General features: G+C 43.9%; 2 protein-coding genes across 2 annotated transcripts in view; both read right to left on the bottom strand.

The window, feature by feature from the left end:
- Window positions 1-37,544: 37,544 nt before the first annotated feature.
- ONECUT2 (one cut homeobox 2) lies at window positions 37,545-81,547 on the bottom strand. The gene is made up of 2 exons (XM_058277787.2): window positions 79,996-81,547; window positions 37,545-39,760 (listed from the first exon to the last, which is right to left on the bottom strand). Exons 1-2 carry the CDS (start codon window positions 81,221-81,223, stop codon window positions 39,474-39,476), a joined length of 1,515 nt encoding a protein of 504 aa, XP_058133770.1. The 5' UTR covers window positions 81,224-81,547; the 3' UTR covers window positions 37,545-39,473.
- Window positions 81,548-128,926: 47,379 nt separating this feature from the next.
- The window catches only part of ST8SIA3 (ST8 alpha-N-acetyl-neuraminide alpha-2,8-sialyltransferase 3), a 16,099-nt gene continuing 846 nt past the window's right edge, over window positions 128,927-144,179 (bottom strand). Inside the window, exons 2-4 of the mRNA XM_023587048.2 lie at window positions 142,776-142,898; window positions 139,577-140,134; window positions 128,927-138,106 (exon numbers count right to left, since the gene is read on the bottom strand). Coding sequence (XP_023442816.1) covers window positions 137,824-138,106; window positions 139,577-140,134; window positions 142,776-142,898 — 964 coding nt within the window. The 3' untranslated portion in view covers window positions 128,927-137,823. The remainder of the gene's footprint in view (window positions 138,107-139,576; window positions 140,135-142,775; window positions 142,899-144,179) is intronic.

Below are 144,179 nucleotides of genomic sequence, written 5' to 3'. Positions count from 1 at the left end.
AGAAGGGCAGAGGGCTAGAGCAGAGCGGCCCATCCTCAGCACCGCGGACATTTAAGGCTGGAGGATTTATGGGGGCGGGGTCCCTGTGCTCTGTAGGCATTCAGCAGCATCCCTGGCCTCCAGCCACTAGATGCCAGCAGCACCCCTTCAGTGGTGACAACCCAAAATGAGCAAAAGTGAAGACTCAAAGACGGCAACCTTGAACTCCGAAGAACGCATTGTGAATGGTGGGATTTTAGGTCCCAGAGCCAGATCAGTTAGCATTTTTTTCAGATCAGACCATAAAGGCCCTGTCTATTCTGGGTGTGCTTAAGGTCTTCCACCATACGTGCAGGAGGGACAAAGTTCTTTGTTTCTTCTCAAACTTGTGATGTCAGAAAGAAGCCATCCCAGAAAGAAAAGGCCGAGCGGGACTCAGGGCCGAGTGGCTGCGTGGCTGGACTTGGTCTAGAAGGAGCAGCTGCTTCTCCGAGAGGAGGCGTGTTGTGCGCCCACCCAGCAGAAGGGCCTGGGCCTCGGCTCCCAAGGTGCTGGCTGACCAGGAAGGGGCGTCTCCTGCCTTGCCGTGCCCAGGCCGGAACCCGCTCTGCTGCACCCGCGCCAGCGTGCTGAACAGCCTGAGGCTCAGCCGGGACGCGGGCGAGGGCCAGCTGGGGGCGGTGGCCAGCGAGGAGCGGCGGTGGGAAAGGAGGCTGGGTGGCAGGGCCACCCGTGGCCCCGAGTGGGTCCTTCCACAGCAGATCTTAGGGAAGGTTGATCTTTCACATGGGCAATCTCTCTTAGGAAAGAATGTCTCTGATTGTAAAATAGGCTAGTTTCTGAGAGAGGCCCCCTTAGATCTTGTGAAACTTACCTCTCACAAACATAATCTCATAAAATTTAAACTCTATGGGTAATCTTGGGTTTTGCCGTTGGAATAACGTGTAAGACAGATTTAAGGACACAGCTGCGCTTGGGATGGCTCTGGCAAAAGTGGCTGCAGAAAACACAAACTCTTATTTGCCAACTTTCAGCCCTACAATGGTAGAATAATTGAGATAATATTTTGATTCTTTAGTCTGCTCTTCTTTTTACCCTTACTCTTTCTTCTCCCCCGCCTTCTGCTTCCTCTCTTCTTTCTCTTTCTTTCCCTTCCACAAAACACTGAAAGCAAATGACATGAATATCTAAAATGGAGCAGGGAGTGTATAAATGACAAATTATTCACTGTAAAAACAAGAGGTCCTGGGCAAGGTTCAGACCTGGAACACTTTCTCACCCTGACCACTCCTTTTTTAGTTTTTTTGTTGTTGTTGTTGAAAGGATGGCATTAGAACCTGTTTTATGCCAGTAACCAAATTCTTGAATTGCTTGTTTATACGGCATAATTACGATTATAAAGAGTTCACTTTAAAAAACTTAACTATAGCCTTGGCCATGGGCTTTTTGGCCCTGGAGCTGTTCAAGCTCAATGGGCCCTGATTCCCAAGAGTCTTTACTTCCAAGGGAAGAGCCTCTGTACTGGTCAGACAAAAGGGCACTGATGCAAAGTACCAGAAATCTGTTGGCTTTCTTGAAGGGTATTTATTTGGGGTAGAAGCTTACGGTCACAAGGCCATAAAGCATAAGTTACTTCCCTCACCAAGGTCTGTTGTACGTGTTGGAGCAAGATGGCTGCTGGTCTCCGCCAGAGTTCAGCCTTCCTCTTTCTCATAAGGCTCCATGGTCCCAGCTTCTTCTGATCTCAGCTGTAGCCATAAGGCTCGCCTCTCTTCCCAGGGCTCCTCTCTTTCAGGGATCAGCTGCTCTGCTCTCGCCACAAGGCCAGCTGTAAATTATCAGGGGAACGGCTCAGCTCCTTCCCCTGGGCTCCAGCATCAAAAATTAAGCTGTGCCTTTGCTTTGTCATTTTCTGTGTGAGTGCCTACCAACCAAGGGGACGGGGGACTCAACTTTCTACTGATGTGGTCGAATCAAAGCCCTAATCTTAATTTATTCCAGTAAAAGCGAAACCTCTGGATTTAATACAATCAAAGGGTGCCGTGCCTAGAGGAATAAACCAGTTTATAAAAAATCAATATTTCTTTTTTGGATTTCATCAATACTATCAAACTGCCACAGCCTCTGTGGGAGACCTTAGGTGTAATTTATCCTGGCTGCACAAAGGGAGCTCCTCTGAGCTCCACCAAACTACCAATTTACCAGCTTGCTGGACATTCCATTAAAACTACAGGCTCATTTTCTGCTTAAGCTACACTCCTAGTTGTTCAGGCTAATATTTTATAAGAGGGATAGGAGGAGCCCAGGAAAAAGAGGAATAAGAGGAGCATGCAGAATAACATGTTTCCTCAACTTCCGTTCCACCCTCCCTCTAGTTGGAGAGGCTAGAGTGTTGAGAATTATATCCTCAGCCTTCCTTACAATCAGGGTTCTGAGTTTAAATCTGGTTCATCCAATTAGATATATCTGCATGAGATATATGAGCTAAAGGCCTTCTTATTAACCCCTCTTGGCTGTTTCTGCTATCAAAGCAAGGTCAAGGTGAATGTTTTCTGGATGTCAAGGTATACTCCTGGCAGCAGGGCCTCTTTTTCTTCCAGCCGTCTGACGCCTAGATCATGGCCTCAAGGGGGGCTGTGAAGACATGGGTTGGTTCCTTTTTTTTTTAAAGATTTATTTATTTATTTTTAAAAAGATTTATTTTTTAATTTATTTCTCTCCCCTCCCTGCCCTCTCCCAGTTGTCTGCTCTCTCTGTCCATTCGCTGTGTGTTCTTCTGTGACCGCTTCTATCCTTATTAGCAGTACCGGGAATCTGTGTTTCTTTTTGTTGTGTCATCTTGTTGTGTCAGCTCTCCGTGTGGGTGGCACCATTCCTGGGCAGGCTGCACTTTTTTTTGCGCTGGGTGGCTCTCCTTATGGGCGCGCTCCTTGCGTGTGGGGCTTCCCTACGTGGGGGACACACCTGCAGGGCACGGCACTCCTTGCGCGCATCAGCACTGCGCATGGGCCAGCTCCACACGGGTCAAGGAGGACAGGGATTTGAACCTTGGACCTCCCATGTGGTAGGCGGATGCCCTATCCATTGGGCCATGTCCGTTTCCCAGATTTATTTATTTTTAATTCTGCCCCCATCTGCTTCTCTATGTCCATTCACTGTGTGTGTTCTGTGTCCGCTTGGATTCTTGTCAGTGGGCACCAAGAATCTGTGTCTTTTTTTGTTGTGTCATCTTGCTGCACCAGCTCTCCATGTGTGCAGCACCACCCCTGTGCAGATTGCATTTTTTTTGTATGCAGGGCGATTCTCCTTATCGGCACACTCCTTGCGTGTGGGGCTCCCCTATGAGGGGGACACCCCTGCGTGGCAGGGCACTCCTTGCATGCATCAGCACTGCTCGTGGGCCAGCTCACTACACAGGTCAGGAGGCCCTGGGTTTGAACCCTGGACCTCCCATGTGGTAGGCAGACGCTCTATCAGTTGAGCCAAATCTGCTTCCCCTGGGTTGTTTCTTGAACTCAGTAGTTTTCATGGAAGCCTCTCAGGTACTCTATCACCTGGTGAATTTGCCCTGTGTTGTGCTATTCCTGGAAGCTCACCAACACTAGTTCCTCCAATGAGCAACCCTTCCAATGAGCTGGTAGGCACCAATCCCCTGTATTGAATCCCTTCCTGTTTAAATATCTCAAGTATGTTCTGTCTACTGCACTGAACTCTGTTAGATAAAATACACTGATTAATGATGCTGTGCACCTCTGTAGCACTTTATGGCTTGCTTGGTACTGATTATTATTTAATTCACATAGCAGCTCTATGAAATAGGTATTATTATATCCTGTTTATAAGTAAGGAATTAGTATGAGAAAGCTTTTGAAACTTGCTTGCCCAAACTCATACATATAATAAGTGGCAGACCTGGGAATGGAACTGAGATATTTTTGACTCCAAGTTCCTTTTTCCTATTTCCTTACCTGCTGCACCTGTGTGGAGATATGGCAAAGAGATCAAGTTCAAAGGTCCTTCTTAAACTCCTCTTTCATCTAAGTAATGGTGGTTCCCTCTTCATGCATTATGACTGCTGAGTACCTAAGAGAGAGGTCTAGGGTGGCTGAACGAAGATGACCCAGCAGATTTTATTCATTTCTATGTCTCAACTTGCGGGAGGCAGAATTCTCAGCTGACCCCACAGTGAATGAAGTCCTTATATAACCCTCTTTCCTCGAATGTGGGAAGAACTGACTTGCTTTTAGCCAATAGAATATGACAAAGGTGATGGGATCTCTCTCCTTTAATTAAGTTATATTACATGACAAAGGTGATGGGAAGTCATTCCTGTGATTGTTACATAAGACTCCATGTTATTACTGGAATGAGAGAGTTCCCTTCTGACCTTGAAGAAGTTGCTGCCATATTGTGAGATGGCCTGTGAAAGGAAGCTGGCAGTGGCCACTGGAGGTTCTGAGGGTAGAGAGAGGGAAAAACATGTTAAAATAGGGGCATTTTTCAGGACTTGGGAATCGTCCTGAATGACATTACAATGACAGATACAGGCCATTATATATCTTGCCATAACCAGCAGAACTGAGTGGGAGAGAGTGTAAACTACAATGTAAACTATAATCCAAGCTTAGTGGCAGTGCTTCAAAATGTGTTTATCAATTGCAATGAATGTACCACTCTAATAAAAGATGTTGCTGATGTGGGAAAATGTGGGAGATGTGGGGAGCCAGGTATCTGGGAATCCCCTATATATTCTCTGTAACATTTATGTAATCTAAGTATCTTTTAAAAAATAAAAAAATTAAAAGAAAAAAACAAAAACAACCAATCAACTGAGAAGCCTGCCATCAACAATGAGTGACATCTCATCCAATCAGTTGAAGAACTTAAGAAGGGAAGTGAGGAAGCAGATTTGGCTCAATGGAAAGAGCGTCTGCCTACCACATGAGAGGTCCAGGGTTCAAACCCAGAGCTTTCTAACCCGTGTAATGAGCTGGCCCACACGCAGTGCTGATGCACGCAAGGAGTGCCCTGCCACGCAGGGATGTCCCCTGCATAGGGGAGCCCCACATGCAAGGAGTGTGCTCCGTAAGGAGAGCCGCCCAGCACGAGAAAAGTGTCACCTGCCTAGGCGTGGCACTGCACACATGGAGAGCTGATGCAGCAAGATGACGCAACAAAAAGAGACACAGATTCCTGGTGCCCCCAACAAGAATATAAGCGGACACAGAAGAACACACACAGCGAATGGACACAGAGAGCAGGCAGGGGCAGGGGGAGGGCGGGGAAGGGGAGAGAAATAAATTAAAAAAATAAATCTTAAAAAAAAAAGGAAAGTGATTTCATCATTCAGAGAGAGAATCCCCATCTCTACTTCAGAGAGCCAGCATCTACTGGATAACTCATCAAGGACCTTCATTGGAGCCCCTGGTTTGCAGCCTGCCCTACGGAATTTGGACTTGTGTAAGGCAATTTTATAAAACCTCGTACTATTTACAGATCTCTCCTGTCAGTTCTGTTTCCTTAAAGAATCCTGACTAATACAGGTTGCCTGCACCATTGATAATTGGGAGAGTGAGTGTGTAAAAAAGGGGACACTCCCTTTGATGATCATGTTTGTTTTTCCACAGTTTTTTTCACACTGCTTCCTTTGATATCTATTCATTTTAGTCTTAACCATCACGTCAACATATGACTTTAAAAATTTGTTGGTCCATTTATCTATTTTTTCTTTTGTTGCTAATGCTTTGGGAAATCACTGCCAACACAAGGTCCTGAAGATGCTTGCATATGTTTCCCTCTAGGAGTCTGATAGTTCTGTCTCTTATAATTAGGTCTTTGATCCATTTTGAATTGAGGTAAGGATATAGTGGTACTCTTTTTTTTTTGCCAATGTAGATCCAGTTTTTCCAGCACCATTTTTTGAAGAGACTATTCTTTTCCAATTGAGTGGTCTTTCCCCCCTGTCAAAAATTGGTTGACCAGGAACAAAGACAGACATATAGACCAATGGAACCAAACTAAGTGTTCAGAAACAGACCCTCACAACTGTGGTCAAGTGATTTTTTACAAGATTGTCAGACCACCCAGTTGGTTGTACAGTCTATTCAACAAATGGTGCTAGAGACCTGGATATCCATATCCAAAAGAAAGAAAGAGAACCCCTATCTCATACCTTATACAAAAATTAACTCAAAATGAGTCAAAGACATAAATATAAAAACTAGAGCCATAAAGATCCTAGAAGAAAATGTAGAGAAACATGTTTGAGATCTGGTGGTAGGAGGGGATTTCTTAAACGTTCCACTCAAAGCACAAGCAACAAAGGAAAAAATGGATAAATGGGATCTCCTCAAAATTAAACACGTTTGCATGTCAAAGGACTTTGTCAAAAGGGTGAAAATGCAGTGGACTCAATAGGAGAAAATATTTGGAAATCACATATCTGATAAGGGTTTGATGTCTGTGTTATATAAAGAGATTGCTCAACTCAATGATAAAAAGTCAAGCAATCCAATTAAAAAATGTACAAAAGACTTAAATAGACATTTTTCCAAAGAGGAGAGACAAATGGCCAAAAATCACATGAAAAAATGCTCAGTATCACTAACTATTAGGGAAATGCAAACCGAAACGACAATGAGATACCATTTCACACTTTATAGAATGGCTGGCCATTATTAGAAAAACAGAAAACTGCAAGTATTGGAGAGGATGTGGAGAAATAGGGACACTCCTTCACTGTTGGTGGGAATGTAGAATGGTGCAGCCTCTGTGGAAGACAGTTTAGCAATTTCCCAGGAAGCTAGAACTTCCGTGATCTGGCAATCTCTCTACTAGGCATGGGACTGTACTATGTGGTGGATGATGGACTGTGGTTAACAGTACAAATACGTGTTCTCTCATGAACTATAACAAATGTGCAATACTAATATACGATGATAATAAAAGGGTGGTTTGTGGAAAAAATATACCAAATGTAAGATAAAGGCAATAGTTAGTAATAATATTTTGATAATGCTCTTTCATAGTTTGTAACAAATGTTCCACAACAATGCGAAGTGTTGATGGTGGCGTGATGTATGGGAATTCTGTACATTATGCATGATTGTTTTATAAGCTAATAAATAAATAAAACCAGTAGACAAAGGAGAAAAAAATTTAGTTGGCTGTGAATGTGAGGGTTAATTTCTGAGCTCTGAATTAAATTCCATGGTCTCTATGTCTCTTTGTGCCTGCATCATGCTGTTTTGAATACTGTTGCTTTCTAGTAATTTTTAAAAATTATCATTGGCTTTTAGTATAATCACAATGTTGTGCATTCATCACCACAAAAAATTTTAGAACAATTTCACTATTCCAAAAAGAAAAACTCTATACCCCTTAGCAGTCTTTCACCAGCCCTGTATAACCACTAATCTAACTTCTTTATTAATTGATTTATATTTGCATTTTATATAAATGGAATCATACAGTATGTAGGTAGTACTTTGTGTCTGGTTTCTTCCACCTAGCATAATGTGGTTTTTTTTGTTGTTGTTCTGAAATTAACATCTTGTAGTGCTAATGTACATTTGTTCAATTTCAAAGAAAAATAGTCTTACACATGCAATTTTATCCATATTCATATTTCACATGCAGTTTTATTATGCTATACAGTTCCATATTATATTTTTTAGCTTTTCTTTTAGTAATATACATGACCTTAGACTTTCTCTTTAAACCCCTTTCATACCCATATTATAGTATTGCTAGTTACAAACATTATGCTGAGCTTTCAACTTTTCTATTCATTTCCAAAGATTAACACACATCCTTTTTACTAATTCTGCATAAATTAACCCTCAGCTTTCCATTCTCTAATCTCATTCTATTTTCTGGTGATCTATACTCAAGTTACTAACTCCATGAGATTATACAATATATTTAGTTCATAATAGCACAATCTTACCATATTGGTCCTTTTGTGTCTGGCTTACTGTACTCAACATAATGTCCTCCAGGTTCATCCATGTTGTCACATGCTTAATATCTTAATTTCTTCTTATACCTGCATAATATTTCATCTCGTGTATGTACCGCAATTTGTTTATCCATTCATCAGCTGATGGACACCTGGTTTGTTTCCATGTTTTGGCAATCATGAATAACACTGCTATGAATATGGGAGTGTAGATGTCTGTTCATGTCACTGTTCTCATTTCTTCTGTGTTTATACCTAGTAGTGGTATTGCTGGGTCAAGTGGCAAATCTATATTCAACTTCTTTAGGGACTGCCAAACAGTCCTCCACAGTGGCTGCATCATTCTACATTCCCACCAATAATGAATAAGTGTTTCTATCGCTTCACATCCTCTCCAACACTTGTAGTTCTCTGTATTTTTAGTAGAGGCAATTCTAATAGGTGTGAAATGACATGTCATTTTAGCTTTGATTTGCATTTCACTAATTGCTAGTGATGTTGAAATTTTTTCACCATTTTCTTCTTGTAGTTTTATGGTCCTGTCTTTTATACCTAGGTCTTTGATCCATTTTGAGTTGATTCTGCATAGGGAGTGAGATAGGGGATCTCTTTCATTCTTTTTGTTATGGATATCTACTTCTCCCAGCACTATTGTTGAAGAGACTGCTATGTCCCATTAACATGGCTTTGGTAGGTTTGTTGAAAACCAGTTGGCCATAGAGGTAAGGGTTTATTTCTGGATTCTCAGTTCTAGTCCATTGATTAATGTGTCTGTATTTATGGAAGTACTGTTTTGACCATGGTAGCTTTGTAATATATTTCAAGTTCAGGAAGTGAAAGTCCTCCTACATCCTTCTTCTTTTTAAGAAAGCTTTTGGCTATTTGGGTGACTTTCCTTTCTAAATGATTTTGGTAATTACCTTTTCTATTTCTATACAGCAGGCTGTTGGAACTTTGATTGGTATGGCATTCAATCTATAAATCAGTTTGGGACCGACATCTTCACAGTATTTAGTCTTCCAATCCATGAAAATGGAATGTCCTTCTATTTGTTTAAGTCTTTGTTGATTTCTTTTAGCATTGTTTTGTAGTTTTCTCAGTATAGGTCCTGTACTTCTTTGGTTAAATTGATTTCTAGGTATTTGAGTTTTTTGTTGCAATTGTAAGTGGAATTTGCCCTCTGATTTCCTCCTCAGATTGTTCCATACTATTGTACAGAAACCTTACTAATTTTTTTTAACCCGCTTTGCAGCTTTTTTTTTTGCATGCCATCTGCTCTCTGTGTCCATTTGCTGTGCATTCTTCTGTGTCTGTATTTATTTTTAAATTTATTCCCCCCTCCCCTTGTGACTTGTTTGCTGTTTGCTCTCTGTGTCTGTTCACTCTGTACTCTTCTGCATTTTTTGCTTGTCTCCCTTTTTTGTTGCATCACCTTGCTGAGTCGGCTCTCCACGGCACTTGTGGGCTGGGCAGCACTCTGTGGCACTTGTGGGCTGGGCAGCATTCTGTGGTGCTTGCAGGCCGGCAGCTCTCCGTGGCATGTGGGTGGGCCTGCCTTCACAAGGAGGCCCCTGGACGCAAACCCAGAGCCTCCCATATGGTAGATGGGAGTCCAACTGATTGAGCCACAGCCACTTCCCAACATTACTGATTTTTGCATGTTGACCTTGTATCCTGCCACTTTGCTGAACTCATTTATTAGCTCAAGTAGATTTCTTGTAGACATTTGAGAATTTTCTAAATACAAGATTGTGTAATCTGCGAACAGTAGGACTTTTACTTCCTCTTTTCCTATTTGTATGCCTTTCATTTATTTTTTCTTGTCTAATTGCTCTAGCTTGAACTTCTAGCACAATATTGAATAACACCAGTGACAGTGAGCATCTGTGTCTTGTTCCTGATCTTTAGAGAGAAAGCGTTCAGTGTTTCCCCATTGAGTACAAGGTTGGCTGTGGATTTTTCATTTATGTCCTTTAACTTATTGAGGAATTTTTCTTCTATTTCTATCTTTCAGAGTGTTTGTATCAAGAAAGGAGGGGAGCAGATGGAGCTCAAGTGATTGAGCACCTGCTTCCCATGTAGGAGTTACTGAGTTTGATCCCTAGTACCTCCTAAAAACAAAACAAACAAACAAATGAAAAAACCAACTCTCATTGGGGAGTGGATGTAGCTCAGTCGTTGAGCACCTGCTTCCCATGTACTAGGTCCTGGTTTCAATCCTGGTACTTCCTTTAAAAAGGAAAAACAAAAACAAGAGATGCTAGCTTCTGTCAAATGCCTTTTCTACCTTGATCAAGATGATCATGTGTTTTTTTCCCTTCAATTTGTTAATGTTGTATATTACATTAATTGATTTTCTTACATTGAGCCACCCTTGCATACCAGGAATATGTCCCACTTGATTGTGGTATATAATTCTTTTGATATGCTGTTGGATTCTATTTACAAGTATTTTATTGAGAATTTTTATATTTGTGTTCATTAGAGAGGCTGGTCAATAATTTTCTTTTCTTGTAGTATTTTTATCTGTCTGGTATTAGGGTGATGTTGGCTTCATAAAATGTGTTGGATAATTTTCCCTCCCCTTCAGTTTTTTGGAAGAGTTTAAAAAACAGGATTGGTGCTAATTCTTCTCAAAATGCTTGGTGAATTCACCTGTGATGCCATCTGTTCCTGGGCTTTTCTTCATTGGGAGATTTTTAATGAGTGATGCAATCTCTCTAAATGTGATTTGTTTGTTAAGTTCTTGTATTTCGTATAGCATCAGTGTAGGTTGTTTGTGCATTTCTAGGAATTTGTCCATTTCATCTAGGTTGTCCAGTTTATTGGCATACAGTTTATCATAATATCTTCTTATGATCCTTTTTATTTTGGTGGGGGTCAGTCATAACTTCCCCCTTTTGATTCTGATTTTATTCATTTGAATCTTCCTTTTTCTTTGTTAGTCTAGTTAAGGGTTTACCAATTTTATTGATCTTCTCAATGAACCAGCTTTTGGTTTTGTTGATTTTCTCTTTGTGTTTTGTTGTTGTTGTTGTTCTCAACTACATTTATTTCTGCTTAATCTTTATTATTTCTTGCATTCTTCTTGCTCTGGGAATGGTTTCATGTTCTGTTTTTTACTTTCTCCAGTTGTTCAGTTAGATCTTTGATTTTAGCTCATTTTTAATATAGGCATTTAGGGCTACAAATTTCCCTCTTGGTATTGCCTTTGCTGTATCCCATAAATTTTGTTTTGTTTTGTTTTTAAAGATTTATTTTTTATTTATTTCCCTCCCCTTACCCTGGCCCGTCTGCTCTCTGTGTCCATTTGCTGTGTGTGTTCTTCTGTGTCCGCTTATATTCTTGTCAGCAGCATTGGGAATCTGTGTCTCTTTTTGTTGCATCATCTTGCTGTGTCAGCTCTCCATGTGTGTGGTGCCAATCCTGGGCAGTCTGTACTTTTTTTCATGTGCGGCTGTTCTCCATATGGGGCGCACTCCTTGCACATGGGGTTAGGGACACACCTGCATGGCATGGCACTCCTTGCGCACATCAGCACTGTGCATGGACCAGCTCACCACACAGGTCAGGAGACCCTGCATTTGAACCCTGGACCTCCCATATGGTAGTCAGATGCTCTATCAGTTGAGCCAAATCTGCTACCCCCCATAGATTTTGATAAGTTGTCTCCTTGTTTTCATTTGTCTCAATACATTTACTAATTTCAATTACAATTTCTTCTTTGACCCACTGATTGTTTGGGAGTATGTTGTTTTGCCTCCAGACACTTATGAATTTTCCCCTTTCCAGTCTATTATTGCTTTCCAGTTTCACGCCTTTATGATCTGAGAAGGTGCTTTGTATAATATCAATTGTTTTATATTTATTCAGACCTGCCTTGTGACCTAACATGTTGTCTTCCTGGAGAAAGAACCATATGCCTTGAGAAGAATATACAACCCCCTGATTTTGGGTACAACATTCTACATATGTCTTAGTTCTAGCTCATTTATCATATTGTTCAAGTTCTGTTTCCTTGTTGATCTTCTGCCTAGCTGTTCTAGCTAATGATGTAAGTGGTGTGTTGAAGTCTTCAACTATTTTTGTAGAGATATCTATTTCTCCCTTCAGTTTTGCCAGAGTTTGCCTCACATATTTTGGAGCACCCTGTTTATGTGCATAGATATTTATGACTGTTATTTCTTCCTGGTGGATTTTTCTTTTTATTAAGATATAATGGTCTCTGTATTTCTTACAAATTTTTGGCATTTAAAGTCTGTTTTGTCCGATATTAGTTTAGCTACCCCTGCTCTCTTTTTTTGGTTACTGTTTGCATGGATTATCTCTTTCCAACCTTTCACTTTCAGCTGGTTTGTATCTCTGGATTTAAGGTGAGTTTCTTGTAGGCAGCATAGGGATAGCTCATGTTTGTTTGTTTTTTTAATCCATTAAGTCAGCTATATCTATTGATTGGGGAGTTTAATACATTCTCATTCAATGAAATTATTGTAAATACATTATTTACTTCCGCCATTTTTTTTTTCATATATCATAACTTATTTTCATCTGTCTTTTTACTCTTTTGGTTATCTTTTATGCTATTCTTGGCCTCTACACTCTCCTGTCTTTTTCTTTCAGGGTATAAGACTTCCTGCAAAGGTGAATCCTTTTTAAGGAACTCTTTTATTTTCTATTTGTGAGTATTTTAAAGTAGCCTTCATATTTGAAGGACAGTTTTTCTGGATAAAGAATTCTCAGCTGACAATTCTTCCCTTTCAGTATCCTAATTGTATCATACAGCCGTGTTCTTGCCTCCATGGTTTCTGATGGGAAATCCACACTAAGTCTTACTGGGCATCCCTTGGATGTGATGGTTGCTTCTCCTTTGCTGCTTTCAGAATTTTCTCTTTAACTTTGACATTCTGAATTGTGTGTGTCTTTGAGTAAGTCTATTTGGATTTAATCTGATTGTGGTATACTGTGCTTCTTGGACATGTAAGTTCATTTCTTTCATGAAATGTGGGAAATTTTCAGCCATTTTTTTTCTCAAATACTCTTTCAGCCCCCTTTCCCTTCCCTTCTCCTGGAACTCCCATGACTGTATGTTGTTGCATTTTGTGTTCACTTTCAACTCCCTGAGCCCCTGCTCAATTTTTTCCATTGTTTTCACTCTCTTCAATTTCAACTGTTCAGTCTTCTGTATCTCTTATTTTTTCTTCTGTCATTTTGAGTCTGCTGTTGTAGGCCTCTAATGTGTTTATTTCGCCTATCATGTCTTTCATTCCCATGAGTTCTGTTATTTTTTTATCCAGGTTTTCACATTATTCTATGTGTGTGCTCAGTGTCTTTTTTTTTTTAAAGAAGGTATGGAGGCTTGAACCTGGGATGTTGTACATGAGAAGCAGTCACTTAACCACTGAGCCTCCAATTAATGTCTTCTTGATGTCCTTTACATCTTTAGCCCTATTGTCTTTCAACTCATTAATTTGATTTTGGAAATTTGTATGACTATCATGGATTCATTGTCTCAAATCCTGTGTCTCATCTGGGGCTTTGATATATTCCTTTGATTGGGCCATTTCTTTCATTTTCTTAGTATGACTTGTAATCTTTTGCTGATGTCTAGACATTTGATTATGATGGTGAGTTTACTCTGATGCTCAATTTCGTTTTCTTTCATAGGGATTTAGTAGTGGGAGGCTGTGAGTTCTTTGATTCTTGGTTCAACCTCTTCTGGATGTTTAGGATTGTCCCTGTAAATTGCTCACATCTGGGCCCTGGGCCCCATAATGGATTGAGGACACACTTCCAAGGGCCTTGGGAGGGAGGTTGTAAAGCCTAGAAAAAGCCTCACTTAGTTACTTTTCATTTCCTCATATGCACTTCCTTTGTTGACCAGCAGAGAGTGCTGTTTGGCAGCCTTCTCAGTTCAAAGCCTGATCTGAGTGTGTTGGCTGCAACACGTACTGAATCAATGTGTTAGAGTACCCTGCCTGGAATCTAAGAGCCTCCTAATTCAAACGTTCCCAGATGTTCTCCAGTCTTCACTGGCAACCTTCTCTCTTTTCTCAAGTACGAAATAATTCCCCTCTCCTCTGCATCCTCAACAATCAGTCCTGGTCAGTTGGTCAGTCAGGAGAGGGACTGAGAGGGTTGGATCTCTTTAGTCCTGTGCTGGCTCCCAGGACAAACAATGGCATGGCCCCACCCAGCCTGAAAGGGTTCTTGGGACACAGCAGACCAATTTGTGGGTCAAAAGCTGAGTTAGCCTTAGGCTGTGTCCCTCTCTCTCCTGTTTCCTAGGGAGGTGGATTCCTGCTGCCAGGGGCCAGAGGCCTGAGAATTCAAAATTGTCTATAGGGTAGTGGAGGGAGATTGCAGGTGCAGCTTTAACTCACATGTTTGCTGTCAAGATTCTTTTCTTTGCCTCTATCTCTTCTGGGAAATGTCCAGCCCTCCCCTGGTGTCTAAAACCCTAGAACATTTGTTTTCCAGGCCCTTTCTGCCTGTCCGTTAGCTATTTTTCTGGGAGAAGAGGGTCTTCTCTCCAAGAAGGACAAGTCTCCTTGTCTGCCATCTTCCCAGAAGTCCTCTGTAATAAGTTTTAAGATGGGGAAGTGTGAGTCCTCCAATTTCATTCTTCTTTTTCAAGATGGCTTTCGCTGTTTGAGGTTCCTTACCTTTCCATATAAATTTGATGATTGCCTTTTCCATTTCTGCAAAAAATGTTGTTGGAATTTTGATTGAGACTGTGTTGAATCTATTTGTGTAGGATTGACATCTTAGCAATATTTTCTTCTAAATCATGAACATGAATGTCTTTCTATTTAGTCATCTTTGTTTTCTTTTAGCAATAATGTATAGTTTTCTGTATACAAGTCTTTTATATCCTTGGTTAGATATATTCCTACATATTTGATTCTTTTTTTTTTTAAAGCTTAATTTTCCATTTTATTGGGGTTTTTTTTTCCCCCAGCAAGTAGTATTTCTTCCATCTTTAAGGACTCAGCTCCTTACGCAGGCTGTGGTGGAGGTCGTGGAGCAGCACCCGCAGGTCTAAATCGGGGTGGGGGTGTTCGGTCCTTCCGGGCTTCACGAGACTGGTTTCTGACCACCTTGCTGTGAATGGCACAACTCAGGCAGTAATGTAGTTTCACATACAGCTTAGGAAGCATGTACGCGTGTAAGACACTTGCTTCGGAAATGTCCCTGACGGCTGCGGCCTCTACTATATTTCGAATGACGAACTTCTTAATGGCCTTATCCTTGGGCACACAGCAGGCGCAGTTTGTGCAGTGAATAGGCTGCACTTGACCGCGGCCCTTTTTGGCATGACCGTTGTTCCTTCTTTTTTTTGTCATCTTGGAAGCGAACACGGAAAAGAGCCGTATTTGATTCTTGTAGTTGCTATTGTAAATGGAATTTTTTCTTTACTTCTTCTGATTGGCATTGCCTGCATATAGAAACATTACTGATTTTGGGGTGTTGATCTTGTACCCCACCACTTTGATGAATTCATTTATTAGCTCTAGGAGATTTGTTGTGGATTTTTCAAGATTTTCTGTATATTGGATCATGTCTTCTACAAATAGGGGAAGTTTTACTTCTTCCTTTTGCAAATCAAAACCACAATGAGGTAACATTTCACACACATTAGAATGACTGCTATTTATTTATTTATTTATTTTTAAAGATTTATTTTTTATTTTTCTCTCCCCATTTCTCCCCCCAAGTTGTCTGTTCTCTGTGTCTATTTGCTGCATGTTGTTCTTTGTCCGCTTCTGTGGTTGTCAGCAGCACAGGAATCTGTTTCTTTGTGTTGCGTCATCTTGTTGTGTCAGCTCTCCCTGTGTGCGGTGCTATTCCTGGGCAGGCTGCACTTTCTTTCACACTGGGCGGCTCTCCTTGCGGGTTGCACTTCTTGCGCGTGGGGCTCCCCTATGTGGGGACACCCCTGCGTGGCAGGGCACTCCTTGCGCGCACCAGCACTGCGCAAGGGCCAGCTCCACATGGGTCAAGGAGGCCCGGGGTTTGAACCGCGGACCTCCCATGTGGTAGATGGATGCCCTAACCACTGGGCCAAGTCTACTTCCCTGGCTGCTATTTGAAAAATGGAAAATTACAAGTGTTGGGGAGGATGCAGAGAAATAGGAACAATCATTCATTGTTGAGAGCAAGATAAAATGGTATAGTCACTATGGAAGACAGTTTGGCAGTTCCTCAGAAAGTTAAGCTTAGTATTACCATGTGACCCACCAATCCCAGTACTAGGTAGTGAAGGCAGGGACTCTAACAGATATTTGCACACCAAAATTCATAGCAACGTTATTCACAATTGCCAAAAGATGGATGCAATTGATGGATTCATCAACTGATGAATAAACAAAATAGATATTGTTTCTTTCAAAGATTTTTTTTAAAGATTTATTTATTTCTCTCCCTTCCTTCCTGCCCCTCCATTGTCTGCCCTCTGTGTCCATTCACTGTGTGTTCTTCTGTGTCTGCTTGCATCCTTGTCAGGCAGCACGAGGAATCTGTGTCTCTTTTTGTTGTGTCATCTTGCTGCGTCAGCTCTCTGTGTGTGCGGCGCCACTCCTGGATGGGCTGTGCTTTTCAAATGGGGTGTCTCTTCTTGTGGGGCGCACTCCCTACGCAGGGGGCACTCCTGTGTGGCACGGTACTCCTTGTGCGTGGCACGGTACTCCTTGTGCGTGGCAGCACTGCACGTGGACCTGCTCACAACACGGGCCAGGAAGCCCTGGGCATCGAACCCCAGACCCCTCTTATCAGTTGAGTCACATCCGCCTCCCTACAATGGCATATTATTCAGCCGTAAAAGGAATGAAGTCCTGATACATGAGACAGCGTAGATGAATCTTGAAGACATCATGTTGAGTGAAACGAGCCGGACACAAAAATTATTTCGTATCAATGGTATCATTGATATGAAATAATTACAGTTAAACTCATAGAGTCAGGATCTGAAATATAGGTTACCAGGGGACAGGGTGGGGATAGGGAATGGGAAGTTCAGGCTTTAAAATGTACAGGTTTCCTATTTGGAACAATGGAAATGTTTTGGTAATCTTTGGTGTTTTGGTAATATGTAATTAACAGCCCTGAAATACATATCTGAATGCAGTTAAAAGAGAGAAATGTTAGGTAGTGTATATAACAGAATAAAAATAATTTTTAAAAATTCATGGAACTACACTATACAAACAGTGAACACAGAGTCAAACCATCGACTATGGTTAATAGTACAATGATTAAAATGTGCTTTTTGGGAAGCGGGCTTGGTCCAATTGATAGGGCATCCACCTACCACATGGGAGGTCCACGGTTCAAACCCCAGGCCTCCTTGACCCGTGTGCAGCTGGCCCATGTGCAGTGCTGATGCGCGCAAGGAGTGCCCTGCCACGCAAGGGTGTCCCCCGTGTAGGGGAGCCCCATGCACAAGGAGTGTGCCCTGTAAGGAGAGCCGCCCAGCGTGAAAGAAAGTGCAGCCTGCCCAGGAATGGTGTCGCACACACGGAGAGCTGACACAACAAGATGACGCAACAAAAAGAAACACAGATTCCCGGTGCCGCTGATAAGGATAGAAGTGGACACAGAAGAACACACAGCGAATGGACACAGAGAGCAGACAACTGGGGCAGGGAGGGATAATAAATAAAAAATCTTTAAAAAGAAAGAAAATGTGCTTTTATCAATTGTAACAAATGTTCCACACCAATGCAAGGTGTTGATAGGGTGGTATCTGGGAATCCTGTATTTTATGCGTGATTGCTCTGAAAACCCACAGTATCTCTAATAAAGAAAAAAAATTTTGTTGGAAGAGTGCTCATTCCGGAAGCCATGCAGAAGAATAGCAACCATTGCCCAGTTTTCTCCCTACCCCTGCTCCAGCCTTTGCACCACGTTCACATGATGCTGCCATCCTCATTTCCCAGGCGAACACACAGGCTAAAGTGAGCCTGCTCCTCTCCTGGCGGGGTGGGGAGAGTTCAGCCCCAGCTCTCCCTTGCCCAGAGCCTTTAGGCTTCGCCTAAGTTTGACTCCCCCTCTTGTGCAGTTAGGTCACAACTGTCATGTAGTTTACATCTAAGATGTCTGGAGAGATTGCAGCTTCTTAATTTCCTCTTTCTGATCATCAAGTGCCCCTTCCTGCTCTGTTGGGGGACAGGAGAGCAAGAGCAATTGATCGTCACCATTTCTCTACTCAATCTCTCACTGCTCCAGCACTCTGTTTTGAAACTAGCTGAGTCTTTTTGGTCTCCTTTCTTTCCTTCTCCCCAAGTTAGTGTTTGCTTTATTTTCCCTTTGGCAGGAGCAGGGTGAGGTGAAGCATACAGGTTAACTTCTCTGGGAAACAGATTCTAAGAGTCCAAGGTTTACATGCAGGAGGTTTTTTTGGGAAGTGCTCTTGGAAACAACCCCTATGAGGGGTGAGGAAAGCATGACGGGGCAGAGGGAAAAGTTGGCCTGTAGTTTGGTGTTTTTTTTAGGGGGTGGGTAGTTCAGTTTAGAAGGGAGATATTAGGAAGCCTCCTTGGTCACATATCCAATCCATGTTCTCCAATTCAACTCTACGAATAAAACTGAATAATAAAAAAAAAAGGACCCCATTCATTTTTTGTGTCTGATTTCTCAATTAGTTCTGAACTGGGAGGAGAAGCCAGGCGTATTAGTTATCAGTCTCCTAAAAATCTACCACGAGTGGTGAAGGTGAAGATGATGACAGTAACAAGATAATGATCATGGTAAGGACCTTTTATTTTTTTATTATTATTATTTTTTAAAGATTTATTTATTTATTTAATTTCCCCCCCTCCCCTGGTTGTCTGTTCTTGGTGTCTATTTGTTGCGTCTTGTTTCTTTGTCTGCTTTTGTTTCTTTGTCCGCTTCTGTTGTCGTCAGCGGCACAGAAAGTGTGGGCGGCGCCATTCCTGGGCAGGCTGCTCTTTCTTTCACGCTGGGCGGCTCTCGGTAAGGACCTTTTAAAGCTTGAATAAAGTTACTCAAAAATGTCTGTTAGGAGACCTATTTGTAGCTACTGGTTCATGCCAATACCGGGCACTTGCTTTGTGGTTTCAATTTGGCTCTCTTAGTCTCCTTTAAAAATTCATTTTCTTGGGTATTTTGAGTACACAGTAAGACAACAGTAAAATCCTGTCTGAAGTTTCTGTGGGGCTCGGGAAGTCCCAAATCACTGGCGGTCAACTCCATGGAGTTCCATGACTGTGTCTTCGGTGGAGTTCCCCAAGAGTGGAGTGAAGATTTGCAAAGGTGTGCAAGTTCTGAGTGGCCAGGAGCCACGCCATCTCAGGGGGAACGCACCTAGGGGACGCGGCGGCAGGGCCGGCCCAGCTCAGCTGCTTCACAGTTAGGGCCTCCTGGACTGTGGTTCCAGGTGAAGAACGCAGGAGTAGGCATCCTGAGCTGTGAGGACTGCTCTTAACTCTGCCGTTAAGTGAAGGAAACGCTCCCTGAATGAGATCTTGGCCCTGGAGACAGCCTACTGAGGGCCCGACCCATAGCAAATTACTTTACCTCTCTGAACACAGTGCCATCATCTGAAAGGTGGGGTAATTATAATACGTGCCTCAGAAGGCAGTTGGAAGAACAAGGTAAGGTAAACCATTAAAGTGCTTAGCACAACATTGGCACATAGTGAATATCCACACACACAAGCTGTTATTAGACATGTACGCAGGAGGTGATCTAAACTCACAGCGCTCAATTTTTTTCATGCATTTGATGGGAATAATAATAATACCTGCACTATAGGTCACAGGGAAAATGAGATGAATGAATGAATATAGGAATATTTTAAAAAATATCACTACTTATATTAAAATGAACAGGGACGTGGATTTGGCTCAACTAATAGAGCTTCTGCCTACAATATGAGAGGCCCAGGGTTCAAACCCAGGGCCTCCTGACCTGTGTGGTGAGCTGGCCCACGTGCAGTGCTGATGCATGCAAGGAGTGCCGTGCCACGCAGGGGTGTCCCCTGCGTAGGGGAGCCCCATGTGCAAGGAGTACACCCCACAAGGAGAGCTGCCCTGTGCAAAAAAAGCACAGCCTGGTCAGGAGTGGTGCCACACACACAGAGAGCTGACGCAGCAAGATGACGCAACAAAAAGAGACACATATTCCCGGTGCCACTGACAAGAATGCACGCAGACACAGAAGAACACACAGCAAATGAACACAGAGAGCAGACAGTGGGGGGGGGTGGGGGTGGAGGGAGAGAAATAAATAAATAAATCTTTAAAAAAAAAGAACAGGGAGCAGATGTGACTCAAGCAGTTGAATGCCTGCCTCCCACATGGGAGGTCCAGGTTTAGTCCTAGTGTCTCCTAAAGAAGACAAGCCAAACAATGAGTAGGCATCAAGCAAAAACAACGAGCAAGACAACAAGCGAACAATGAGCAGACAAAGAGCAAAAAGGAATGAGCAGGGAATGGATGTGGCTTAAGCAGTTGAGTGCCCGCCTCTTCATGGAAGGTCCTGGGTTTGGTTCCTGGTGCCTCCTAAAGAAAAAAAAGAGACAATGAGCAAAAACAATGAGCAAACAGATGAGAGAGAGCCATCTGGGGCAGGGGGATAAAAATTTCTTTAAAGAAAATTAACACATGGTCTTTAATCTTTTCTAACCTAGACTATGGGAAAGCATGAACTTTTGTTGCAATGACTGTGACTTATCTGAACAGACTTTGGCTCAAATGGTCAGGTGTTACATGTTTGTCAGTTTTGTTCAAGCTTCAGTCTGGGGGCTGTAAGTTGTCCTGATCAAGGGGTCCGCGAGCATCGTGTCAAAAGGGTCTGACTCCAGGGCAGTTACTAGCAGGGCTTTTGCCATCCACATCTTCATCAACACCTGCCTCTGCTGATGAGCATCCTGAATGTCAGAAATGGTTTCTTAATGGGGAATAGAGTAGATTACTAATATGCATGGGAAATGTTAGAAATGGACTCTGGTCATGTGACTCTAGAGGTGTTTAGATACGTGGGTCGGAGGGACAGGTCCCTCCCCGCCCCCCCGCCTTTCCTGCATGCATAGGGCATAAGGATCCAAGGAAACCTGAAGCCTGCACCATTAGGCGGTACCTGGAGGTGTGAGCCCTACCTTGTCCTGTCCTTGTTCTCGGCTTGGGACATACCCTGCTGTCTGCTGCTGCCCGAGGGCTGACAAGAGCGAGCCTCGAGAATGTTGCTGGGGCTATGTCCAGTGTGGTTAGAGCTCCTCATAGGACAGAGGCCTCAGAATTCACTGGGCTTACTCAGCAGATGGTGTGCACGGTTTTGTGCCTGATTTGCTCAAGGAAATTTGTTAAATAAATATCCACGTGTGGCAGGCAATGTTTGGCCTCAGATTGACTTTCTTTAAAATCTGGCAGGGAGTTGTGGGGAGGTAGGTAGCCACTGTCCACCCCAACACCTTTGGGTGGCCACCATTATCTGCCAAAAAGAACCTAAGTGTGGTGCACAACCAAATTGGCTTAGTTCTTGACAATTTTTAAAAACAGTCATTTCAGAGCATAGCAAGCAAGTTCATTAGTTCTTCTACTAATTGCACTTCTATTGCCAAGGCTCGCTGCTAAGTGGGGGTTTTGATTTGGTACTCAGAGGCAGGCACCACTGCAAGTGCCGCGACACAGCTCTGGCCTGTCACTCGGGGGAGCCACGTCTAATAGATACGCTCATGTATTTCCAGGTAAGAAGAATTACTCAATGCTTTACAAAGAGCATGGGCTTTGAGGTTGTAAATCCTGGCTCACTGCTGTGTTACCTAGGGCCAATTACCTAATCTCCCTGAGCCTCCGATGTCTCTTTTATAAAATACTCACAGTCTGTATTAGCTCATATGAATATGTATCACTCTGCCTACTTCTCACAATACTTGGTGAGCTAAGCAGAGTAACAACACATTGCTAAGTTCTTATCCTCAATGTACGGATAGGGAAACTGAAATTCAAATAATATAAGATTCTTACCCAGAGCCACATATTAGTAAGAGGTGGACCTAGGGCATGGATGTAAATCTTCTTACTTAAAACCCTGGTTTCTCTCCAAAATTAGAGCTAGAAGTATAAATGGAAGCATTATTCAGACGTATATGAATTGTTCTTCTGCCCGCCTGAATATTAATAATCTGAAGAACACAGTGGACATTCAAGGTTAGCTACCTGGGGGAGGGACGTCAGTCTACAACCAGAAACCTAGACTACCTGGCCATGCATTGAGTTGTGCTCCATTGAGCTTATTAGCAAAACATACTCTTTGGAAATCTTAATGAAATGAGAGAAACCTTTCTGACCAGCTCAGTCTGGAGCGATCCCTGTTTCCTCTGAACTCTTGATATTTTTTGGTTGTTTGTGCCACTTATTTGGAACACAGCAGGAGTAAGTTTGTGGTCTGACCTGCAGCCATAAAACCAGAGGAACCAGGCTTTACTAATCTCTGGGCATCCGTGGTGCTAGCGTGGAGTGACCAGGAGCAAAGGGATCAACTCTGAAGTCTGGGACTGAATGTCAGTTCTACCACTTCGTCCTGTCACTGCCCTCAGTGTCCTTATTTGTGAGGAAGGCATAATACCCTGCCTAACTTACTGCATAGGGTCGTTGTGGGCATGATAGCATAGTGAGTACCTCAAATGGTGACTACCAAATTATTACTTCCAGAAATCATCATGCTCGGTGCGCATTTGTGGGCTGACCAATGTATCCTCATGCTTGATGGGTCTACAGAGAATTGTTCCTGCTTTTGATTTTCTTTCCACAGGTACTTCCTTCATTTCAAAATAGCCCCACTTATGGAGGAAAGAGTTCAGGGAAGAGAGGACAGTGAGAGAAGGGCTTTGCAAGGGTTGTGGCAAATAACTTCTGGTATTTTAACTAAAGGATCCTCCACCAGGTTCAAATGACTTTACATTAGTCTAGACAAATGACCTCATGTCAACAATCCCCCAAAGTGAGGAAGTATTTTCTTCCACTGAGTCTAATTTGTCATTCAAAGAGTCCACTTTGACTGTGAAATTTCCCATTTCTACTGTCTCAATAGGGGTAACTGAGACCAGAGATCTCTCAAACTTGGAAGTTGCCAGTTTTTGCCACTGTTTCACTTTCTGACTGACAGTGATGTAGCATTAAAGGCAGGGAATTTCAGAGGCTGAAGAAGTTTTGGTGTTCATCTAGTCTAATAAGGTGAGAAGGTATAGGCAGCCATTCTCTAAGATGCTTCTCTCTAGCCAGGGGCCTGCAAATAAATATGGGCATTCCATTTGGGCAAGAATGGTGGCAGCTATAAGTGAGAGGGATTTCATCTTACAGCCAAAGGCCGTGCGGCTTCGTATCCATGATGTCCATAACGGGATCTGAGGTAGAGGCAGTTCCAGTGCTCTTCTGGGCATGTTCTTGAGACAGCCCAGGGTTCCTCTAGAGTCTTCTAATAGGAAGAACTTCTTGTGTGGCTCCTGCCTTCTGGTTCTGCATAGGGAGTGTTTGGCAAGCTGGGGAGAAAGCAATTGTAGCCAACAACAGCTGGTGCTGGAAGTTCATCTGTCAACAAAACAAGTGTCTAAATCACCCTGATTATGGAAGATGTTTTCAACCGCACGAAGTCAGCCTATGGATGATACCTACTTTGCAAGTTTGAACTTATAAATTATTTTATCATAAAGTGAATCCAAGCTATAGAATGAAGATGTTTGAGGAAAAAGTTGGTACAGATAATGGTTGAGGTGGTGCTAAAAATTGGAGAAATAGCTCACTTTAGAGTAGTGTTTTGTAGACCTGGCTATATATTTTTAGACTCTCTGGGAGAACTTTAAAAACGTGAACTGTGGTGGATTGCAAAAGGCCACAATTCTTCACTCCCTTGGCAATGTGACTTTGCAGGAACCCCCTGAAGAGGTGGACTCTCTTTCCCTTCTTCTCCCCGTGAATCTGGGCTGGAATTATGATTTTCTTTTGTCAGTAGACTGCAGCAGAAATGACTATACCAATTCCTAGTCTTTAAGTTCTAGGTGTCAAAAGACCTTGAGTGCCTAATTTGATCTCTTGGAACCCTGCCAAGGCCAGCCTGATGGAGGATGGGAGACCACATGGAACAGAGGTGGGCTGTCCAACCTGAGGCCATCCTAGCTTGACCAGCGCCAGCTGACTGGTGAACCAACTGTAGCTGAGACTGAGTTCAGCCATGACCAGAAGAGCCACTCAGTTGAGATCAGCCCAAATTGCCAGCCAACAGAATTGTGAATTATAAACAAGGTTGCTCTTTTAAGCAACTATATTTTAGTGTGGTTTGTTATGCAGTGAATGCTAACAGATCCACCCCTGTTTGAGTCCCACTCTTGTCGAATCTGATTAATGGTCCTGAGTATCAATATATTTTAAAAGCTCCCTTAGTGATCCCAATATGCACCAAAAGTTGAAAACCACTAGGATAAATGTGCTAGGTTACAGGTGAGACTTTCACTGAGACCAAAGATTAGCTTAATAGGACTCCTTTGAAGTTTGGGCATATCTAAGTTTAAAATGAATAAAAGAATGCTTTAATGGATTAACTTATAGAAAATCAAAATCAAAATATGCTCTTATGAAAAATATAAATATTTTCAATTTTTTAAAATAAATTGCAAGATGGAAAGGACTTTAGAGATAGCCTGTTCTATTTTTAACTGTGTACATGTGGAGAAACTGAAGCCTAGAGAGTTTAAACGACTTGCTCAAAGCCACACAATTAATTTGTGGCAGAACCTAGATTCCACATGAGGTCTCCTTGCTTCAAATTTGTTTATGTTTTGACTCCGCTGTATGGTGAACAATAACGTGACCTTCCTTTTGACTCACCACAGATGACCTCATATGGAACATGTACACGGTTAAGATTAGGATATGGCTAATGTTTTAATGGGTTGAGTGTGATTAATAACATGGAAGATGGATCAGTTGATTACAAGACTTCCCTTGTATCCCTATCAGAGACAGAAGTTGTAGGAGTCTTACTAAGTAGAGCAGCTTTACTGTTCTCTATGAAACCACACTGAGATGTAGGAGGGGAAAGGGAGCTTAATCCTTTCCATGTAAAGAGAAAGAAAGTATCTGAACCATTATCAGTGAATTAAAGCAGTTTATTTGACATTAATCGCAGAATTTACAGCACTACCATTTAATGATAGGAATAAAAATAGAAAGAATCCAGTGTAAGCAATGTTGCAGACAAAACATCAGGAGAAGAAATGAGCAAATTGAAAAAGGCATCCCCTTGATAATGATGTGTGATTCTCATCCCCACCAGGATTTCAGGGCAGCCACTGAATATATACCCTGCTGACCATCCCTGGAAAATCTTTCAGCACAGTCTGATTTAACATACCTGAGATGGGGCAACATCTGGGTTATAATATGCATTGAAAATATAGTTCAGGGTAAAAAGAAAATAAGAATGTGGATTAATTAGTGCATGGGTTTTCTTTTTCAAAATTAGAAAGGAGTATAATTTTTAGGGGTATGTTTGCCTAATTCTAAACATGAGAGGTGATATCAAAGGGACTGATTTTAAAAAAGTTTTAAGTTTTCCCTATGATTTTCATGGCAATAATACCTGAAAAGCAAGGAAATAGAATAAAAAGTGTGCATGTGACTCTTTGATCTGTCATCTTGGAATCTGGAGAGAGAGCTATGAAAGGTAGTTGGATTCTACCAAAGGGCTGGGTTTTTTAAACAGCTGATCTAGAAGGTGTGTGGCAGGGCATGGTCTCCGATAGATTTAATGGGTCTCTTCTTTCCCATTTTAAAACTTTAAACAGAGCTGGGACAAATCTTTCCCTCCTCTTTTCTTCCCTTGTTATAATCATCTTTAAAGCTCCATAAGGCAATGAACAGATTAGGAGAAAGGATTCAAGCCATGCTGGCCAGCGTGTGAAATCATAAGGTATTTCTTTATACCCCAAAATAAACATACTTGAAGGTAGGGCCTAAGTGAGGAAAAAGCCAGGACTGTCTTAGATCGTGAGAACAAAACCCAGTGAAAGAAAAGATACTGCAACTTGTTCTCGCTTTGCAGGGAAGATAGCTTCTCCTGGTCAGTAAGAATTAACTGACCATGAAAGAATCTATAATACTTGTGCTAATAAGTATTAAATGGGTGAGGCAGGGTGGATCAGAACAGGAAAGAGGAAATAAGATGGGTCAGGCTCTTTTTCTGCAGGCTAGGAAAACATCTTTTTTGGGAAAAGCAAAGGAAAAAACCTTTTTCTTTATTTGAGAAAAGAAGGAAAGGAATTGAAATGTTGGTCAATCCCTAATGATTTTTGCCCATAAAGTTCTACACTTGACCTTAGCCAAAAGGCCTAGAAGCCACCCATGAAATTCTTTGGTAACCTTGACCTGAAGAGAAGAGACTGAATTGCTCTAGAATTGAGGAGGAAAAGATATTTGGTGATTGGAGATGTGAATTAGAAGAGAAACCCACACCAAGACTATGTCTGTATCATCTCTCCCTGCTATATCATCCTGTCAGGATGAAGCTTGTCTTCTTGTTCCAGGAATTTTTATATGCTAGGTACCTTACACTCATTTGTGGTAAGAAGTTTGCTGGCACTGTTCAGACTTGTATAACACAAAACAACATGGTAGAAAGGAAGTAACAGTTTAGCTTCAAGGAAGACTCCTTTAATACTATGACTACCTAACCAATAGCTAGAGAGTCTTTGAACCCAACCTTTCTTCCCTGGTAGTAGGTTTCCTGTCATAATCTGAAAAAACTTCCCTAGACTCTAAGCTGAAACTCTTAAGCTAAATGCCAAAAGGAGCTAAAGCAAGGGAGATGAGGAGGAAAGATCCCAAGTTCTAAAAATTTTGAGTAGGACTCCCAAGAAGAGATAAAGTGGGCATTGATGGGCCAAGTTCTTGGTTGGCTCGATAGCTGCGGTTCAGCCTGTTCCCTAAGGAACAGCACAGGCTGAGTGCATGGCCCCGACATGGGGGCAAGGCACAGAGGGGCAGTAGGCTCTTCTTTTCCCTCTTGTATTTTTCCAGATCAAAGAACTTGGAAAAGCTTTGGAGAAACAAAGCTACAGAACCCCATACCTTCTTTGCTTGCCAAAAGGTATAGAGTAACTAAACCAGGAAAAAGAGGAAGGGTGGGAAGGAAGTTCCTGATTTGGAAGAGCCTCACAGGACTTGGACTGTTTGCAGCAGTCAAGAAAAAGGAAGACGTCATCAATGACGGCTCAGGGAAAGCCAAGCAGATGAGCCAACCACAGCCATACTAGGGGAAAGGCGACTGACTGCCTGGCAGCCCCAGAAGACTCAGGGCTGCTATTTTCCCTTCCTTGCCTTACCTTTAAGAATTGGGCTCTGCCTTCCTATGGTTATGTGTTCAAGGCCAGGGGATCTCAGAAGTGTTGGGGCAAGAGAGAGTGAGGTTAGAGAGTTTTGGCCCAGCTCTTCTTTAAAGCTGTTCCACGTGGAGATCTCTTCCCAGCACCGAAACCTACCTTCTAGCCCATGACCTTTCATTTCCCAGGCCAGGACCATGTTCCTCTGTGAGGGCAGAAGAGAAATCCAGGCCAAGATGAGGTAATTCCACAGTTCTGTGTCTCCAAGGAAAAGGACATCCACTGGCACAAAGCACTGAATAAAAACCCTTTAATAACAAAATAACATTCACGATGTAGCTACTTCAGTTGTCTGGAAAACTCAGCTTACACTTGATTCAACATACCACTTTCCACAAAGTTTAAAGGAAAAAAAAAGGACATAAAATGGCATAACAAAATATACCTTGAATTTCATAAGACAAGTCTACTTGGCAAATCCTAGTGAGCCAGACACATGCTATTTCCAAAAGGGCTGGGCACACTCATGTCTCGGGCACCCCTCTGTTTTCTTCGGATGGAAAATGCATTTGAACTTTGTAGGTACTACAATATCTGCATCAGGGGGAACAGTTTGGGGGTTTGTGAGTGTGAGGAGAAATTTACTGAAACAAATATCAATTTGGTTTATTGCGGAAGAACATACAAAGCTTTCTGGAAGATTAAACAGTATTACAATCATTAACTGTCTTACAAAAGCTGATTTAAAATTCTTGTATCCATTCCCATCTTTGGCAGATAAATAATGGGGAAAATTAAGATTATATTACAAAGCTTTCATTATCACAATCTACCTCATAAGGCCAAATAAAAATGTCTTTGTATTATTAATGAAAGCACATTCCCGTATATTTTTATTGACAGATGATATGGATCCTCACTGTTGGTGTTTTCCTATATTTTGCATAGCAGACGCTGCTTTTACACCATTGTTTCCTAAGCGGCACCCTCCTATGCAAAACAAAGTTTGGCAGTTGATTTGGCTTTATGTCAAGCATATTGGTTTGGGAAAGAAATACGAAACTTGAGAATGGGTCTCAGAACCCAAGTACAAAGGAAGAACAAAGTTTATCAAATCCACTGCAAGTAAAAAATACTTTTTGAGCTACAGAGGCCTCCGGTAATTGAAGAGTCTAAATCAAGATGGTTTTCCTAAACTGGATTTCAGAACATCTTCTGCTCTCTTGTAGGGTGGATGTAACATTGTGGGGTAGGGAAGAGGAAGTGAGAGTCACCTCCGACTCTGGGCAGGAAAGACATGATATGGTTATACAGGAGACACTTCAAGAAGTGGACCTGTATTCTTGCCCCAATCAATGGAATCGTTGGTGGGGATGTCCAGGAGAACGGACAACAAGGCCAGAGTAGAGTTACTGATACTGATGCTTTTTAAGTTTCTATTAGGAATTGACCTCAATAAAATGCTAGAAGAAACCACACAAGGTCAAGATGGCCATTCCCAAGCAAAAATCCTGGAGGGACTAGAGCTAGATGGATGAACATCTCCAAATATGTGGCCAATCCATGAACACAAAGCCAAAGTGACTGCTTTTAGTGTAAATTTAAAATGCAGAGTTGAGTTTTCAAACCCCTCTTGGATACATTTAGGTTTTAAGAACCCCAACTAGTGGAATGCAAGTTGGCCAACTGAAACTTGGAATGAACTTTCTAATGATAAAATTTGAACCCAATTCAAACGGACTCATTTTGAAATCACAGCAGATGTAAAGATATTTTCAAGTGAGACATCTCCCAATAAAACCAATATTACCACTGTCTGAGGCTGAACTGTGTACATTTTCAGTTTAATGTATACACGACTGTTCCACAACTGCTAACAAACGATAGGTGCCCATGCATAAATAAAGTCCATTAAACCAAAGGGGAAGATCTAGTTCAAAATGAAAAATGTTGCTATTAAAGACCACAATGCATCACACTGCTAAATTTTTAGCCTCATGCATAAAATTATAGCACTGATTGGCAGTTGCTAATTATAATACTACACTGTTAACACAGAACAATTAATTGTTCAGACCAAGAAGCACAAATGTAGAAAATAATTATTTTTTTCAACAGAGCAAATGAACACAGATTGTTTCTTCAGCAAAATATGAAACTGTAAACTTTGGGCTCATTCTGCAACTTTCCCCAATCCAGAATAAATAAAATCCAAAGGGGAAAAAAAAGAACATACATTTTTTTTAAGCGCACCTTTTCGTCTATTACAAAAGCACAACCTAAAACATATAAAGCTTTTTTTTCTTTTTTCTTTTTTTAATCACAATTACCAAAAGAAACAGTGAATAATTTATTACATACGCTATAATAACATTACTCTAAACACTATTATCTATGAGGTATATCTGAGAAAATTCGGTAAGGAATTGCGCGGTCTGCATTGCCAACATGCCCAGGTTCATATTAAAGCTTTGGAACCGTGAAGAACTAGAAAAGGAGAACAGGGGAGGCAGAAGGAGGAGACATAGAGAAAGAACCTTTGGTATTAGTACAAATCTTGTTCTTTGCAGGGTTGCGTTGCAAAGCACCACAGTACAATGAGCCCACCAGTTACTGTATGGGGGCCCCGTTGAAGCTGAGGTATTCACAGGAAGGATTAAAAAAAGCACAGAGAGGTCCAGACTGGCTAAATCGTTGCTTTGGTTCAAGCAAGGCACTCGTCCCATGGTTATGTCACACTTTGCAAGTGAAGCATGAGGCTGAGGGGGTTGCTGAGGAGGGGTCTGCCAACTGGGGATGTTTTCTGTGTTCAGGCTGCCTGGCATTCTCTAGGTTCTCTCTTGCAGGGGGTTGGGGAAGTGGTGTTTGCTCCTAGAGGAGCACTCCATTGCTCAACGAACTAGGTCATCTTGTTTGTCTCCCAGGTATTCTGAGAATTCTATTTCCAATAGGAATTTAGGAAGAAAACCAAAGCAATGTGCTGTTTGGAAGGAAGGCCTTAAAGGTTTGGAGGGAGTTGGAGCTTTGAGCTTATTAGGACTGGGGTGAGCCTTCATGTATGTCAGGATGGTGTTCGGAAACTACAGAAAGGGGGTAATTAAGTATTTTCTGAAGTTCATCAATCTGTCTTCTAATGTCCTCTATAGGTCATGCTCTGCTGATGCATGGAACTGATGGGTTGATTGGTCTTTTTCCTTCTTGGCTTCTTTGTCTAAATGGTTTCTTAGGAAGCTCAAAGATAGCTGCATTAAGTGAACTTGCAGAATATTGTCACTCGTGAAGAGCCAACTGGACTAGAAGCAGATCTTTACATGCACCTAAAATCCATGTGGTCAAAAGCTGAGAATGTTCCCTGCTAACACACAAATCACTTAGACAGATGGATCTTAAAGAGTGATTTAATCGTTTTATGGGTAAGAAGGGCAGAGAGAAGCAACTTAAAGTAACAATTTCTTAAACTGGCATATTCATTCTTCTGTAATTTGGGGGGTCAGTTTTCATTTAGAATGTACGATTCTTTAGCATTAAATGATGTGAGACTTCACCTTCTCTCATGAATATAGAGTGGTCTAGAAATGAAATGTAAGTATCTGTAAGTGAAAAGGAACAAGAAAAAGCAAAATACCTTAGATATGTCATATGTAAATGGTAATCAAATTCCCTTTTTCATGGAGCCCGTGTAGCTCAGTGGTTGAACGTGTACAGGGTCCTGGGTTCAATGACCCTGGTACTTCCTTAAAAAAAAAAATTCCTTTCTTTCATAATACTGACCTAAAAATGTTCATAATAATTAAATTCAATAGGGCAAGAATTAACTTTCTCCTCCCACTGAATTAAAAGGTTATTTATACAACAACACTTTGAAATGTGGAGCTTCAAAATGATAATCACATTGTTTGGATCAATGCGTACTTCCCCAGGCCAAAACACACACACCACACACATACACACATAAAAACTACCCTCAGTGGGTCCTAATTTTTCAAGGCTGGTCACCTTTACTAAATAACTGATCAGATATGATTTTGTGTTGAGGTTCTAACTAGATAGTTACTGAAAATGCCCCTGACTATTGAGCAGAATGAAATGTTAAATGATAAAACCCAGTCCATGCTCGTTGCTATCTTCCTATCTGCCAACCTTCGATCTCAAACAGAGGTAGTTTGGTGGGATGGACACAGCCCTGGAACAGAAGCCAAGAGGCTTGTCTGGGCTTTGCCTCTATCTAGTTATTTCCCTTGAATAACTCTTCCATTCCTCCGGGCCTCGGCAGGGGTTGGACTAAATGATTTCTAAAGTCCCTTCCAGCTCTACTCTACAGGCATTAGAATTGCTACATTCCAGTCCTGGGAAACCTTGACTGTGGAAAGTCCAAAGCAGGGAGACAGGGGCTGTGGACTGAGGAACACTCCAGCCCATCTTCTTCCCCAATTTGGAATCTGAATTTAAGGAATTCAATGTCAGCAGCATCTGAACTTGCATCCTGAACATGGGGAGGGGACAGCAAACAAATGTGAGAAACACAGAAAATATCCCTTTCCAAATTAGCAGCCGCCATCGCATAGATCATTATTTCTTTGGGGTATCTGAGCTGTGGCTGTACATACCATATGTCAGAAAGAAGAGTTCAAATTATAAAAGAGCACAAGCAAAATGCAGACCGCACAGAGAAAGAAATCTTTGGTATCTTTGGTATCATCAACACGATTAAAATTACAAATGGAAAAAGTCAGTGAGGTAGCCTTCTTTGGTTCTCACTAGAAATAGAAAGTTTTTCCTTTTTTTTTCTTTTTTCTGCTTTTTTTTCTTTCCTTTTTTTTTTTTTTTTTGTTCTATTACACACACAGAGTTCATCTTGGAAGCAGCTAGTGTAAGGGTTCCTCTCTTTTTGCTTGTTATGATTTTTAAATTTATTTTTCCAGTTTCTGTATAGAAGCCCCGAAATCCAGGCTGGTGAAGCAGGGTCTCGGCTTATATTTTCTGAATGCACAGGTTCAAGTTGAATAGTCATTGCTTGTCCACAAAATTTGCTCTGTTGTTCTGACAGCAAACAAACTGTAGTTCTCTCTGTTGTTTTAAATAAAAAATATCAACTATACAGTGCACCTTTAGCAGGTGCTGAATAAGTTAAATAAATAAGTTACAATATGAAGGTTCCAAGGGCCCCAATAATTAAGAAGTGAAGTTCGCCTGGTACTAGGTGGGGCTGTGCATTTAAATTAAATAATTAAATAATTGATACTTAAACTATTTAAAAAGTTAATTAAAGAAGGAAAAATACCTCAAATTCTTTTTTTGTAACCTGTTTTTCTTCCCTGTCTGTAACAGAATTTGACTGCTTTATAAAGCAAACTAATTTTCAATAGTATTCTAAAAGGAATTTTGCATCTCTGATGCACCATTGATCTAGATTCTGATAAATAAGTACAAGGATCAAAATCAAACTAAGAATGATTAAATAATTATCAAAATCTTATACATTTATGTACTAGGAACTAATTTAAATAAATTAATTACAGTAATGCTACTTAAAAGACAAGAAAATTTAAAAAGAGAAAAGTAAGTCCTTTTAATGAGTTTTAGGATATCTTCATTGTTTGACTGACAAAATGTATAACCTTTTTCAATAGCCTAAATGAAAATAAAGTGGGAAATCATAAACTCTAAAGCTCTCTCATGTTCATAAAGACTATTTTGATGTGACAAGCATGAAAAAAAGATCACCACTCTTCCTTCTAGCTAGCGCAGTGGCCACATCACCCTCTAGAGATAAGAACTATGTTCTCCCCAGTGGTCTGCGCTTAACGTTGCTATTTTTTCTTTTTCTTTTTTTTTTCCCTTTCTTTTTTTCCTTTTTCAGGTCTTTGGATTTAGCTTTAGTTACAAGAGATCCAGCATAAAGCTATTCAACCAAAGTCATCTAGAATATGTGTCATTCTTTCACAGATGATTAAACAATATCCAAGATTTCCTGAAAGTTGAGTTTCTCTTGGATGTGCCCAAATGAAAGTAATTCCAAGTATAAACAGTGAAGACGCTAGGATAATTTTCCCTCTGCACTTTGGTTTTCAATGTTACACTAAATAATTAAAACAATATACATTGTAGAAATACCACATACATGTTAAATATCATTTAAGATTTATTTATCATAACCAATAACAGTGTGTATGTGTCAAGCATGTCTGTTCACACTTGTATGTACACAGTCTAGACACCTATAGGTAATGCGTGTTGCTGTAAGGACACCTATAAGAATACGTTTTGAAATACACTTCTAAATCTGTATACATCCAAGTTGACAGACTGTACAAGTTTTAGGTAAACTCTTCTGCGAAAGTTTATGTTACATGAAATGCCTGCTGCAAAAGGTGGAGCAGTGTGGAAGACTTTCAAGGAATGAACAAATCTGTAGCAATGTATTTTTTTCCTAAACATTTTCCACTAAAAAAGGTCTTAGTTGGTTAATTCCAATCAATCTAACTAAAAAATCTATAAGGAAAACTTGGGCTCTAGATTTAACGTGCCTCAGACTGTCACAAGTTGGGTATCAGAACAATGACCGTTTAAGGGCCCTGTGGGATTCACCGGATAAGCCATCAGTCTCATTTATGAGCTATGTGAGGTCCCATATCCTTTTAGTAATTATTTTGTATAAGCATCTTAAATGTCAAAACTCTGGGACTTTCTGAAGCAAATACATATAAAAAGCCCTCCCTTATGTCTAAAGCCAACATCATTAAGTTGGGAGATTTATAAATCACACTGGGGTGTCCCTTCTTTTCTTTAGTATGGACGTTGGTGGCCTTATTTTAAAATTAGAATTTCCTGTTGTCTCAGAGGTGACTGGGCTTAGCTAAAGGTACAAAATCATTAAGCTATCCAGTCTTGCAGATAAATATCAGAAAGGTACACCAGCTTTACACCTCCTTCCTAGACTGTTCCCCAGTGGCTCTTCCTGGTTTGGCCAACAAATCTCAGTCATGCAGCAGCAGCAACAACAACAAAAAGTCATCTCTGATCTGGTAAGAATCTTGAGAATTATCTTCAAAGTACTTGTGTCTAGGACTTGTATCATCTTTTCCTCTACTTTTAAAACTATGGTCCATCATTCTTCAAGAACTTTAGAATCCAGTCTACCCTTCCTATATTTTTTAATATTTCAACTATACAACCTTCTGAAAATCAGTTCACCACAAAGGTATGCTGTCATGACACTTTGGTAAAGGGAAATCACTCTTTCCAATATTTTCAAAAGTGGGGATGTTTCCCTCCTATATGTATGTGTTGGTGATTTTTTAAAAAAAATTCTGTTCAAATTTAATTTGTTGGCACTAATTGATGGGTATCCAACATAGATAAGATAAAATGGTTGATACTCTAAAAAGTTTCTATATTTGGCTTTGAAGTACATTGTTTGGCTTAGAAAAATGTGCATGTGTCTCAGACTTAGTTTTCTAATTTTGATTTTACTTTAGCTTAAAATGAATATTAGCTTGACTTCCCTAAACCCACAAGTGCCAAGTGCCTGAGGGACAGGAGGAACTGCAAGTAGCTTTCTGAACCTCTCCAGTGTAAGAGTCAGGCTGTGTCCCCTGTGGCTCAGTCTTGCCTGCACCTTTATGTGGTACAATCTAAACACTATTACATTTTGGAAAAGCATTTAAATAATGGTGTTGAGTTTTTATTGTTGTTGCTCTTTAACTTTTAAGAAAATATATTGCTTTTTTTTTTTTTTTTCAGTTTCTTGGCAAGAAAGTTACATCCCTCGTATCAAAATCACATTAAAAGCAAAAATAAAGCAAGCCTATTTACCTAAAGAAATAAAGAAAAATAATTTTCCATTCAGTAGCTGACAGCCTTTGGATTTCTAGTGCCTCAAGAATGTGAAATTCGGTTGAGAGTTGTCCCTTCACACTGTCCCGTTCTTTGCTGATGGCAGAGGCATGCCTGCAATTTTTCTTGGATTAAGGAATTGGGTCCTAAACTATAACCAAGCCCAAATGGTTATTTACTCAGAAATATTAACTTAAAATAAAATTTTAAAATATTTGAGAAAATTCAATGTGTCAAATTCCATTACCTTTCAATGCAGCAAATGTTTTCTTTTGGATTTTTAACAAACTGAAATTCTGCAGGGCTTAGCATTTTGATACATAGATATATAGATACACACATGTATTTATATATGGACGTAAATAAATTTTTTAAAAGCAAGCACATCTCTCTGGTACGACATTATCTGGTAGAAGACATTTATCAGAAAGTCCCTGCAGGGAAATATCAGAAAGTCCCTGCAGGGAAATTCTTGCCTTTTTCACCCTGGCATCTCCCTCTGACCACCAGGGACACTGAGCTGAGGGTGGCTGTGACTGCCTGGTTTGACTAATGTTGAAATATCCAGCCATGAAGGCAGCCTCTTTTGGTTTAGACATCTTTAGAGCATGCCAGAGACCAAAAAGCTGAGATTAGTTTGCCAAATAATCACTAAATAACCCAATCAGTCTTCGTTCCTTAAGCCAATCTCCACTGGCCACAAGTCACAAGGACCCATTCAGAAATGCCCAAGCTGAAACTCATTTTTATCAACCATATGTGCTCTTCTCTTGGTCTTCTGGCAAAGGATCCATCAATATGAGTATAAGCTAGGACACATGGAAAACCCAAGGAATGATTCCTCAGGCTGAATGAAATACAAAAGCCATGGAGAGCCGAATCCTCTTGCTGATGCCTCTTTCTACACAACTCCGAAGGGAGACCCACATGGTGGGAGCAAGTAGGTGGTACAGCAGCTAATGGGGCTCTTCCCACTGTCTGCCTTGTGTTTTCTTCTTGGGATTGAGATGGTATTTCCAACCTCCCCTCCACTCACCATCACGCCAATGCCAGGCGTGGTTGCCCACAGGCTTGTTCATACCAACCTGCGGAAACCTGTTCAATCCATTACAACAGGAGCTGGACTTCCCCTGCGAGAAGTCCATTCGGGGGATGTACTCACTGAGGGGATCTGGAATACCCTGATGGCGGAGGGCAGCTCCCGGAGAACAGATCTGTGGGCTGGCCTCATCCCCAGTAAGTGCTGCGGATGGACCACGGAGCCTTCCCAGCAGTTACGGAAGCTGAGTAGCTTGTCAGTGGTCCGGTTCTGGCCCGGGGCTGGTGGGTATACCTCACTCACCACCTTGATCATGGTTGAGGCATAGAATATAGATGACTCTAAATACAAATAAGACTCATTTACACTATGGACCTATTTATCAACAGGTTAAATGTTGAAATGCTTGAACTCAATTTTAAGCCTTTCCCAGGAATTTTCACAGAAATTGGAACACTCCAAATCAACCACAGTAGTGAATAACTTGGGAATGGCATGGAAAATGAGCAAAATTCTGGGCTGAACACGTAATAAATGAAGCACTTGACGTAGACAAGACATAAATTTGGACAGCAATCGTTTTGGGTTATCACCAATGTCAAGTTGAATCTATATATGTATTTGTATATTATATATCTCTTTCTCTAGAAATGCATCTTTACAGCTGATTTTTAAAAAGCTAATAGAAAAGTAGAAACTGGCAATTATTTTTACATGTTCACCCCCACCCCCAAATGAAGCCCTGTTAGGATAAAGCCATCATATGATGATGAGGCTGTAAATACCTCTACAAACTCTTTGGTTCTGTGGCTAGGGAGAGGATGAGACGCCAGAACCCCTACCCCTGACCCCCACTCCCTTCCCACCCCTGATGATAAGACTCTGAACACAGAAGGAATCAAGTCTAAAGGTTAAGCAAAGAACATTCAAGTGACAATATCATGCCCCACATTCTGCAGAGCAGGGAGAAGAGAATCATTCAGTATCCCAACATCTTATACTTGGAGTCCATGGAACCTTCTGAGAGATTCCAGGTTGGAGTAGAAAGCCATAAAACAAAATTAAAGGGAAACAATAAAATTAAATAAATGGCCCTTTCCTTTTGTTGCTCAGAGAAACAAAATTGATTACCTTTACACAGATCAATGGCGCTATTAGTATTTTAGCCAGGCAAGAGGAGATAATGAACTGAAACAAAAGGTGTGAGAAATCCTCATCTTTGGTATTGTAGCTGTTGAGGTTTCTGTTGCTCTGTTCCGTGTTCTTTTGAAAAACTGCATAGGCACAAATTAAAGACAATCTTCAACTTTAAGATTACCGCGTGAGTTGTCAAATGAAGCAGCAGCCATGGAGGCTTTTCCTTATTTCTATGCTTGTCTCAACCCTTTCTTTAAAAATCTGCTTCCAAAAATGTCCCAAAAGGTCTGCCTGAACACAGTGTGTCTTGCTTGTTTTTGATTTTTTTCTTTTTTCTGGCGTGCTTCCTTCTTGTTGGTGATGATTTTCATTGATTTTTTTTTAACGTATTCCTTTATTGATTCATTTTAATGGGACAGTTTTGTTTGTTGCAGAAGTAGGTGCAGAAAAAGTTTCTTTGGTTTCGATTAAGTAATTAATAAAAAAGTCAGTCTCAAGTGTCTGTAAAGAATCATTGCAGTGTTTGGCTTGCTTTGAACACCCCCCTGGTGCCCGCCTGGGGCCATTCACTGGTAAATATGCACATTGTGACCTTCGCAATCTCCCAGAGTTCTGTGGGTACTCTTCTGCTTGCTTGGGAAGGTACGAGCCAGGAACCAGAGCCGGTGGGGCAAAGCCACTCCCTGGTGGCTTGGCTAACGTCCTAGGCGCAGCAGGTCCGCTTGGCCCAGTGGCGAGCCAAATGCAAGAGCTGAATGCCACTCGGAGTTGCAGAGGTTTTCTGATTTCTAAAAGTAATCACAGTATTTTTAGGCTAGAAAATGGCAAGTTATAAATGTCTTTGGTATGCAGTATTCTGCTTCTTTGGTGTGCTGTTTCTCCAGATTTATTCGACTGTTTTTCAGGAAGGATTCAACAATGGAAGATTTGGGACTTGATGATAGTCATGAATAACATGTATGGTGGCTTGGGTTGTTGGTCTTTTCTTTTTGCTTGTTTCTTTTTTCTTGCTAGAAAACACTGAAAACATCCCTACCAATAGGACAGATGCGGGGACAACCCAAATTTGAAAGAATGGGGATGAATTATGTGGTGGTCATAATGTACAATGGAGGGATTATTATGAGTGAGAACCAAGAAGCATACATTAGTGATCTTAAAAAAAAAAAAGTAGATCTTTTTAAATGCTGCATTTGCTCCATGTACCGTAACAGTTAAATTGGCCTCCTGAGTGTGCCTCTGCATTATGTACAAACACAGAATTTGTAGCAAACTGCAAAATGTGCTTGAAGCCATGTTGCCAACGATTCCCTAATGACTTCACAATCGGCGTTTTGAAAATCCGGATGCGGTGACTCCAGAACCTTTTTCATTTTTCTGTTTATCTTTGTTGTGCTTGATACTTTGAGCGCAAGTGAACTGATTTGTTTTTTGATGGATCCAAGACTATATGAGATTTCTAGGAGGTAAGGAAAAGAAAATTGTAAACTGGATGGACCTAAAAGTTTTCTCAACCATTCAATGAAAAGATGCCTGATTTGGAAAAACAGGTCCTTGGATTTTTCTTTAACTTCCGTATTTAAAATTTGTGCTCAGTAATTATTATTTTGATTTTTTTTTTAACGTTATGGCTGTGAACTTGGTACTGTGGGATGATGAGGCTAAGCACTTGGAACGCAAACGAGGTCATTCCTGTTGCTAGATTCTTTTCTTATTGTAGCATCTGGGGAACCCAAACTCCGAGTCCTCACACTGGCCAAATTCCCACTGTCATTCATGGGAACATTGACTACAAGAGGTTGACAGGACTCGTAGTGGGACTGTAGACATTTTAAGCAATCCTGAGCTTGGCTAAACCATACTGAAATTGACTCACTGGCAGGAAGGCCCCATTTGGGTTTCTGGGATGCTTAGCAGGCTCAAAGGACAGTGTCTGGTTCAAAGAGAAATTTTCAGCTTGCACTTGGACTCCATAGCCATTAAAACCCAAAAAAGAACACCTGGTCTATGATTACAGCTAGAATAGAAGTTTTTCTGTTTGTTTGTTTTTTTGTTTCCAAGAGAATTGTGCTTTCATATCACCAGTGAAGGGCCCCAGCTAAGAATTCAGTGTCTTTTCCTTTGTGTTTTCTTTTGGTATCTTTTGTCCGCATTTGGAGGTGACTTGTGCCCAACTGAGAGTCTTTCCATTATGCTTTGGTACAAGTGCTGGAGCTGGACGAGGAGCCCCCTGTGTTCAGATCGTCTTGCCACTTCTCCAGGCTGCGGCGTCGGGCGTTCATGAAGAAGTTGCTGACAGTCGTGAGCTCCAGGCCCAGCTGCTGGGAAATGGTGATCTGCATCTCTTTGGACGGGCGTTTGTTCTCCTTGAAAATGGCAAAGAGTGTTCGGCGCTGGAGGTCGGTGAAAACCAGGCGGGATTTCTTCTGGGAATTGTTCCTGTCTTTGTTTGGTTCTTGCTCTTTGCGTTTGCATGCTTGAGGGAAAGAGAAGGACAAGAGTCAGTACAAACGTGAGAAGGTGATCCATTGTAAGCATTGACTAAGTCATACAAGGGGATGGGAACCGTTAAACTTTACTGTGCAAATTGCCCAGCTGTCGATAACCAGCCTTCCCAGTTCATTTCCTGGTGATGGAAGGCATCAGCTAGTGGGGGGAGGGAGAAGAAAGGAAGCAGCGAGGCTATTTCACACCATCTGATTTTGACCCAACCGAGGTTGTCTTTCTCTTTCACTCCCCAGCCCCCAACATACCCTTAAAATTCTTAATCTCTGAAATCAGGTGCCCTGAAGGAGGAAGCCTGGTCAGGCAGCTCCCCTTTCATAGTCACTCTACAGAATTGTTTACAGCTGAGCCAAAATTACCTTCTGGAGTCAAAACTTAAAAGTGCATAGTTTTCAAAATCAAAGCTACTACTCATATGACTCTAAAAATTGTTACCAGAGTGAAATTGGAAGTGACAGAATGATGGTATCATCCCAACCAAAAATGCTTTCTTGCAGACTTTTGAAAAATTAAAGAAAGAAAGGAAAAAAATACAACAGGGAGGAAAAGACTCTGACAAGATGCCTCAGCAGTTCTAATTTGGCAATTTTTAAGTGAGACCTGTTTAAGAAGACATGGGGGTCAAGGTGGGGGAAGAAGCCCAAAGTTACAAAGACAGTCCCTCGGGGTCCTGGATGTGCCCATGAGTGGTGCAGAGTCTGCGTCTGATTTAGTGGAATGTGTATCCACACCTGGGTCCACATATGCAGCCAGGACATTAATTTACGTGTCACTTCCTCTGCCTTAGAAGTTCCTAGGAGGCAGGGGTCAGGTCTCTATAATATACTTGACTGACTCTCTTTTTGGAGCCCGGGGCACAAACGCATGCCTGGGATGGCGATGGCGGTATGGCACCTTGACTCTTTCAAGGAAGTTGTACACTTCACAGGCAGATTTGGTTTCTCAGAAGGGTAAGGGTTGAAAAGGAACAGTTAAATAATAGAGTACGTATAAATCACAAAGTTAAAGGACTTGTGGGAAACCCCAGCTCGCATGGGGTGTTGCATAGCCTCAAGGGGGCCAATCCAGGGAAGGCGAGGAGGGGGCAGGGGCCCGGCTTCGAGCACTCGCACCCAGAATCAAGTCCCACGGGGGTTCCGGCCCCAGGCTGAGAACCTTTTTGCACAGGGCGCAACTTCCTCGCTGCACTCTGCGGTGGCATGACGAGCAGGGGCTCATGACAGAGTGAGGCCTGAGAACGCCCTTCCAAACGGACGGATTTTAGGACCAAATCTGAGAAGGAACGCTCTAGGAATGTTAAAATTCGGTCGTGGACTTGGCCCAGTGGTTAGGGCGTCCGTCTACCACATGGGAGGTCCGTGGTTCAAACCCCGGGCCTCCTTGACCCGTGTGGAGCTGGCCCATGCGCAGTGCTGATGCGTGCAAGGAGTGCCCTGCCACGCAGGGGTGTCCCTGCGTAGGGGAGCCCCACATGCAAGGAGTGTGCCCTGTAAGGAGAGCCGCCAGGGCGAAAGAAAGTGCAGCCTGCTCAGGAATGGTGCCGCACACACAGAGAACTGACACAACAAGATGACGCAGCAAATAAGAGACACAGATTGCTGTGCCGCTGACAACAACAGAAGCGGACAAAGAAGAAGATGCAACAAATAGACACAGAGAATAGACAACCGGGATGGGGGTGGGGAAGGAGAGAGAAATAAATGAAATAAATCTTTAAAAAAAAAAAAAGAAATGCTAAAATCCGGAAGCTGACTCACTGGCCACCCTCGCTGGGGGTGCTGTGTGCCATCAAGGATATAAAAGCATCACTCCTGAGACAATGTAAGATGACACTCTAAAAGGGCAAGAAGAGTCCCCCAAAAGGAAAGCAGGTGGCTGGGTCAGCTTTGCTAAACTCTTCCTGACTTTTCATTCTCTTTTTTAAAAATAAAAGTAATCCTATTCCTTTGGAAAATTAAACACACACATGCACACATCCACACAGAAAATGTGTTTCCATCTTAAAATCCACTCTGGGGGAGGCTATTTGGTCTTCCTCTCATCAGGAGAGCTTCCTCTGCAATGAGGACTCACACACAAGGGGCTAACCCTCTCTCACAAGAGGGTCCCAATAACCATTTTTTTCTGTGCTCAGCCCTGTGAGGATCTTATATTTTTGATGGATTATGATGATTCCTGTATTTTGGCATAGCCTCATATTCAGACTACTCCCTCTTGTACAATCCCAAATCTTCTGTAGCAGCGCTTCTAAGCATTAATGTTTGCATGAATCATCTGGAGATCTTGGCAAAATGCAGGTTTTGATGCAGCAAGCCTGGGATGGGGCCCAAAATTCTGCATTTTTAACAGGCTACCAAGGGCTATGGGTGCTGCAGGTCTGCACACCTCGGTTTGAGAAGTAGGGGTCATATGATTTCTAAAATCTCAGAGGAGCACCTTGACGGGATGGAAAACTCTGGAGCCAGACTTGCTTGGATTCAAATCTAGCCTCCTCTACCTACAAGCCTGGGGTCTTGGCAAGTTGCTTAGCCTCTCAATGTCTGTCTTCCCCATCTGCATTATGGAAACAATAACGCCCACTTCTGTAGAGGTTTAAATAGGGTACAATACGTAAATATTCCCTCCAATAACTGGGAGGTAGGTTGGTCAGGCAGAATTGTTTTCAATTTAAAACTAAATAATGAAGCCCAGGAAAGCTTAAGTGATTGATGTGAGGCCACTTCTAAGTTTGCTGCAGACCCAGGGAAAGAATCCAGTTCTTCAGACTCTCTGTCGCTTCTCCCTTATGGAAATGGTGCCACACCCCACTGCACGTGGGATGGGAAGCTCTCTGTAGAGCTTCTTCTGGGGCTCTGCTCCTGGACATTCTGATGTTCAGTGTGTGGGGCAGGACTCTGGAATCGATGCTTTAAAAAATTTCCTCGGACCATTCTGAGATGTGAGAACCAATGTATTTGACCACATTGCCACTTAGGTCTCCAGACTATAGTCTCTGCCCCAAACTCCAGGGATGCCCCAGTACCAAGCTTTCACCCATAGGACTCTGAATAATCTCCTAATAACAAAACTGGGCAAATATCTTTGGCAAACATTGGCTGGGGTTCTCTGTCAACTCGTGTACCTTTGGATTAACCATAGAGCCCTCAATTTTCATGCCAATATTGGTTACTCTTCATTTAATGCTACATTTGTGCTTTTAATAGGGTATTTAGATAGTGTTGGTGCAGGTCCACATAGGCTGTCAGATTATATTTGGTGGTATATATATATATATATTTTATTTAAGAGAAACGTTAAAGATTTAATGTTCAGCAAACAGCAGAAGAACTGCTCGATACATCCTGTACAGGCCTTCCTGATAGCTTTACCAAGTCACCAGACACCATCCCAGCAAATGCAAACATAATGCAAGTGAACAAAATGCTGAGGCAGTAGGTGCAGGACTTCCTTAGAGTCCTTTACAGCTGGAGTTGCCATCCCACAGTTCTTCTCACAAAAGCAACTGGTTAGGAACTAAAAGAAGATAAAAACAAGAAAGAGAACCCTGCTTTGAAGATCCGAGAAGTGGACAAATTAAATGATGTTCTAGAAGTTCCTATAAGGTTGTGAATACCAGAATTTCCTAGAACCAAGGCATGGAGTCAGCTATCCTTGAAGGCACAGAGTATATGTGGTTTTTATGCTACACTATCACAGTCTAGGTTCAAATACGTACTCATTTCTAGACCTAGAAAATGCCAGTAGCTCCCCACAGCCCAGAAATGTACTAAAAACCCAGGGTCAAAAAGCAAGTGTTCAACGTTGGTGCTAAAGGATCCACAAACTGATTGTTCTAGTCTTTCCCAATTCCAGGTATTCAAGGCAGATCTGTTTCTTCTCCTCCCTGTCTAGAAGAAAAGCATGGAGGATGGGCCATGGCTGATGTGTGTACTGAGTGATGGCTATGGGTGCAGGTGCGGCAAGCCTTTGGCCATTCTTGAGCTCCCCTCCTCTCGAGGGCAATGTGCGGATCAGAGAAGTCATGTCTGTAGCGAAGTCTAGAGGAAATCTTACGTTTGCCCGCAATGAGGCTTCTGAGGCTACAGTGATGTTTCCCCCATTTTTTGGCAGGAATAATATCGACTCAGGGTGGTCACAGTGGTTATCTCCAGTGGACCAGGTCCCAGGGGTGGCAGACAGACCTAGACAGAAGGATGTGATTAATGACAAAGGTGACTCTCAACAACTGCCTGAGAAATGCAGGTTCCTTGGTAGACACATTTCCCAAATCCCTGGTTCCCAGGATGACATAATAAGAGGGGAAGCTCTCCAAGGCACAGGCTGTCCCTGAGATCTTGAGGAGCCAATGTAACTTTCCCTCCACCACTGTATTTTCTCCCTCAGATGGTCAGATACAGGATAAAGAAGGTGCATGTCCAAAGATGTGCTACTTCCTGGGAGCTGAGCTTTCCCAAGCAGTAGAAGAACTTTTCTCAGGTTGATGCTCTCTTCCTGCCTCCCAGGTCTCCAGGGTGAAGTCCGATTTGCCAGCCACACCTTTTCCTCCTCAAGGTGGCTCTGGCTGCTCCCGGCTATTCTTGGGGATAGGGTGGACCTCAGACCCAAAGCAATTACCTTAGCTCAGAGAGGCAGCATGAAGGGGTGTGGTCAGAGACCTGTGGCTACCTATCTGCAGGCTTCTGGCTGGGATCGGGAGCTTTTGGAGACAGTTTATCCACCAGTGACTGCATCAGGAAGAGAATCAAAGGGAGGCGGGACAGGGTACAAGAGCATGGAGAAAAATACCAGCGAGGCTATATTAGCCAGCCAAAGGGGTGCTGATACAAAATACCAGAGATCTGTTGGCTTTTATAAAGTGTATTTATTTGGGGTAGAAGCTTACAGTCACAAGGCCATAAAGCATAAGTTACTTCCCTCACTAAAGTCTGTTGTCATGTGTTGGAGCAAGATGTCTGCAGATGTCTGCAAGGGTTCAGCCCTCCTCTTCCTCCTAAGGCTCCATGGTGCCAGCTTTTTCCAATCTCAGCTGTAGGCTAGCTGTTTCCTTCTGGGGCTCATTTCTTTCCAGCTTTTTCAACTCTTGAGGGCTCTGGTCTCTTCAGCTACAAACTATTAGGTGAACAGCTCAGCTCTCTCGCCGGGGCTCCAGCGTCCCAAACTAAACTCTCTGTGTTCTCCTCTGTGTATTGACTCCCCTGTCTTTGAGCATTCATTTATATAGCCCACAAAGTGGGGGAGATGGGGACTCAAACCGAATGGCCCTAACGACGTGGTCCAATACAAGCCTTCATCTTGATTTAATAAAGTAAAAGTGAAACCTCTGAATCTAACACAATCTCATATGCCCAGAGGAACACACCAGTTGACCAACACAATTCAATATCTAGTTTTGGAATTCATAAACAATACCAAACTTCCACAGAGGCCAAGTAACGTGGGAGCTCTGCCCGTGCTTTCACTCTGCTCCTTCTGTGGGAAGGGGCCTTGGTGCCCCCGAAGAGGTCATAAGCCATGTGGTCCTCCCTGGCAGAGTGGACCAGCTTTTAGCCACCATGTGTTCTCCTTCCAGTGAGGGTCTGTTGACATTTGCAAGCTGGGGGAGAAAGTGCTGTTGGAAGCCAGGGTCTCAGTGCTGGCGGGGAGGGGAGAAGGAAGGCAGGGTGGTGAGGGGGGACGGGGGGTGCCCTGGGCCTGCTGCCTGCCCTGCTTCTCCCTGCTCTTCCCTGGGAGGACCCGGGGTGAAGGCAGGCTGGAGTGAGCTCAGCAGTGTGTGCGGGGGTGGTATGTTGGGTAAAGGAGGCAAAGACAGGCAAAGGGTTACCTGGACCTGGACGCCTGCTCCCACAGGTGTAATGGCCTTAGCTCTTCCAGGCACTGGAGTACCATTTACCTCCCATAACGAATTCCTTCTCACAGTCATCAAACTTTATTGTCCTAGACCATGAGCGCGCTCCTCTGGCCTGGGGTTGTCAGGTTTTGTGTGGAGAACCAGAGGCCGGGAGAGGTGAGGTGACCTTCTAGAGGGCACACGGGAGACAGCCGGACCCTCGGAGCTAAGGCGAGCTGTCCCCCCCATCAGGGCTTTCTTCCCACAACCCCTTGGAGAGGCGGGTGGGCAAAGGTGGTGGTTGCTGTTGTAGGGTTGGCAAATGTGCAGTGGCTAGATTAGGGTGACACAGCTGGTACCTGGGGCCTGGACTTGGGCCTGGGAAGACCCTTCCCAGGCTCCCTGGTGCTGGGGGAGACTGACGTGAATTAGGGGAGAATTCTCTGATCCTCCCTGCTTTGAAGCTGAATCTCTGTGTGGATACATGACTTGGATTTTGCCCCATGAATTTAGAACTGCTTTTGAATGATGTTTTTTGCATTTGGTTGGAACTCTTCTATTTGTTTCTAGAGAGTTCAGCCTGACGTTTTGCCACAGAGTTATAGGTACTGAAAGGCTCTGTGGGGCCCCTCAACAGCCTGACATCTGACAGGCTACAATCCTGGTTTGTAGTTTTCTTTTTCATGGGGCAATCAATGGAGGTAGAATATAAAGATGGGAAGGGCCAGGGCTGTTTCCCATAGGACTGAAGCACACAGCCTAGCTCTTCCATTACTTGGTACAGCCTCTTTGCCTCCCTGGTGTGAACGGAGAGGAAATAGCCGCCCCCATACTTTCCAGCTTTGCAATCAAATTTGCTCTCCATGGTCCTCTCCTCTGTCTCACACAATTTTTTTTAAAAGGCCCACCCCCCACCCTGCTGTTTTTGCTGTCTGTATCTGCTCACTGGTCTTCTGTATCTATTCTCTTTTTGGTCTTCTCATTTTTTCTCCTCTAGGAGTCACCAGGATTCGATCCTGCAGAGCTCTGATGTGGAGACAGGTTCTCTGTCAATTGTGCCACCCTTAGTTCCTGCTCTCTGCTGCACTTCACCTCGATTCTCCCCTTCATCTCTCTTTTGTTGTGTCATCATCTTGCTGCGTGACTCACTTGTGCAGGCACTGTCTCACTGCATGGCCACTCTTGTCGCATGGGCACTCAGCTTGCTGCACGGGCCCTGGCTCACCACGCGGGCACTGGCTCGCCATGCAGGCATGCTTTCTCTTCTTCTTCTTTTTTTTTTTTTTCTCTCATCAGGAGGCCCCAGAGATTGAACCCGGGTCCTCCATATGGTAGGCAGAGGCCTTATCACTTGAGCCACATCCTCTTCCCTCTGCCTCACATAATTTTCCTCATTTTCCCAAATCAAAGGCAAAAGCTGCTTTTCTAGGTGATACCTCCTCCACCAGGCAGAGGAATTATGGAAACTGTAGCTGTGACATGCAAACTGTTGTCATACACGGTGCACGCTGCCCTGAAGTTCTGCGTTGGGCAGGTACCTCCTTGGGGAGACTTTCCCCATCTTCCTAGTGGAGAACGGATTCAGGAGCTTCTCTCCCCTCCCAGACAATAAGCTGCAGGGCTTGGGGAGGGTCTCTGGGCCACCCTCATGCTTGGCTGTGGTCCTGGGTGGGGGGGGATCATAAAGTCTTTGCTGGGGGAAAAGGCCTGAGCAAGCTTCAAGTGCAAGTTAGCAGCAGGACACGTGTAGTCGGACGCAGCCCAGGGTCTGGGGACACTGGCCTCCCTTGCCTCTCCTCTCATCTCTGATCTTTTAAATTTGGTTTCTAAACTCCCATCACACCTCTGTTCACCTCTTCCTCGTTACCTGTTTTTCATGAATTTTCTGGCTCAACCCTGTCCTCCCAGAACCCAGCTGTCCTTTCCACTGCTGCCCTCAGCACTCCCCTTGCCTTTTTCCTTAAATATATTTTTTACTGATTTTTAAAAGATACATGGATCACACCAAATGTTACATTAAAAAATATAGGAGGTTCCCATATGCTCCAATCCCCACACCCCCCACCCTCCCACATTGACAACTTCTTTCATTAGCGTGGTACATCCATTGCATCTGATGAACACATTTGGAGCACTGCTGCACAGCAGGGATTATAGTTTACACGCTCTCCCGGTCCATTCAGTGCTGCCTTGCCTTTTTCCCCTTTCCACTCCTGCTTCCCAGCTACTCCGCCTCTGCGCCTTCTGGACCCACCCCTTGCCTTCCCCAGCACACATCCAGCCTGACTTCCTGGCAGTCAGGGTTAGCAGATGGAGTCCTGGTGGCTGGAATCTGGCTTTTCTTCTAACCCTCTTTACCAAAACCATAAGCACAAGGGCCAAAGAGAGGTCCTTGCAGAGACTTGTGGGAAAGCGAGAGGGGCCAAGCACCTGGGCGGCAGGGAAATCCTGACTCCACAAGCAAAATGCAGCATCAGCCCGAGGTGCTCAGTGTTCAGCAAGTGGAAGCCAATCGGGAAAATCCTGAAGAAGCATCCGCTACGTGCAGGCAGAAAAAGAGCTCTCCTGGGGTGGCTTCTGAGCCTCCTGCAAGGCCTGCCACCCCCACCTCGGACTCCTGTCCACCTGCTGGCTGAGGCTGAGGACCCCTTCTTTCGCTTAATTAGGCTGGTCCAAGAATTACCCCCTGCCACACTGGAACGCTGGCCCCATATCCTGGGGAAAGGGCCAAGTTAAACTCTCTTCTGCCCCCATAGGAATGAGAGGAGGCTCCTAGAGTAGACTGGGAGCGGGAGCTGAAGCTTCTGAGAAGGTACCCCAAGGGGGCAAAGCAATCCCACAGAGGGAACTTGGCAGACTGACTGCAAAAATGGCCCAGTGCTTCCCCCTCCCCCCCCGCAATGGCTCCCCCTCGCAATGGGGTTCTGCAGCTCCTTCCAGCAAGAGGTGCAGCCTACTTGCCTTTTACCCTCCTCCCGGATCTGGGCTGGCCTCAGGATTTGCTTTGGCCAGGAGAATGTGGTAGTAGTGACCCTACGGCAGTTCTGAGCCCAGAAGCCATGCAATTTGTTCACTCTTGGACCCTACCCTGATGCAGGCCAGCCTACAGCGGGGGACAGCCCAGCTAAGGTCAGCCAAGCTCGGCATGCGCCGGCAGAATGCCCAGCCAGCTCACAAACCTCCGAGCAAAAGAAATGCTTATTATTTTATGCCCTGGCTCAGTGGTTCTGTGCTGTGTAGATTTATGGTGGCAACAGAGAACTGATGCAGAAGCCAAGAACAGTCTTTGCCTTCCTGCCTAGGAGATGAGTCAAATCAGATAGACCTGGTTTCAAATTCCACCTTGGCTTCTTACCAGCTGTGCAGACTTTGAGCCTCAGTTTCCTTATCTATAAAATGGGGATACTAATGCTTGCCACTCCAGAATGTCAAGAGGCTAGCTGTGACACTTGGCACACAAGAGAGCATAGTATATGTGAATACCATTTCTTCCTTCATGGGAAAGGAAGAATTAGGAAAGTATACAAGGGGAAGTGGATTTGGCCCAATGGATAGGGTGTCCGCCTACCACATGGGAGGTCCAGGGTTCAAACCCAGGGCCTCCTGACCCATGTGATGAGCTGGCCCACGTGCAGTGCTAATGCTCACAAGGAGTGCTGTGCCACGCAGGGGTGTCCCCTGCTAGGGGAGCCCCATGTGCAAGGAGCGTGCCCTATAAGGAGAGACGCTCAGCGCGATAAAAGTGCAGCCTGCCCAGGAATGGCACTGCATACACAGAGAGTTGATGCAGCAAGATGAACAAACAACAAAAAGAGACACAGATTCCAGGTGCCGCTGACAAGAATCCAAGAGGACACAGAAGAACACACAGCGAATGGACACAGACAGCAGACAACTGGGGGGGGGGGGCGGGGAAGGGGAGAGAAATAAATAAATAAATAAATAAATCTTATAAAAAAAAAGAAGAAGACAAGAAGGTGAGGTTAAGAATTCATAATTCAAAATGTTTTTCTAACCTTACCTAACTGTCGGCGAACAGATGAGAGTGCTGATGGCAAAGAAGAGGTTAAAGAGTTTAAAGAGTGTCATTTCCCTTGCAAAATTGCCTCCTAGCCAATTCCCAGCTTCCTAGAAGAGGCAGGAAGGTGCTGCGTTTTCACATATGTGTCAGGGGTCCTAATAGGTTTCGGACCAGTGGCGTTTCCTCACATCACTAATTTATGTCCAAATACATTCTACACATGATGGGTATTGTTAGCCCCGCATCAATAATTCACAAGAGCTCTACTCGCCCTGCATTCAGTAAATACCTTCTCTGAACAGTTCAATGTGATCTTGCCAGGGCAGGGTGGGGAGGGCAGGACCATCCGGGTGTGCATTTGTCAGGACAGACGCTTCACCTCCCAGCACACGGATTCGAAGAAGGTGCGCCATGGAGGAATCACTTTCACCTTGTGGCTAGAGAGCCTCAAGCCGCCCCTCCTCCCGGGGCTGTGCGAAGTGGGGGTGGGGTGGGTGGGGGGTGGCCTTTTCAGCAAGAAGGGCACACTCTGAGGAGAACATGGGGGACATCCACTGAGGCAAAGTAAATTCATATTCGCTCCAGCCCTGTTCCCTAAGAAATTGCTGGGACTTAGGGGTGGCGTGGGGTGGTAAGAATATGGGAAATAAATTCCCTTTACTTTCCTGCTCCGAGGAGGTGGCCCTGTGGTACTGATGGAATAAAACATGTGGGAGAAGCGATGGGATATCCAGGAGATCGCCCCTTCTCTGGAACCCATTTGCCTATTCGAGCGCTTTAAAATAAGAATACTGTCAACCCTTGCATTTAAACAAGTGAGAAACCAGAAGAGTCACCCAGTCTGACAGTCCACATTTAACATTCAGTCAGCCATTTAATGCTGGGTGTATCTTCCCAGGGCAGGCTCCCCAGGGCAAGCAAGGGACACACAGATGGGGGCCTGACACGCAGGACCTGGGGCGCATGCTCTCGGCATGTCCACTGGCCACCAAGGGCCAGCGAGTGTCGGGGGCACTGATGGTCCACGGGGAGCAGGGAGGTCGTGGGGCGAGGGGGAGGAACGTCCAGTGACTCAGTCTTTTCAAATCATTATCTGATTACTTTGTGCTCCCCACATTTTGGAGACTAAACGGCTTGCTCTAGTTTTCCCTGCGCTCTGTGGCCCCTGATCTTACCGTGGAGGGCCCCCTCGGCCCAGGGGACTGTGGGGCCAGTGCCGTGAGCAGAGATCTACGCTCTCACTCCACCCTTGCTTCCCCAAACACTTCGGCCTGACTCACAGGAAACGATGGCTTTGCCTCCAGGCTGAGAGCTGGCTTTCCTCAGGAGCCAGGTCTTGAACGCACCAGATGCCAACACGGTGCGCTTGGGCAGGAGAGCTGGTGACACCAAGACTAAAATCCATTTGCGAGGCCAAGGGCAGAGCCGGGGAACACTTGCCTCGCAAATGCACTTGGAGCCATTCTTGGTGGCTGGGGTTCTTTTCTCTCTTTCCACTTCCTTCTTGTTGCGAGTGCAGGCGAAGCCCCGGCAAGAAAAACCTCTAAACCATTTGGCGACTTCTCTTGGACAGCCACGCTTCTCCAGGGGGAGCCACTCGCATGCCATCCAGAACACTGCTGCCTGGCTTGCGAGCATACTTCGGGGTGCAGGGGGTGGGGGAACAGGAGGGGCCGCCCGCCTGCCGGCACACGCACACCCCTCCTTCTGCAGACTCTGGAAAGGGGGGTCCTGTCCCCCAGCTCAGTGGTGCCGGAGCCCCAGGGGCCTCGGTGTCGTTCGAGTTCTCCCCTGGCTGGACCACGACTTCCCTTCTGTCATCTGACCACGTGCATATTTGCTTCAGTACCTTCTTCCTCTCCCACTTTCACTGGGGTGTTGGGAAGGCTGTGAAGCAGAGTGGCCATGAGAAGCTGGACAGCATGTCCCCAGCGCCCATTCATCATCAAATGCAGGGCAGACAGCATAGCGATAGGAGTGCTCCTGTGGCTCAAAGACAATCTCTGAAGAAAAGAGTTTATTTCCTGTCCCTATGTTTATTTTCAATACAAGGTCACTGAAGGTGACCTGGGAAATAGGCGGTTTTAGATATTGGACAATTTGCTTATGCAGACAAGGGGCCTGAAAAAGGCCTAGGGTGGCCCCGGGGCAACTCTCCCCAGGTCGGCGAGCCCATGCCCTGCACCTCCCCGTCCCTCTCCCTTGCAGGTGCTGCCCACAAGCAGTTGCCAGCCTTGTGCACCAGCTGGGGATGCCTTCTGCCTCTGCCTTCCTTCCAAAGGGGGCACTGAAAGCACAGACGAGCCCCAGAGAACAGGTTCTAGTAGCAGATGTTGTAGGCCAGCCAGAAAAACCATGGAGTCGGAGAATGGTGAGACGTTAGAGACCAAGCCCCGCTGTTAGAGATGCGCCTCAGGCTCACACAGGTGACATGACTTGCCCAACTCTGAGCAGAAGAGTCAGTGATTGAGCCCTGAGAACCCAGACTTCCTTACTCCTAGTCCAGTGGGGCTTACCTCCACCCACCTGCCCATTAGAATAAATCTTTTGGGGACATTACACCTTTGAAAACACAGCTCTTGGTTTTATACTCCGTCTATGGAAGAAGCCTGGCAAAAGAGGGATCTTTAGCTGTGCTGCGTAGCTGCATTCCCCAAGTCATCCAGGAAGCCATGCATTGCTAAAATAAACATAATTCTGGATGAAACACCTGGCTAACAATAGCTAGCAAGCCTGACGCAGCATCTCCAAACTTCCCAAAAACATAATCATAAAGAACTATAATAAAAGATCAAAACTCACCACACTGAAACCCAGGACTGCAGTCAACCTCTTTTGGGCATTTGTGAGAAATTCTCGCCTAAACACAGGCCAATGGAATGGATTGGAAAATAATACCTAAGGCCCCCAGCTGTTCAGAAATTTACATGGAGCTGCTGTCCCACTACTTGGTGGCTGCCACCCTTAAAAAACAGCCAGAGAGCTGTCCATGCCCCTCTAGCTACCCACGGAGAGCTGGTACTCCCAGGAAACAACTGGGGGAAAATTGGGAGGTGGAGGAGGAATACCAGAGGCAGCACATTATACTCCGCTGTCAGTGAGTGCAGGGCCAAGAGGAGCCCTTGCCGCTCCATTATTGGGGATTGTTGATTTTCACACACTCCATTTGCTCAGCTTGTCAACAGCCCAGGACAGAATTCATGAGATGAATCCATGTCAGTCCAGCAGGGCCGAATTATGAGAAAGCCGATTGTATGTGAGGAGCTGGGTTAGTAAGTCATTTGGGGGCTTTAGTGCAGATCTCAGGAGGTAAGAGGACCAACATCCAGAAAGGAGGGTGTGGGCAAAACCAACTCCCTTCCTGTCGGCCACATCAGGCCTGAGTGAGTCACCTCTCATTTGAGGATGAATAATCAGAAAAAAGAGAGACAGAAAAAAATATCATACCCTGAAAACCAGAGGAAATTCATTTGAAAATGTTATCTTACAGAACATCTTAGTGAATTATTTAGTATCTCATTATGATGCAAAAAGAAATAGTTTCTATGGAACAAGAACAGAAGCTGATTAAGAAGAAAATAGACATAAATCTATACAGAACAGTATGCAATGAGAAAACAGATGAGCAGGATTCAAAGTTTGTAGGAAAAAAAGAAATACAGTAGTAATTACTGAAAGAATTTAAGAGTAAAACTGGCACAGTGGCTATAAAGCTAGAATTTATGTAGTAGTTTGGGTAGTTTTTAGCATGGCATTCACAGCTCTTTAAAAGTTTGTATAATATTTGTTATGAAAAGAAAAATAACTTGAAGACATATTCTAAAATGTGATACTGTCCTAAAACAAGATTGGTGAACAGCCCCATGTTACGGTGATTACTCTTCAAATGATCACAAACATCCTAAGGAGTATCATTACATAACTAATCACTATACTCATGAGGAGCAGGAAGGTAAAAGGGTTGGTGCCTCCTTTCACAATAGTATTGCAATGATGTTTAAAAATATGTCATTATTAATCTTCCCATTATTATGTATTATTTTAACACAGTTGGAACAAAATTAATTCCTTTGGAAAAGTTCCCCCTCTTGCAGAGTTTAAGACCAGATTCAGAAGCCCAGTTAAATATGATCTCAGATATGTCAAATAGATGAAAAATTTAAAAAAAAACAAAAACACAAAACTATACCTATAAAAAATACAGGAAGGAACTATTCTAAAATGTTAAAACTTCAGGTGAGGCCTGCTAGTTCCACTAATAATCAGTATCATGTTGGAAAAGAAGCCAATGCAATAAAACAAGAAAAAAAATGAGAGTTTAGAAAGGAATGAAACTAATTAATAAAATGATAACTGACATGCTGAGTATTCATTATTTGACAGGTACTATTCTAAGTGAATTAGCTTGTTCCATTTTTACAACCCCTCTATGAGGCGATTTATAATGAATGATTTCCAAGGCACAGAGAATTAAGCAAATTACCCAAGGTTACATAGTAAGTAATGGAATTTGGATTCAAACCCAAGTTGTCTAATTCCAGACTCCCTGTACTTATAACTGCCCTAAACTGCTTCTCTAGGCAGAAACAGAACTCTAATAAGTAATATATGATTTTTATCTAGAAAACCCAAGAGCTTCGACCAAGCGGTTATTAAAACTAATAAGAAAGTTCAGCAAGGTGGCTAGTTACAAGATCAGCTTACAAAAATCAATATCTGATTGTACAAAGAAAATCCAAAAGAATATAAACTATTAGAATTAATATGGGAATTAAGTGAGATCCCTAGACATGAAGTCAGTTAACAAAAATAAGTTAGGTTTTTATATAACAGCAAGAATTAGAACATGAAAAAGAGATAACATTTATAATAGGATCAAAACATACAGTATATAGAAATAAATCTAACAACAGGTATACAAGATTTTAACAGAGAAAACTATGAAACTCTGTCATGGAAATTAAAGAATACCTAGATAAATGGATTGGAAGACTCAGTATTGTAAATAATTTAATTCTTCCCATATTAATCCAATGCACTCAATCCCTATATTATTACAATGCAAAAAAGAAAAAAATCCTAGCAGGTTTCTCTCCCTTTCTTCCTTCTTTCCTCTCTGTCTTTAGAAATTGACAGGGTGATTCTAAAATTTATACAGGAATGCAAAAACCTAAAAATTTCCCAGCTGTTCTTGATGAAGAGGAAAATGGGAGCACTTGCTGAATCAATTATCAAGACTTTTCATAAAGTTACAAAGGTGTGGTACTATGACAAGGGTATACATATAGACCAATGGCACAGGGCAGAAAGCCCAGAATATACTTGGACAATTAATGACAAGAGTGGCACTGCAAAAGGTGAGGAAAATATATTCTTTCCCATAATGGAGCTGGGCTAACTGGATGAGCATTGACCCCTACTTCACGTCACACACAAAAAATAAATTCTGCATTGGTCATATTCCTTCGTGGGACTGGCAAAACGATGAAGCTCTTAGAAGAAAATATAAAGTAATATATTCATAATCATAGGAAATATTTCTTAAAGAAGACCCCAAAAGTATTAACCAAAAGGAAAATGATGTATATATTAGGCCACATTAAAATTAGGAATTTCTGTTTACCGAAAGACACCAATATGAGTAAAAAAGGCAAACCATGCATAGTCGCAACACATACAAGGAATGATGATCTTGAATCCAGAATGTATACAAACTCTTGGTGGTAAAAAGGGTCAGACTCGCCAAGCATCTGACATGTTCCCTTGGCCTTGACCACTGCAGTGCCTGGCAGCCCAGCCTCCAAGGCCAGCACCTACATCTCTTTGCTTAAGGGCTGTCTCTGGCTGCCAGATCCTGCTCTGTTGGCCTGCAGGGCAGGCCAGAAGGACTGCAGAATTAATGCCTGGGGCTTCCTCACATAAATTCATGATGGGAGTTGGTGGAAAAATCCCCTAGCACCTCAGATGCATGTTTTCTACAGAACTTCACAGAGAAGTTCCAGTTGTCCACTGGAGTAATGTGCTTGAAAAAGCAGATCTACTGACTTTCTTCCCTTCTCTGAAGATATAAAAAAGACTTGACCTCATGGAGATCTCTGCCCTGTGTATGACTGGGAAGATCAAATTTATATGTAAATTCAAAATTATCAAGATTTTTCATGGAATTTTACAAGCTGATTCTAAAATTCCTTACCGGAGAGTCAAAGTGCAAGAAAGGCTAAGAAAATGGAGGGAAAACTTGCCCCACCAGACCTCAAGCCTTATAAAGCCAAAATAATTTAAACAGGGTGAGGATAGCATGGAAATTAATATATCAATAAAACAGAATGGAATCCAGAAACAGATGCAAGCATACAAAGGAATTTAATATACAATAAAGAAAAAACTATATTTCAGTTCATGAGAAAGTGATGATTATTCAGAAACTAGCATTAGATTAATTGGCCACCCATTTGAGAAAAGACATTGTTAGACACCTACGTCACATCATTTACCAAAAGAAATTCCAAAGAGACTAAAGAAATAGATTAAAGATCCACATGTTAGGGAATGACCCCCAAAAGCAAAAGGCATAAAGAAAACAACAACAAAAGGATGAATTTGCATCAAAATTAAAAGGTCTTAAGTTATAAAAAAATAAAAAAATAAAAATAAAACAGAATGGGAGAAAATGCATGCAATACATGAAACAATGGATTAGCACCCAGAATATATAAAAACCATACCAGAAAAAACATAAAAGTTAGCAGAAGAGTGGGCAAAGGATATGAATAGGACATTCCCAGAAAAAGAAATACACGTGATAGTCATGACATGAATAAACTATGAAAATATACATGAAAACAACCATAAAATGTCATTTTTTAAAAAGATTTATTTTTTAAATTTATTTCTCCCCACACTTTTGTTTTGCATTTGCTGTGTCTGCTCATATTCTTTGCTTCTTTAGGAGGCACCAGGAACTGAACCTGGGACCTCTGATGTGGGAGGAAGGGGCCTAATTGCTTGAGCCACCTTTGTTCCTGCCTTGTTGGGTCTCTCATTATGCTTTTTCTTTTTGTGTCTCTTATTGCATCATCTTATTGCATCAGCTTGCTGTGCCTGCCTGCCATGTCAGCTCTCTGTCTTGTTTGTCTTCTTTAGGAGGCACTGGGAACTTCTGTTCCCTGCTTTGTTGGGTTTCTCATTAAGTTTTTCTTCTTGTGTCTCTTATTATGTCATCTTGTTGCATCAGCCTGCTGTACCTGCCCATCATGCCAGTTCACTGTGTTCTTCAGGAGGTTCCAAGAACCGAACCAAGGACCTCCCTTGTGGTAGGTGGGAGCTCAATTGCTTGAGCCACATCTGCTTCTCAAAATGCCATTTTTTATCCGTGGAATATGCAAATAAAAAGCAAAGATGGATAATACATGAAATGTTGGCAAGTGTGGAGGAAACAGGTACTCTCACATGTTACTGATGTGACCCCACACTGACCCAAAGGAAAACACGGGCATCTCCATGAGTCAGCACTCTGTTTCTCATAGCTGATGTGAGAACACACTCACATGTACTCAGGATGCCCCCTCGACACTGGTTCTACCAGCAAAAGAGGTAATCAACCCACTTGTCCATCACTACAAGAATGGCTAAACAAAGGAGAATCCCCATGCCATGGGACACTAGACAGCAGATTCAAGGGCACTTGAACTCTGCAGAAGCTGAGTAGACATACTACGGAGTGAAAGACATGAGCTCCAGAAAGACACAGGCCATGTGATACCATTTACGTTAGGACACAGCAGGGATAGGCTGTGTGTGTGTGTGTGTGTGTGTGAGAGAGAGAGAGAAATGTAGGCATATAAATGCATTGGAAGCACTTTGATTGGCACCTACCATCATAGCCTTGCAGTGATTAAAGGAGGTAGGCAAAGGGACTTTATCCTCATCATTATGTTTTGATTTTAACATTGAGAATGCTTTAATGCATTAAATAATTAAAAATAATTCTAAGAAAAGCAAAATATTAATATGGTTGTCTGTGAATGAGTGGCAGAACATTTTTGTTTTTCTATATTATTTATTTTCCTATTGTTTTAATTGAGCAGGCATTACAATATAAATACAAAAGAAACTTTTAATTAAAAGAATTGGATGTCAGAGCTCTGAGAGGGAACTGGGCTTCCAAAGCCTAGCACAAGGCCTGGCCACCTGTGCTGGAACTGACGAGAACTCAACTTTCTCCACTCTCTCCTACCTATAAGTTCTCAGGGCAGATCTCCCTTAGCCTGCGCTCCAGAAGAGGTTAAGGTGGGGGGCACATCCCACCACGCGGCTCCCTGCCCTCTCACTGCCCTCCCTCACTTCTGCTGCCCTGGCCCCCCTCCTGAGGACCTCACCACAGGCTCCCCCCTCTCCTGGTATGCAAAGGGCAGAGAAGAGGGTGCAGCGGTAACCAGATGCCCATTGGAACCTCCGAGATGCGATGTGCCTGCAGATAGAGCTAATGGCATTAGGCGATCACTCGGGGACCTGAGCTGCAATCATCCCTTGGATGTACTCTCCGAAGATGACCACGTGCAGCACACCAAGGGGGGAGAGTAATGAATCACAAAGTGAATTAACTGGAAGCCACTCTAATTAGTGTTAGAATTTTTCATGAAAACACTAATGAATATGAAATAATGTGGCCATGAAACCACTAAGACAATTAATGCCTGAGAGTAATTTGGGGTCAGGAAAGGATACTAGAGACTGTTTAAATAGACTTGGGTGTTTAGAAATAAGAGGCCCATGGCTTCAGAATCTTATATTAACAGATAACAGGAAAAGCAACAGTGGGGTGTCTGTGGGTTTTTCTTTTTGTTTCTTTGTTTTCTGGTTGAGACCCTAGATTTGGGGATAAAGAGGATGGTGTAAACTAAAACAGGCGGCCTCCAGGGAGTCAGATGAGAACGCAGGTGGATGTACAATCAAGGGGCTTAGCCACTGTGAGAAAGGGGCAGAGTCCAGGCATACAGAAACTAGAAGAGACCTTCAAGAGGCCACTATTATCCTTGGCTCATAACCACCTGAGGGTCTAAGAAAATAACTTTCTGATAAGTCCCCCAACCTGCGATCACCATGGAGACCGCAGATGACACAAGTCTTGTCAGCTTGGCTGCAATTTTTACAGTTACAATTCTATCAGATGTAGAAAGTTTTGCTCATTGTATACCACACTTGCAAAATTGTCTTTGGGAAGTAGATTTGGCCCAATGGTTAGGGCATCCTCCTACCACATGGGAGGTCCAAGTTTCAAACCCAGGGCCTCCTGACCCGTGTGGAGCTGGCCCAGGCACAGTGTTGATGTGTGCAAGGAGTGCCCTGCCACACAGGTGTCCCCTGCATAGGGGAGTCCCACGTGCAAGGATTGTGCCCTATAACGAGAGCCGCCCAATACGAAAAAAGCACAGCCTGCCCAGGAGTGGCACCACACACATGGAGAGCTAACACAGCAAGATGACGCAACAAAAATAGATACAGATTCCCGTTGCCGCTGACAAGAATCCAAGTGGACACAGAAGAACACACAGTGAATGGACACAGAGAGCAGACAACTGGGGGGGGGGGATGGGAAGGGGAGAGAAATAAAGAATAAATCTTTTTTTTTAAGATTTATTTATTTATTTCTCTCCCCTTACCCCCAATCCCCTGTCCCGGTTGTCTGTTCTCTGTGTCTATTTGCTGCGTCTTTTTCTTTGTCCACTTCTGTTGTTGTCAGCGACACGGGAATCTGTGTTTCTTTTTTTTTTTTTTTTTTTTTAAAGATTTATTTTTTTTAATTTATTTCCCCTCCCCTCCCCTGGTTGTCTGTTTTCTGTGTCTTTTTGCTGCGTCTTGTTTCTTGTTTCTTTTGTCCGCTTCTGTTGTCAGCAGCGGCACGGGAAGTGTGGGCGGCGCCATTCCTGGGCAGGCTGCTCCCTCCTTCGCGCTGGGCGGCTCTCCTTATGGTTGCACTCCTTGCGCGTGGGGCTCCCCTACGCGGGGGACACCCTGTGTGGCAGGGCACTCCTTGCGCGCATCAGCACTGCGCATGGGCCAGCTCCACACGGGTCAAGGAGGCCCGGGGCTTGAACCGCGGGCCTCCCATGTGGTAGACGGACGCCCTAACCACTGGGCCAAAGTCCATTTCCCATGTGTTTCTTTTTGTTGCATCATGTTGTTGTGTCAGCTCTCTGTGTGAGCAGCACCATTCTTGGACAGGCTGCACTTTTTTTCGCGCTCGGCGGCGCTCCTTTCAGGGTACACTCCTTGCTTGTGGGGCTCCCCTACACGGGGGACACCCTGTGTGGCAGGGCACTCCTTACGCACATCAGCACTGCACCTGGGCCAGCTCCACACGGGTCAAGGAAGCCCGGGGTTTGAACCGCGGACCTCCCATGTGGTAGACGGATGCCCTAACCACTGGGCCAAGTCTGCTTCCCAAAAATAAATGTTTAAAAAACAAAATGTCTTCACCCTACTATAAGCCAATAAGGATTTGGTCAGGACTCACTGCACTCACAGTAGACTTCAGTGTTCTAAGTGTGAGCTTAGCAAAATGCCACTAGTTGTTAAGGGAGTCTGAAAAGTTTGCAAAGAGCACATCCAACCATGAGCGATGAGCAGGGTAATCTCTCTCATTATCAGTTCCACCAGCAGAAGTGACATGTAAATTAGGCTGAGGACTGAGATGTGTCCAGGTGTAACAGGTTGTCATCTATAGCACTGAGGAAATTGGAGGTAAATGTGCCAGGGACAGTGCTAGGCCCTTGGGGTGTCATTTAATCCACACACCAGCTAGACGATGTTGGCACCCACCTTCTTATCCCACAGCAAAGGGAACTGAGGGTCTCCTATACCTGAGGTACAGGATGCCTGAGGTCTCTTAGCTAGTCCGTGGTGGAGCTGGCATGCAGACCGGATCTGTCTGACTCCAAAGCTCATGCTTTTAACCACAATGACATACAATACTCTTAATATATAACAACTATGGGAGACTTGGTGACTCGGGCCAAATCTCCTGCGGATATACAGATAAGTTAAAAAAGGTAATATTAATAAATTAATAATAATTAACGCACCAAGTACTCACTACGTACCAGATGTTCCAAGCATCAATATGCATTAGCTTCTTCAAGCCTCACAATAACCTTACAGTGTATTACTATTATTTGAGACATAGAGAGAAACAAGATAAACCTTGACAACTTTGGCAGACCTTGAAGATTCTAATGAATTCTGAAATGCTCCAAGGCTAATTAACAGTTGCAAAAAGCAAATCTTTAGGACTATATTTTAAAATATTAGAGCTGTGCTTATGGAATACCAAATCTCCAATTACAGCTCTATCATCATAGGTTCCCTTCCCACTGAATATGATAGAATGGCTGCCTCAGGGAGCCAGGAAAAAGGATGGGAATTTTTAAAATTTGCTTTTTGTCCAGAAGAGCAGGGTGGCTGGGGGCTGAGAGATAAGGCCATGCTCCTGCCTCTAGCTTCCAAAGATAAAAAAAAATGATTGGGACTCACACCTCTTTCACCAGAAAATGACTCATGCTATTTGCTTTCAAACTCAACCTGGAATTCAACCCTTTAGCTATGCAAATACGGCTTCTGTGTGCTCCAGAGGAAGCTAGCTGCCTCAGCTGGATGGCGTGCTTGTAAATAGGAGTTCCATGACTCCAGTTAGTCCATTAAAGAAGTTACAAATTGTGTAGGATTGGAATAGGTCAGCCTGCCAATCTACAGACACATAAACACAAGGATGTTTTGAAATTACCGAGTAAACAAGGTCAGTAACCAGGGACAACTTGTTATGAAAAACAGGAGACCACATTTGCCTTCTAAGGGTGTCACTTCATCTCTATGAAAGTGTAAGCAATATGTATTGATTCATAGGATGCCGTTTCGTATGTACGCAGAGCCAATCCAGCTAAACAATGTTATCTGCCCAATGGAACTCAAAAATATTTCTCAATTTAATTTTAAACAGACCTCCATGTGAAGGAAATGTAATTATGTAAGTAATATAAAGTACAATGAAATGTCCATCAAAATTGCTTTCAAAGGTTTAAAATGTTTTCCTTTGTAGACAATGTTGTTAGAACAGCTATCTATGTTAGAACAATCTCATGAAAAGTGGGGCTTAGAAATCAATGGGATAACCTCTCTGAATTAAGTATGCACAATTGAGAGCAACTGAGGTCCATAAATATCAGTTCAAGTAGCCCTCTGTGTAGCAAATGATTTGGCGACAAGGGAGAGAAGAAAGATGCAAATAAACACATTATCTGGGGCATAATCATTAGTGGAAGGCATCCCTTAATATCTGCATTAAGTATCAAGACAAAACTGTCAAGTATTTTTAACTCTGCTTAGGATTTAAAAAACAAACAAACAAAAAAACCCAGCTAGGGAAGCGGATGTAGCTCAAGCGATTGGGTTCCTATCTACCATATGGGAGGTCCTGGGTTTGATTTCCAGGGCCTCCTGGTGAAAACAAGCTAGCCTGTGCAAAGAGCTGACCCACACGGTGATCTGGCCCAAGTGGAGGGCTGGATTGCGCAGGGGTGCTGGCCCACGTGGCAAGCTGGCTAAAGCGGAGAGCTGGTGCAGCAAGATGATGCAACAAAAAGAGACAGAGAAGAGACAACAAGAGGCGCAGCAGACCAGAGAGCTGAGGTGGCACAAGAGATTGAGCTCATCTCTCCCACTCTGTAAAGTCCCAGGATTGGTTCCCAATACTGCCTAAAGAGAAGACAAGCAGACAAAGAGTAGATGGGGGGTGGGGGGCAGGGGATAAATAAATCTTTAAACAAAAAGCCCAACTAAATCCTTAGACACTGTTAGTGTCACAAATGAGTAAATCTGTTTTTTCTTTAAGGAGGTGCTGGGGATGGAACCCAGGACCTCATGCATGCTAAGCAAAATATTACCATTGTTTGTAGGCGCGGAGTAACTAAGATCTAAATTGAATGGCCTCACTTCTGTAGGCAACAGATTGGGAAATTTGTTCCTCAGATGTCTGTTGATTATTTCAGTGAAAAAAAATATATGGAAAAGTTGAAAATGAGACCGTATTTGGAAATACAGGTTGAGTTATATGCAATCATGTGGCAGGGCAGAGATGTCTCCATTTGCATCTCCTGGTAGGACCCTAGAGCTGGGTGTCCTTGGGAGTCATTGAGCAGTGTGAATTCTATGTGTTAGTCACTGTGCAAAGGCTAATGGGAAGATGAAGGAAAGCAAAGCTCAGGATCCCTGCTTGCTACAATCTAGTAGAAAAGATTGGACATGTCCACAATAATCACGGTACAATGAAGCATGCTTTATTACTTGTGAATGTGAAACACTTCCACATTTATCTTCTATTTGTTACCAAAGTTAGTTCTACTCTCTTCCCTACTCTGGATGTCTATATATCACCAGGAAATGGATTCCTGCAAGCATAAATGAACTAAAATATGTGGCATGAGGTTGATTTACCCAAAAAGAAAACACATGAAAAAAAAAGCTCCACTTCTTCATTCTTTTCTACATTTGTGCTCCTTGAAATATATATTACCTTGTAGTGCCCTCCCACTGGTATTCTGGGCTTAGGCATGTGGCTTGCTTTCATCAAAAGGATGTTACATTGTATTTTTCAGCTAGTGCCCTTTACCTCTGCTATCATCATGAGAAGAGCCTACCCAGGCTAGCCTGGTGGTCCCAGGAGAGGAGGGGGAGCAGAGTCACCCAATACACATGATCAAGCCAGTTGAATCAAAGATGCAAGGCAACCCAAGCGTGACCCATGAGAAATAACTGTATATTGTAGAGGGCGATGAGTTTTGGGGTGGCTTGTTACTCAGCATTATTGTAGCAATAGGTAGCTCTACTTTATTTCCTTCCTCTCCTCCTCCCCAACATTCAAAGCCATCTTATCCCTCAGGTCATCACTCTTGGCAAGGAATTGTATGGGGAGATCCTAAAAACAGTTCACATCAGTCTGACAACTACTCTCCAAGTAGACATATTACTCCCATTTTATCAATAGGGAAACTGAGACCCAGAAAGGTTAAGTGACTTTAAAGCTAGTAAACGGCAGAGGTAGACTCCAAAGCCGCAGAGCATTCATCCACTCTGCAGCCCTGTTGCAACTACTGCCTCTGAAGGACCAGCTCTGGGAGGCAGAGAACGAGAAAGCAGTGCTTGTTGCCTCCGATCCCTGCCCCACCGCCTGAGAAGGAGGGATTTGGGCCCTTAGAGACATTGTTCTCAGGGCTGGTGTGGACTCCCTCTCTCCTTAGCCTGGGGCGCCTCCCCCATCCCAGGGAGGATGTTCATGTCCCAGGGACTTTGAGAGCTGAGGAGGAAGAACGCTTTAAACCCACCTATAGCTGCAGTGGCTTTTCCTTCCCTTTCCCTCCAATCCACTCACCCACTATTCCCCCACCCCACCCTTTTTTAAAAAACTTTTTTATTTTTTAAAGATTTATTTTTATTTATTTCCTGCCCACCCCGCCCAGCATTGGCTGTTCTGTCCATTCGCTGAGTGTTCTTCTGCGTCCGCTTGTATTATCGGGTGGCACTGGGAAACGGCATCTCTTTTTTGTTGCGTCATCTTGCTGCGTCAGTTCTCTGTGCGTGTGGTGCCACTCCTGGGCGGGCCGTGCTTTTTTTCACGTGGGGCGGCTCTCCTTGCAGGGCGCACTCCTTGCATGTGAGGCTCCCCTACTGCATGGCAGGGCATTCCTTGCACGCATCAGCACTGCACGTGGGCCAGCTCACCACATGGGCCAGGAGGCCCTGGGCATTGAACCCTGGACCCTCCATATGGTAGGTGGACCCTCTATCAGTTGAGCCACATCCGCTTCCCCTCACCCTTTTAATTGACTCCAGAATCTGCCCAAGGAAGCCTGAGTCAGAGGCTGTAGGTGGAGAACTGTCAGGGGGAATGGGGAGCCCAGCAGTACAGACAACTCCATGGTCCCACCTGATTCCTTTGGGAGGTAGATAATAGGGAAAAGGAGAATGTATGCCCTTGGTGTCAGCCACGTCCAGGCTATGGTGCCACTGCCAGACAAGGGGGGCCTGGGGCCCTTCTGAGAGGTGTGGAGCTGCTCCCAGTCTGCCCAGCCCTGCCTGTCTCTGCCTCAGGTCAAAGGAAACTTGGTTTGGCTATGCAAGACACACAAATGACAGTCACTTAAGTCAATTGGTTCCTGTGAATACCTAATTATCATGCAGCACAGCAACACACTCAATTAAAGGCATCAGAAGAAAAACAAGTCCTGAATGTTTTAATTTTAACACCAAATTCTGCTCATCTATGCTTGGGCTTCTAGTTTGTTACCCATGCAATGTGAATTCCAAGACATAACTATAAAAAAGATAAAATATCACAAGTCAATATGTAATTTCCACATAAGAAGTATAGGCAAACAAATACATCCATTTCAGTTTCTCACTAAAATTGAGATACTAAAATTTTTTTCCCACTCAATCCCATATGGATATTGTAAAGGTAAATGAGAATTTATGCACACAAAATTTGAAAATCCTATAAATTCAATATGGATAAAAGCTAGTTAATGTTTTTCCACTCTCTACTTATTTCTGAACTGTGAAGGCAGAACTGTGTACATTCTGAAAATTTCTGAATTACTGGGGTCTGAAGATCTCAAGTAACTTTATTTATGTACTTGTTTGCCAAAAGATAGGGAAAGGAGAAGGGAAGAAGAGGATAAATTGATAAAAACGTTGACCTCTGGCTTTTTTCTTTACAGGTAAATGTAAGTCAGTAACAATCCAAGGATTTGCAGTATAGCAAGTAAGGGCTATTTAAATGCAAATTTAGTTTACTGATAATTAAGATGGCTTAAAAGAGGGGAACAGTCCCTCTGATTTGTTGACACGATTTCAGACTCAACTATTGTGAAGCATTTTGGGAAGCAGAACAACCTTTTCATTAACTAAGCAATCCTGAGTACTGTTTTCTCCTTATCAAGCTTATGTCTCCTTTCAAGTTAACATAGAAAATCCATTTTTGATTATGTAAGCAAATATTTCTGTCAATGACTAAAACATTTATAGGAAAGAATACCCCTTTTTAAAGAAGAGAGGCTAGAAAATAATGTAACAATAAGTAAACCCATACCACCTATTCCCCCCAGAGAGACAGAAATTAGGAGATTCTAGAACAGTAAGTAGAAGTCAATCAAATGACTCATTTGGAAAACAATGTCCACTATGGGTTCAGCTGACCAGGGACTGTGGGAGAATGTGAAATGATATCTCCCTTTTACAGCCATAAAGAAGGAAGATGTGGGAAAGATCTAGAGTGCAAGGGAAGACCAGAGCTAAGATGCCGTTTTATAGTTTGGTACAGATGACTGCAACTAGGGTTCAGGAAACGAAGAGAAGAGAATGGGCTAGAATAGACTCAGAAGATTTCAGAGGAGGAGGATCTGACCTGGAGAGAGAGATGAGATAAGGCATTTCAGGCAGGGTGAAAAGAGTGCTAAGACATGGATGTGGCAAAGAGGACAACACGAGTGAAGTAGCAAGGAGAGTGGCTCGACTGAAGGGGGTTACCTTGAGGGACTAGAGCCACATGGTAAAATAGGTCCCTGGCCTCAGGTCCAGTAGTCCTCGTTTCACACCCCTTGCCTCTTTAGTGATAATCCGAAACTTTAGATGAGACTTAGCTTCATTTCAAGATTGCCTTTAAAATTCATACAGATCTGTAGTATCTTGGCCTTGGAAAAAATTACATTGATGAGAGCCTGATACGGTGAAGTAGTATGAAGTACTTCTTCTAAATGATACATATTTTCAAATGTCATTTGCTGTGGGGGTGTACAATGGGCAGCGTCAAAATAAAAGTATGTATGAGTTTATTCACAAACATTTATTGACTGCCTACTGTATGCTAGAATCCAACCCCTATTCTCATGGAACAACTTACAGTCTAATGGTGGGGAAACTAACAAATGATACCTATGTGCTAAGTGCAATGGAAGGGGTAGTCTAAGGAGATCCCAATTTAGGAGTCCAGAGAAGACTTCCTGGAGGCAAGGGTGTCTAAGTCAAAACCTGAAATTGAGTTCAAGTTAATTAAGTGAGGAAAAAGTGTTTCAGGCAAAGGAATGGCATCATGTGTTGAGGAGCTAGAAGAAGAGCTGTGTGAGATGAGGGGGAAGGTGAGCAGGTGTCAGTCCACTCAGGGATCTGGACCTTCTTCCAAGGGCACACGTGGCTAATGAAGAGTTTAAACAAGGGTATAAACTGATTTTTCAGGAACCAAATCTAAATCACTCTGGCTTAGGGATGGAAAATGGATGGGAGGGGGCAAGGCTGGAGATAGGGGAGACCAGTCAGGAGGCAATGAAGTTGGTGATGGCCTTAAAGAGGGCAGAAGCAGAGGGAATACGGAGACCTAAACATTTAGGATGTATAATCCACTTGGTTAGTATGATGGACTGATGGCAAAAGAGGAGAAGGAAAGAGTCTGTGGGTGGGGAATGGATGTGGCTCAAGCAGTTACGCACCCACCTTCCACATGAGGGCCTGGGTTTGGCTCCTGGTGCCGCCTAAAGATGAGCAAGACACAGAGCACACAATGAGCAGACAGCGAGCTCAAATAAAAGGGGAGAGGGGAATAAATAAATCTTCTTTAAAAAATTAAATATTAAAGAAGTCTGTGGGGTCTTCCTATTTCTAGCTTGAGACTGTATGTGCATGGTAGCATTGTTCAAATTGGGGGGAATAAAAGAAGAGACTCAGATGTGGTGGTGGTGGTGATGGGATGGGGGAAGAAAATAAGCTCTCTTTGAAATAGACTGAGCTTGAGGGCATTCAGACAAAGATGTCCAAACACAGAAGCAAACTAGGAGCCTGGAGCTCAAGAGAAAGATATTGGGGTTGGAGAGAGATCTAGACATTCTCAGCATAGAGATGGTAACCAAATGGATGGATGAGATCTTCCAAGGCAGGTATGTGGAATGAAAAATTAAAACAGCCTAGGTCAGAACTCTGAGCTAGATGGACAGAGCAAGAGGAACCCAAAAATAGACTGAGAAGGAGTGGCCAGAATGTAAAGTATGAAAATAAAAGAGTATAATGTTTCAGAAGTAAAGGGAAGACTTTAGAGCAGGGGTGGTCGCAGTGTGTCGAGTACTGCCAAGAGACCAGGTAGGAAAAGAACTGAGAAGTATCTACTTGATTTAGCCACAGAGGCCTCAATAATGGCATTGGCAAGAGCAGGTCTGGCAAACTGGAATGGCTGGGATCAGAGCACAAAGGGCTGAGGCTGATGGGAGAGGTAAGAAACAGACACTGAGTTATTGTAACACTGTCCATAAGTGAAAAGCAGGTAAACGATAAAGTTAGACAGGTGTTGGGGGAGCATGTTTAAAAAGATAGGAGAGACTAGAGCACAAAAATGCTGATAAGAAGAAGCCAGTGGAGAGGAAAATGTAAGAAATACTGGAGAGGACGGGCTCCTGAAAAGGCAGGGGAAACAGGGGTCCAAAACAAGTTTGAGGACTGACATCAACAGGAGGACTATACCTGCCTTTTTAGAAAGAGGAAAGAAAGGACGGGGGGGGTGGGGTGGGGTGGAGGGGGGGGTGGAGGGGTCAGATATTCACCCTTATGCCTTGAACATGAACTAAAGTGAACTCTGGTATACATTAGGAGTTGAGTGCAGCCAAAAAGACTTTTTCTTAATTTTTAAAGTTTGGGAATCTGTGGCACTGATTCAGAAAAATGAAGTTATTTTATTCCACACGTTTTTTCAGTATCTGGAGTCAAAGACTACAGAAAAGGTCCTGTTTGTCTGGCAGTCTTGTCAAAATATCTTTTAAAAGCGACTCTGAAAAGCAAATACATTGAGTAGAAACCCTTGCAGAGCATACTGCCTTATTTTAATAAAATGCAACGGTGTATATCAAATAGACTTTTTAAAAAAGGCTATGCTTACTGTCAAACCCATGTTTCCATGGAAAAGATTTTGACAGTGTAAAAACCCAACAACTACTAAAAAGGCATGTTGTAAATTTAAAGATTACATAGCTTGAAGAAACTGCTTTACTCAGTGCTTACCAAAGATTTAAAAACCAGTTCTTAGTTTTGATTCAGCCATGTTCCTGCTCATTTTTAAAGAAAAAAAAAATTAGGATATTTAGACACAGAACAGTAATTTTTCTCAACATTGAGTTCAAATGCTCTACCAGAATTGTTTTGGTATGGGCTGGATTTTCCCTCCTTTTACACAAGAGCTACTTGGATTCTAGAGATGAATTGTCACAGGGAAGAAAATCTCATTTATTATTCTCTCAACTTTCTTTCAAAGGGGAACACTTGTCTGTTCCAATGCTCCACCTTCCTGAGAACCACTTTAGCAATGCATTAGGCCTGAACTAAAGTTCCTTGAAATAAAGCTAAAGGTTTACATTTTAATGGCCTTGGGAAGTCAAGGGTCATTTCACTAGAAACCCAAAGAGACATGAGTTGTGCCCAATCATTGACCGAAAGGATCCACCTGCCTCTTTTCTTTGGAATAAAACACACATAGAGCACGGTGACTGAAAAAGGCCAGAGTCAGAGGTCATCACCGAAAGTCAGCCCTCGCCCTGGCCAGGACCAGATGACTCCATTGTGTGGCCGGGTGGAAGGCCCTGGACATCCCCCGCCCTTGGGGAGGAGCGGCAGCAGTGGCAAGGTTCTTCTCAAAGACAGCCCCACCCCTGATGACTCTCAAAAATCAAACTGGTTTCTAAACTTATAGGAAGTGGTGAGGTCCCATAGTTGGTTCACCCTGAGACCTTATTGTTGATGAGAGTGTGAAAATACTGTTTTCAAAAATCAGGTGGGGCAACAAAAGCTTCCACATGTGTCCATTTGTTTGGGGGGCAACCAGGCGATAAACCTTGAAAGGAAATCCTACATCTGAAATACCATGTGGAGAGCCGCAGACGGTGCTTGCAGAAGGCAGCAACGTCCAGGAAAATATTTCCATTTCTCTGCCCCCAACAGAGGTAATGCTCTTCCTCTCCTAAGGAAGAAAGGGTCGTTTAGCGTCTTTTGTTCTCTCACCCTGATGCTGCTTCCTCTCCCTTTCTGATCTCTGACCTCACACCTTGAACCGAAGAAGCCACTGGGCGCGAGAGGAAATTCCGAGGCCCAGCTCTGCCTTCCCCGCCGAGAGCTAGAGCGCTGGAGCCGTAGGCCAGGGTCCTACCGGCATTCGGCCCCGGTAAAGCGCCCATCTGTCCTCTCGGGGTTGAGATGGAAACTGGCGCGGGCCGCACGCAGGGCAGGCGCCCGCCCGCTGGGCACGCTCCGTGGCGCTGTTCGTGGTGCTGAAACCCGCGCCGGGCCTCGGAGGCAGCAACCCACCCACAGGTGCTCAAGCCGCCGGGGACTTGGGGCTGAAATCGGTGTGCTCCGGCTCCGGCTGCAAGTCTAGTTCATTGGCTCGATGCCTTGCAATTGCAAAACGGCTGGTTCACTTTTTTCTCTTCCCAGGGGATTTCAAGAACCCACGTCTCTGTTGCTGATTTGGCGATTCTCTTTCCCGAAGTCCTCCCCGCTGATCTGAATTCTCTTCCACTCCCTCCCTTTTGTACATTTCACCTTTGCACAGCACCTTAAAGTTGGCACAGTCTTCCCTGGCATTGTCAACTGAGCCATTTGTCTTACACACCAGCGTTCCTCCTCTCACACACCGATTTTTTTCTTTCTCCGCCCCTCTTCTCCCGAGCACTTTCCAATTAAGCAGGAGACTATTACCTCGATGTGTGGGGGTGGTGGTGGGCAAACCACCTCACCCATCACCGCAGAACTGGTGATTTCTCCTTGGCAATGAGTAAAAGAGACAAAGGCTAGAGATCCCAAGACCAGAAAAAAAAAAGACCTTTAAAGAATTTCTAGGAAGATATGTATCCATGCGGTAGTCAGGAGGGTGGTGAATGGGGCCGCAGATACAAAGAACAAAGTAAAGAGAGGGCTCGGTCTTGGAGTTGCAGGGCTTTTAGAGGTTAGAAGACACCCAGCAGGTGGCGTCCTGGCTGGAAGGCTTGACTGTCCTCCCAGGCTTTACCTCAAACCTTCCTTCTGCCAAACAACCCCCAGCCACGTTTGCAGGTCTGTGTTCCTCTAGACCCAAGCACTTATCCAGACAATAGCCCTGCTAAAAGCACCGTCTGCACAATTCTATTTACTGTAAAGCACAGTGTTGAAGGGAACAAACAGGAAAAAAAAGAGGGTCAGTGGGAGGATTTTAGTCCCAGTCTGATTGATGGTGCTCAAATCAAAATTGTTTAGTAATCAATAACATGATTCAGCTACCAGGAAATATAAACAAGTTGTGCAACTGCTTGCTTTGGTCAAAGCCCTGGAGGTGGCCCAAGGACTGGGCGAAGCCTCCCTGAGGGCAGTACCAGCAGGATGCTCCTCCCTCTATCCCTCCAGGGCACAGCAGGCTCCGCCCACGGACCTGACTGGCGTGACCTTCGGCTTTTGCAGCACGCCAGCAGTTGGGCCGGGGTTAATGGCACTTTGCAGGGAGCTCCAATTGAGTAAACAAAAAATGCTTTGCCCTGTTCTAATGGAGCACATTATTCGGAGGCCTAAGCCTTCATCCAGGCCCCTGCAGCTGCTCTGCAGGTCAGTGCTACCAATAAAGCAATTAGCCAATGAGAAAACTCTTCTTCCCCGAGGGGGACTTGAGGGTTTAGTTGCAGTTGCTGTGCTTTGCTTTGGGTTTTTAAACAGGCAATCCAAGTTGATCTGAGCCTCTTACATCAGACTCTGGGATGAGAGCAGTGAAATTGTGTGTTTGCGGAGTGTGATATTTTAAGGGCCTGCACTCTTGTTCAGCACAGCCCTGGAGAGCTCACTGCTTCCTCTTCAATTAACCTGAACCATAGGTGAACTCTGCCCTTTGAACTCACTCGGCAGATAAACACATTAGCTCACCTAAGGAATCATTAATATTTTTCAATCACATAAAACAAACATGAATGTCTGAAAACAGCCCAAGAGATAGCCAATTAGGAATAGCTCATGTATGATGTTGAAAAGAAAATCATGAAAATGGATGCTATTTACACAGCAAAAAAAAGGTCAAGGAAGAAATGAAATGGACTGTGCCAGCGGTTGTGGAGACAAAGAGAACTTTCATTTTCATATCTGCAAGCAAGATGGATAGTGAACAGTATTTAGCAATTCCTATTCCATCTACGCTGCTATGTAAGAAAAGTATACCTTACTCTTGGACTCGTTGCTACCACTTCCATCAGAACACACAACTCTAAGCCCATTTTCTTCCAAACGGACTTTAGTGTCCATGCCCATATACAGAGTCCAAATTATTGCATTCCCCAGGATAATTCTATTTCTGATTTGCTACAAATGAACCAAAATCATCACCACTGATTAAGAAGTATCACTGATTTTACGTGAACCAGCCTAAATGAACCAAGCTAGTGGCTTGACTGAAATAATTCACAGTGGAAAATGATGCTACTGAGACATCACTAATCTATGTATATAAACAGATTTTCTTTTGTGAAAAAAAAGAAAAACATACCGAATGCATCTATTTTGCCTTTATGCTTGCATGTCATCTTAGAAGAATGAGAAAAACATTCCCAACTGAATCATTATACTTTTAGTTTGATTTAACGTCACTTCCCACAATTCTACTTCCTGACCCTTCCCTCCCACCCCCTTTTCATTTTTGTTTGGTTTGGAGTGTGTGGGCTTAATGCCTGGCTATCCTAGATGAGAACACTTAAAGGAATATCACAAGCACGGAGGGTAAATCTATTGAACGAGGGTCTTTAACTATGTGGTTTCCTTAAAGGGAAAGGTTGGATCAATAGGATCAATATGAAAGGTTTCCCTGGCCCTGCATAAAAGGGTAAGGGCTTCTCTTTTCACTGGTTTAACTTTACTCTCTGACAAATGCAAATCAATGGATCTGTGTTTACAACAGATTCCCAAACAGACTCAGCTTGGGCAAAATGGGGAGCCTCGCCCTGGGGATGGGGAGTCCAAGATTGCTCCAAGGAGGATGCTCTAGGATAGAGATACAAACCCAAAGCCTGGGAGGGGGGGCAATGGTTACCACTCACCCTTAAAGAAGGGGCTTGCTATTCACTCGGATCCACAAGCTGCTGCTTGTGGCCTCTCCGAAAAGGATAGAAAAATGAACCACCAAACAGATTCTTCCTTGGATGTTTCCACCCATCAATATAAAGACCACATTCCTGGGATCTGATCAACCAATCAACATGGTTTCCCACCAGTTTATATCTGGAAGGCTGACCACAGTAGCTAAGCTGGAGTGAAAGATCTACAATTGGAGCATCATATTTGAGACCTAAGAATACTCTTTCTGCCCTTTCTTAGGCAGTAACTAGCTCTTCTTAGCAAACGGCAAGGCAAACCACTAAACCTGTGGGTTCTTTTCCCTTTAATTTTACCTTTCCCTTTAAAAATGCGATGCTTTCCAGAGATTACATGACTTCAAGTCAATACCAGTTACAGAGAAATTATTTTTCTTCCTGCAGGAGAAAGTATATGTATATTTGATTACTAGAGCCAAAGTCCAATGCTGATTAAATTTCACTGGAGGTGTGCTTTCAACCCAAACAAAGTCTGCTTTCTACAGAAGAATAATGGATCTGCAAATGATGAGAGAGGCGCCAAGGTGGAATGCAGAGCCTCCCTTCCCTCTGGGACAATTTGTGTGGGACATTTTTTCATAACAAATATTCACAGCTTCTAAGACTCGTGCTCCCAAAGCAAGACTGCCTGTGTCTGTGCAGCCCACAGCCTGACTCCATGCCACTCCCCTTTGCACTGCATTGGGCATGAGATCTGCAGGGTTACCAATGAACTTCCCCTACAAAAAGAAATCTATGCATGTTTTTTAGAGTCTGTGCCTTAAGTGAGACTTGGAAATAAAAAAGACTTCCCCCAAAGCACTGAAGTGGGTTAACAAAAAAGACTAGGTGATAAAGGGTGCTGAGGGGTCTCCTGGAATAGCCACCCTGTGCTGGCGCCACCTGTGACAGCATAAAAAACCTAATAAGTCTTCCTCCTGATGAAACCTCCCTACCAAGAAATTACCCCCTAGAGGAGATGACTTCCTTCTAGGTCAGGAATAATAAGGGTCCCTAAGAAGACCAGAGGTGAGCACAGCCCAGGGGTCCACAGAAGAAGTTTGAGGCCCAGGGTACCACATCCTGAATGCCCTGTGTGCAAGCAATAATTTCTATTTATTCCCTCCTCATTTCCTTTCCTTTGGCAAGAACCCAGAACCATGTCTTTCTGCTTCTCCTTTGAGGTTTTCATGCCTTCTAGGATCCCCTACATGATAGCAATTTTTATGGAGATGTTTTCTGCCAACCCCAGCCCTGGGCTGTGGTGAGGTCCGGGGACCCATCGCTCTCTTCCTAAGGACTCTTCAACCCCCTTCCTCTTGTCTTCCATTAGAAACTGGTGTGGGATGGCACTTCCCCAGACCAGGAGGTGACCCTGAAGTGAAGTCTTAGTTTGTGAACAGCAGGAGACACAGGCCCTCCTCCTTGCTTCAGGACTCAGTCCTGGAGGTCAGGAGCTAAAACCTACCAGGACCCTGTTGCTTAGGGGCAGACCAGGCTCAAGAGAGGCATGGAGCAGCTTCCAGGTCTTGGAGGGCCACAGAGAGAATCTGGGGGAATCCATTTACACTCTTCCCTACTCCCACCATTTGCTAGGCCTCCTGCCTCATCTTGAGGGTTGGGGATGGGGTCTAAGGCCCTACCCCCCAAGGCCCACTCTTTCCTTCCAGAACCTAGTAGCCCTTCCGACCCAGGCCCGTGGGGCAAAAGAAAGAAACCACTGGCCCTCGGTTTCTGTATCTGCTCACCTGACCTAGCTCAGTGTGTCTTTGAGTCTTTGTGGGAGGGGAAGTAGGTCACTTTTCCTCTAGGTACCAAGGCAGTGTACTAAGGCACCCTTTTTAAAGGAAGATCACATGTGGGATGGGAAGATGACTCCCATCTCTGGGAAGGAGAAAACAAAATCTCTGCTCACCCTCTCCCACATCTCAAATCAGAACAGTGCATGATTTGTTTTTCTCTCGCCCCCTTTCCTTTACCATTGTTCTTGGAAGGAAAACACTTTTCCTTCCAGATTGGTACCTTCTTTTGAAGCAAAAGCTTAGTTTTCTCCAACTGGAGGACTTACTTCAAAAAAAACTGGAACAATTTAGTTCTCATCCCACCCCTCATTATTGTCCCAGCTCTTTCATTCTTTCCAGTAAAATTCACCTTAGTGTTCCTTCTGGAAGAACAAGCCACCATTGGACAAGGGGAGCAGTGGCAAGGTGTAGCCGATCCTCTACTAGCAGGAGGAAGCATGTAGCAGTTCTTTCTGTTCCAGCCAATGCCTCGGTCTCAGAGAAAACCCTCCATGCCAAGGCTGTCACACAGAGTCGCCAGCCTCGGGCCAGGAGCAGCTCTCCTGCTGGTGCGAAGAGGGTAGGGGCCGGGTCCCCAGTCCAGTCTTACCTTCCTGCCCCAGCAAGGGTAGGAAACACGAATCTTCCCTGGTTGACCCAGTTAGCCAGAGCAGGGCTGGCCACCCTCAGGGACGAGGCCCAGGTCTTTGTCAGTGGGGCTGCGTCCTGTGAGTGGGACTTTTCCTAGGAGAACGAGTAGCAATCGGAGGAGATCCCTGGCTAGGGAAGCTGCGCTGTTGCCGGCGGCTTTGGGGAAGTCATTTCTAAACGTGGGCTTGGTCACTGGCGCACATCAAGACGTAGGATGAATTTCGAAATCGTCGGAACTTTCCTGCAGATTTTCGATGGAGGACCAGCCCGTGCAGGCCCTGGGGTAACGGCCGAGGACCGAACTGGGAGGACTCAGGCGCCACAACTACGCCGACTGGGCCACCCGGAGAGCAGGCAGAGGGAGGTGAGGGCAGGCCCCGAGAGTGGAGGAGAAAGCTTAGGAGAAGAAGGGGGCGTGCTAAGGCTGCTGGGGAAGGGGGGAGGAGCTGTGGCCAGACCCCAGTTGAAAAGCCCAGTGCTGGGGAAGCCGCGCGGCGGGAGCGCCGGGGAGCCGGGGCGCTGGCGAGCGCTCTGCTGGGAAGGGCGCGCAGTGGGGCTTACTGGAAACGCGCCGGATCGGGTTCCAGATCAATGAAATCTGGGTCCACACGTTTACGTTATTGTTGCCAGCATTAATGCTCTTTTAATCTTCTAAACATTATCAGCATCGATCTCCCTCCATATACACATTTGTTTGAGAAAGTGACATAACCGCATGGTGGAAAGCCTGGAATAAAAATAAATGCGCAGCCGCTGGCATCTGGGCTCCGTTGGCCTGGGCTCCTCGCGCTCGGCTTCAAAGCCCTCCCTTGCATCCCGCCTCCTCCGCCGGCTCCCGCCCCCCCTGATGGTGTTAGGAAGGTGTTTTTGAGGCTCCCGGTACTTGACCAGGCAAGGACACCAGCGAGCTTTTCAATTATTTATCCGACCCGCTCATCAAGTAAAAATACCGTCTGATCCGCGCCGGCGCGGGTTGCGTTCGGTCTCCTGGGCTCGGATTCCGAGCTCAACTGCGGGGCAGAGATGAGCTGGGCGGGGAGCCGCGGGCCCAGCTGCCCGAGACGCGGGGAGGCGCTGCAGAGGAGGGCCCCGTCTCCGCCCCCGCCCCTCGGCACCCAAGATGCTTGCCGGTCCCTATAGTTCGAAGATGTCCCTGGCTTGCCTGCACGTGGTGCCCCGCGCCGGGCCCCGCCGCTCCCGGCCGCAGGCGGCCGCACTGGGAGCTGCCGCCTGCAGAGGGCCGCACGCTGGCGTGCCGCAGGCGCGGGAGGCAGAGCCGCCGCAGGCCGCCCGCGCCCCAGGGTAGTCCCGCTGACAGGAGGCAGACACCTCGGCAGGGAATCTAGTCCCGGGCTTCCCTCTGTCCTCGGAACGTGGAGGAAACCACCCGGGCCACCGAGACTCGGTTTTCCTCGGCGGGGGCGCTCCTCCAGGTTCTTGCCAGGGTTCCCTCGACCCCCTCTTGTCTGCGTCTGAGCTTGGCCCCCAGGCCTCTTGGACTCAACGCCCGAGAGCGTTTGCCTGCTGGAACCCGCGGGAGAGTGTCCTCACCGCCGCTTGCCGGGTTCCTAAAATCCGACCTGCAGTGCTGGCCGAGTAGACCCCACTGCGTGCCGCTGCCTACCCTTTCTGCTCTCTCCACCTTTTCATATCTAAATCGTGTACGTGGAGTCTGTTTCTGCGTCTCCTCCTGTTGGGGCACTCTGAGTTTCCCTGAAGTCTTCTCTCTTTTCCCTTTGAAATACCACTTTGGACTGTGCATACGCCCAAGCGGCTGGCAGGCAGGAGAGCCGCTGCCGTGTGGGGTGGGGAAGGAGAGAAAGGCCCTGCTTCTGCCGCCACCGGGCCTACCTCGGTAGGGACGAGGTTAGTGGGCCCAAATCAGACATCTTCATTCTAAGATCCCTCCAACCACTATCTGAATGGGCGTCTGGAAGGAACCAAAGGGGCCCAACTGAGGGAAAGAAAGAGAAGTTAGAGGAGGAGAAAAGAGGCCGAGTCTGGGCAGAATGGAGGCGTGATGCCGTCGCTTGGAGGCGCGGAAGCAGGACTCTGGCAGAGCGGACCCACGGCTCCTTTGAGTTTGTTTAAATCGCGGATGCGACAGTGTGGACCCTCAGCGGGGATTCTGACTGATCCATCAGGCAGAGAAGGCCTATGCTTCCCTCCTCCATGTGCTCCCGTTCTCTAGTACTCGTGAGCACATAGTACCTACTCTCCAGCCTCAGCTTCTGCATCAATGTCTGAAGAGACTGATCTACTGACCCCAAACTGAAAAGCCACCATGTAATAACCTCTCAGCACACTTGTAGTGGCTGATAAAATGGCCAGATAAAAAGGCTAAAGCTCTTGTCCCTTTTCAACTTGGGGTAATAAAACAGACACATATTTGAATGCTTGAGCAAGGTGGAATTTCCCATCCTCTGGAGGAGGCTTTCAGTCTCCCACAGAGACTGCTTCAGGGCTGCTCCTCCAAGAAGCCTCTGGGAAGTCCCAGAGGCCTGCCCCTGGGGCTCCGCAGGCCTGGGTGGAGGTGGGTGATCCCGTATGCCACATTTTCCCTCATCCCAGCAACAATAGTCAGTAAAAGCTGACTACCTGCCGGTAAGGTAAAGCCTTACTTTTTCACAGCGCTCTCAAGCCTACATAGGCAACTGGCGCGTGCTTTCAAAACTCTGTCCTTTATGTGACAGGCGTGAGGGGGCGGCAGCGTTCTGAGATGGGCCAGAATAGAGTAGCTGTCACCTTCCCTTAACTGTATTCCCAAAACTAGCTGCCAAGCCCTTCTGTTTCCGGTGGCCAGGAAGCCACCCCGGTGCTAAAACCTGCCAGAACGGGCCTGACAAATTTTGGGGGTTTAAGACAAAGGGGTACCACACTGTTTGGAATTGCCAGTAGGCATCCAGTCTGAATTTTTCCGTGCCACTCTCTACTTACTGCTTAGTCTTTGCCAGAAACTAAGAGCAAATCAGAGAAAATTGTGGGAGAGGATGAAGAGTAAGCTAAAGGAGGAAGAGAAAGTAGATTTCCAAATCCATGAAAAGTATATTCAGAGTCCACTTATTGGGGGGAAGCTCTTTGGGGGAAAGCTTTACCTTCTCAAAGCTCAATCGATGCTGTGTGGCAATTACAGGTCGACTATCAGAATCCTCCAACAGCAGGTAAAGGAGGCTGTCAAAGTCGGAAAAAGCCTCCTTGTCCCAAGCCACCTTGAACAGGCTGCCTGTCATATCCCCCAGTGCCATCCGGCGACCTTAGAGTGGAACCCGGGCTCACCCGTGCGTGGAAAGCCCCGGAGGGCAGGGATAGGAGCCTGAGATAGACCCTCGGAAAGCTGCCGTGCTCCGCGGGCTGGGCACCGCGTCCTAGTATTTGCGCCTATGCAAATTGTGGCCCAGATCGCCCGTGATCCGAGAGATCGCTCCAGCCGGAGAGAAGCCTGCAGGAGGGTATTGTGTGTCCTCCCCAGCGGCCGGGACACTTAGCCCCTTTCAGCCTGCGACTCGGTCCTGGGGACAGCGCAGTCGCCACGCATGCCGCGCTGTGTCTGTGCGCACAAAAGCGCGCAACTGCGTGCCAGTCGCAGCCACTGCTGCGTCTTCCCCTCGCTCCCGCACCCGCCGCCCGCACAGGAGGTTTCTGTGCTCCTAGAACAATAGAGGGCTGTACCTCGCGGCACGGCCGCTAGAGGAGGCACAAAGAGCCGAGCAGGCTCCTGAACAATGTAAACCGCGCTTCGACCAGTCCCTTCCCGTGGGCCGCCGGCCCTCCCCGCTGCCACGCTAGGCTCACAATCAGCGCCCGCTTAATGCAAAGGCGCAGCCTGCAGCCCAAGGCCGAGATGCATTAACTAACCTGCATCTTAATTTCTCAGCACTTCTTACCACGAGCGCCTCCCGGCTCCCAGAGCCCAGGCAAACCTAGGCAAATCCCAGCCAGCGCTGGCAGCCGAGCAAGGGCCGCCGGCGAGTCAGGCAGGGCACTCTCCACTCTCGGACTCTCCTCCCCAGTCTTCCCAAAGTAGGTGAATGTGGCAGTCCCAACCTTCGTCCTTGCACTCTCCCCTCGGCGTGGGCAGTGGCACCCCAGCTGGCCCGAACCCGCGCTTTCAGTCAAGCTCGGGCAGAAAGTCCCCACGCCAACGCCGGCAGCCCGGCCCCGGAGCGCTGTTCCAGCTTTCCGCGCTGTCTAGGCTGTGTCCCCTGCCTGTAACCAAAGAAGTTTGCCTGAGGTGGTGGGTAGGAGAGTGAGAGAGACTTTTTTTCCCTTTCTGAATGCAAAGCCCCGGGAGACAAGGCAAGCTGGAAAACTGAAATGTATTGTCTAAAAAAGGGTACAAGTGAGGGGGGTTTAGAATAAGAGCCGTGCCGGTCTCTGGGACTCCTGGAAAGAGAGGACTTCTAGCGACATCGCGCACCCCCACCCTGCCTCCCACTACTGGGGATGGTTGGACAGGGACGGAGAAGGCAAACGCTGGCACACTAGGGTGAGCGTGGATGAGACAGGGGTGGGGGAGGGAGAGAGGTGGTCAATGATGGTTCGGGGCACAGAGGAAAGAAGGAAGAGAAATAAGAAAAAAAGAGGGAGAAGAGGAATAGGAGGAGGAGGAGAAGAGAAAGGAAATGGAAGAAGAAGAAAGAAACACTTCAAGAAGGAGGAAAAATAGGTGGCCAGAACGGAGAGGAGGGGTTGGCCACGCTGCCCCTGGCCGCAAGCACTCCCGGCCCGGCCCCCAACAGCCTGTCCCCGGACGTCCCCCAAGCTTACCTGCCAGGCGCAGGGCAGACATGCGCTGGAACTCGGGCTCCTGCAGCCACTTCCACATCCTACGGAAGGTCTCCCTGCCAGATTTGAGTTTACTCCACGGTTTGGGGTTCCGGAGCAGGTCGGAGAGAGTCCCCTGAGACCGGCACAGCACCCTCTGCGCGAAGATGGCCTGCGGGATGCTGTAGCGCTTCAGCTCGGCGGTGATGCGCTGGGCCACCTCCTTGGTGTTGATCTCCTCCAGCTGGCCCGACGTGGCCACCTGCGAGCCCGACGACGACGAGGGCGGCCGCTCGCGGCTGGGCGCCAGCACCGGCCCGTGGGTCTGAGCGTGGCCCGGGTGGTGCAGGCCGTTGAGGTGCGACATCATGGCCGCGGGCGGGGTGCCCAGGCCGCGGGACAGGTGCTGCTCGCCGCGGGTCAGCATGGCAGTGTGGTGCGCGTCGAAGTTGGGGCTGAGCATCTTGTCGTGGCCCGGCGGCCCGTAGTTGGGCAGGCTCTGCTGCGCGTTGTGGAGGCCGCCCAGCCCGTTGCCCAGCGGCGTGGCGGCCAGCGGGGACAGGCTCTGGCTCATGCCGGGCATCTCCTTGTAGGGGCTGTAGAGGTTGTTCATGGCCGGGAGCCCGCGCTCGTCGCGCATCAGGGTGAAACTGCCGCTGACGTTGCCCGACAGGCGCTGGTGGTGGTGGTGGTGGTGGTGGTGCGGGTGGTGGTGCGGGTGCGGGTGGTGGAACTTGTCCGACACGGTGGAGATGGGCGGCAGCGGCTGGAGCGGCGTCAGCGTGGTGTAGGTGTTGCTCATGCCCATGCCGGGCGGCGACGAGTCGCAGGACATGCTCATGGCGTGGTGCAGCGGGATGGAGAGCTCGGGCCGGTAGTCGCCGCCGTCCAGGATCGAGGCCATGCTGGTGACCATGGCCGAGCGCGACGCCGCCGCCGCCGCCGCCGCCGCCGTGCCCAGCTCCTGGTGCGCCGTTGGCGGCGGCGGCGGGCCCCGCAGCGAGCCGGCGGCGCCGCGGCCCGCGTGGTGGGGGCTGGGGCTGGCCAGCAGCTCCTGCTCATGGCCCGGGCCCCCGCCGCCGCCCCCGCCGCCCCCGCCGCCGCCCCCGCCGCTGCCGCCGCCGGCCGGCCCGTGCAAAGTGCCCAGACTTTCCATTGTCAGCTCCGGGTTCATGGCGCAGCCTTCTAGGTCTTTGGTGAGGCATCGATAGGCGGTGTAGGCAGCCTTCATTCAGTCCATCGGGGCCCGGGGGCGGCGGGGGCGGCGGGGGCGGCCCGCGGGCTGGTCGGGCGCGCGTGGCGGGGCTCGGCGGCGGGCGCGGGCCGGACGCGGGAGTGCGTGAGTGTGCGAGGGGAGCGTGCGTGCGGGTGTGCGCCCCGGGCTGCGGGCGGCGGGCGGGCGCGCCCGGGGTGGGGGCGGGGAGCGGGCGGCCGGAGCGGGCGTGCGGGCGAGGGGAGGGGCGGGGAGGGAGGGAGGGATCACCGGGCCCCGGCGCTCGGGCCGGCGCGCTGCCTCGCCATGTCCGAGCCCGCTCCGGCGCCGACGTCTTCTGTTTGGGTGAGCGGGAGCTGTCCAGAAGGGCTCTGCCGCTCGCCGGGGCAGCCAACCTACCCTCCCGGGCCCGGGGCGGGGCCGCGGCCGACGGGCGCCGCGAGCAGCCACTCGGCGGCCGTCGCGGCCGTGGGGGGCGGGCCTCCCGAGCGCAGCGGCCAATGGCCGGCGGGGGGGCGGGGCCGCGCGTTTCACGTTTGGCTGACGGCTCGGTGCCTTTTTTTTCCTCCTCTGCTCCTGGAATCAAACGTCAAGGAGAGGGAGGGAGGACGAGGAGGAGGAAGGAGGGGGCAGCAGGGAGAGAGAGCAGAGAGTGCGAGCGAGGGAGGGAGATTATGTTAAAGATGCCGCGCTGTCTCCTTCCCGGGCCGCGGCGATCTGGAAAAAAGGGGCATTGCTGCGGTCCCCTGCGCTCACCTCCAGGGTTGGCTCGAGGCTTGCCAGCCGGGAGCGAAAGCCTTGGCTGGAGGCGGCCGTGAACACAAGCGCGGGTCTCCCGGCCAGCCACTCGCCGAGCGTCCCTAGCCGGGAGCCAGTAGTTGAGCCTTTTAAGATGCAGGCGCTAATGTATTCTAATGAATGTCAAATTCCCGAGACCGGAGCTGTCCTAATCTACGCGGCGGGGGAAGCCCCCGCGATCACGCCGCCCGCAAGCTGCGGCCGCCGGCGCGAGCCCACCGGCAGCGCGGGCTGCCGTTTGCAGGCAAAGTTAACACAATAACATCATTTAATTACCCGGCAAGCCCATAAATCTCCCAGTTATGAGGCTTCAGAAGGGTCCTGCTAGATTGCAAAACAAAACTAGAACTCCCGGAGCTGCGGTTTCAAGGTGACCAAGTGCTTGCCCCGTCGGCGACTTGGAAAGGACAGGGAGAGTATCGAGCTGGGAGAGGGGTGGGGGTGGGGAGAGGGTGGCAGGAGGGGAGGCTTGTCGCTGGTGTTGGTGGTGAGCAAACTTCTCCTGGGTGCAGGGAGTATACAAAGCAGCCGGGACGACTCCCGCGGATCTACACACACACACACACACACACACACACACACACACCGCTTTTCTCGGTTCCCGGGAGAGGAACGCCGGGTTACGGTTGCGGGTAGGTGACAGGGAGCCTTGACCGACATCTGCACATTTAAACCTTTGTTTCTGAAAAGACCAGCGCTGGGGCAAGATCCAGAACGCTCACAAATCGCAGCTTTGAAAAGTGCACCTTCGTCTTCCTAGATTTCCGTTGTCTGGCAACCCCTGCCTTGGGGGTAGGAGTGGAGCTGGGGAAAAGAGGAGGTGGAGATTTCCGCGGTCGGGTGTGTGTGTGGTTGGGTGGGAGGGCGGAATTGAAAACAGCCAGAAGAGGCCAACGTCAGGCTTTGAAAGCCTTAAAAGTAACAGATTCTTCCAAAGCAGGTTGCGCTCTGCCTCCGAAGATTCAAGCTAGCTGAGGTTGCGCAGATGTTGCCTTTGTTTAAAGAGACAGTAATTAAGGACAGGGTGGACATAAGTTTGAGAAGCGTGACCTATTTTCTTTTGATCAGCTGTCAAAAGAAGAGCAGGGGGTCTTCTTAAGACAGCCCCCTCCAACCACTTCCAGCTGTTAGAGAAAACTTGATAAGAAAACAAGGACACAGCCTGGAATACTGTATGTGCCTTCTTGGCTCTAGAGGAAGGTTTAATTCATTTAATTCAGTTCTTAGTCTTGGTGACCTTTTATAGTTGCCCTCCTGTCTCTTCTAGCTACAACGCAAAAAAATACACCCCCCCCCCCCAACACATCCTGTCACATGAATCTACAGTGACATTATTCATAGATCAACTTTATTGAGCTCTGGCCAAGACGATTGCCAATTGTTCTTTCACATAGCTGCTTTTCCGTGATCCCAAAGCCCTGAGTAACAAAGTGACCCATCCCCGGCTTTGCTAGACATACTTTCCTGGCTGCTCACATCTTTAACGTCATGAGCCAGGTAAAACAACACAGTTTTTGGTTTCTCTGCCTTTTTCCTCTCCCCCTCGTCCTGTCCTGTGGTCTGACTTCCTGCTCCCCGTCTTATCTGTGACTACTGAACACTCGGGATAATTTGAAGCAGTTAATGTTTGAAATACACACTGAGTTGAACAAAAGTTCATTGGTGCAACCTCCTGTTGGTCCAGGAGTATTGGGTGATGGAAGTTGGGGCAGGAGAAAAGGAGGGCTGGCCAAGGAGCACATCTGATGCGCCCCAGTGCTGGGGGCAGCCTCACTGCTGTGGCTTCAGGCTTGAGGAGTGGCCAGGGACCCCAGGCTGGAACAACGGGTGGGTACGGCCTCTGTAAGAAACCTAAGTATATACATTGCCATTTAAATAATTTTACAAAATGATAAACTCATTTACCAGGCCACCAGGATAAATCTCCTGAGAATTACATTTCGGTGTGCCTGGGAGCAGTCACGTGTTGGGGAGTTGAAAGGTGCGTTGCAGATTCTCTAAGCCCACTCCCTCCCTCCCTTCTCTTTCTCTCCCACCATCCCTCCCCCCTTTCTTCGATCAATATTGGCGATCTCAGGGAAATCATGAAACTGTATATTGGCTTCTTTGTGTATAATTTCATTGGGCCAGATTAAAGCAGATTTTTCATAGTGTGTTACTAATAGTGGCTCTAGATTTTATATTTCAACCCCAAACCCATCTAAAAGGAAAATGAGTGTTCTTGTTTTGTCAACACTCTAATTTTTACTGAATCAGGTTTGGATGCTCTTTCCCCTTTCTTTCTAAAAAGGAAAAAATATATATATTTAATTTCTACTTCCAGGTAATTAAAAAATACCAATACTAATAAGTTTCAAATATGTTCTGACATATCGTTGATGTTTCATTTTCTATAGTTCTTTATATAGAAAACAAAAGGAATAGTTGCTTTCTTCTTGTTTAGCATCCATACTCTAACCTTCAGAAGTTCTCTCAGAATTTTTTTCCTTTTGATTTGAAGTACACTCCTGCCCCCACCTCCATTTCACTCACATACTGTATAGATGTGTGGTAGCGAGAGTGCTATTTCATGACTATTCAGATCTAGACAAACAGTTGCCCCAAACATCAAGTATATCAGGAGCATGATATACTTTTTAGTGTACCATATCTGTAGCTCCAATTGTCTTCAAAATGGGACACTAAAATGGGTGAAAAGCATGTAAATAAAATGTAGCTTCTACAATAAACATTGGTCATTGCACTGTAAAGAAAAAAAATCTGAACCTGAGTTAGCAATAGCAGGAAAAATCTTAAAGTATTTACCATCAGAGCTTTCCATACGTATTTTCACATTAAAATGCTTTTTAAGCTTTGAGAGAGGGAGAGAGGACATTCAAATGAAAATAGAATCCTATAAATTATTCACCCACAAAAATAAACAGACCACTCGTAAACCCAATCTGAAGAAGGGTCCCAACAGCTTTGTTTTTGCTAAACAACAGCAAAGAGCAGCTCAGCTCTGGGGAAGAGGGCTGTTTATATTTCTACCCACACGCTCAAAATCGCCACCGTTTCGTGGTGGGGAGAACACATTTGTGCCACAACCAGGTTTATCAGACTAATACAAAAAGACATAATGGTGGGTTGATTTGGACTATTTTATATTTGTCCTTCCCCAAACCATCTGGCGTGTGAGTGTGGGGGTATTGATCAGGCTCTGTGAGCCGCAGACCCCATGCCAATCCATAGCGTTTCTGGCAATCAGCGTCGCCCATGAATTGCAGCTGTCTGTGCAGCTCCCGAACAGAAATCTTCAAAAAAGTACCCCCCCTTATCAAACACATCATCCGTTCGGGGGTAAGTCAATATCATTTCTTTCTCGTTCCGGGAGCGAGGATTATGCGGGAGAAAGTTTTTGTTGTCTCTTAGAGGTGCTGCTTCCTCTGCTTTTTTTTTTTTTTTTTTTTAAGGAGGGCAATTTTCTAGTCATTGAATGGTAATGGTTTCGCAGAAGGGCCTCAAGCGTTTGTTTCAATATTGTGGGGGAATTTTCAGAGGGGGGAATTCTTATGTTGCTATACACAAATAATAGTAGAGGTAATAGAGGATACTTTTAACTACGGAGAATTTCCTCCCCTGTCCTCCGAGTCGCTGGTGATGAAGACACCGCGAGGCTGTGATTACACATGCAGATGGACGCCGGGTGCTTGTGGCGAAAAGGAGCTTTCGGAATTGTGGCTCTGCTTGATATCTCCATTAGCTTCCATTTCCTTTGGTCTGAAAGCTCCGGCTAGTTGGGCACGGCGAGAAGAAAACGAAAACCAGAGCCCAGCCTCACTACCCCTCTTCAGCCTCTCGGTTCAGAAAATCAGTGACAATTTTCAGATTCCAGTTGGATCTAGAAAAAGTGTTTTGTTTTGTTTTTTTTTAAGTTTTCTGGATAGTGAGGCCGAGGGGGTCCTTTTTCATTTCCCTCTTCCTCCCCTCGATCTTGCGAAAATCAAAAAGCCAGGTTACCAGAACTGGCAAGGGACGGCCCCTAACTTTGCGCTTGACAGAGGCACGTGCGCAAAGGAGTGGGATTCGGGGGCTTATTAGGTTCCCTCCCGCCCTCAGCCGCCCTCTTCGGACAAGAAAAATGAAGCTACCAGAGAGCCCTGCCCGCCGGGGAAAGTGCCCTCGGCGCCCCGGTCCCAGCGCCGGGATTCGAAGGTGGGGCCAAGGCTGCGGGCGAGCGGGCCAGGGCGGCGTGGCTGGGCAGAACTCCTACCTTGCCTCGGTAGTTCGGGCACACGGAGTGGGCAGGCTGGAGGGAGGAGGGACCCCGGCCCAAGGAGCCTGGGCCTTGCTCCTGAGCCGCCAGTCCCCAGCCGCAGCCGCCAGCCGGAGCTCCGTCAAAACTCAGCGGCTGAGTTTTAAAGAAAGCCGGGGACCAGTGGGGTGGCCCTGACGCCCCTCATCCCCCGGCAGAGCTGGAGAACTGCTGGGAGTCTGGCGTCCTCACGGACCGCTTGCTTCTCTGACACACGCACGCACACACACACACACACATACACACACACACACACTCCCCTCCCCGCCCTCTCTAGGGACCCCGGCACCCTCGCGGGAGGATTTTGGGGGCAGGAGGAGCGCCCCAGCCCCACTCCCGCCCGCAAACGGGCACACGCGACCACTGTCGCCGGTTGCGCGCCACGACGGCGACCCTTACCAGGGCACTTTCTTGCCCCCGAATTCAGGGCCCACCGCAGACCCTTTTTGGGAGCTCCCGTCGAGTTCAGTTTTCCTGGCCGCTATCCCCGCGGCAGCTGGTGGGAGAACTTATTTTACTTTTTTTGAGGGGGGGGGGGGGGAGGGAGGGGGGGTCGGACGCGGGGAGAAAGCGCAATTCAGAAAAGTCAAGAGGAAGCTGAGGTTTCGAACTTGCAAAACTCAGAGGGCTTTTTCTTTCGGCACGGGTGGGGTGAGAGGTGAGCACAGCTCTTAAGGAAAGAAGTTTTTCTCTACAAGAACGCTGCTCGTCAAGGAAACAACTTGTTAGCTTGAGAACGAAGACGAATTCTCCCTCGCCGGCTTTCGCTTCCATTTCCATTAAAATTTTTATCCTGTGCTCACATTTTCACATCATCGTGGGTTTTCAAAAGTACAATTCAAGCATGCTTAAAGTAGTTTTCCTCTCCTCCAATTGTCACCCCACAAAGGGAAAACTGGCGTGAGGTCCCTTTGTTCAGGTCAAGTTGTGCGTGAAATCTTTTTGTTGTTCTTCCTAAAGGAAGGCAAAAGTTGCAGTTGATTGTAAAAAGGACAAATTTAACTCCCTGAAAGTGGAGCCGTTTTCAGTTATCCCGAGACACTAAACACGGGCATCGCTTTTTATTTATTACCCCCTTAAAACGATCCTTTATTTGCTCTAGAAATAACTATTTTGATCGAGGATTCAATATTGTTTAAGCATTAATACAAATTCCCAGCACTCCCCCCTCGATGAAATGGGAAAGTTAAAAAATCTTTGTACGGACAATTAAAAAAGTACAGGTTATTTTTAAAAAGGACTTTGCCATGATTTTAAACTGAGAAATCTTATTTCTGATTTCAAAAGGAGATATATCTATTTGAAAACTAACAAAACCATTCCAGGGGCTTAAAATATTTATGCCGATTAGATCTCTTTGTTAAAAATAGCGTTATATATCTATATCTATATCTATATCTATATCTATGAATCTATATATATTTTAAAGACTCTTCCAGTATCAGGTCCCAAGTGAATCAGAGTTTATCTTCCAGGGTAAAATGACAAAAAGTAACAGAGCACATTCTGATTATTGTAGGAGTATTTTGTCTTTGGAAAATCCTGTCTATGCCATTTTTGGAAATTGAGAATTATTTGACTTTGAAAACGTGTAAGCTAAAGCAACTCTGGCCGACCTCAGGGTTGGGGGCGGCAGTTTCGTAAGCCGTGGTGGCCGCGGCCATTCGGGGAGCAGGACAGGGTCCCCGCGGTCCGAGCGACCCGGCGCGGGGGCCGGGAGCTCCCCATGCCCCCTCTGCCCAGTCGGGAGAGCGACGCCCGCGGCGCTCGCGACTCGGGACAGACTCGGGCGACCTGTTGGCCTCGGGGAAGACGCATTTGTGCGAGACACCGCCGGGCCGGGCCCGCGTCGACGCCACCGGCGGCCCCTTCTCGGCTGCGCCCACGTCCCTGCAGGGGCTGGTCCCGCCGACCTCAGCGGCCCGGGGACCCGCTCGGAGCGGCTTCCCTGGGAGGGGGCGGCGCAGCCCCGCGCGGCTCGGGCAGGCGGAGGGAGCCGGCCAGGATTGATGTCTAAATCAATGCCGTTTCTAGGCGCTTCTCTCAGCTTCTCTGCATCTTCCTCCAAGCCCGATCGCTTCCGGAGGGTGGGTTTCCTCTCCCTCCCCAAAGTCAGCGGGAGCAGAGTGTCTGCACAAAACGGGAACGCCGTCTCGCGCGGGGCACCCGAGGGGGGCGAATCGAGAATATGCACCAAAGTGGGGAGACGGTGCCGAGCTGCAAGGCCTCGGAGGAGCGCCCTGCGTGTCCTCCCTCACCCTCTATTTCTTTGGCCTCGCCGGCTTATTCCCAGCGCCTGGGTGACTGCTTCCCTCCCGCACCCCGAACCGCGCCCGAGCCCAGCCTTTGGAGCGGGGCCAGGCCTGTCCCCTCGCTGGCCCTCCAGATCCCAACTAGGCCCCAGTTTGATGGGATCTGGAGGGGGAGACCCCTAGACTCCGACGCCAAACCCGGCCCTGCTCAGGCAGGCCTGGTTGCCTCTGATTTAATTATTCGCTGATGAATTAGACAGCTGCAATTGACGTGAAAAATCAGCGGCCACTATTGATTCCCGGGCTGAGGGGTGGACGGCGGGGAGTGCGCGGGGCGCGGGGGGAAGGGAGGGGCGTGGGCCCTCCCGGTGCCCGCGACCCGACGACCTCGCCCGGCCGGGGCCCCGCGCGGCGGCCGGCTTGGGCTCCTCTCCACGCCCAAGGGCCGAGGAGATGGGTGCCCGGGGTGCGGGGAGGGGGCGCCAGGCCTGGCTCTCCCACACTTTGGGGCAGAGACGGAAGGACAGTGAAGACAAAGAGCTGGAGGGTGCGGAGACGCTCCCTCGAGCCTGCGGGGGGAAAGGGCCGCCCCGCTTCCCCGCCCAGCCCCGCGTTCTGCCGGCGGAAGGGCTGGCCCAGGGCGCTTCCGGTGCCCGCAGCCCCCGGCGCGGGGCCGAGGAGGGCCGCGGCCCGGCTGGAGGCCGGGTCGGGCGAAGGTCGGCGGCTCGCCGCGCTCTCCGCCGTGCGAGGGACACCAGGCACCCGGGATCGGCTCCCAGCACCGGCCGCCCCGCTTCTGGGCTGGGCGCACCCGCGGGTACAAGGCGACAACTGAGCGCGTGGCCGCCGAGCAACAAGTCCCGGTGTCCCGGAGGCAGGAGCCGGGAGCGCCCCGAGGGCCACGGCCTCTGTGATAGCTGGTTTCCCTCTCCTCTGCTCCAGGAACTGAGTCGGGAATGGTTTGTTCAGAGAAGGACGATTTTTGTGTATACTCAGAACAAGATGACCTAAGGTGTAGCGAATCCATGCTAAAGAGGCCACTAATGGTAGAGCCTCAAAACCGACTCAAAAACACGGAAGGATTTCAGGTATTCAGATACTGTATGGAAAGCCTTTAAAAATTAAAAAAAAAAATTTTTTTGGTATCTATATCTGGAAAACTCTGGAAGGCAGAGGATACTCTTTTGGCATATACATTTTAGGTCCTTTTTGTTGGTCATTTAAAGCCATGTGACGTTTCATTACAACCTATAATTTTTTATACCACACTTTATCAAAATCACCAATTATACAGGAAACATAAAGGCTATCTAGAGCAAAAACATTAGTTTTCAGCACCTTTAACCCAAGGTTTCATAGTTTTTTTCCTCTCTTTAAAAACCTGCTCTTAAGTAGATACAATCTTTTCTTGTTGGCAAAATGTGTTCTTCAGAGACTTTATCTTGGTGGAAATTGAGCACTGGGGCCCGGGAGAACAGTGACAGAGTCAAGAAGAGCCCTGCCTACTGCCTCAAGCCCCGTGTAATCCATGGGGCTGAGTATAGGTCACTGAACACAGAATGGCCTCTCTTTTCTTGCTTACTGAGATGGTTTAATGGATTTTGTAATGGTTTACCAACTATCACACGGCGGGAAACCTATTTTGGAGCTTTGGATTCACTAAGTCAAAGGCAACCTAATAAAAAATTAGGTCGTTTTTTTTTTTACCTTACCATAAAGTATAGAAATTACATAGGAATGGAAATTATATAGTATAGAATTACTTAGCACAGTATACTTCTCAACTGTGAAGTATAGAAACTTCATAGAGCAATTCTGAAATATCATGTCTCAAAACACTGTTTCAAATGTGGTTTATAATTGTATATGTGGAAAGTCCTTAAAAATTTTATGTTGAGTCAATTCTGGACTTGGTGAAAGATTTCTGCAAAGACCTTAAATAACATACTGTGTTATTCGGATGCAGGAACTCCGTTCAGTTAGATAAAGCCATTTTCACACCCAGCCCACCAAGGCACCCTTCCCCTGCACCTGGTGAAAGACAACATATACTTGGAGTTCTTTCATTTTTAGAATTCTCTGAATCTATTTGCATACATAATGCCCTTTAGTCTGCTCTCTTTACTTCTCATTCCCAAGAGTTTCCAACTCTGACTATATTTTTCCATTTCTTACATGTGGTAGCTAACGTCATGACATCTCATAGTATACTTTGACACATAATATCTAAGGCCGTTTAATTTTTAAAATTTTTCTTTTTATTTGACTCTTGCATAAAAAAGAACTTAACCTTTGTCAAAACAGTAAGTATCAAAATTTAACTGTAACATAAATTTTGTAACCAGGGTGCTTGGCATCTGTAGTGTTAAACAAAAAATTACCACGATGATTGATTGATGTTTTAATTTATTTGTTCTTTTAAGAAATATATATGAATGCTACCATGTGCCTTGTAGAGTACTTGGTTATAAGCATCAGAAGGAATGTAACTGCCTTAGACTAACATAAATAGAAAAGAATTTCCATGGAAGGAAACCAGGTAACTCACAGAAGTAATAGTAAGGCGGGAGAGCCAAGCTTGGACCAAACAAGGACCAAGGGAGGAGAGGGGCAGGAACAAAGCCAAAGTCATGCCATGAAACAGCCTCAATTAGGGAGCTGCTAGTAATACTGTTGTCTGTGTTATTGCCAAGAGTAACTTCTCAACTATCTTCTTCCCCCACCCACTGTGTTTTGGTGTCACTCTGACGAGCCAGTTGGGATGGTGGTCTCTCCTAGAGCAATTAATAGGATCCTAGCTGCCAGGTGGTGGGAAGTGGAACAATGATTCCACTTATATTGCATACATTCGGGAGTCACCTCCAAACAGAAAGGATGTTCTAATGGTGGGCTGCAAATAACCAAAACCATCCAGAAATATGTTGCTACATCAGTACTGGGGATAGAGCAGTGAACAAGTTAGACGTGGTCTCTGCTCTCACAGATCTTACATTTTAATGGGATTGTGATGATGACTTTATTTTTGGTATAAAGGAGAAAGAGGAAACTCAAATAATCAGAAATTCCCTTGGGTTAAGTGTCCCCCCCCCCCCTTCTTGTTCTCCTTTGGGGATGGCTGGATATTAGTCAGAAAATGTTCAAAATTGTTGGTTTAGAGGGGCTGTATCTAGTCTACCACCCTCAATCTTAAGGCTGAGGTATAGTAGAAACAAATTCTGACTCTGGAGGCAAACCCTGCACAGAAACCCCAGTCCTACCATCATCGAGCTATGGGACTTTGAGCCTCCATTTTCTCCTTATAGATGCCTTTCTAGGTCCCTTCCATGCTTAAAGTCTGATTTGATATGGATTCCCTTTTATCAAAATGGGTTCTCTGTAATGATTGAGTTCATTTCCATTAGGCTGTTTTTTAGATATCCTAAATCAGAATCCAAGGGTTACATGCTGTAGAGCCTTAAAAAGCTATTTCTGATGGGACAGTTTTGTAATGATTGACTTCATATTCCAAAAAAATCTCGGGATTCCATCTTTCAAAAATGAATTTTCTTGTCTTTGATTTCTAATTTTAAGTGCTCTAATTCAATGAATGGTGGGTTTGTTACTTTTAGTTTTAGATTATGCTCTCACTTGTTGGTTGCTATCTTTGACTTATTTTCAGACCAAGAAAGGCAGAAGAAATGGGACAGAGAATGAGAGAGAAACAGAAATTGCCATGGTTTGGTGTGATCAGTAAGGCCAGAATTGTTTCAGTGAATGAGTTATATCATTGCTTGGTATAAACTACAGAGTTTTGATTGAAGTATTCTTTTGAAGAGGATTTTAAGTTCTATATAGAAAAAAAAATATTAAGAGGAGGAAATTCTTATTTAAAATTGGTTTCTTTAAAGTGTGACCATAGTGATATTTGCTTTATCATTGAAGTGTCCTGACAGGGAAAGATGTGGGGACAGTTTCAAGGGTCATGTTTAACCTTAGATTTGTTACACAATATAAGCAAACAGAAGCAGTTCTGGATAGTTTGTGTTCATGGTGTTCTGGAAAAGTTGGGCATCAATTAAATAAAAGCATTTTAAACCAGGATCATTTGCCTTTTAAACAAGCTCTGTATGATCCATTTTCAAAGTGACAAATTCTTTGGAAAACATATATATATGTTGGTGTTGCTTGCAGTGGCAGGTGGTTGGGTGTGGTGGAGGGAAGGGGCAGCAGGAGGAGCTAAATCTATAGGAGTGTACTCATCCTGAGTGGGTCAAAAGTTTTCTTTGGCTTATCCTTCCCTTCTTTGTGCCACTCCAGATCCTACTCATCCTTTAATGCTGTGTTTGGAAACTCTCTGGGTGAGATCTATAGTGGGGAATGGATTTTCTATTGGGATCCTAGTACACACATACATGAACACGTCAGGAATGAAAGACACTCTTTAAAATGCCCCTTTGTAGCTAAACTTACATTTGAATTTAATTACTGGAATGTGGAGCCTTGCCGGATGATTTTGAGATGTGTTCTTTTCTTCTCTGAATTATAGCATTTGTTTTCTTGTCTGTTCATTCAGTATATGCCATTTAAAGCTTGGTATTGCTCTTTGTGTTTGTGGTTCATTGGCTGTTTTATATTGCAAGCCCTTGAGGATGCATACTGGAGGGAAGTCTCTAGTGGTATGCCATAGGGCTCTTGGTTCTATCTTGTCCAATATTTTTTTATTGAAATCTTTGTCAAGGATTAGAAGGACTGCTTATCAGATTTGTAGGTGAGTAGGGTTAGCATACATAGCTAATATGTTGAAAAAAAGAAATCGAGTCAACTTTAAATATGGATGATGGAGCTAAAACCACCATGATGTAATTTAGCAAAGACCAATACAAAGCCTGTATTTGGGCTGGAAAATATCTGTCTGGGGATATTCCTAAACTGTGATAACAATTCATGTGAAAAAGATGGAAGTACTAGTTTACTATAAACTCAAACCCAACAGTTCTATGGCATATAAGAAAGGTAATGTAATTTTAGGCTGCATTAATAGAAATGTGGTGCATAGATCAAGGAAGGTAACCGGTTCTTTGGATCCTGGGCTGGAGATTTATCTCGCTTTATATCTCATTTCAATATGGGCACTGATAAGCTAAAGCTTAGTATAGCTCATCAGGATGTGAGAGCAGAGGAAACCATGTTCTGTGTGGAAGAGATAGAGCAAATGTTTAGCCTAGAGAAGAGGCAAATGATGTTTGCTACTTTAAATATTTGACTAGCTGTCACATGGCAGAGGGGGTAGAATAGTTTTTTCTACCTGCTGCTTTTGCCCAGGGTAGAGTTAGGACCAAAGGGTAAAAGTGACAGAGGGGCTGACTGTGATTCTAATCATTAAGGTTGCCCAATAGTACAGCAGATTGCCACATGGAGGAGTGAATTCTTGACCCACAGGAGTATTTTAAACCAAGGCTGAGTGACTGTTTGGCTTGAAGAGTCTTAGCAGGGTTTAGCTGAATTAGGCAGTAGGCTGAAAGAGATGACTTCTTTGGGTCAATTCCAAGATTTCCTGAATCAAACATTTAAAAGATAATATTGTGGAAGTGATTTTATATAGATGATTTTAAGAGGTAGGTTAATATTAATATTCAAGTTTGTAAGAACTTTGAGTGAACAAGGTAGGACATTTTCTATTTCAAAGCTATAAAACCATTCACTGGTGAAAAAATATAAGTTTATAATTTCTTGGCTCCATTTCTAGAATCCAAAAATGCTCAGAAAACCAAAAGTTTTTCGGAGCTCGTTTGTTGGAATAACCTTCACTGAACTGATGCAACACTATTTTAAAATCTTTATTCTACTTAGAATGAACACTCATACTTATCTCTGTAGAAATAATATTGTGTTTTATTATGGGGTGCAGCCCCAGATCCTGTTGGGGGTTAGGTAATCTATGAGTTTTTGCCACAAATGTCTTTCAAATATCTGAGAAATTCTGAATTCCAAAGCCATCTATACCCAAAGGATTCAGTTAGGAAACTGTGCACTCACATTATTAGCAATCCCAGGATTAGAGAGCTCTTGTTTTCTCAGGATTACTTGACTTCATGGCCAGAAATCTAACCAATAAGCTGTGTTACTTCCAAGTCTCAAGAACCATTACTAAGTGCCCCAAACTTGTAACAAACGGAATTTGCTCTATAAGCCGACAAATTTTATCCTATCATAAAGAAGCAGTAAATTGCTCTGCCATTTCCATATTTATTTTATGAAGATGTGGCAAAAATGAGCAGCATCAAAGGGCCCCTCCCAATGCATTTTTGGTATTACTTAAAGCTGGCCTTTCCTAGCCAAGGTGGAGGATTTGGTAACATAAGTTAATCAATGGCTTTCATTTTACAAGTCCCTTCCATAACTATTGTTTTTTATGGAGCACCTACTCTAGGCTAGTCCTAAGCTGGCTACAGTGTTACAAGGATGAATGCCAGTAGTGAGTGGCCTTCCTATGCTCACAGCCTCATTTGATCATCCACGCAACCTGTTAGACAAACAGGGAAGATGTTATCTTCCCATTTTAAAGATGAAAACATTGAATCTCAGGGAAGTTCAGTGACTTACCTAGGATCACATGTCTAATAAGCGGTGGAACAGAATTTGAATCTAAGGTTTTAACGGAGAGTCTGATTATCTTTCCACCATATTAACATGTATTGAGAACTTAACTGTTTGCCTTACAAAAGGTTTCATTTTCTCTTCACACAACACTTATAGAAACGAATGCCGACCTTTGAGGCATGGGGAAGGGGCCAACCAGGGTACCAGGAGATCCTTCTGCATTTAAGTAGGCTTTTTCTTGATTTGGCACTCACCCGTGTTACTGCAGCCCTTTAACTGTTTTCTGGAGCTTTGAGAAAGATGCGCCTTCTGGTTTTTGCTAGTGTTCAAAGATTCTCTGGGGGCAAAGAGCATGTTTCCATCTTGACTAGAGAAAGGCCCCTTTCTAGGACATTTGCTACACCGAAATATACCTACCTATTTTTGAGAAAGTTTATATTTATCATTTCAATCAGAGAAAGTGGCCAAGTTAGATCTCCACAGCTTGAAATAGTAGACAACTCTGGCTTGGAAATCAGAATGTCTAGTTCTAGTCAAAGATTGATCCGTATGATCTCTTCATGCTTTAAACAAATCTTTTTGTCCCCAAACAGGATTGTAATACCCAAATTACTTCATTAGGTTTTAGAACTTGTTGTATTGAAACAAATAAGAAGACCAGGTGGAGATTTGAGCCTAGAATACCAGCTCTTTGAGTCACTTATCCTGAGTGTCTGTGTTTCATCTATAAGGTCAGAGCATTATATTCCCTTTTAGAATCCTGTGTTAGGAGGTGAGAACAAAATACTCCCGTTTCACAGATTAGGTGTATAATATCCAGAGAGGCTAAGTCTCTTGACAGCTTGTTGGTTAGAGATAGAACTAGAATAGGTCTCTTGTTTCCTGATCAGTATTGGAGTTTCTGTCATTTATTCATTCATTTGATCAACATTTAAAAAAATTTAAATTATTCTCTGATGATTACTAGGTTATAAAACTACGATGAGATATATTTTACTGTGAGAATTCCAGTTAGCGGTAGTTGTAGAGTGAAATAATAAGGGTGCTTTACGAAGGCAAACTATTATTGGTATTGAAAACAATTAGCTAATCTGTGACAATTCATATAGCTTTCAGATTGCAGGAAAGAATCTCAATTTTAATTGAGAAGATCTTTCCCATAAAAACAGAGACAGAGAAAGGGATAAAGGGAAAGAGAGAAAATTGACCTCCAGATCCCAAAAGCATCCTCTTACTGGAGATTTCATAATAATATCTACATGTATACACTACTTTATAATTTTGAAGTATTATTGTCCGCTTTATCTCATTTGCATATCCCTGCAAATCATTAAAGTAGACAGGGCAGATAGCATTCATGTCAAAGAAACTGAAGCCTAGAGAGGGTCAATGAGTCAATTAAATTTACACAGCTGCTATGTGGCAAATCAAGGACTATAACTCATGTCCTCTGATTCCTTGGTCCTGGTTCAGGGCTCCCCCTATCTCATACCTTCTGCCATCTTTCAGACTAGAGTCAGAAAAGATAAGACTGATCATCTTGCAGCTGGCATATTTTGGTAGTGGTTAGATTTCTGGGTGGCCAAAGGTTGGCTAAAACAATTCAAGGACTGCACCCTGAGTATGTGCTGTATCATGCTACTGACTTTACCTGTGTGGCCTCATGTAATCCTTACAACAAACCTATGAGATAGAAACTGCTGTTATCTCCATTTTACATAAGGGGAAACTGAGGCTAGGTTTAGTAATTTGCTCATAGTGCTAGTAAGTGGTGAGACTGGAGGTCTGCCTGACTGCACCTTTAACTACCACATTATATAGTCAATCTCTTCCAAGATATGTTGTTCAGGAATATATGGCCTTGGCTGTGAAATTCACCTGAAGCTTGTGCAGAAGGTGGAAAAGCCAGGACTGATGACCTTGGACAGTGGCACTATATGTACCAGGCACTGTCACCTCTTGGTCTGGCTAATGGGAGGAGTGTTCCTTCCTTAGCTCTGAAACCTTGCCTTACATGAGCCACTGTGTGTTCACATAGCTGGGTCATTTGCACCTTGGGTCAACTTACCAACATCTAAGGGGAATTTTTGTATGTCACAGAAGTGAGCAATTCATGGTATGAGTTGAAGGACTGATAGACTTTCTGAACTTCATGCTCAAAAATACCTCTTTCCCTGGCTTGCCACAGCACCTGAAATTTCCACCTCTCTGAAGACTTTGTGAAAAACAGGGGTCATCCTGAAAAGTCACATATAGTCAGCCGTCAAGACTGCAGTATTAATACTTCAATCGTATTGTTTTGTCATGCAAAAACCTGTTTGAGACATGGCTGCTGTGATTTATAGCAGAGTTCCAATTTAATCAACTATGAGTGAATCTTACAGGTCTTTCAGTGTGCTATCAATATAGCTCATTAGCATGAAGAAGCAACATTTTATAGTAGGAACAGATGGAAAAAATTCTGCAATGTATAGCCTCTGTAAAATGGAGACCTGGCGTTCAAATACCAAATGCTACTCGGTATCCTAGGTAAGTATTATATGATTATGACAGCCTTTCCCCATGAGAGCAAGTGGCTGCTCATGTCTTGGGCTTTGTGTTGTGGAGAGGAGTCAAAGCTGAGTAAGGGTTCCTGACCTGGCCTCTGCAGTGATTATTTAAATAGGGGGAAATTCCAAGTTTCACAAAGAGTGTAGGTTCTGAAAATGAATGTATACGAGGAAAGCTTAAGTAGGAAGTAAGATTTGAGGTTACTCTGGAAAAACAAAGTGCATTGGCTGCTGAAAACACTGGGTGTATTGATATAGATAAAGGGAAGGAGATGAGAGATAAGAGAAAAAGTTAGCCTTGCTCATGGAAAGGGAATACTGAGTTTAAGGCTGTTTAAAGATGAGATTCAACGGAGTGGACTGGACTTAGGGACTTTTCCTAAATCATCTTTATCTAGAGACGTACTGGCATTTGTTTGAGTGTTTTTAGAATTTTGATCACCGTGTTTCCTTATAACATATATGTCACCACTGAAGCAGATCAGTGATCTAGGATCCCACATTTGTGGAATCACTTTAAGAAGAGAGATTAACCTGTTTCTAACCACTCAGCTGTTTGGCTGCATTCAGGTCCCAGTATACTTAAGAATACTACCTGGATTTAAGATGATCCATAGAGGATTATGGTTCCATTAAAAAGTTTGAGCATAGGAGAGATATAACCCTGATTCTTCATTTAATAAAATTTTAAGGGAAATAGGTGTGCTTACACTCTGAAATATCAGATAATTAGAAATAATTCTTCATCAGAATACCTTCAGACAACTAGAAATGCATTTGAAATCACAAGGTGATGTTTCAGGTGGTTTGGGTAAATGTACCATTTTCACCTGTATATAAAAAAAAAATCTTGACAGAGAACTACAGAAGCATTTGCACTTTTCAGTAGTCACAGGGTGCCAAGGCATAGTATTACTTACTGAGTATTTGAAGCACCTGCCAAGTGGTAAACACTATTAGTTTTCTTTGAAACAAATGGAATGGAAGAGAAGAACCCTGTTCCTGTTAAGGAGACAAGGCTAAATTTTAATAAAGCAAAATATATATTAAATATGCTATTGTGTTGGAGTCCTAATTGCTGGTGTATTGTAGCATGTTTAGTTTTCAAACAACTTTTGCAAGCATCTTCTCATATGTTCATTATTTGTCAGATAACTTAATATAATATCCAATTTAGTCCTCCTAAGAACCATATGATGTAGGTACTGCTATCTTTACAGACAGTAATGAGGGTAGTAAGATCAAGCTTTTAAAATAGATTAGGAAAGACATGGGGCAAGATGGTGACTGAGTAACGAGCTTCATGAGTCAGCTTGTCCTACAGAGCAGTTAGTAATCTAAACAGAGCTAGCTACAGCACACCAGGGAACTCAGGAGACCGGAAGATCATCCTGCAACATACTTGAAAGAATGGAAGGAGAAGACTGCCCCTGTGCAGTGAAGTCATATGAATAGAGCATGCCATGCCACAGAGGCCAGAAGCCCATCCTCCACTGATGGCACAAGCTGCCTTGAGAGCTGTGCTGGGGCTAGAGTTGGAAGCTTCATTTCCCAAAAATGGGGGAGAAAGAGATGATTGGCCACTGACTTAACTACTTAGTAAATTTGACTGGCTAAATTATAAACTTACAAACAGCTAAAGTTTGATTCTGTCCAAGTTAGTAGCTGCCATTTTAACTCTGTCCCTGGCATGAGAAGAAGTGGGGCTGAATGAAAATTGCAGTGAAGGGACTAGCTTCTTTCCACCAAGATTGGATTGCAGACCTAGCCTAAGCTCCAGCCCTACCTCCAGCAGGGAGGGAGCTGGCAGGACTTGCACCAGTCTCTCCAGGTAACTGCAGGCGTCTTTGGCTGGCACAGACTGAAGAGTCAGATATTTGGGGCTCCATCCCTGTACCTCAATAGAATAAGAGAGGAGTGTGTTTCCTCAGCTTCTCTGGGCAACGGCTTTTGACCCGCACAGACTGGATTGGTGGGTTCCCATGGATCCACTCCCACCCCCCAATAGGGTAGGTGTGGGCTGGTGTTTCCTCAGCCTTTCCAGGCTACTCCCTAAAGGGCAGAAGGGACAGTACTCACTTAGCCTCTCATGCAACTGCAGGCACATTTGGCCCATACAGATTAGACTGTTGGGTACTCCAGAGGATCCATCCCTTCTGCTGGCAGGGAAAGAAGGGGGACAGTGCTATGTTAGTCAACCTTGGCAACAGTGGTAATTTTAGACTTGCCTGGCATAGATTGTTGCTCACACCTGCAGTTGCATCTCAGACCCAGGCAGGGGAGAAAGGGGCATGAAGCATCATTAGTCTCTCTGGGCAACTGCAGATGGTCTTGGTCTGCATGACTTGCATTATTGCACATGGCTGTGGCTCTGTCCCTACCCCTGTCAGAGAAGAAAGGTGGGAGAAGCTTCATTGGTTCCTGGGGCAAGACAGGCAGCTTCAGCCTCCACAGCTTACAGCACCAACTACATCCTTGGCTCCTACTACATAACCAACAAGGGAGAAAAGGCGAGAAAGCCCTAAACTAGAGAGAGAAACTGTGTCCAAAATAAATATATCTTGTAGGCCAGATGCCAAAACACCAAAACAATTTACAACCCATACCAAGAAACAGGAAGATACAGCCCAGTCAAAGGGACAAGATAAGCCTCCAGATGACTTAAAGGAGTTGAGACAACTAATCATAGATGTTCAAACAAATCTTCTTAATTAAGTCAATGAGATGGCTAAAGAGATGAAGGTTATAAACAAGACACTGAGTGAGCAAAAAGAAGAATTTGAAAGCATGCAAACAAAAAGATCAGATCTTTTGGGAATGAAAGGCACAAGAAATGAAATAAAAAATACACAGGAGGCATTCAATAGCAGATTTGAGGGGGCAGAAGAAAGAATTGGTGAGCTTGAAGACATGACCTCCAAAAGCAAACATACAAAAGAGCAGATGAAGAAAAGAATAAAAAACATTGAACAGGGTCTAAGGGAACTAAATGACAGCAAGAAACATACAAACATATGTGTCATGGGTGTCCTAGAAGGAGAAAAGGAGGGAACAGGGGCAGAAGGAATATTTGAAGAAATAATGGTAGAAAATTTCCCAACCCTACTGAAGGGCATAGATATTCATGTCCAAGAAGCACAACATACTCCCATCTGAATATATCTGAGTAGACCAACTCCAGGACACATACTAATCAGAATACCAAATGCCAAAGACAAAGAGAGTTATGAGAGCAGCAAGGGAAAAGCAATGCATAACATACAAAGGATACCCAATAAGATCAAGTACAGATTTCTCATCAGAAACCAGGGACACAAGAAGGCCATGGTATGATATATTTAAGATACAGCAGGAGAAAAACTGCCAGCCAAAAATCTTATAATTGGCAAGATTGTCTTTCAAAAATAAAGGTGAGTTTAGTATACTCACAGAAAAACAGAAACTAAGAGAGTTTTTAACTAAGAGACTGGCTTGCAGGAAGTACTAAAGGTAGTGCTACAGCCTGAAAAGAAAAGACAGAAGAGAGAGGCTTGGAAGAGAATCTAGAAATGAAGATAATACCAGTAACTAAAAGTGTAAAAGGAGTGGTAAAAGCAAAATATGACAGATAAAACCCAAAGGTCAAAATGGGTGAAATATGAACTGCCTTGAGAGTTGGAAAGGTATGGGTCCCTGAATAGTCAGAAACTTCTTAAAATGGAAAAGCAAATTTGGAGGACTGTCACTTTAAATCATATTACCAAGCTACAGTGGTAAAAAACAGCATGGTACTGGCGTAAAGATTGACACATAGACCAGTGGAAGCACACTGATGTTTTAGAAACAGATCCTCACATCTATGGTCAAGTGATTTTTGACAAGCCTGTCAAACCCACCCAGCTGGGTAAAAACAGTCTATTCAACAAATGGTACTGGGAAATTCACATAGCCATATCCAAAAGATGGAAAGAGAACCCCTATCTTACACCTTATACAAAATTAACTCAAAATGGATCAAAGTCCCACCTAATAAAAGCTAGAACCATAAAACTCTTGGAAGAAAATGTAGGAAAACATCTTCAAACCTGGTGGAAGGTGGTGCATTCTTAAACCTTACGTGGAAAGCACAAGCAATGAAAGCAAACATGGACAAATGGGACCTCCTCAAACTTAAACACTTTTGTGATTCAAAGAACTTTGTCAAGAAGGTGAAAATGTAGCCCAGTCAATAGGAGAAAATATTTGGAAACCATATATCTAATAAGGGTTTGATTTCAATTCTATATAAAGAGATCCTACAATTCAACAATTAAAGAGCAAGCAATCCACTTAAAAAATGGACAAAACACTTAAGTAGACATTTCTCCAGAGAAGAAATATAAATGGTCAAAAAGCACATGAAACAATGTTCAATATCATTAGCTATTAGGGAAAGCAAATTAAAGTGACACTGAGATATCATCTCACACTGCATACAATGGCCATTATTAAAAAAAAGCAGAAAACAATGAGGCCTGGAGAGGATGTGGAGAAATAGGAATACTTCTTCACTGTTGGTGGGAATGTAGAATGGTGCAATCTCTGTGGATGACAGTTTGGCAGTTCCTCAGGAAGCTAAATATAGAACTGCCATATGATCCAGCAATTCCTCTACTAGGAATATATCCAGATGGACTGAAAACTGTGACATGAACAGATACCTGCACACTGATGATCATAGCAGTGTTATTCACAACTACCAAAAGATAGAAACAACTGTGTCCATCAACCAATGAATGGATAAACAAAATGTGATATATCCATATAATGGAATACTATGCTGCACTAATAAGAAATGAAATTGGGACACATGATAACATGGATGAATCGTGAAGATATTATGCTAAGTGAAATAAGTTATACACAAAAAGACAAATATTGCATGGTGTCACTAATATGAACTAAATATGAAGAATAAATGCATGGAGTTAAAACCTAGAGTATAAGTTATTAGGAAATAAAAGGAGGGCTGAGAAGGAGTACTGATGCTTAATGTATGTAGAAAATTTAATTAATTTGACTGTAAATGTATGGAAATGGGCAGAGTCGATTTCACATTATAGTGAGGAGCAGCTCGTTTATAAATGTGATTTTTGGTTGAAAAGCGTAGTCTAGGGATGTAAATGTCAACTGAAAGAAAGCTAGAGAATAATCTAGGAATTCTGAATAACACAGTGAACCCAGAGGTGGATGAGAATTGTGGTTAATAGTACAGATGCAAAAATGTCCTTCCGTAAACTAGAACAGATATATGTTACTATTGCAGGGTGGTGGAAATGTGGAGAAGCATGGGAAAAATGCAATTAATGTAACCTATGGACTATAGTTAACAGCAATAACTGTAATATTCTTTTATCAGTGCCAAAGATATACTGTGTCAGTTATAGGGGGGTATGGAAAAAATACGCCAAATGTACGTTACAGATCATTGTTAGTGGTAATAGACTGATGATATTATCTCATAATCTGTAACAAATGTTCCACCATGGTGTGGTGTGTTGGTAAAGGGTTGTTATATGGGAATTGTACACATGTGCACGATTGTTTTGTAAGTTCGCAACTTCTGTAATAAAAATATATTAAAAGATAGATTAGGAAACAGGCTCTTGGGGGTTAAATAATTTCCATAGGGTCATTTACTCTTGGTGACCTAGTCTTCTTAACTCTTTCTCTTGGACCAGTCTACGATAATACCAGCACATGAACCTTCTTACTTTAATTGTCTTTTTAACTTATTATCTTTATTGGCAGTTGGTATTGGAAGACGCAGGAGTCTTTGCCAACAGTTCATTCAATAACCTGTGTTGCTACATAATTACAGAATGAGGCTTGTTAGGAGGATTACTCACCCAGATTTTGAGAAGCTGGGTTGATTCAACTACATGGAGAACTTACTGAAGGAGATGGAGCCAAGACAAGAAACCTTTCCTGATATTTGTCCCAGGGCAACCTCCTGGAGACAACCGCATGACTTTTATCCCTTTGTTTATTAGGGTCTCTGTACAAATGTCTCCTTCTCATCAAGCCTTTTCTGCCTAACATTTAAAATAGTCACCCTCTTGTGCCATCTCTCTTTTTCCCCTGAACCTGTTTTATTTTCCTTCATTACCCTCATCACCTCCCGACATGTTTTTATAGGTATCCATTACTAGAGTATAAACTGCATGACAGTAAGAATTTTATCTTTGTTCACTGTTGAATACCCTGTACTTAGGCCATGCCTAACATTTTAGACATATTCAGTAAATACTTGCTTGCAAGATAGAGATTGTTTTCTTGGGTTCAGATGACCAAAAGAGTAAACTTGTGGACAAATCTGACTGAGTGGGCTTCTTGCTAATCTGTCATTTTTTTTTCAAAATCTTCTTAAAAACTTCTCCAGCTGGAGGGACATTTAGTTCCAGCAGTATTTGTTAGATTTTCTGAAATCTTGGGAAATAAGCCCAGTGACTTTTTAAACATCTTCGAGTTTCTCATTCTCTATTGAACATTATTGAATTTTTAATAAAAAATCTCAAACTTCTTAAAAATGGCAATTACTAGTGTTAGTAGTCTTAGTTACAAGTTTCCTCTGGGATATAAGAAAATTTGAGATAGAGAGGCCAGTGGAGATGAGGGGTGAGGGTGGGTGGGTACAAGGATGTGGAGAGCCTCTTTTCTGAAGCAGGTTTTCTGAGAGAAACTTCCAGATATATTAAACCTCATTAGAGATTTTTGTGGATCTTCTTGTCTCAGAAAGATGTGATGGTACTGTACTGTCTGGGAAGGGTAAAAGACCTAATAAATTCTCTGTCTTCTGGGTTAAGGATACAGCAGTAGGTTGTAAGAATAAATATGGTGCCAGTTGCATATCGTTGAGCTGCATCTGGGAAATTTGATCAATGATAGCAAAGGGAATTTTAAAGAAAGCCAAAATGCTTCCAGTGTCTGAACAGATGGGACTGTACCAAGGCTAAATTACAAAGGAGGCAAATTTTTTTTCTTTGCAATTTTATACTTGAGTATTTTTATAGTAAAAATTGGAAAGTGCTTGGATTTTGGTGATTAAAAGACCTGATCTGGATTCAAATGTTAGTTCCCTTGCCTTCCAGCTATGTGATTGCAGGCAAATTATTTAATCTGTCTAAATCTTAGTTTGCTATCTAAAAATTGTAATTACTAGGACTTAGCTCACAAGGGGAGTAAATGAGGATTAAATGAGATATTTCTTGTAAAGTGCTTAGCATCATGCCTGGCATATTGGAGGCACTCTCTGAATGCTGAAGAAATGACTGGATGCATGGTATGTATAGAGAATCCAGCACAGTATTTGTGGTGAAGAAAAGATCAAGAGAAGAGAAAAAAGATTAGAATGAGCTGGAGTTGTCTCAAATGTCAGAGCCTCTGCAAACTGGGAGGTGACCGGTACCGAAAATGATTTATGCTCTCTGAATCATCTAGAACCATCACTCTAATTTCATTTCACTGAAAAGTGACATGAGGAAACCTGACTTGAGCAGGGGAATGCTAGGTAAGGGTATTTTAAGGGGTAAGCATTGGCAACCCTGGTGACACACTGACATTCCTTGAAACTCCTCCCAAATCCTCTTCCTTGGCATTTGAGATCCCACTGTCCAGCCTTTGTCCTTGATGTACCACCGCTCCTTCACCTCCTCTCTGGTTTGCCCAGCTCTTCTCCTCCCCAGTCCTCTGGTTCCCTGTACTGTTCCAATACGTTTCCCTGTTTGGATTGCTCTCTTGACTTACCTGTTTATCGAAATCCTCCTGATCTCATCTCCTCCATTCAGCCTTCTGGGGTGAATCCAGCTCCTGTGAATCCTCCTTTTCCTTCTCACTGTTACTTTGTATGAAGTACGCCCACAGTTAGCACAGGATGGGTCTTTGCTTACCTCATTTGTGTATTTCTCATTTCCCTGTGGAGACTTGGACAACAGCCATCACAATGCTCGATTCATATTGTAGAGTAATTATCATTTCGTCTATTCAGACCTTCCAGCAAATAAACATGTAGAAAACCCTGTGTCTTTTTCAGTGTGATTTTGGAGAAGTCGTGTTACTACCCTGGGCCTCGGTTTCTTCCTACATAAATTGACGATGTTGGGTTTGATATTTAAGGTCCCTGGCAGTGGAGAAGGATACAGTACTATGGAATATGAGGCAATGCCTAATTGGCTGTATCACCCAGACCTTTGCATGGCTGGCTTCTTGTCGTTCAGGTCAGCCAGTCACTCTAATACATAACTCTGGTTTTAAAATTTTAGATAGTGGTAAGGGCAAGGAAGAAAGTGTCTTTTTTCTTTCCTTTCTTATTTGTGAACTGCTGAAGATAAAAGCCCATGTTTGTTTGACTCACAGCTGTAGTCACAGCTCTTGTATCTGCCCGGCACATAGTACATACTCTAAATATTTGGTTTTTTGTTCTTTATTTTTTCATTTCTCTCCCCTTTCCTGCCGCACCCCCCAGTTGTCTGCTCTCTGTGTCCATTTGCTATGTGTTCTTCTGTGTCCTCTTGTATTCTTGTCAGTCTCTTTTTGTTGTATCATCTTGCTGTGTCAGCTCTCCATGTGTGTGGTGCCACTCCTGGGCAGGCTGTACTTTTTCGTGTTGGGCGGTTCTCCTTATGGGGCACACTCCTTGCGCGTGGGGCTCCCCTATGTGGGGGACTCCCCTGCGTGGCATGGCACTCCTTGTACACATCAGCACTGTGCGTGGGCCAACTCATCACACGGGTCAAGGAGGCCCAGAGTTTGAATCCTGGACCTCCCATGTGGTAGGCAGACACTCTATCAGGTGAGCCAAATCCACTTCCCTCTAAATATTTGTTGATGAATGCTTGAGGTCCATTAAACTGGATGAATCTAGTTCTACTTGGACCAGTGGTAGATCAGACTCCTTAGCATTAGAAGAGCTCTTATAGTTCACCCCACATTTCCCATCCCATGAAGAACTGCACAGAAGCTGGGCTGGGAGAATTGGCTTCCTTGTTGCCTTCAAGACCCAGGCAGGGAGTGCCACAGCGCCCTCAACTGCTTGGGCATTATTTTTGCCCTGTTGCTCTGTTGATTTTCTAGTAGTTCAGTAGCAACTCTCAGCCCTGTGATGGGGAGATAGAACTATTGGGAATCGAATGATATTCCAGCTGTGAGGAAGGAAGCACCAACCAGGAGAACAAGACTTTCAATTTTCGGGCGCAGAAGAAATGGAAAAAAAAGTCACTTCTCCAAATTTCTTTCCTTAATTAAAGGACTTAATGAGTAAAATGGAATTTTGACTTCACAGCCCTTTAAGAAAATGTAGCTCTACATGTAACAATGTGAAGCTACCCATCATAACTGGGAAGGCAGGTAGCAGAGCTTTGAAGCCTTAAAGGCTGCCAACCACCTCATCGGGGTGCTCACGTCACCCCCACCTCCCAGCTGTTTGTTCATTAATTCGGGGCTGCCGGCTTCCTGCAGATGGAATCAGCAAAGAGGAAAGGATCTTAGAGTTGGCCCCCCCCCCCCCCGTCCACTTCCAATGCAGGAATCTCTTAGATTGCTTCCATGACATCATCTTGAAAATTTCATTACCTCCCCAAGCAGCCCATTCAATTGCTTTCAGGCTAGTCGGGCTGGAAGAAATCTCAGTCCTCTGCTGCCATAAGGCATACCTCCGGCCCGTTTGTGCTTCAGTTACTGCCTTCAGAGGGTTAATTATGCAGCTCGGTAGGCTAGGAAAAGTACACAAGGCATCTTGAATTAAAGTCACAGAGACATTCCTTTTTAGCTAAGCTAAAAATAAAATACATAAAGCGGGGGGGTCAGAGATAACTTTTGCGGATGGGCGTGTTTCTGTTGCCTGCGTGACAGGGGCCCATCCCTGGGCCTCTGCATTCTCCTTTGTAGTTTTTAGCTCTAGTCAGTGACTCGCAGCACCACAAAAAGAGAGACTATTGTGGGGAAAAGTATTAGGAGGGAAGAATGCCAGAGATGTCGATTTTTCTGTAATTGACAAAGAAGGAAGACCCTTCTGAAATTTTTGCAGAGTCTTCAAGTAAAGTCGCTGTGCAGACCTTAGCCATTATCACTAAATTTGATTAATTATTGAAGATGGAGCCCAAATCTCACATGTTCTCCCGCTGGACGGAGCATCATTCATACGTTCAGTTAGCATGTACTGAACGTCCACTGAATGAATAACAACCCTAGTCCTGTTTCTAAGGAGAACGCGTAACCTAAGCCACCTGAGCTTTTGAGATTGACTAGGCGAGAGAGGTCCGTGATATCAATAAAACAATAATAATTGCAGCTACCATTTATTGAGTGCCTCCTCATTAGATAGACACTGTGTAATTCATACGATCAGCCCGCCACCCCCACTCATGAACACACTGTAACAGTCCTGCAAAGCAGCTCTCAGCGGAGCTTCTGCAACCAGAACGTGCCAGGGGGGGGCGGGTGTCCAGGCTCTCCCGCCTACCAGCCTTGGTTGTCTCCATGAAGCCTTTGCACAGAGACTGGAACAGAAAAGAGTCATAGGCTGCGACAGCAGCTTCCGGTCGAAAGCCCTTGCGAGTCCAACCCATTCCATAGGACCTCATAGAGCAGGCAGAGATCTTGTGGGGTAAGTTGAGTTTAGGCAGACTTCTTGGAGGAGGTGTCTCCTTAGCTGAATCTTAAAAGGAATGGAGAATTTGAATACACTGAGAAATCAGCATGGCCTTGTCTTGGTTTGTCTTTGCTCAGGCATAGAACACAAGTGACAAATGGAAAGGTTACCCTCCTTCCTCTCCCCTCCTTTCCCCCTTCAGGAAAAGGAAAATGTAACTTCAAGGAAGTGGGGAGGAACCTGCTGCCCTGGGTTTGCCTGCAGAGAGGTGAGAAAGGCAGCCGCCTGCTGCCTCATCCTCCTCTCCCCTCAGATGAGCACTCCCTTCCTGCACTTTGTGGTTTTCACTTAACAAATGTTAATGAGATGGCATTGGAATCACCGGATTTGATACATTTCTCATCCACAAATTGGACCACAAAACCCAAATGAGCCAGCTGAGCATTTATATTCCACGAGCTTGTGTTTTCCCCACAGTCTTAACCGAAGGATGCAAAACATGTTGTTGCTTTGAAGCTGTTCAGGCTCACGGGCGCTGCTGGGGGCCGAGGACCGCGCCGCTCGCCTGGCCCTAGCTCAAGTGGCTGGCTGGGTCTGAGCCTTTCGCACAGTCCCGCGTGATGTAAGGGATTTAGGCTTGATCAATTATTCCCTTTTCAAGTCAACCCTAGAAAAATGAGAAATTGATTTTTTTGACGAAACAATATTTTAGAAATTCGGGATATAAAAATGGGATTTGACCTCTCTTATCAAGTCAGCTATCATCATGATGATTACAGTCTACAATTATGCCATATTTTGTATGTCACGGCCTAACACGATCTGCTTGTCACATTTGTTCGGGGAGAGGTAAGAGCAGTGATAAAGCATCCAGCTGTGACTGCTCCTTGCGGTGTGCGGGGGGAGAACCCGGAGGCTCCATCTTGTTCAGGGAATCTGCTAGCGTGAGCATCTTCAGACACGGGCCATCAGAATCTAACCATCTGGCTTAATCTCCTTGCAGAGAGCTAATAAGCAAAAGCCATATTGAATACTTTTTCCGGCTTTTAGTATTGTTACCTGGCATTTCATGTCTTTTTACCCAATATGCTTTTATTATTATAAGGCCAGATGGACATCAGAACTGCAAATTTTGACCAACCTGTACTATTTCAAAATGAGTGGGCCAGCTCCACACGGGTCAAGGAGGCTCGGGGTTTGAACCGCGGACCTCCCATGTGGTAGACGGACGCCCTAACCACTGGGCCAAGTCCATTTCCCTGAACAGCATTTTGAAGGTGGAACTGAGGCTCATTCATTTATGGATCCTCAGCACATAGCACAGTCCCTCACCCATAGAAGTGCTTTATTCTTGTTCATTGAATATTTGTAAGCAATATTTTAGCATGATCAGTGTTTGAACAATATTCCCAGGCTGCACTACCACAGCCAGTGATATGAATGAAGTCCAAGTTCTTCAAAACTTGCCAGTAAAAAATGTGGCTCCCTTTGGGTAAGGGACTACCCGTGAGGCAGTTAGTTAATCTAAATATTTGTTTGTAACCTGGTGAAAATTGCCTGGTAAACGAAACAAGAAATAAACGTAATGCAAGGAGAGCATGAGAAGTTTTGTTAAAAGCAACAGTATAACAGCAACAACAAATTCCCTGAAGATCCAGCTTAACAGAAGAAATGGAAAGACTAGCTTTATCAGGATGTAAGAATTTTTGGATCACCATGTGCATGCATGTACATGTACAACTTTCTTACCGTTTATTCCCAGATACTTAACAATTTTCCTTGATACCATTTATTTAATCACTGACTTTAAATGTTATTATAATCATATACTGAATTCTTGAAACTGCTTTCAGAATTTCTGTTCTAGAACAGAACATATTGATTTTCTGTCTACTCATTCTCCAGTAATACACTTTTAATTATAGCAATTTAAAAATACGTTTTAATATCTGCCAAGACCAGTCATTTATTCCTAATTTTTTCAATAATAGTTTGGTTATTTTTTGCATGGCTATTTTTCAGGCTGAATTTCATAGTCTTCTGTCAAGTTAAGTTACTCTTTGCCTCAGTCTCTGCCTTCTAGCCCCCAAATCTGGTTGGAATTTTGATGGGAATTGTGCTAAATTTATGTATTAATTTGTGGGAAAATTAACAAATTTATGATGTTGTAGCTCTCGATTTGATATTACATGTCCCAATAGTGCTACAGAGGCAACACAATGTATCAGGAAAGCAACTCGCTTAAGAACCAAAAACAAAGCATGTGACACCTAGGAACTGCTCAGCTGCAGTTGTGTCTATGGCTGTGTTTCCTCATCTCAGATGATGAAAATTATAAAATCCTTTACAAATTGTAGACTTTATTACTTATGCAGTTTATCATGATTCATTATCCTTGAACGAATATGAATACCCTTCCCTCAAATCTAAGACTTTGTGTCACACAAAAAATTGAGATAACTCAATACATAGAAGACTCTTAATTCTGGTTAGGGAACAGAAGTCACAAGAGACCACAACTTCCACCCTAAAAAGGAGAACAGGCCAGATAAGCTACAAAATCATAATTTAAAAAACTCATCAACCAATTGAGGACATAAAGAAACCTAAATGAGTTAGAATCCAAAAAGTGATGAGTTATTCCTGAAAGAGAAGAGCAGGGAAATGGGAAGACAAGGAACATGCCAGAGTAAGGGATAAGGAGAACCTAGCGAAACTTCAGAGAAGTTTTTTTAAAATCAAGAGCTTTATTGAACTATAATTGATGTACAATAAATTGTAAATACCTAAAATATCTAAATATCTAAATATCACAATCAAGATAATGAACATATCTATCACTCCCCAGAAATTTTTTTTTTTTTTTTGGCTTCTTAGAATCTTTCTCTCTCAACCTTCTCCACCTTGTCCCCTCCCTAACCCTAGAAAACCAATGATATTCTTTCTGTCACTATAGATTAGTTTTCATTTTCAAGAATTTTTTATCAATCTAATCATATAGTATGCAGTATGCACTTTTTAAGGTCTGGCTTCTTTCACTCAGCATAATTATTTTGATCTTTTTATATATTACTGAGTGTATCAGTAGTTCATTTATTCCTTTTTATTGATGAATAGTATTCCTTTGTATGTCTATATTATAATTGGTTGATCCATTCATCTGTTGATGGACATTTTGGTTGTTTCCAATTTTTGGCTTTCATAAATAAAGCAATCGTGAACATTTATGTACATGTTTTTGTATGGACATTTGCTTTCTTTTGTACTGGGTAAATGCCAATGAGTGGAATACTGGATCATAGAGGAAGTATACATTTAACTTTTTAAGAAACTGCTAAATTGTTCTCCAAATGTTTGTGCCATTTTACATCTCTGCCATCAATAGATGAGACTAACAGTTCTTACACATCCTCACCAATTCTTGGTTGAGGCAGTCTTTTAACTTTTAACCATTCAAGTGAGTCTGTAAGGGTATCTCATATTTTTATTTATATTTCCCTAATAACTAATTATCTTGAACATCTTTTGATATATTTGCCATCTGTGTATCTTCTTAGATGAAATGTCTCTTCAAATCTTTTGCCCGCAATGAACTTCTAGTGGGTGCATGTGGACTGGCATGACCAATTACTATCTTAAGGAGTCCTAGCCAAGAGCAGATCTGCATCCATCCATTAATGCTTTCCAATAGGCTTCACTGAGTGTGTGGAGGTAGTATACCAAAAGGCTGGGGGAAGGGCAGGAGAGCTAAGAGAGAACTACCCTGAGTCAGACGGGTTCTTCCACACATACAAGGCAGTGGCACTGAAGGCTGTGGGTGGGGCAGGAGAGCTGAGGCAAGTTCATCCAAAGAACTCTGTATCTTCACTGAACTGCAGCTGCCTACTGAAAACTGGGAGTAGAAAGAAGAACATTTGGAAGTATACTGGCCTTTCCCACACGCATGGAAGTGTTTTTATGTTGGGAAGGCAGGGGAATTCCTTTGGGGCACTATAGACCTTCGAAGAGTATACACCAGTGGCCTTGCCCAGGCTAAGAGCAAGGAAGCATGGCACAGAGAGATAAATTTCAGTGCATATAAAGTCAAGGGCAGGACTGGAAAACAAAGAGAACCTGACAGCTTCCTCCCAAAACTGGTAGCAGGACAGTAATGAAGAGATAGATCTTATCTCCCATGGTTTGTCCACTGGGGGCTGGGCTTTTAAGCATAAAGAGAACTTCAGAGTCTTGCAAGTGCTCAGCTACAAGTACTATTGACAGAAGAGTCTTGATTATTTAAACACCTGAAGCCAGTTGAACTGAATCTGACTAAAGCTTCAGCAAAGCCTAGCACCATCTCAACTTTAGATTAGATTGATTCACTCTCCTATGCTAGAGCTTGACAGAGAAAAGGTGTTTCCTTTTTTGGAAGTAAATATTATTTATTTCAGTCTCTACCATTTTTTCAGCATGCAATGTCTAGTTTATAAAAAATGTGAGATGTGAAGAAGTAAAAAAAAAAAATTGATTCACAGTAAAGAGAGGAAATAGTCAATAGAAATAGATCTAGAGAAGGCCCAGAATTGGAACTATCAGACAGGAACCAGAAAATGACTATGATAAATGTGTCAAAGACACTAGTGGAAAAGGTAGACAAAATGTGTGAACAGGCAGGGAATTTCTGTAGAGAAATGGAAAGTATACATAAAAAACCCAAATACTAGAAATGAAAAATCTAATGTCAGAAATGAATTTATTTGACAGGGTTAACAGCACATTGGATACAGCAGAGGAAATAATCAGTGAACTTGAAGACAGGTCAATAGAAATTATTCAAAGTGAAGTACAAAGAAAAATTAGTGCAGAAATAGAAAAGGACAGTGAAATAGAAAATAGAGAAGATCTTAGATCAGTGCAAATATAGAAAATTGTCTATTACATGTGTAATTGGAAAAACTGAAGCAAAGGAGAGATAATGGGGGAGATGAAATGTTTGAAGCGCTAATGGCCAATAATTTTCCAAAATAGATGAAAGATAACCTCCAGATCCAAGAGTCATAGTATACCTCAAATCAAAGAAATCCACCTCTAGGCACGTTTTAGTTACGAGCTGAAAACCAAAGATAAAGAAAAATCTTAAAAGTAGTCAGTGAAAAGAAGATATATTGTATACAGGGGAATGATAATAAGAAAGTTACCTGACTTTTTATCAGAAATTATGGATGACAGAAAACAATTGAAGAATAACATTAACATACTGAAAGCAAAAAAACTCCACAAAAAACAACAAAAAACAAACACACTTGGGCATCTAGAATTCTATACAAAGACTATATCCTCCAAAAATGGAGGCCATATAAAAACATTTCCAGATAGACTAAAGCCGAGATATTCATCTTCCATAGACCTGCATAACAAGAAATGCTAAAGGAATTTCTTCCGGCTAAAGGGAAATGATACCAGATGTAATCCTGAATCAGCAAGAAGATTGAAGTGCACCTGAAAAAATAATTATCTTGATAAATGTAAATATATTTTTAAAAGTATTGGGTAGATAGATAAATCTGTCTGTCTGTCTGTCTCTCTCTCTCTATCATCTTGATCATCTTTAAATTTCTTTAAGACTATGGACTTCTTGAAGCAAAAACAGTAACAATGTATTGTGGGGAGATTATAATATGTAGAAGTCAAATATATGAGAGCAAGTACACAAGGGGCAGGAGAGGGAAAAAATGGAGTTACGCTATTTTAAGGTCTGTACAGTCCAGGGAAGCTGGATATTGACTGATATTATCAAATAGGCCTTGATAAGTTAAAGATGCATAATACACAGTCACATTTTTTTCTTTATGAGGTCAGCCTAATTCTAATACTGGCAAAGACATTATAAAAGGAGAAAATCACAGAGCAATATCCCTCATGGACATAAACATAAAATCCTTCAAAGTATTAGCAAATTAGATAAGTGATGAATCAAAAGAATACTATATCATGACAAAATGTATATTATTCCAGGAATATGGTGTGTTGGTTTAACATTAGCAGATTTACCAATGTAAGTCACCACATTAACAGAATAAAGCTGAAAGTTTATATAATCATCTCAATAGATGAAAAAGAAGCATATATCATAATTCAGCACCCATTTATGATAAAAAGTATTTAGCAAATTAGGAAAGAAGAGTATTTCCTTTATCTGATAAAGAATATCTATGAAAAACCTACAGCTAAGGTCAAACTTCACAGGGAAACTTTAATTGCATTCTCACTAAGATCAGAAGGAACCAATTTTATTTAACATTACATTGCAAGTTCAAGAAGGCAAATAAAAAAACTAAAAGGCATGAGAATTAGGAAGGAGTAGTAAAAGTGTCTTTACTCATACAGCATGACTGTATATGTAGAAACTCTATGGAATCTAACACACATACATAGAGGAACCTAAAAATGAATAGAGCCAGGTACCAGATTTCAAGAGTAATATATACAAATCAGTTGTATTCTTTTACACTAGCATTGAACTCTTGTCAAATGAAAATTAAAAATTAAATTACTACAGCATACAAAATCAAGTATTTAGGGATAAATTGAACAAAAGTTGTATAGGACTTTGATACTGAAGACTATAAAATATAGCTTAGAAAAATTAAAGAAGTTTTAACTAAGTAAATGGAGACTTGCTCTATGTCCATGGTTTGGGAAACTCAGTATTATTATGCTATCAATTCCTCCCAGATTGATCTATACATACAAAACAATCCCAGTCGAAATCCTAGCATGTTTCTTTTATTTGAAGAACCAGACAAGTTCATTCTAAATTTTATATAGAAGTATAAGAGAAAAAGAAAAACAAAGTTAGATTTCAAGACTCACTCTAAAGCCACAATAATCAAGACATTGAGGTATTAGCAAAAAGATAGGCAAATAGATCAATGTAACATAATAGGGAATTCAGAAATAGATCCACACACATAAAATCAATTGATTTCTTTTATTCTCCACACCCTCCACCCCCCCGTGGCTTGCTTGCTGTCTGTTTTCTCTGTGTCCATTTGCTGTGCATTCTTCTGTGTGTCTGTATTTATTTTTACTTATCCCCCCGACTTGTGGCTTGCTTGTTGTTTTGTTCTCTGTGTCCATTTGTTGCGTGCTCTTCTGTGTTGTCACTTGTCTCTCTTTTTTGTTGCATCACCTTGCTGAGTCAGCTCTCCGCGGAGCTTGTGGGCCAGGCAGCTCTCTGTGGCGCCTGTGGGCTGGCAGCTCTCTGCGATGTGCAACCGAGTCTGCCTTCACAAGGAGGCCCTGGGACACAAACCCAGGGCCTCCCATATGGTAGATGGGAGCCCAACTGATTGAGCCATAGCCACTTCCCCAATTGATTTTTTATTAAGATGCCAAATCAATTCAATGGAAGAGAGGAATTTCATTTCAACAAAGGTGCTGGAACAACTGGATATCCATGTGAAATATGAGATGAATCCCAAGCTTTACTTTATACACAGAAATTTGAGATGTATTATAATTCTAAATAAACAAGTTAGAACCAAAACACCTGTAGAAGAATATATAGGAAATTATCATTGTGATACAGGGTAGGCAAAGATTTCTTAGGACACAAAGAGTACAAACTATAAAAGAGATGATTGATAAATTTGAATTCATCAAAAATTTAAAAATTTGCTCACCAGAAGCCATTAATAAGAAAAGAATAGGGAAGTAGACTTGGCCCAATGGATAGGGCATCCACCTACCACATGGGAGGTCCACGGTTCAAACCCCGGGCCTCCTTGACCCGTGTGGAGCTGGCCCATGCGCAGTGCTGATGCATGCAAGGAGTGCCCTGCCATGCAGGGGTGTCCGCCATGTAGGGGAGCCCCATGTGCAAGGAGTGCGACCTGTAAGGAGAGCCGCCCAGCAGGAAAGAAAGTGCAGCCTGCCCAAGAATGGCGCTGCACACATGGAGAGCTGACACAACAAGATGATGCAACAAAAAGAAACACAGATTCCCGGTGCTGCTGATAAGGATAGAAGTGGTCACAAAAGAACACAGTGAATAGACACAGAGAGCAGACAACTAGGGGGGGAGGGGGAGAGAAATAAATAAAATAAATCTTAAAAAAAAAATAGGTAGACAACATCCTATGGTAGAAAAATATTTGTAATATGTATATCTGATAGACTTGAATCTTTATAGAAAGAAACTATAAAGACAACCTATTCTATTAAAAATGGGCAAAAAGATTTGAACAGACATTTCATAGAAAAAATATGAATATTAAGCATTAGCACATGAAAAGGTGCTCACTGTCATAAGCCATCAGAGAAATGCAAATTAAATTACAATGTGACAATATTTCACATCTGCTAGAATGGTTAAAAGAAAAAAAGTTGACAATACCAAATGTTGATGAGGATGTGAATCAACTGGTACCCCAAAAAATTAAAAAAATATATTTTCGAAAACTGTTTGACTGATTCTTATAAAGTTAAACTTATATCATCCTATCGCTCAGAAATTCCACTCTTTGGTATTTACCCAAGATAAATGTCCACAAAAGAATTGTACAAAAAGGTTTATGGCAACCTTATTCATAGTAGCCAGAATCTGTAAACATCCAAATATCCAGCAGGTGAAGGAAATGCAAGATGTGCTCTATTCATACAATGGAATAACTCAGTAGTAATAACCGCTGAGTAATAGCTGAGTAATAACTCAGCAGTAAAAATGAATGAACTACTGATACCTGCGACAACATGAATAAATCCTAAAAACATGATGTTGAGTGAAAGAAGCCAGATATACATGAGCACAAGCTGTAGGTTTCCTTTCATATGAAATCCAAGAAAAGGCAAATTAATCTAAGAGGATAGAAATCAGAAAATGGTTGTCTCTATGGTGGAGGATTGACCAAACTGTGACTTTCAGAGGTGATTAAATGTTTTATATCTTGTTTTGGTGTCAAAATTCACAGAACTGGACACTTAAGATCTGTACATTTTATTATATGTAAATTATACTCCAATAGGGGGAAAAAAGAAAAAAAAAACTCAGCCTACAGAAATGGAAAAACACAGTAACATTTAGCAAATGGACTTTAATCAGGAAGACACTGATGAATGGAGACAGTAGTACAAGCCTAGGCTAAAGGCTTAGGATAGGTAAATCGGTCGCCTTTCTATATGAATTTGCTTAAGTCACTTCACTTCTCTGAGTTTTAGTCTCCTCTTCTGTGGAAAGGAGTGGACCAGCCAATCCATAAATAGGGTAAAACTGTTATGATAAGTTATCCAAATCAGGGCATTTTTGAGAGTGAAATGAAGCTCTATTAATGACTATGCCAGGACAAGAGTCTCAAGCTGCTCCTGTCTTGGGCCAATGGAGATGAATAGCATCTCTTGGGCACCTGGGACCACAAAAGATGACGGCAGTGGTCTGGCTCTAGGAGTTGGATCTTATGTGTGATCTCACGGGTCCTGTTTGATCTGAGGATATGTCAGAGTCTGTCGGGGCAGCTGCTTGCAGGGCAGTGAGAGGGGTTTAGAAAGGCCTCCTGCCCTTGCAGGCAGAGCACTGCTGCTTTCCATGCCTGTGGAATAATAAAGACTTTCTAATAGTAAGACATTGACATTTCGAGGTTAAAAACTATTGTTGAAATGAAGCTAATTTCTCAATTGGATGAAAAATGGATCCTGCTTTCCCCTGCTCTGGTAATAGGAAAATAATGGGTCTCCTTTACAATAGTCACATTTTTTTTCCTTCAATCTTTGGAGGCAACTGATTAATCTGTATTTATAAGACTCATGGAGATGATCAGCTATTGGTGCCACCCCTACACTGACCAAGTTGTGAAGGGACTGAGAAGGTCCTAGGTGACTAGGGTCCCAGCCATTCTGAAGTATTAGAACATCAAGTTGATGGAAGTCGAATGACTAAAAGAGGCATATGACTAGAATTCATTCCTGGAAATAATCCAATAGGTAATATACATTTGTATAGAAAAGTAGTAGAGACTGGAAAATAGTTAGGAGGTGATTAGAAATGCCCCCGAAAGTAGCAAACCTCCTAGGGAATTTAAATGAGGGAACAGATACCCTGCTCAATGTTCGGTGGGACAGAGACTTGTGGAAATAAATCCAGTCTCTTTGGTAAGCAGAGCAGAGGGCAACTTTTCAATTTTTTGGCATTATATAGGAGCACAAATAGGAATCCCTGACACACCCCAGTGGCTCTAACCCGGGTTCAGAATCAGGAGAGGAGATTTTCTCCCAGGTCTGCCCTGTAAAAGCAGGGTGGCCTGATGGCTATGTGCCTGGACTTTCTCAACAGAATCTTGTAAGGTTAGAAATCACCTTATAGATTTGCTGAGGGGATTAAATGAGAAAATCTCCTGCCACATAGTACCTTAAATTCTCCCCTAGGAAGTTCGCTCCTTAGGTTCCACATGGCACCCGTAGGGTTCTTAACCATTTTTGTGCTATTGGATCCCTTTGGCAGTCTGCTAAAGTCTAGAGACCACATCTCAGAATAATTAAAAAATGCAATTATATTGCATTTAATTATCGAAATATTAAAAAAACAAATTTTTGATACAGAAATTTGTGTTTTTAAGTTAACTCGTTACATAAGATCTAGTGGTGGGTTTATAATACCTGTTTATTTCAAAGTAGTGACCAGTGTATGGTATTTTAAGATATCTCCAACAATTTAATGTGATATGAAATATCTGTGCTTTCTATTGGCAATCAAGCCACAGGTATTGTTAATATTACTGTGGCTTGTTGCCTCCTTTCATAATTGAAAGAAATCTGTTAATTTCATTTAGAAGTTAGTAAAAATAAAGATATAATTTGTTTTGCATCCACCTTCAGAGGTTGCTTGGACTCTATCTGGGATGACCAGCCATCCTGGTATATGCCCCGGAATGGGCATTTTTCTGGGATTCACGATTGTTAGCCGTGAATCTGACCTGTCCAGTGCAAACCAGGGGAGGGCCGGTTCTTCTCTCAGTGGACCCCCGGGTAACACCCCTGATCCGGGAGCAACATGGTATGATGTAAATTCCTTTCTCCAAGGCAACATATTATGCTCTCATGACCTTTTCATCTCTGAGGAGGAATTAGAATGAACTCCATTAGCTGACTGACCAAGTGGTATTTTCCTTTTAAATCTATTTTGTTGTCATTGTTTTTAACCTTTTCGGTTTTAATTTTCAGTGGACCCTGTTCTGTTTTCATTGCTGCTGCTAGAATACAGACAAGTTAATTACGAATTACTGCACAACAATGGTTGTCTCAAATGTGAACAGCTGCCTTTCAATTGGGAAGCTTGAGGACAGAGAAGTCTGCAAGCAGTGTCCTGTGCAGGGTACGTCCAGAAAAGCCACTTGGGCCCCTGCAGCAAGGACTGGAGGAGGTGGATGCTGACAGAGATGCCAGAAGGCCGAGCGCACTTCATTTCTCACATCATCCCCCAGCTTTCCTCAGCACAGGGTCACGGGTCACAGGAAAGGACCTGGCGTAGGGGTTAATGGACTTAGAGGCCAGTGTGACCTGCCGTTTACTGACTGTGTGACCTGGGGAAGTCAGCTCTCTCCTCTGAGCCTCAGAAGTCTCTGGTTCTCAGAAAAGCCCACACTTTTAGTGCCTCTTCTCCTAGACGTGATCATCCCTCAAAGTCCTGTTTCTAGACAGGGGAGGAGTGCATGCTGGGATAGGCAGACAAGACATTTCCCTCCCCCTTGCCCTGCTTGGAGCCAGGGCTTGACGTGCCCATCATCGTGGTATGTGGATGAACAGGTTCAGGGCCCATCTGCAGGTTTCTCAGGGAACCTTCCCGGAGTAGTCAAGGCACACTATTGGCATCCGGTCCAAGTGGGTCATTTGGGACAACTCTCTGAGGAGGGCGATACTCCTGTGTGTGGCTGTGAAAGAGGGTTGGCCTATTGGCTTTTCTTGTTTAGCTTCTATTGTTTTGAACCTTTTAGCTGATGGAGGAAGACACACACCACGGAGTTCCCCGTGTTTCAGTGGGTCAGGGGGGTCCCTTACAGAGAGGACTGAATCCCCTGAGGGGATTTTATCACGTTTTAAATTAAGTTCTGAATGGAACCTTTAAGGTTTATTTGGGGAGGCAGGGGAGGAAGAGGAAGAAGAAACAAAACAAGTCAAACTTAAAAAAATGTCCTCCCCCCATGGCTCCTTTGCTAGCTGTTTTTGCTTGCTGTCTCTTATTGTTCTTGCTTGTTGTCTGCTCGTTTCTTCTTAGGAGGCGCTGGGAACCAAACCTGGGATCTCTGATGTGGAAGATGGGCACCCAAGTGCTTGAACCACATCTGCTCCCTGCTTGCTTTTTTTGTTTTTGCTTGCTCATTTTCTTTTTTGCTCCTTGTCTGCTCATTGTCTTTATTTATTTATTTTGCTTGCTGTCTGCTCATTGCTTTTGCTCATTGTCTTTTTTTTTTTAAAAGATTTATTTCTCTCCATCCCCCCCCAGTTGTCTGCTCTCTGTGTCTATTCCCTGTGTGTTCTTTTGTGACCGCTTCTATCCTTATCAGTGGCACCAGGAATCTGTGTTTCTTCATGTTGTGTCATCTTGTTGTGTCAGCTCTCCATGTGTGCGGTGCCATTCTTGGGCAGGCTGCACTTTCTTTCGCGCTGAGCGGCTCTCCTTACAGGGCGTACTCCTTGCATGTGGGGCTCCCCTGCGTGGCATGGCACTCCTTGCGTGCATCAGCATTGCGTATGGGCCAGCTCCACATGGGTCAAGGAGGTCCGGGGTTTGAACCGCGGACTACCCATGTGGTAGGCGGACATCCTATCCATTGGGCCAAGTCCGCTTCCCTCATTGTCTTTTTTAAAAAGATTTATTTATTTATTTATTTATTCATTCATTCCCCCCTCTTGCTGCTTGTGCTTGTTGTATGTCCTCTGTGTCCATTCACTGTGAGTTTTTCTGTGTCTGCTTGTCTCCCTTTGTTGCATCATCTTGCTGCATCAGCTTTCTGCAGGTGTGGGCCAACAGCTCTCGTGGACGCAGGCTGTCACCTCTCCATGGGCATGGACCAGCTTGCCTTCACCAGGAGGCCCTGGGAATTGAACCCAGGATCCCCTATATGGTAGATGGGAGTCCAATTGTTTGAGCCTCATCTGCTTCCCCTCATGGTCTTTTTTGCCCAGTGTCTGCTTGTCTGCTTGTTGTTTGCCTGTCTTCTTTAGGAGGCATCAGGAACTGAACCCAGGACCTCCCATGTGGGAGGCAGGCACCCAAGTGCCTGAGCCACATCTGCTCCCCAAAAGTAAAACTTTTTTTTCACCAAATTAAAAAAATCAACGTTCATTGGAGTAACTTTGGAAAATTAGGGAAAGGCACCAAGATTCCACCCCATGCAGAAGTTAGTCACTGTTATTTTTTTTTTGTTTTTTTTTTAAAGACTTATTATTTATTTATTTAATCCCCCCACTCCCCCGGTTGTCTGTTCTCTGTGTCTATTTGCTGCGTCTTGTTTCTTTGTCCGCTTCTGTTGTCGTCAGCGGCACGGGAAGTGTGGGTGGCCCATTCCTGGGCAGGCTGCACTTTCTTTCGTGCTGGGCGGCTCTCCTTACGGGGCGCACTCCTTGCGCCTGGGGCTCCCCTACGCGGGGGACACCCCTGCGTGGCAGGGCACTCCTTGCGTGCATCAGCACTGCGCATGGGCCAGCTCCACACGGGTCAAGGAGGCCCGGGGTTTGAACCGTGGACCTCCCATGTGGTAGACAGATGCCCTAACCACTGGGCCACGTCCGTTTCCCAGTCACTGTTAATTAACATGTAGGTGTCTATCATTTTAGGAAGCCTGGAGGGAAGTGTCCCTGAATATCAGAGGGTGAAGGGATTTCTGGAAATATGCACTTGTGAAAACTGTCCCTGCTCTGAGGTTAGCTTCAAGATGAAATTAGGTAGTGGGAAATGGACTTTGGCCCAGTGGTTAGGGCGTCCGTCTACCACATGGGAGGCCCGCGGTTCAAGCCCCGGGCCTCCTTGACCCACGTGGAGCTGGCCCATGCGCAGTGCTGATGCGCGCAAGGAGTGCCGTGCCACACAGGGTTGTCCCCCGCGTAGGGGAGCCCCACGCGCAAGGAGTGCACCCATAAGGAGAGCCGCCCAGCGCAAAGGAGGGAGCAGCCTGCCGAGGAATGGCGCCGCCCACACTTCCCAGCCTCTGATGACAACAGAAGCGGACACAGAAACAAGACGCAGCAAAAAGACACAGAAAACAGACAACCGGTGGAGGGGAGGGGAATTAAATAAATAAAAATAAATCTTAAAAAAAAAAAAAAAAAAAGAAGTTAGGTAGTATGTGCTGACTTGCAGAGCCCTTTCCTTTTGAAGAAAAGCAATAGCAATGACAAGTTGGCTCCAACTGTACTTTCTGGCTGGGCCTGGGACATGCAGACCACTGAGGAGTAAATTCTCCCACTTGAGGCTGTTCAGTGCAGCTACCATACACAGACCACCACCAGTCTCCTATGTCTGAAATGGAATGAAGCACCTTCTGCTGGTGGAAACGGTGCTGCCAAGGAGCTCGGACTGGCTGCTGCAGGAAAGTGCCCAAGAAGAGGTGTGTGTGGTCTGAGCAATCTTGCAATCACAAACATTTACTGAGTTTTGGCTGTAAGTGGGTCAGAGTAAAGGCCCAAAGGAGTATGGAATACAGTCCTCGTCCTTGAAGAGCTTCTATTGGTTGGGTTTCAAGGTGCATAGTATAAAATATAGAGCAAGATGAGCTAAAGTTCAAAGAAAAAGCAAATGCGAGGAATGGTGGGGATATTAGAGGAGGTTAGAACAATTTCATGTCAGGAAGAGGAACTAGGTAGGGAATACAAGCCAATTTTGGGCAAGTAGGGTCTATAGCAATTTCTTTTCACCCTGCGTGGCACGGCACTCCTTGCGCACATCAGCACTGCGCATGGGCCAGCTCCACACGGATCAAGGAGGCCCGGGGTTTGAACCGTGGACCTCCCATGTGGTAGATGGATGCCCTAACCACTGGGCCAAGTCTGCCACCCTATAGCAATTTCTTGATACACGTCATCTTCTGGTGATATTTGTTTTTGAAAGCTTAAAATCTAAGGTATTGTACTTATCTAGATAAGCTAGATTATGTATTGGTAATAAATTAACCCCATATCTCAGTGGCTTGACAGCAGAAGTTGATTTGGCTCATTGAAACACTACTGGGAAGGCAAAATTGTGAATAGGTTTCTGAAGATGCCAATTTTCTATTGTGCTACTACTTTTTCCCTATCTTTTCATGGACACTTTCACCCTTCTCCAAGAGACTTAGTTGGTTTTTCTTTCTTCATCACAGTGTTACTGCCTATTTTATCTGTTGAGCTGCTTCTTTGTGTCTCCAAACTGGCTGCAGAGTAGGCCAGGTTCCTAGTTCCTTGCTTCTGGAGTTAATATGATAATTTTCTGATTGCCCTACTTGAATAGGCTGGGTCTTGGGCTGCTTAGGGGTGTTGGTCATGTCCCAAGGACCTGCCTTAGGCTCAAGGGGGCATCATCCCAAGCCAGAGACTGTAGCTTGTGTATGTCAAGGACAATCCCTGGCCACAAAACAAGATAAAGTCTGGAGTTGGAGTAGCTGTCTCCACATAGGGGTAGCTGAGAAGAGACCACCAAGCTTGGGCGCTGAGTGGGAGGGGAACAATGGGAATCAAAATCTGAGGAAGGCCAGGGCAGTCAGGGGGAAGGCAAATGAGGAGGACCTCCCTGAAACTGAAGGCTGGGGCCACTTAACGGGGCTGTCAGGCAGTAAATTCTTCCCACAACAGGGAAGTAGGGAACCATTCAGAAATAAGGCACATAGGGAATTGCAAAGAGTTAAGAGGATAATAAATTTCTCTGGTCGCTTGTCGTGATTCTCTTCTTTAACAAGCATCCAGATCAACCCAACTCTCCTGCTTTTATACCGAAGACTCAATGACCTTAACTTTTCCATCCTCCCTTCTCCCTGCTCAAGCATTTGCTGGCTCCACTACCTGGAAAAACCACTCTTGTATTTAGGGCTGGATGAAAGAGTGGGGATCAGAGTATGAACAGATAGACCCTAGAGGTTCACTTCCTGGCACAGAGGCTCACTTCCTGGTCTAGGACATGCAGGCTGGGGGCAGGCTCTTCCATCTGGCTACCTCCAGCTCCCTACAGGAAAGACCAGTTAGCCCAGTCCCTCAGAGAAGCCTTTGCAGCACAAAGGTTTGTCTCTTAAGAATGAATGCTCAAAGGAGGCATTCTAGTGTTGACATCCTTTACAGCAGAGCACTTTCTTGGACATGTCCCATTTTGAAGGGTGTAATGCTTCCAACAGGAGGCTAGGAGTCTGCGCGGCTACTTCACTTTCTCATTTTCTATTTCTATTTAACTCTAACTGTTCTTTCCTTTAAGTCACTCCGCAGTAGGAGAACTCTTCGTGAAAGATAGTTTCAGTGTGCCCCATTTCTGAGAAATATACCTTGGATTAAATTTCTCCCTTAGTTCACAACAGGTTTTGCTTGCTGATTAGGTCACAGAGGTTTCTGGAAGCTAAATCAGACACATTAGTGTTTGTGACTGGAGTTGTTTAGATCTATATCTATATATATCTGTGATATCTGCGGCAAGATGAGAATGAGTTTTAAATTGATCTTTAAGGTGTTGAGCAACTGTGTCCACTGAAACATTTTAGACATTTCTTTTGAACTTATCATTTCATGTCATAGGTTGGTGAACTTTCATATTTTCTCTATCTACTTTTTTTCTTTCAGTGTGGTATAGAAAACTAACACGTGACCAATATGCCAGGCACTGAGTACATCCTTGAGTGGGAAATGAGTTCTTGTATATTAGGGGCATTTTTATAACCTGCTGATTTGGGAGGTGATTTGTTTGATTTGTTTCTCAATCCACTGTTGAATGTTCATCATCTGTCTGCAAATACTAGAGAGCCTTTTTACATGTAATTTGAGGATACAACTTCTACCACCTGATAATGCCATTGGGCTTTTGCGGGGTGGATTTGTTACCTGGGAAGTGGAGTGTTTGCTCCTGGAGTACATCTGAGGCTGTGAATTGCCTCAGTTCCGTGGGTTCTACTTTACAAGTTGTTGTATTTCTTGGTGGATGGGATACTGTTGTAAATTAATGTAGTAGTTGAATCGTGGCCCCTAAAAGGTATGGCCACTCAGAACCTCAGAATGTGACCTTATTGGAACAAGACACTCTGCAGATGTAATCACGGTAAGGATCTAGCGATGAGATCATCCTGGATTAGGGTGAGTTGTAAATCCAATAGCAAATCTTTTTAAGAGAAGAGGAGGGGAAAGAGACAAAGATACATGAGAAGAAGGTCATGTGAAAACTGAGGCAGATTGTATTTACACAGCCACAAGCCAAGGGACTCCAGGACTTGCCCGCAGTCCTCAGAAGCCAGAAGAAAGGCATGGGATGGATTCTCCCTCAGAGCTGCCAGAAGGAACCTGTCCTGTTGACAACTTGATCTTGGACTTCTGGCCTTCAGAACTGTAAGAGAAATAATTTCTGTTGTTTTAAGCCGCCAAGTCTGTGGCAATGTATTATGGCAATGCTAGGAAATAAACACCACGAAGATCATCCAAGGGAACATTTTAGGGACAGTAAAGAGCTTGTTATCTAAAGCAGAGGTTGTCAAACCCTGACCCCATGGACAAAATCTGGCTGCTGCTTGTTTTTTTACATAAAGTTTTATTAGAACCCAGTCATACTCATTTGCTTATGCATCATTAATGGCTGCTTTTGTGCTACAATGGCAGATTTGAGCAGTTGCAACAGAGACTGTAAGCTCTGCAAAGATGAAAATATTTATCGATATATTGACCAATTTTTTTTTCTTTGTGCAAATACAGATTTACTTAAGAAAGGGACAATGGGAGATATGGAGTTCTGGGAGATTGCTTTGTTCACTCCTAATATACATACTTTTGAAATCTGTATGTTCATATTTTATTTTTGCTTAAAATGCAGTCACACGTCTCCTATAGTAGTAAAGATATTGATTAAAAGCATTTCAGCAAAAAAACCTGATCTATAGCATTTGTGTAGCCTAAAGGTGAATTGTTTAATTCAGCCTCCTCATTCTGACTTCTTGGACTTAATGTGAATTGGAAGCATTATTAGATTGGTAGGATTGAGTAAGCAATAAACATACTCTCAGAATAGGGAAAAGAGCTATCTATCATGTTATTGAAGGTCCGTCTTTCCCAGATGGTCCTGGGTGCTTCTTATTTGATTAGTAATGAGGATGTGATTGGATAGGCTTTTCTCTCTGGAGTGCATGAAGTTCTCTCAGCAACTAAACAAAAGATGTGGTAACTAGATTTAAGTAGTGCACAACAATGGCATATTTATTTACCTAGTTTAGTACATAAAAATGCATGAATTCTCTGTTGAGGAAGGGGAAAGCATGATTTTCCCTTAACGTTTTTGCAAATTTTCTGGAGGAAATAAAGACTTAGAAATTTGGTCATTGAGCTTCTACTTGAAAATTTCTGGCAAGTGTTGAAAAACACGCTTCTTACAAAAATTGTTTATACCTCGTGAACTATAAAATCCACTTCAAGGTATTTTTCCGAGGAAACGATCATGGATGTTTGAATGTTTAATTACAAAGATGTTCTTCAGAGCACTGTTTATAGTAATGAAAAGTTGGAAAGAACCAAAATTTGAAACAGCAATGGCAAATTGGTTAAATAAGGGTAGTTCTTCCATACTGCGATTATATTAAAGACTATTTAGTGATGTGGAAAGATGCTCTTGACATATGTATCATATATATATAGGAATATTTAAATTGTATTGTGGTTCCACTTATGCAATGCAGACTTTCTCATTTAATCTCTTCCTGTGTACAATTTAGTGATATTTTGAGTGGGGAAAAAGCAGAAAACCTAAGAATATGTATGGTGCAGAACATAAACACTCAGAAAGACAGGTGAAAGGTTCAGGTCGTGTTACATTCTTTTGTGTGTCTCTGTTTTCTTATGTTCTTTGCAGTGAATTAGAAAAAATAATGACAGAATTTAAGTAACATGAAAGACAGTCCTTTTGAATACTTTTATTTAGAGTTGAGAATTGTTATTGCTAAGTTGATTTTTAAAACTTCCTTTTTTTTTCTTCCCATAGAAATTAAGTATTTAAATTGTTGCTCCTTAGGAGAGTACAAATATATTTGGACAGTCACTTTTTTCCCCCTGAGCCTCAATTTCTCCACCTGGAACAGAAAGCACTAAACTAATTGAATCTCTAAATTCGGATCATCTGACATTCTGAGCGATATGAGAGTGTGATCAGAGCTGTCTATCCCATGAGCTAACCCCACCCACCAAGAAGCATACCCTTAAAATGGTGGATTACTTCCAGAGCCGAGGCTGGTGCCAGCCGCTCCCAGGCCCTCTGAGGCTGTGGAGGCCCAGCTGGAGAAGGAGCCCATGCCCACCTCTATCCCCCCACAGACTTCATGCTGAGTCCAGAGACTGGGAGCCAAGCTTCCTCACTGGCCTGGGGGCCTTGGGCCAGGCTGGCCTTTATATGGGGAGGGGGAAGATGCTCTGAGGAACAGAGATGGCAGTCAGGGAAGACTTGAGGAGACCTAGGGGACAGTCAGGGGAGAGGCTCTGAGGAACTGAGGTGGCAGTCAGGGGAGGCACTCTGAGGAGATTGAGGGGGCAGTCAGGGAAGGTGCTCTGAGGAGACTGAGGGGCAGTCAGGAGAGGCGCTCTGAGGAGACTGAGGGGCAGTCAGGAGAGGCGCTCTGAGGAGACTGAGGGGCAGTCAGGGAAGATGCTCTGAGGAGCCTGAGGGGGCAGTCAGGGGAGAGGCTCTGAGGAACTGAGGTGGCCGTCAGGGGAGGCACTCTGAGGAGATTGAGGGGGCAGTCAGGGAAGGTGCTCTGAGGAGACTGAGGGGCAGTCAGGGAAGGTGCTCTGAGGAGACTGAGGGGCAGTCAGGGAAGATGCTCTGAGGAGCCTGAGGGGGCAGTCAGGGGAGAGGCTCTGAGGAACTGAGGTGGCAGTCAGGGGAGGCGCTCTGAGGAGACTGAGGGGACAGTCAGGGGAGAGGCTCTGAGGAACTGAGGTGGCAGTCAGGGGAGGCGCTCTGAGGAGACTGAGGGGACAGTCAGGGGAGGCGCTCTGAGTAGGTGGCCTAAGGGGAGATTGGAATGGGGTAAAGGGGCAGGGAGATCGCACTGGACCAAAAGACAGGCCCAAGTTCTCATTTTGACCCTGCTATACCCTGTGCAACCTGGACCAAGTTCTTCAGCTTCTCTGGCAAAAGAACTATCTCCCTCATCAGATGATTGAACAAAATGATGGCTGTGACTGTAACGTTTAAGAGTAATGTATTATTATTAATGTTAAGGTCTGTTGCCTGACTTGCATCAATATGACCTAGGAAAACCGAGCGTGGGGGTGTTCTTGGTGGTTGCTGCTAGTTCATGGCTGCAGAGAGCCAAGCACAAACCTCCAAGGAGAAAACCTCAAAGCATTGAGGTTGAGAAAAAAGAGAACCCACTTAGTCTCTGCATTGGAGAGGGTATGAGTGTGTGTTAGTGTGTGGGGGTAGGCGGTGGGAAGGGTGGGTCCTCTGAAGGAGACAGAGGCAACCAGCTGTGTTGTCCAATACACGACCAAACAGTTTATTTAAAAACAACGCATCCAGTACTGTGTTTGGCACATGAGGCAATGAGGCAGGCACATTCACACTTAACAAGTACATTTTGGGAGCTGTCGAAGCAAATCATTGCATTTTCTGCACAAACTACAGTCACGATATACACGCAATTACCTCTGTGAAAGAAAGATGGTAGTCCTTATTCACTGAGAAGGCAGGAGGTATTTACATGGTCCTCAGTCCGGCAGTGCTGGCTCTCTCTGTGGCCTTTGCAGTCTAGCAGCCTCGGAGGCTTGCATGGAGGTTTTTTCCAAGGGCAGCTGAGGCTGTCTCTCACAAGAGATCTGAGTCTGATTTCTATGGGCAGCGGCTTTTTCCAAGAAGCAAGAGAGCTTCTGTTCTGGGTGGGAGCAGGTGAAGTCTTCAAATGCCAGTCCTCTCAGCTTAAAAGGGCATTTTCCGAAACAAATGCACCAAGTGTGTGTGTGTGGGAGGGGCTCCAAGGTATAGCAATATAAGAGGCATTAATTTTCCCTGACACATGCTTCTTGCTCATTTCTTTATTAACTTACATCTATTGTTCTCCTGCCTTTAGACCTTTTGGTTTCATCATTACTCTATAAAAGCTTTGTTTCTCATTCTATGTTTGAGAACATTTTAAAAAATGATGCTAAAATGAAATGGTGAAATCAAAGTAGGCTAGGTGAGAGAAAATATCACATATATTCTTTTGTTTTGATTTCTAATTTATGCTTTCACAGTGGATTGTCAGCTTCCCAAGCAAAAGAGTGGAGGCAGCATGGTGTCGTGTAGTAGAATCCGTGATTGTGATTGAGAAACCAGGATTCTAATTCCAGTTAACTAGTCAAGCAGATGGGTCACTACCTATTTTCTGAATCTTGGTTTTCTCATCTCTACATTGAGGATGTTGATCTAGAATCTAGATCTGTGAAGTTCAACTATGGATATAGAAACCCATGTGAGTCTGTAAATGATGCTGTGTCATGAGGTTTCCATATTTTTGACCTGGGAGAATTTCAGTGCTAAATGCTGATGCTAAATCTCACGGCATCAGTAAACCCTTCTCAGGGCTTATGGCTGAAGGGTTGTTTTTCTGCATAGTAAGGGCTCAGAGCTGCATCTTGAGATGTTGTTAAAGAGCATTTCTAACATGTGATTTAATTATTTTTAGACTTGCAAAATAGTCTAGATTTCAGATTTCAGAAGGACACCTCTTCCTCCTTTTTACAAGTGCTTCACTACTTTATTCTACCTCCATCCATTAACCAAACCCCTCTCCAGTTGTCTACCCACTTTTCTTCCCTACCTCCCTAGCTAGGAGTAGTATGGGAGTGGCTGCTTCCTCAAAACTAGCTTTTGCTGTGAATTTGGTCATAAAGTGGGGCCTAGATCTCAAGTCCTTTCTTCTTGTCACTGTGGACTTGCATCTTTGGTGTTGAGAAAATAGCCAGATGGCGAAGGTATACCTTGGGCCTATGCTGCATGCAGTTTGTTGTGAACACAGAAAAACATCTGAACTTGTACCTGGCCCATTAAGCAAAATATAACTTCCTCAATGTAGAGAAATAAGCTCATCTTTGATGACTGTGAAGAAGAAGAGAAAACAGAGATCTAACCAAGCCTTTTAGACATAATATATAAAATGTCCAAGTTGAATTACCAACATTTATAGTCCAGAAATGAACCTGTAGGATATTTTACAGCAAAATAAATAAATATATAAATAAATAAATAGATTTGGTCCTTCATGGTCTAATTTTGATTTCCTACACAGAGAATAAAAATCTATGGTTACTGATGTCTCAGGAATTAAGTACATGTTTTTTCCAGTGTTGTCTTCCAAAGGATTTAATTAAACCTCCCAAAGAATGACTTCTACCAGAAAAAATTTCAATTTGCAAACAAAACTTGTTCTGTGGGTTGCCAGGATATCTGATTTCTAAACAGTAAAGGAGTCACTTGCAACAACAGTGAGAAAGAAGGAAAGTTACTCTATGGATCAATGTCCAGGGTTTTTTTGGTGGTCCAATGTTTGTTGGTAGATTTTTTTTTCAGGGTACAGCCTTTGCTAGCTTCACTAAGGGCAAGGCACTGTCACCTTCTTCTACAACGTTTGCCTGGTCAGCCACTGGTGTTGTCCAAAGGTGATCCTACTTAGTGGCATTTCATGCCTATTCGGAACTGCTCTTAGGGCAAAGAAAACCCAGCTGAGCACATACTTAGGTCCTAGGCATCTGGGCATGAGGCCTGGCTGGGTGTCCCCTGGTGGTGTAGAGACATTTGAATCCAGGACTCTCTCCAGGTGTAGTGGGGCCAGGTAAGCATAATGGGTGTTCCTCCCCTGGCTCATTTGTGGGCATTATTTTCTGGATGCCTATGAATTTCTTGTTATATCAGAAGGATGAAGACTAAGGGGGCAGGGATAACTAGAGAATTGGGGAGACAGGAGGTGCACTATAGGATATGAGAAAAGACCATCAAACAGGGCTTCAACTGGCAGGTAAAGAATGTTCACCAGGAAGGTCACTCTTAGAAATGAGAAAAGTTCTGGCTGCTAATTGCCCAAGATAATGAGGAGTCAGTTGTGAGGTTCCTAAGGGTCACATGGTTAGGAAATATTTTGAACACATTAGAGCCCTTAGCCTAAAGGACCCAATACTATGTTCTATTTGTAAAATTTGTAAAACTGACCAAGGAGCAAATGCCCACTCAGGGGGGCCATATGGGAGCCCCTCCAAAGTCACTGATAACCTCTTTTGTTTGGCATTCACTAACTCATAAATTGTTCAGGCAGTGCTAGGTGGCAGCCAGCTCATACTGGCTCTTGAAAACATATTGTTAAATTTTTAGCTGGTTGACATCAAGTTAGTAGAGTGATTTTGACTATGATGCGAGTATTTACACCATGGAAACTGGTAAATGCTACAGAGCCGGTTATTAAATATTTACCAGCACGCCAAAGAGCTAAAATGGTCTCTGAATCGCAAAGAAGGGAAATCAGAGGAGCCCTAAAATATCTATGATGCTTAAAGAAGCCCAACACTTCATTAGGATGGCAGTGCCTGTCAACAGAGGCTGGTACCAGGCACTCAGGGCCAGCTGAGTATCTCTCTTACACTGGGTTTTTCCAAGAATTTTAGCTCCTCCATTATCTCTTACAATTGGTATTATTTTAGCCTCAGAACTCTTGCATTTCAGACATTACTTAGAGCTTGAGAAATCAGACCCCTCGAGGAATATTTTAGGGCTGGGACTGACTTCCAAGTTGACTCTGAATGAGCCATTGGCCTTCCCTGTCTCTCATCTTTTTATAAAAATTAGTGGCATGTGACCTGCATCTTGGTTTGAAATACAAAGAGCTGACTTTGTGCTAAAAAAAAAAAAAAAAAAAAAAAGCTATGCTCCCTGCTGTGACTGTCTTCAGGCTCACGTCCATTCTGACTAAATTGACTGTTAACTATTTACTTACTAGTTAGTGGCTGCTCAGTTCAGCCAAAACTGCTGAATGGTTGAGTCACTAAGACTGTGTCTATATGGCCATGTACCATGAAAACTTGAAGAAATACATCTGATACTAATTGCACGAGGAGGGATAAGCATTCAGCTACTTTGGTCCAAATGGTATATATGACTCTTATATTTTATTGGTTCCCAAATGCTGGCTGCATCAGAATCTCCTGGGGATCTTTCTAAATTGGACTTATACCTGAATATTCTGAGTCAAAGATCTAGGGGTAAGGAGCAAGAATTGTATTTTAAGGAGTTCCGCATATCATGTAGCTTTGTTTGCTTCTGGATCAGCAGCAGAATCCATGAACTAACCCTTTAATCCCACCATAATCTTAACATGGAGTCAGTTATTCTGCGACAGGCTCTGCACTGTGATTCCACTGTAATCAACAACAAGAAAATGAGTTTCATTGAGGATATAAACATCTATTGAAACACATGTCTTCAATAACATCATCACAACAAAAAGAAATTTTAAGAAATACTGCATAACACAATAATGATGTTCTAAAATGTTTCCCATTTCAAATTTTATATCTATGTGACAAAGCAATCAGAGTGTGAGAGAGGTGTAATTAGTCATTTTGGTCCTTGGTACCAACTCATCTGTGGCCTTGATTAATTGGGTCACAGAGTCTAACCTGGTCACCCAGTTTGCCAAGGTACTTTAACTCCCCAGTACTGTGATGTTCCACCTGGGTTCTTCGGTCGTATTCATAGCCCCAACTCTCTTTGTAAACAAAAAGTTTACACATTCAGGGAGAAGTAGAGGCTAAACAGAAGCTTTGCTTTGTGCATTCAAACAATCATGAGAAAACGGGTTTATGGATCCAGAATTATACAGAAATTTCCTCAGTCTGTCATTTTACACATGAAGATCCAGTCAGTTATTCATTATAATGTGCACATCTTCTCAAATGTAATGAATAAAATAATTCAAAGTCTGCTGTTGAAATTACTTACAATATGGAAAGCTCGACAAAAGTTATATCTTAATTCAAGGGGCACCAGCTGAAAATTACACATATAGGAAAGTATACAACCATTTTCTGTATTCAACTTCTAAATTATGCATACAACTTACTAAAACCAGGTGTTATTAAGATAAATAGATCATTGGATAAGATTGTAGCCATCAAGTCGAACCGACAGTAACTGAATTATGATTTACCAGAAACATGAGTTACCATGAGAATGTAAGTGGTTATCAGTCAACTTAGGCATACCTAGGCAGCCATCTCTTTTATCTTTTGCATTGAGAAATAAAAATAGAGTGGGAGAGGCCATCTTTTTCCCTCTCTTACACCCTTTCCAATTTATTATTTTTTAAATGTGCCTGTGGATTCCAGACCAAAATCACTTTCCCTTTGAACTGTCTTCATTTGATAGTGATAAGGTCAAGAAGCACTGGATGAAGTCATAATTACTCTACTAATTAGCTATGTGCTTTGGGAAAATCACATAACCTCCCTGTTTCTCCATTTTCTTATTTATGAAGTCAAGAAGTAGGATTAGATAAACTCCAAGGTCTCTTCCAGTCTCAGGGTCCTAGGATTCCACATTTGACCTTGCTTCCTTTGGCCTAAGGCCAACACCTTTTTGCTGTCTGAGGGTGTCTAAGTAGTGCCGTGTTCAAAGTCATAAGAGATGCTCTTCCATGCCTCTGTTTCCCCATCAAATTAGGTTAGTCCTTGTGCTCACATGTAGTGGCTACCTGGCGGCTCAGGCCAAGGAGGCTGGGGAGCCTCTCCTTTTGCAAGTTCTTGCTGGTGGCACCGTGGTCAGGTGCCTGAGATCAAGGTCACAGCCAGATGGCACAGCCATCACCGCCAGCATGGTGAGGCAGACAACACTCAACCAAGCACACAGCACTTTTACGATAATCAGGGACACTTCAGACAGAGACACAAAAGCTGAGGAACCATAGATGTTTTAATCACCAAAGAGGGGAAATTTTTTTTGGGTGTGGATGGAATTCTTGACTCCACATTTTAACTTTGCCTCGCCTGCATCTGCATCCTTGCACAGGACACTCAGAACGGCAGCTGAAAACTGAGAGTCTAGCATTAAGCAGGTTGTCAAATGTTGGTGGGTTTTTACCCCCTGCAACTTAATTGATCATTTGTGTTGGTGCCATATAAAAACAGCCTTGGGGACTTTGTGGGACAATGTATTCCAATAGCTGAGGATGGAGTCGGCGGGGAGTATCCTTAAAGAGGAAATGTTCTAATAAAAGGATGACTTTAAATAAAAGCAATACAGCAGGGGCATGACACAGCCGGGGGTTACATCTGTAGCAGAATCAGGAGGGGCTGGTGGTCCAGTCTGCCTAGGTCCCTGAACTTGACCACACAGACTGGGGAGCAGTAGGAGAGCCAGCAAGTCCTGGTTACTCCCACATGCTTTTAAATCAGGATGCCTGGGACAATTTGACTTCTTTGGGTGATGAGTGTTACACATGTTTAAATTTCTAGAGTCTTTACAAACAAAAAGAGACTTTGTATGATCAGTGAGAGGCCATGTTTTTCTATGCCTCGACTTCATGTCAAGGGCAAGATGAACAATACACAAAATGGTTAAAGCTATCATGTATTTAGTGCTTCCTATGTGCTTTACCCACCCACTTCATTTAATTTTTGCAGTAGGAGGGATATAGGCTGCACATAGAGGATTTACAAATTATGAGAATTGTGTGGTTAACCAGTATGGAAAGGCCTGGAATTTTCTTCAGAGATTTTTAAAGACAAGGGAAGGATGGTCTTGTTTGGGTCAGTGCCAGGGAAGTCCTACCTGGAAGGAGGGGATAAGCCTGATCTCTTAGCCCTTTTAATTCTGGGAGAATGTTTCATTTCCTTGGTATTTTGAGTTCTAGTTAAAGTGATAGATGAAATGATGTTGGGAAATGGGAAAGTCCATTTACTCTAAGGTGAAGATGGAGCCAAGAGCGAAGGAAGATTTAAAAAAGACCTCCCTGAACTTAAAAAAAAAAATGGCATTAGAATGAGGCCAAATTTAAATGGTCCACTGTAGAACATTTAACAGATTTTTGGGATTAAGTTTTCTGTTCTTTTAACCTGCCTGGTTCAAAGTGTCTATGAATGTAGGTTAGTGAAAAATAATGGGCACCTTGGGATTAAAACCCCAGAGTCTGAATCTGCCCCTGTAATATTCACATTAATATCACTTAGCTGTACCCAAACGATCTAAGTGCTTAGGAACAGCCAACTAAACACTTCTGTCAGTTATCAATCTTGCCCTGATTCTAAGAGCACATGTCATGAAAAATGTAGTGCTGTCCTCTTTAAAGGGACAGGGTACAAACACAGTGTGGTTTTGATGCCCATCGAATTATACCACTGTTTCAAAATTTAATAGCTCCCCTTTTAATTGTTTCAGTACAGAGCTTTTTTGTTGTTCCCCATTTTGAAATGTCTATTCCTATACCTTACCATCCATCTGATGATTACCATTCACTGATGTAAGAAAGATGTACTGCAATTGGAAACACATTTGAACTGGATGGTTTTTCTTTCACTAGTTAATATCTGGGTCTAAGTAAGCTGCTCTGATTAGAGAGTGGTCTGAAGAAAATTAGAATAAGGCAGCTCTTCTCTAGGACCAGGCAGATTATGAACATAAAGACCATGTCTTTCCTTACTGCATTTGGTTTAGTTTTAGGCATGATTCTGCCTTCCTGAGAGGGGGCAATGAACTGATTACTGAGCTACAGCAATTCTCTAAGGCTGCAAGAAATCTAGATGAGATTTTTGGAAAAGAATGAGTTACCCCAGCCCAAATGTATATAACAAATGTGCTTGACTGGCATTTGGAACAAAGAAAGAAACTTATTAAAATTTAACATCAACTTGGCCAGACTTTGGGCTGGATTGGGAGGACAAAGTGCTGCTGAGTGAAAAGGCAGGAATGGGAGTGATGGGATTTCTGCTCCTCCGACTGAAATAATGACAAAGAAAGGGGCCGACTAATTCCTTCATGGAAGATCTATACAGTATCACATTTCAAGATTTATTTGATACCAAGTCTTGCCACTCCACAAGGCATTTCCTTTTGAAAAGCTTAATTTGTAGGTGTATAGATCTGAGTTTAGGGAAAGAGGGAACGTCTAGTGTCTACAATTGTCCTTAAGTGAGCACATGGTTTTGGAGCAGTGGTGGTGGACACAAGGATGCCAAAAATGACCCTAGTCCAAGCATTATTTACATGGGGGCCTGGCCTGGTCAATCTCCAAGCCTCTCCTCCACCCTCATCCTGCAGGTTCTCAAAGGCTCTGAATGGACAATGTGGTTATGACACTCTAAGGTACACAGGATTCCATGACAGCATCTACGTTCTTCTTCCTTTGCCTCTATATGTCGCAGGCTTGTAAGCTGACTCTTTGTTTCTATATTCTGAGAGCATTCTCAGCCTAGTGCTTGGGTTGGGACTGTGGGCAGCACCAGACCCAGGCTGGACAGCCCCTGGTCTGGCCCTTACAGGTGTGGCCACAGAGTAATTTGCCCTTATGTCAAGATATGCGATGTTACCACAACATAGGCTGCCCTTGTGATAGTGAGTGATGTGTTGCATGAGACGGCACTCCACAGAGGGTGCACCCTGCGGTTTGATGTTTGATGAATGTTTGGACTAGTGAGAACTTTGTAGGAGGCATTTCTTACAAAAGTAATCACATTGGGATCCATCACGATTTGTTGGGATTGTCATGAAACATCAAAGTTACCCAGAGCCTTGTATACACCAAGTACAGATGCAACACATACAAGCAAAGCTAATTCAATATGATTCCTCGCAAATTATTAAGCTCCACGGTAGTGGGGTCAAGGGAAGGGGGCAGGGGGAGAGCGAGGGAGCGAGCGCAACAGGCCAGAGAAAGAGAGAGGGCGAGTGAGCAATGAGATATGCAAACCACTTTTTTTATGTTTCCAGATTTAAGAGTCTGATCCCACTGGCAAAACTGCAATCCTGCCCAATTTGATCAGAGGCCTAGAATTAAGAGGACTTATCTGAGTACAGCTGCAAAAACTACAGCCCTATTCCTCATAAAAAATGGGAGGCAGTTTATTATTAAAATACAAACATGAAAATACTTCAAATCATTTCATTAGCAGCATAGTTCCAAATGCAACATTCCTTTTATCACTCAAGTTTAAATCATGTGGCTTAAATGTATCCATCCTGCTAAATCTAAGACCCTTAAAAGAGCAGTGCAAAAGAGGGAGAGGATATCTTTCCTTTTAAATGGCAGACAAGCCTTATAAGAAATTCTCTAGGGTTCTATTCTGAAGACTATTCAATTTGATTTGGGGCACTTTTTAAACAGCCGTTTGGCACTTTCCATTTGGAGTCTTCAGGCACAGTGTGACAGAGCCAGCTTGGTGAGCCCTTCACCGTGCATTCGGTAAAGCAGCTGGAACTCGGCAGGCAGTTGGTGGGACTCCTGCCACTTGGTGGTAAATTTGGTTCCTTTTTTGTCATAGTAATGGTATGGAAGGTCTTCCCTTGTGTTGGGGTCAAATCCAAAAGGCCAAAATCCATACAAGTGGATTTCTTCACATATTGCTGATGCAAGGGTGTACATAAGAATACCTGTGCTCAACCGTTTAGGCGACAAATGTTTGTTTTTCCAGTACCTGTGAAACAATAAGTACATGTGGATTCACGTTTTAATCAGGAGGGGGATTTGTTCAAGTAACTTAAATGGCACTTGCTTTGAATCTGTCTTTTAGACCACATACACACACACACACAAATCCCCTGGGCACAATGGGCCACATAATTTATGGGACCCAGTGCAAAATGAAAACATGGGCCCTTTGTTGAAAAAATTAAGAATTTCAAGATGGTGACAGTAGAGCATTAAACCAAGTGCAGGGCGCTTCTGAGTGTGGTTTGATCATCTTTAAACTTAACAGCTGGGCTGCACCGTCTCTTAAAAAGGTAACTATACATTCTGGGGAACTGGGACAGACCCAGTTCATGCTATTATCCTTGTCATAGCTATTAGTAGTGCCTCCTTTCTCTCAAAGAAAAAAGTTTCAGTTTGGACTATAAAGTATGATATCACCCTACTGTTTTGATACATACCTATTCATTAGACTATGATTCCTTCTTCTGCGAGATGGCAACTAAATAGAGCGTAAATTTGGAAGACTTTAGGGAATAGTCTTTTATGGGATAAATATCTTTAGAATTCCCTGTTTATCAGGCCTCCCAGTGCTCTATGTTATGATAATATCTGGATATAAAGGGAAATCAGAGTTGAAACAATTTGCTCAGGTGATTTAAAGAAAAGATACATACTATTAATCTTGCTTTATAAAAGGTCTTGGATTCATGGCTCTCAATTCTGGCCACTTATTAGAATCACCTGGAGAGTTATTAAAAAATTCCAAGTACCTGAGCCTCATCAGACCAGTTACATCAGAATCTCTTAAGAAATAGCCCAGGGGTCAGTATTTTTTAAAGCCCTCCAAGTGATTCTAATGTACAGCCAGAGTTGAGAATCACCAGACTAGATGAAAACATTGCATCTCTGGGCAACTGTCTAGCAAATTATAAGGAATAACAAAGAGCAAATAAAATAGTTTTCACAGGTTTTTGCACTCAAATCTCAAACTATTAAAGCAGCTTATAAAATTTATGCATTATCTTGGACATCTATGAAACACCCAAACACCAAATAAGTAGAAAAATTTTGAGTCAATTCCATCTTTTTTAAAAACAAACACCTGATTTGTCTAATTTAGCTATAGGCATTACTGGAACATAGCTATCCATTAAAAAAAATTCCTGATTTGTGGTGATTTCCAAGACTGCTTATTAGGCTTGCCACCAAGGGAGAGGACAGGGAATGGAAAGGGGAAACTGATAAAACACGAATCCTTCCATTTGGCACCTGGTTTCTAGCAAGAGGTAGGAGCCTGAATTTCTTAACTAGAATGATTCATTCATTCATTATGAAAGATAAGCATTTGCCCTAAAGTACTTTGTGCAAACTAATGTAACAACTAATTAGATACCCCCCACCCCCACCCCGAGAGATTACAATATTGATTTGCCATCTGGTGGGGTATGAATTAAATGCAATAAAATATACACACCTGTTGACATGTTGCATTATATTTCCAGGCCAAGCCAATTGGACCTTTAACTGACCTCTGTGTTCAACAAAAAAGTCAACTAAAGTCCTGGTAACAGTTGCTGAAGTGTGAAAGAAAAACGCAGGGATCCAAAGAATGGCCCCATCGAGCTTTTTTAAACTGAGGAAAAAGTTGTTACGGTCCTGAATGGTCAAAAGATTGTTGTAATACTTTTCCAGGATGCTGGGGTTGAAGGTAGTAAGGTTGGTTTTCCTTCCAACATCTCTTTGGAAAGCCTCCGTAGGGGCAAAATTGCAACGGAAAACAAAATCTGATTTATCTATTTCTTGTCCACATTGGCTCCCTGTCAGGATCCCACTATTTCCAACCACAGCACAGATATTATAATGCTTATTCATAATAGGTGACACATCTGGAAGCAGTGATCGGAAGTTATTGCTAATAGAGAAAACATATTTATGGCTGGAATAATCATAGTGCATCAGTTGTCCAATCCGCACACTATTCTTGGTCAAAGAAAAATTTTTTATTACATCGACATGCTGCAGAATTTCTTGCCTAAAATAAAAAGAAATTCATTAAATGTTTCCCATTCAAAAGAATTGACTTTCCATCCTACGTTTTAAGCTGCCATTTTATTCAGACAAGAATCTTAGGCACACCGAACCCGAGAGAGTATACATTTATAATAATTGTGGTCTTGGGAGGGAGGACTGCTTCGGAGTCTAGAGACGTGATAATTCTTCAGTCAAGCTCTGAATGGAATCCTTTGGGTACTATAAATGTTGTGACTTACAGTTTTAGCTGCCTTTCCTTGGTTTTCTGTTTTATGAGAAGAGAGTGTTTATTTGACCACGGTGGAGGCATAGGCCAAACTGTGTCAAAAAGTACAGGATGACAATATACACCAGTCCCAAAGAGCTTGCATTAACACATGAACAGTGTGACTTTGAGTTTGTAACTAGGGACTACTTGTTTGCTATTGGATTGCAGTGTTCAAGGAAGATCAAATATCGTTGGTGTCCAAATAAAAGTAAAATAGATCTGAGCTGCTACAGTACTATCTATTATTAAAGTATGAAAATGGTAATAGCAGTGGGTGCAGCTGAATATTTAATAGAAATGAGATGATAATCTCATTAAGGTCCTCTGAATAATGAAACAGGGATATTTTTTCCCAATTGATTATGCAGAAACACAATTTAGTTGGAGAACTCTAATCCTCAGAGAGAGGCTATTGTAAACCCTGAAAATGGCATATTCCAACAATTCAGAGGATAAATAAGGCAAGGGTGATGTTTAGAACTATTTTCAGGTTGCTTTCATGTTAAGCTTTAAGTAAAATTAAGCGTCCCCTCCTAAAGTCCCCTCCTAAAGTTTTAGCTGTTTAAAATATTTAAGAGAGATGAGTAACATGTTCCTTTATTGTTAGATTCCCCAAAACTAACAGATCATATTGAATCTTGTGTTTCTTCTGCCTAAAAAATAGCAGGAATGAAACTAAATGCTTTGAACTTCATCATTGTACCTGGAATTTTATTTTTAAAAATTACTGCATTCTTAAAAGTATAGAGCAACAAAGATGGAAAAGTTTAATCCAAAATTCCCAGTTACCAGTACTGTTTGTCCAAGCTGTTAAAAACGTATGGTACATTTAAAAGGATACTGGTAAAAATTAATTAAAATTCTCCCAATAGGGGAGCAGATGTGCTAAAGCAGTTGAACATCTGCTTTCCACATGAGAGATTCTGGGTTTGGTTCCCAGTGCCTCCAAAAAACAAAAAAACAAACAACAAGCAAATAAACAAAAAAACCAACTTGGGGCTGTGGATGTGGCTCAGTGGTTGAGCACTGGCTTCCCACACATGAGGTACCAGAGTTGGATCCCCTGTTCCAGTAACTCAAAAAAAAAAAAAAAAAAAAGATCAGTAGATTGAAAGGAGCAAAGTTTTAAGAAGGAAACATCATTGCTCTAACTGGTCATTTGGTTACATTGGTGTGGGAAGAATATGTTTACTGAGTTAGAAAGAAGTTTTGAGGAGCGCTTTAACATATTCTATCCATTAAGGTTTTCTGGGTTGTCTATAAAATTAATATTGGATTAAACACCTAGAGGTTTTTGTTTTTTTTTTAAAGAAAACACTTGTAGGATTTTAGAATTAATCAATTATTTTCATAGACTAATTTCTAAGTAAATAGCATTTTGAAAATTTTAATTTTAACCACATGCCTAATGACAACTTTTCAAGTAAACATTTTCATGATACCATGGATATCTATTGAATTTGCTTTAATTCTGCCAGTAGAGTAAAAAATAGAGAGCAAATAGCTAGAAATGCTACGACCACACAAAACCCCCTAAATATAGTGATTTGTAAAATAAGCATTCACACCCCTAATGAGTACACTAGATGGCTCACACTCCACTTAGTAGCATAATAATCCCACCAAGGAGTAGAGATTCATCTCAGCTTGCTAAGAATAGGCCTGCATCACTGAGGAGAAATACATAAATTTAAATAAATCTTACCATTCTTACCCTCCCCCTTCAGAAAAAAAAACAACCAAAACTTCATTTATAAATTGAAGTAGCTAAAAGACATAACTAATAAGAATGATGGGTAGCTTTTCAATATATTAAAAAGCTGTAAAGCTTAATGAAAACAAATGGGCAAAAGCAAAACAAAACTATACTGAAATATCTGCATATACTTGGGTGAAGGTTTTCACTAGTATTTTGACGGAGATGGATTATGATGTTTTCTATGGGTTTCAATGAGATTATACCATTTATTTATTTTTTCCAGTAAGGGAATGGAAATGCACTAGGTGGTCTTTTTAAAAAATTTTTTTACTGCAATTAACTGCCCCCCTCCTCTAACCAAAAAAAAAAAAAAAAAAAAATAGGTGGCACTGGCAGTTATCAGTTATCAGCCTGACATGGTGCTCAATCAAGTCTGAGTTAGGGACTATATTGGAAATGTCTGTTTTTTCATTTAAATTGGTAGTCCATAGTACTAGCAATGGTTACCAATGAGCGTTTGATGCAGTCAGGCCAAGTAGACGAAGCAAAAACTCCTCTTCAGAGGGAGAGAAGAAAGGTTTTTGCTGGTTTGGATTTTTTGTGGTTGAGTTTAGTTTTGTTTGAGTTCCAGAATTTAAAAAGCACATTTTGGATCTTCCCCCCCACCTGTCCTACCTTTGATGTAAAAACGCTGTCCGATTAAATATCCACTTAGAAGGTTTCTCTTGGAGTTCTTGGGTTAGAGAATTCGTAATGGGCACAAATGATGGGTCTAGAAACTTCAGCGCAAACTGAGACCTGGAGAAGGACATTACACAGGCAAACGTGCTGGCCTCAGCCAGGGGAAGCCGAGGTAGCCATTAAAGTCCAGCAGAGAGTTGGGGGGGGGGGGGTCAGTTGGCACACGGCACAGCTATCCCATTCCAGGCCTCCCTCGCATTTGTCCCACCCTCTGCTTCCCACACAACCCGGGAGGAAGTGCAACCCAGGGAAACCCGTCTCCATTGTCCATCCCCCGAGCGCTGGAGAGACCCTAAAATGGCCGTCACGCGGAGAGCAGGGGCGGGACCTCGGCGCCGCGCGGGAGCCGGCTGCGCGGCGAGAACCGAGAGTCAGCACCGCGGACAGCGGCAGCGGCGCCGAGGTCCGACCCACCGCGCCCCGCAGCCCCGGGGAATTAATTTTTGGAGAAAGGGCGGAGGAAAGCGGAGACCGAGGGGGACGGCTGGGGATGGCTCCTGCTTTAACCTCTTCCTTCCCTAGACCACATCTGATTTCACTCCCTGGATCCTGACTGCGGATCCCCGGAGGCCGCGGGCCAGCTCGGCTCTTCTGCCCAGGCGCAGCTTCTCTAAATCCCGCGCCCCAGGCCCGGCGTGGACCACACAGGTTGCCGTCGGTATTTACCCCTCGCCCCCCAGGAGGCCCTGCCGGGACAGCTCCTTGGGTCACAGGTAGGGGCGCGGGCTCTCGATGGACCGCGCCGAGCTGCGCCTGGCGCCTCTTGGTTCTGCCCCAAGCTCGTTGGTGCCTTCGACCAGGGGCCCGGGAGGCGTCCTTAGGAGGCTCGCTTCCCGCAGGGGGCGGGGAGATGGCAGAAATCCCGGAAACAGGGCATGGTAACGGGGGGGGGGGGGGGGGGGGAAGGGTCGAGGGAGAACGTCCCAGGGGCTTCATAAGACGAAACCCACGCAGCATTTGCTGGGTGGGGGAAGAGAAAAGAGGAGGTGAGCGCGAGGGGCAGTCGGCGCCTGCGCCATTAAATCGCCCCTGGACTGCCCGGAGCCCGGAGTCTGCAGAGAGGCGAGAGCAAGGCGCTCACCTCACGCGTGTCCATCTCGCCTCTCCCCCCAACGCACACACACGCATATTGCTTCCCCGCCCCCCCATCATTCTCCCGAAACCCGTCCCCCATTGCAAAAATGGGGGGGGGGGCGGGGGATGCCGAGGAAAACTATGAGAAATGCAGTCCCATCGATTAGGATTTTCGGCTTTTGGGGCTTTGGGCTGAAAAATATCGGGGTTGGGGGAAGGGAGAATCAGAGACAGGAATGAAAGAACCACGCAGTCATCTTGCCC

Source organism: Dasypus novemcinctus, chromosome 16, assembly GCF_030445035.2.
Source record: "Dasypus novemcinctus isolate mDasNov1 chromosome 16, mDasNov1.1.hap2, whole genome shotgun sequence".
Taxonomy (NCBI): domain Eukaryota; kingdom Metazoa; phylum Chordata; class Mammalia; order Cingulata; family Dasypodidae; genus Dasypus; species Dasypus novemcinctus.
Note: the sequence above shows the minus strand (reverse complement) of the source record. Positions and strands in the feature narration are given on the sequence as shown.

Excerpts from the sequence above, each read along its gene's own strand:
- ONECUT2 (XM_058277787.2), bottom strand. The coding sequence starts at position 81,223 with ATGAAGGCTGCCTACACCGCCTATCGATGCCTCACCAAAGACCTAGAA. Across the intron at positions 39,761-79,995 it reads GTCTGCCCTGCGCCTGGCAG|CATGCAAACGCAAAGAGCAA; the intron begins GTAAGCTTGGGG and ends CTTTCCCTCAAG.